This window comes from Benincasa hispida, chromosome 2 (genome assembly GCF_009727055.1).
Source record: "Benincasa hispida cultivar B227 chromosome 2, ASM972705v1, whole genome shotgun sequence".
Classification (NCBI taxonomy): Eukaryota; Viridiplantae; Streptophyta; class Magnoliopsida; order Cucurbitales; family Cucurbitaceae; genus Benincasa; species Benincasa hispida.
This window is the reverse complement of record NC_052350.1, coordinates 53,768,781-53,912,959: the sequence shown is the minus strand read 5'-3', so window position 1 is coordinate 53,912,959 and position 144,179 is coordinate 53,768,781. Positions and strand designations below refer to the sequence as shown.

At 35.3% G+C, this 144,179-nt stretch overlaps 1 protein-coding gene, 1 long non-coding RNA gene and 1 other non-coding gene across 5 annotated transcripts; 2 read left to right on the top strand and 1 right to left on the bottom strand.

Annotated features, from left to right (window-relative positions):
- Window positions 1-487: 487 nt before the first annotated feature.
- LOC120070732 lies at window positions 488-4,750 on the bottom strand. Its single transcript, XR_005480021.1, has 3 exons — window positions 4,268-4,750; window positions 3,812-3,868; window positions 488-752 (listed from the first exon to the last, which is right to left on the bottom strand). It is a non-coding gene; the product is annotated as an uncharacterized LOC120070732 (long non-coding RNA).
- Window positions 4,751-65,082: 60,332 nt separating this feature from the next.
- LOC120071257 (protein MON2 homolog) lies at window positions 65,083-124,855 on the top strand. 3 transcript variants are annotated; one of them, XM_039023416.1, is made up of 44 exons: window positions 65,083-65,415; window positions 65,905-66,090; window positions 70,486-70,575; window positions 71,085-71,158; window positions 71,764-71,919; window positions 72,391-72,511; window positions 73,791-73,846; window positions 79,850-79,904; window positions 80,020-80,076; window positions 80,185-80,286; window positions 88,421-88,501; window positions 88,614-88,666; window positions 96,605-96,674; window positions 98,059-98,122; window positions 100,954-101,102; window positions 101,211-101,338; window positions 101,416-101,473; window positions 107,471-107,568; window positions 110,895-110,979; window positions 111,132-111,197; window positions 111,262-111,321; window positions 112,952-113,038; window positions 113,219-113,405; window positions 114,816-114,859; window positions 114,937-115,065; window positions 115,159-115,290; window positions 115,385-115,437; window positions 115,527-115,575; window positions 116,640-116,698; window positions 117,218-117,369; window positions 117,456-117,625; window positions 117,752-117,880; window positions 117,961-118,046; window positions 118,169-118,284; window positions 118,426-118,538; window positions 118,674-118,797; window positions 119,227-119,348; window positions 120,236-120,419; window positions 120,498-120,723; window positions 122,165-122,486; window positions 123,084-123,223; window positions 123,306-123,430; window positions 123,547-123,748; window positions 124,473-124,855. In XM_039023416.1, exons 1-44 carry the CDS (start codon window positions 65,311-65,313, stop codon window positions 124,558-124,560), a joined length of 4,953 nt encoding a protein of 1,650 aa, XP_038879344.1. In that variant the 5' UTR covers window positions 65,083-65,310; the 3' UTR covers window positions 124,561-124,855. The 3 variants fall into 3 exon arrangements, with proteins under 3 accessions (XP_038879344.1, XP_038879345.1, XP_038879346.1); XM_039023417.1 differs by lacking the exon at window positions 80,185-80,286; XM_039023418.1 differs by lacking the exons at window positions 65,083-65,415; window positions 65,905-66,090; window positions 71,085-71,158 and having other exon boundaries at window positions 70,556-70,575.
- On the top strand, window positions 79,001-79,098 carry LOC120072419. Its single transcript, XR_005480478.1, has one exon. It is a non-coding gene; the product is annotated as a U6 spliceosomal RNA (small nuclear RNA).
- Window positions 124,856-144,179: the final 19,324 nt, after the last annotated feature.

Below are 144,179 nucleotides of genomic sequence, written 5' to 3'. Positions count from 1 at the left end.
TATGTTGGGTTTTATGTCCTAAAACTCGCAATTTGTAAAAGTTAAACATATTTTTTATAATAAAAGATGTTATTCAACATTTCTTCAATAAAAGTATTGAATATATTAATTGCATTCATAAAGACTAAATTCAATAAACTAAGATCCATGACTATTACATGAATACTTAAACTTTATGTGGAGATGTAAAGATGGATCTATTAGGGTTGATGCCCTAAAGTTTCGTGTCCTATAGTTTGTACAAACGCTTGTGATGTATAATATATGATATTTACTTCACTTCTTGTTTTTGCTCATCTGAATGTTTTATTTGCTTTACCACAAATCAATAAACTAAAATCCTTGGTTATCTTTATGTAACTTAAGCATGTATGTGGTGACATACAAGTAGATCACGTGTAACGACCCGACTCCCTAAGACTCGAGCTAGGTCGTTACTATACACATGCATGCATTGAATTTAAAATGACACGTTTTCATAGCGAAATAAATACTAAATAAACAAAGTCAAATAAAAGATTTTCAATAAAAGTCAAATTACAGAGTACCCATAAATCATAATTAAAAATTTAATGAGTCTAGAAAATAGTAAAAGTTTGGAAACGAATACTAATCAGTAAGTTTCAAACATGAAGACTGAAAGTGGAAAAACATGAGAGAAATCTAAACATCATGAGCGGAAGCATAAAACTGGTCCTAGTGGCTCAATCACGGATTTTACTTGTCATTCGTCGGCACGTCCCTACTCTTACCTGAAATATAAACATGAGAAATGGTAAGTATAAAATACTTAGTAAGTAACCCCACTACTGGGGTCAGGCTAGGCAACTATGTTCTCTAGATGCCTACCTCTAGTGGAACATATAAACTTCTCTAGTCCTCCTAGGACACATACATACATGAAAAACTTACTTCTATCCTACTGTAGTTAAGTATGACCACTACCTCTAGTAAGTCCCATAGGACCCATAACCTCTGGTAAAATCTTGAAAGAAACACAATCTCTTACGTACGTATGGTTATGCATACACCTCTTTCGTATACACATAACCTACTTAATATGTACCTCTTTCGTATACATGATTACGTATACACATAACTCACTTAATGTGTACCTCTTTCGTACACATGGTTACGTATACACCTCTTTCGTATACACATAATCCACTTAATGTGTACCTCTTTCGTACACATGGTTACATATACACCTTTTTCGTATACACATAACCCACTGAATGTGCACCTCTTTCGTACACCTGATTATGTATACATCTCTTTCGTATACACATAACCCACTGAGTGTGTACCTCTTTCGTACACCCCAGATCCTCTCTATGAATGTAGGGATGTATACTTCTTTCGTACACATGGTTATGTATACACCTCTTTGTATACACACAACCCACTGAGCTGTACCTTTTACGTACACCCCAGTACCCTCTAGGTATGTATCACTTTCATACACACCAGCCCTAATACATTTCTTTCATGTACTAGTGCCCTTGGACTGATGGAAAAGAAGGCATGCGCAACGGAAAAGAGGAACAATTTTACTCTAATTGTATAAATTAAACATACAACCCTAAAATCGTTAATTAGGGTTTTTTAGAAATATTACTTTTGAAGCTCCCGAAACTTGTCTATCTCCGCTCGAACACGAACCGGACAACCACTAGAGCTGACCTACTATTCTTTGGACTCAAAATCGAGTTGTGGGACCCGATGGATGAAAAACCCGCGATAGAGAAAAAGAGATGAAAATAGTAGAGTGAAATTTGGATTGAGTTGGGATTTTTTCAGCCCAATTTTTAAAAACTAATTTTGCAAAATTTCCAAAAGTCTTTACTCCAAAATGACAAGCTCATATTTATAGAAAAAGGTCATGCAAAATTGCATGAAAAAACTTCATAAAAACCCAACATCTAGAATCCACTATCTAAGTAGGCTTAATGTTTCTACTATAAGCTAACACCTAGTCCACTAATTTTGTTAGCGGAATTATCCAACAAAAGTTTGGATTTTCCCACTAACTTTAGTCAAAGGGCAAAATAGTCATTTAGTCAAAATCAAACTTTGACCGAAAAGTCAACATTTTGACTTTTTATGATTTTTTCCGTGTTGACTAATTTTGACCTCCGAAGCATTAATCCACATTCATTTTCTCAAAGTTCAAATCACATTTGAATATAAGGTCGGTCAAAGGTTGTCTTTTCAAAATCAAAAGTCAACTCTTTGACTTTTTACATCTTTGACAATTTCCATTATTTTCGAGCTTCCGAATATGAACGTATTCATATTATTGATATTTAAATCACATTTAAATATTAAAGTTGTATCTCTAAACTAAAAAAATGACCACTATATCACATATACTTGTCAATTTCTCTCTCTTCACCTAATTCGAAAAATTCGAATTATTCTATCATACTGTTCTAAGTTTATTCCATATGAGCTAGTAGGGGAACCTAATGAACCTATAGATCATGGGCTCCAACGATCCGAGATTAGCTGGCTAAACTCTTTAGATGGAGCTAATCAACATTCGTTGACTCACGGGTCATTCCACTATAATCTCATAGTTGCAATCCCCTCATTATAGATATATTTGTGTCCATATGATATAACCATGATTTGTAAGCTAATCCTTCACAGGTTGTTTGTAATCTCGGTTGGGTCATAAAAACCGTTTTACCCCCGAGACTACATCTTATTTCTTAAGTTCCAATGATCCTCTAATGAACAATTGGTTTAAGGTCCAACCTACTATCCCTATAACGGGTAGGAGTAAATTCCGTTAGCTCAGAATTAAGATTAAGTTACCTAGGTCATCAATTAATGAAATGGTTAGTTTTATACATTAAACGACATTTAGAACTTAAAAAGTGACTATTTCATGGTTCAGTCTTATGTAACTCTTTACATAGGATGCCCCTATTTTCATGTTTCCACATGAACGATTTAGGATCACATCGTTTGTACTAACTACAAAATAGGCCGCATCCATAATGTCCCCAGAATAAGGCGCCCAATCTTATTCATATACTTTAGACCATTTTGGATATATATTTGAACTTGATCCACATTTATGTCACTACATAAAGTTCAAACTTAAACTTAATAGCCTCGGAACCTTAGTTTATTGGATTAATGAATATAGAATTTAAATTTACTAAAGATTTTTAATAAAAACTTTATTGAACAAGAATATAATATTGCAAACTACGAGTTTTATGACATAAAATCCAACATGAACATGCATCATTTTCATGCAGTCACATAGTCTGGAAAGGAAAAGAGATTGCATCTAATTTCGTATTACATATAACATTCACTTAGTCTTGAGTCCTCTAAAACCTCATGTTAATTAACCTCAACCTCGTATTTAATCTAGTTTTAAATGAATCAACTATAGCACATCACTTTCATGCACTAAATCATGTAAACAATAAAGTATTTAGGATTTCATAATATATCATACAGTCTACACACTCGCATAATAAATTGCATAGCTATATAGATCAACAAATGTCTAATCCTCATCTAGCTTTAAGGCATTCCAATAGGAGTGCTACTTAACTCAGAATTTAAGGGTCATGCTCAATCATCATTTACTATAACATAAAATTCTAACTTAAGCTCATACATAATCATATTCCGATATACTACCACATGCTCATATATTCTTCATAAGCAGTCCATCCAACCTCAGAACAATAAAAATATTCTACAAAAAACTATTGTAGGATCCTCAATGTTAAATCTACAGTGTATCGTCTGGCACAAAAACGATTCCAGTAGTAAAATTACTTACCTCTAATCGAAAACTCTAGGAACTAGCAAGTTTATCCTCTTCCTTGCCCAATGAAACCTTTCACCAAAAATTCATCGATTAGGTCTTTAGTTGGCTGGACAACAACTTCAATAATCTGAAACCTCATACTAACATCCAAAATACGACGAGTATCAACAAATTAGAGCCGAAAATTTAATGAGTGCTCAATAGTCCTCAAGAAAACCCGTCAAATCAAGAACCCTAACACCAATAGCAACTTGAAGCAATTTCCCTAATCACAGAAACACAACGTTCAAATTCAAAGCAAAAACATCGATTTTTAAATTTTTAAGCTTAATTTCAAAACACTCCATTTACATCAACCTTTGAGTTTTCCAAATAAATTGCAAACATCCATTTACTTACTCGAATAAACCACACACACCATTATTCCAAAATCCACAAGAAGCTGCAACCACACTACTCAAACCTTACCTTAACCAATCAATCTGTCCAAAAGCGACGACCAAGACAACAACTGTGAAAACGGACTGAGCCTGCACAGAACTGGCGGCACGCGCAACTCCAGCCGAGCGGACTAACTACGACTGACCTGGGACTTGCTGTAGCGGCTCGTTGAACAGAGGTGGCTGGCCTTCGAACCCATACTCGACGTGAAGAATGGCGGACGCTCGTGATTGGAATCGACGATGGTGCGGCGAAAGGGCTGCACCACGAACGCGACTAACCGGTGACACGACAGAACGGCGACCGGAGACGCTAGACGGCGAGCTGCGCTAGGGCTCGACTAGCGACTGCTTCAGACTGTGAACACTGAGCGACTAGGATAGCAGAATTGACGTCAGGTTGGAGGTGCGGATGGTTGGCAGCAGACTCAAAGGCGGCTGCTCGTTTCGACGGCTAGGGTTTTCACGAAAAGAGGAGGTGGATGGTGAGGTTGAAGACGAAGGGTTTAATTTATTTTATAATAATATTAATAATAATAATAACAATAATAAAAATAAAACTAAAAAAGGAAATAAAATAAACTCTATTTTATTCCTTTCCTTATTCCCATTTATTTTATTCTTCCTTTCTTTCCTAAAAAGTGAAAATAAAACCTGCCATTAATTTCTAAATTGAACAATTCTGTAAGATCAAAATTAAATTCTTGCACATACACTTCAATTCCAAAATTCCAAAAATGCCCTCCACTAACAAAATTACTAAAATTACATAAAAAGTGAAAATTCGGGGTGTTACATTCTTCCCCTTTAAAGAACTTTCGTCCTCGAAAGTTCATTTCTCAAAAAAAAAATAAAAACTTTTTGCATAGGGATAACGAAACATACATGGTCTTTTATACTAACTAAGCATAAGTAGGCAAACATAGTCTCAAACAAACCTAGAGTGTCAAGGTCTAAAATGTAAATTTATCTTTCACTACAGTGTTCGGCCTCCCCATCTCATGTCAGGTTGTGGCATTGTTCCTGTTCCATTGCTGCTGTCCACTTGAACCTACCTAGTCTTGACGCAAAGGTTGGTCCCTACCATTTGTAGTGCTTCTACTAGGGCACCCATATGCCATATGCCCTTTCTGTCCACAACGATAACACACCCCTGCTCTAGCCAAGCAACGACCCCAATGACACTTTCCACATGATTTATAGATCGGCTTTTCCTCTTTAATAGTTACAGGTTTCTTTTGCTGAGATTCATAAGTCTTTTGGTCTGCTTTCCTTTAATGTACCATGCCTCGCAGTCCGCTCCTCAGACCCTGGATGAATCTCTCGGTCCTCACTGCCTCATTGGCTACGAGTTCAGGAGCAAAGTGGGACAACTGATCAAATTCCTGTTCATATTTCTCCACTAACATAACTCCCTGTTTCAAGTTCAAGATTATGCCTGCTTGTTATACCGGGTGTTGGCCAAAAAATACTTCTCATAAAAGCGCTCCTTAAACTGCTCCCAGTTTGCAAGCTTCCCACCGGTATCAATCATCTTCTCTGCTGAACGCCATAGATTTTCATGTTACTAGTTAACATGAAAACTACGCATTGAAGCTTGTACTCTTACGGACACCTTATAAAATGGAATCTCGTCTTAATAGATGACAACCACATCTCTGCTTTAGTGGGGTCCCCCAACGATCCATCAAAAGAGTGAGGGTCATACTTCCTGAAATCCCTCAAATGTTTAGTCTTTAGAGACAGGCCTTACATGTCTCTATTCTGCGGTTGGGTCTGCTGTAACTGCTCAGGTGGCACTGGTTCCTCCTGAGCCTGGGTCTAGGCAGTCTGTCCTGCCATCGTGCTGCAGATTAACTCTTGCAGTTTCCCTATTAAGGAGGATGCAACAGCTTCACTAATGCTAGCTTCCATTGCCTTCTCATCGACTTGGGCCATAGGTGGATTTAGAGCTGTCGAGACAGTCTGGCTACTCTCGACTCCATCTTCCTGCACTTCTTCTCTAACTGTCTTTCTTGTTCCAGGTTTAGGTGCCATGACGTGTCATGAACTCATACATTAACTATCTCTAGGTCTCTCTCAGAAATCATGAATTTAAAACACTACATCACTATTCTCATATATGCATTGAAACTTTCATTAGTAGGATGTACCTCGCGATGACGAAGGATTCGTTACTGGGCCACATGGTCTATCTAGACTTACGTAGTAAGTCAGTCTACAGAACCCAAAACATGTGCTCTAATATCAACTTTAACGACCCGACTCTTTAGGATTCAAGATAGGTCATTACTATACACATGCATGCATGGAATTTAAAATGACACATTTTCATAGCGAAATAAATAAAGTCAAATAAAAGATTTTCATTGAACCTAAATAAAAGTCAAATAACAAGGTACCCATAAATCATAATTAGAAATTTAATGAGTCTAGAAAACTGTAAAAGTTTGGAAACGAATACTAATCCGTAAGTTTCAAACATGAAGACTGAAAGTGGAAAAACATGAGAGAAATCTAGACATCATAAATGGAAGCATAAAACTGGTCCTAGTGGCTCGATCACGGATTTCGCTTGTCATTCGCCGGCGCGTTCCTACTCTTACCTGAAACATAAACATGAGAAATGGTGAGTATAAAATATCCAATAAGTAACCACACTACTGGGGTCAAGCTAGACATCTATGTCCTCTAGATGCTTACCTCCAGTGGAACATATAAACTTCTCTAGTCCTCCTGGGACACATACATACATGAAAAACTTACTTCTATCCTACTGTAGTTAAATATGGCCACTACCTCTAGTAAGTCTCGTAGGACCCACAACCTCTGGTAAAATCCCGAAGGAAACACAATCTCTTACACACGCATGGTTATGCATACACCTCTTTCGTATACACATAACCCACTTAATGTGTACCTCTTTCATACACATAGTTACGTATACACCTCTTTCGTATACACATAACCCACTNACACATAACCCACTTAATGTGTACCTCTTTCATACACATAGTTACGTATACACCTCTTTCGTATACACATAACCCACTTAATGTGTACCTCTTTCGTACACATAGTTATGTATACACCTTTTTCGCATACACATAACCCACTTTATGTGTACCTCTTTCGTATACATGGTTACGTATACACCTTTTTCGTATACACATAACCCACTGAATGTGCACCTCTTTCGTACACCTGATTATGTGTACACCTCTTTCGTATACACATAACTCACTGAGTGTGTACCTCTTTCGTACACCCCATATCCTCTCTATGAATGTAGGGATGCATACCTTTTTCACACACATGATTATGTATACATCTCTTTCGTATCCACACAACCCACTGAGTTGTACCTCTTACGTACACCTCAGTACCCTCTAGATATGTATCACTTTCATACACACTAGCCCTAGTATATCTCTTTCATGTACTAGCACCCTTGGATTGATAGTACATGATTAAGGTTGGGTACTTTATTCTGGTAACACTATTGGATGCGGCTTACTCTGTAGCTGTTACAAGTTATTGTAAAGATACTACTAACGAAGTGATCCAGATTCGTTCATGTAATGACATAAGGAGTGAGGGTATCCTATGCAATGAATTTGCGTAAGATCGAACCAAGAAATAAGTCACTCTTACTTTATAACATTGTTTACTGTTTAAGACTGACTATTTCACTTAGATGACCTAAGTAATTTGATCTTAATTCTGAGCCAACTACGAATTCTCCTTTATTCAAGATTATCCTTAGATTTGCATAGGTGAGGGTTGGCTCAACACTGGTGGCTCAATAAGCCTCCCATTTCAGGGATAAGACCGGGTAAATAGTTGGGGACATAGGGTGCAGGACAAAATTCATGCATATCGATTTATGGATATGAGAAAGATTGTTCTCTTAAGTATTGTATCCAGGTTTTGAACTTGGGGACCCACCCTCTCACTTACTCAAGAGGGATCAGGTTTAGTGATTGGATCATGAACCAAATGTTCATTAGAGGATCAGTTAGAACTTAAGGAACAAGACATAATATCGAGGGTAAAACAACACGTTGACCCAGTCGTTATTACGAACAACCTGTGAAGGGTCAACTTACTAGTTATGGTTATATCGTGTAGACATAAATATATCTACAGTGAGAAGGGTGCAACTATCGAGCTATAGTGGTGTGTCTTGATAGTTAACGAATACTGATTAATTTGGTCTAAAGAGTTTAGCAAATTAATCGTAATTGTTGGAGATCATGATCTGTAGGTCCATAAGGTCTCTCTACTAGCTCATAAAACATAAACACCTTGAATTATTAAATTGACTGAATTTGGAATAATATCAATTTGAATTGTTCAAATTGAATTTCAATTTGAAAATGTTCAAATTGGAAATAAGGTTTTTGAGTTTGAATTAGTTCAAATTCAAATTAGGGTTTGCATATTATAACTGATATAATTAAAGTCTAATTTGTTGAAATTAAACAAAATTAGAGAATGTATAATATTTAAATGTTGATGTAAATATTAATTACACGAATTAGATTCATGTTTTAAATTAAATGTGTGATTAATTTGATATTTGATATTAAATTAGTTAATTAATTAAATATATTTAATTCATTAAAAATCAAATTAATTTTCGATTTTAAAATTCAATTTAAGAAATTGGTTTTTTAATTTTAGATTTGATTAATTGAATATTAATTAAATCAAAATTGGATTAATTGTAGAATTAATCAAAAGGAAAAGAAATTGAAAATTGGAAAAACATGAAAAATGGGGTTTCCCACTTTCATCTTGAAGCATGAGGTGCACGTATGCATCTTTACACAAAACTACTCTCCAGTTGAAGTAGTTGCTGGCCAATTCTATTACTGAGGTTACCTACATGTAGCTGAGTAATAAAAACACATCAATTTGGTTGAGATGAGAAAAGGGGATTGAAAACTAAAAGGCAGAAAGTGAGTTTCTGCTTCAGCTTCTTCTTCCTCTCCAACTCCACAAAAACCTTCATCAAATTCACTCAAATCTAAGTTCCACCATTTAAATTCTAGGCTGAGAATAGTAGAGAAGATTTCTTGGTGGTTCACTGTCAATTTGGAGCTGATTTGGAATGAAGAGCAGCTTGGAATTGGTAGATTTCGTCAAAGGTATGTTTATTTCAAACTCTCTTTTGAAAGCATACTTTTAGAACTCAAATTAAATGTAATTAGAGTGCTTATTGATTTTTTTTGCTTCCGTTGCATATTTATATATCCTTTCAATTGGTATCAGAGCATGATTTAAGCACTCAATCGACGTTAATTTGAGTTTTGGTGGGTGAATTTATGAAAAATATATGTTTGGACTGATATGGATGTTTTTCTCAGCTTTGGCATTAGATTCTCCTTTGATTTCCAAGTTAAATTTGTAATTGGCTCTTGATTGATGAGCTTATATGTGAGCTCTAGAGTCTGAATTTATTTGAAGTCAATAGAGTTCAAATTAAGCTGTAATTTGGAGATTGAAGCAAGCAAGGTCGTGAGAAAGCTGGTGCAGAATTGCCCACTGCCCAAGCAGTGTTGCAACGCTATTCTTGGTAAAGACCGCAACGATGCAACGCTGGGATGAGTGTTGCGACGCTTTCATCTCAACTGTGCAACACGCGATTCAAACCAGTTCATGCGAGAGGCTCATGGTTCGATTGATTCATCTCGGTTTTGGTCCGACTCAATCATATTTGGACCGGTTCAACCCTTTTAATGTTATAGAGGTCCGGTTCGATTGGTTTAAGTCAGCTCAAGCGGTTCTACACCAAAGTGAAGCTGTTTTAGACATGTTTTTGTAATACTTTAGTGATTATGCTTGCTTGATACCAAAGTTGAACCATATCAGTTTTATTTAAATAATTATACATGTGATATATGTTGTATTTAAATTCAAACATGTTTGTGCATATCGTATGCCATTTAGATTTAAAATCTTACCATAGGAAGCATGTTCCGTGCATTGAGTATATGTTATAAATTGTTATAATGTATCAAAGGCATGTTTAGGATTTATGTTTTTTATTATAATTATTATATTAAATTTAAATGCCTTTGATGCATGTTATGGATGTAACAGCATGTTAAAAATTTTATAAGTTGTTATAAAATTGTATTAGACATTAAAATCTATAACAAAGATAAGCTGCATGCTCACGTAAGTTAATCATCCATTTTAAATAAGTTAAAATAAGTCGACATCTTGTAAAACGTGGTTACAAACTCAACGGGTATATAATCATGTCTAAGGTTGGAGGTACTTAAGTTGACGATCTACGGAATACCTCCTACCTGGGGATTATGGCCGAATTATTGAGGGTTGTTAATAGATTTTATAAGCGTACCGAGCGGTATGAGGTAATAAAATGGTTTATCACTTAGACATTGTAGGTTTAAATCCAATTATAAGCATTATATTTAGATAAACCACTTAGACTTGGGGTTGTTTTTATTTAGCCAAAAAGAACCTAAGAATAAATTTACCCAAATAGTAGAACACTTCAATGGAAGTTTAATAACTTATATGATAAAGTTATTAGAATACTTCACTGGGAGATTAATAACATATACGATATGTTATTTTTAGCTTTCATGTCCCAAAGAGTTCACAATCAAGATTTATGCGGTACTTCGTGTCTCCCTGGGAGTGACCTCAATTCAGAAAGTATTTTTTAGCATAAATCTAGATTTCGGTGAATAAAGGGTAGTCGTTCAAATATGAATCAAATATATGATAAATAGATATGAACTACCATTTTTCCACATAATTCACACTGTGAGATTCATATGACGCTTCGTGTCACCCTGGAAGTGACTTCCATTTGGAAAGTGTTTTGTATGAGTCAGTAACGAGGTGAACGGGGGAAGTAGTTCGTAGTAAGTGAGTAGATGATTTGTGTCAACATATCTTGTGGTCTCTTCCATTAGTTTGGACCGTGAGATTCTTATGTTGTGACCTACTGGTTTGCTTTAGGCGACCCTCGCTAGTCGTTTAACGTGGCTATCTCTCAATTCTTCTAAAGTTTTGAACTATATAGATGAAATTGCAAAATTCCAAAAACAAGATGAATATGATTTATTTATTATTGAAACATGTTTAGTGAAAAACGATAAGACTTGGATAATTGATTCAGGTGCCGCTAATCATGTCTGTACTTTCTCTCAAGAAACAAGTTCCTGGAGATAGCTGACAGAAGGCGAAACAATCTTTAAGGTAAAGACCAAGGAGGTTGTTTCAGCTAAAGTTGTGGGAGATATGAAGTTATTTGTAGGAGACAGTACATTTATCTTAAAAATGTTTATTACATTCCTTCTATGAAAAAGAATATGATATTTGTCTCTTGTTTCTTGGAACAAAATTATAGAGTTTCTTTCAAAAATGATGAAGTGTTCATCAATTCAAGAAATAACAATACTTGTTCTGCAAAATTAGAAAATAACTTATATTTGTTAAAACTAATTGAGGTAAAGGCCGTTTTTAACATAGAGATGTTTAAAATAACTGAAACTCATAACAAGAAAAGGAAAGTTTCTCCAAATGTCTACCTTTGACACCTGAGACTGGGTCTCATAAATCTCAACAGGATTGAGAAGAATGGTCATCTAAATTATTTAGAAGACAATTCAATACCACCTTGTGAATCCTTTCTCGGGGGTAAAATGACCAAAATATCATCTTCTGGAAAAAGGTCTTAAAGCCAAAGGATCCGTAGAACTCATAAATTCAGACCTTTGTGGTCCTATGAATGTTAGAGCTAGAAAAGGGTATGAATATTTTATTAGCTTCATTGATGACTATTCAAGGTATGGGCATATTTACATGATGCACTAAAAGTCTGAAATTTTTTAAAATTTCAAAGAATATAAGGCTAAGGTTGGAAACCAATTAGGTAAAAAGATTAAAACACTTTGATCAGATTGAGGTGGTGAGTATATGGACTTAGAATTCTAAAACTATTTGATGAAACATAGAATCCAGTCTCAACTCACAACCCATGGCACACCTCAACAAACGGTGTGGCAGAAAGAAGAAACATAACCATGTTGGACATGGTTCGTTCCATGATGATTTATGCTCAGTTACCAAATTCTTTATGGGGACACGCAGTTGAAACTGCAGTGTATATTTTTTTATCATGGTTCCCTCGAAAAGTGTTTTTGAAACACTTTATGAGCTCTGGAGAGGATGTAAAGGAAATTTACATCACTTCAGAATTTGGGGTTGCCCGACACATGTGTTGGTGCAAAATCCTAAAAAATTAGAATGCCGATCAAAAGTATGCCTATTTGTAGGCTACCAAAAAGAAACAAAAGGTGGTTTCATTTACGATCCTCAGGAAGACAAGATACTTGTATCGAAAAACACAACCTTCTTGGAGGAAGACCACATGAAGAATCATCAACCTCGCAGTAAGTTAGTGATAGAAGAAATGTCTAGAGGAACAACAAGTACATTAACATTAGTGGTTGACAGAGTAGGTCCATCAACAAGAGTTGTGGATGATACTGGTATTTCACATCATTGTCAAGAGTTGAGAATACATCGTCGTAGTGGGAGGGTTATGAAACAGCTTGACTGGGGTTTAACTGAAACTCAAGTCATCATACCGGATGATGACTTAAAGGATCCATTGTCTTTCAAACAAGTAATGAATGATATGGAGAAAAACTAATGGACTAAAGTCGTGGACCTTGAAACAGAATATGTATATTTCAATTTTGTCTGGAATTTTGTAGATAAATCTAAAGGGGTAAAACCCATTGGTTGCAAATGGATCTGTAAGAGAAAACAAGACCAAGTTGGTAAGGTACAAACCTACAAAGCAAAACTTGTGGCAAAAGGGTTTACCCAAAGTGAGGGAATAGATTATAAAGAAACCTTATCTCCGGTTAACATGATAAAGTCAACTTTTGTCCATAGCTACATTTTATGATTATGAAATATGGAAAATGGATGTGAAGACAACTTTTCTCAATGGCTAGCTCGAAGAGAGTATCTATATGTCTCAACCAGAAGGATTTATTGAACAGGGTAAAGAGCAAAAAGTTTGCATACTTAATCGATCCATTTATGGGTTGAAACAAGCATCTAGATCTTGGAATATGAGATTTGACACTACGATCAAATCTTATGGCTTTGAACAAAATGTTGATGAACCTTTTGTTTTACAAAAAAAATGGTTAACAAAACTATCGCTTTTTTGGTGTTGTATGTTGATGATATTCTACTCATTGGGAATGAAGTAGAATTTCTTGTTGACGTTAAGAGATGGCTGGCTACACTATTTCAAATGAAGTATTTAGGAGAAGCACAGTATGTTCTTGGGATCCAAATAGTTTGGAATCACAAGAATAGAACATTAGCACTATCTCAAGCATCTTGTCTAGACAAGATGTCGTCTATATATAAAATGCAAAATTAGAATAAAAGAACGTTGCCTTTCAGACATAAAGTTCACCTGTTTAAGGAACAAAGTCTTAAGACACCTTAAGAGGTTAAGGATATGAAACCAATTCCATATGCATCAGTGGTAGGGAGTTTGATGTATGCCATATTATGTATACATCCCGATGTATGCTATGTAGTTGGAATAGTCAACAGATTTCAGTCAATCCTGGATATGATCATTAGACTGTCGTTAAGAACATTCCCAAGTATCTTCGGAGAACAAGAAATTACATACTCATGTATGGTACTAAGGATCTGATCCTTACTAGATACATTGATTCCGACTTCCAAACCGATATTGATTATAGAAAATCAACTTTGGGGTTAGTATTCACTCTGGATGGAGGAGCTGTGGTGTGGAGAAACATCAAGCAGAGTTGTATTGTTGACTCCACAATAGAAGGTGCTTATGTAGCTGTAAGTGAAGTTACAAAAGAAGCGGTATGACTCAAAAAGTTCCTGACTGATGTGGAAGTCATTCCTAATATGCACTTGCTTGTCACCCTCTATTGTGACAACAGTGGAGTAGTTGACAATTCAAAGGAACCTCGAAGCCATAAATGAGGAAAGTACATCGAGCGGAAGTATCATCTCATCAGGGAGATTGTACACAGAGGAGACGTGATCGTCACATGGATAACCTCACAAGACAACTTAGCTGATCCATTTATGAAGGCCCTCTCAACTAAAGTTTTCGAGGGTCACCTAGTAGGACTAGGTTTACGAGATATATATCGCTAGGGCAAGTGGGAGAATATATGGGTATTTCCTGGTTTATTGTATTTATACTTTTTGTTCTCTCAGTGTAACTCTAAAGGATCTCGTACTGAGAGTTCCATGAGTGGGTTTACATCTCTCTGATTTCACAGTGACAGAAACAAAAACGATATACATTCAACACATACAGTTATGCATATAAACCTAATTATCGGCATGCTCATAATATAGTAAAAAACACAGAAAGGGTGTATACCAGATGAAGACACTCTTCGAACGTCTGAACCCTAAGCAGCGGAAACCTCCAACGGATCTACTAGCACTCGATGAGTATGTCGACTGCAACAACACAATCAAAATGTACACGAACATTGCAGCAGGGACGACACCACCACTAGAGAAACTCGGGTATCCTCGGCATCAAAAAGCCAAAGATTAGGCTTTAATGAATTTGGTATAGGATGGAGAAGAATGCGTCGTGTAGACAATAAGCAAGTGGGAGATGGAACTGTGCTATTGTATAGCGGAAATGCTTATCGTATAAAAGAGCTACACGATCGTGTACGAAAGACTGAACGATCGTTTAGAAAAAATGTATATGATCGTTTAGAGAAAACATGAGGCAGACAATCGTTTAGACGGACGAGCTTCTATCGTATAGGCTCTCGCGATCGCTTTCACGGATTCTTTTGGGCGCGGACAATAATACGAATGCAAGATTGTGAAAAATGAAAACGATTTTCATTTTTAGTCCGCCGGTTACCATAACCTACGCATCCCACTTCCCACGTACGAACGTGGATAAATTCGTTAATTATCAAATAATTAATCAATTAATTTAATTAATAAATACAATCATATTATATTTATATCTTATAGTTTGATATCATATATCTACTATAGTATTTTCTCCTCTACTTGATATAAATCATATTTATAGCTAATTTCCTCCAAAATAATGTATCTTGTACATTTAGCCAATTATATCATATATAACTAACTAGTCCAATTATATCATATATAATTGAACTTCCTCTTGTTAATTTGTACATTTCAAATTAACCCAAATACTAGTTCTCGACTTTATCCAAGCTACCCATGTGACCTAATGTACCTATGGCTCAAAGCTCTAATGGTACGTGAATAGCTATTTAATCTTTTTAGCCACGAGATCCACCATCCGTTAACTGTCAGTGATTCTATTAAAGATCAACAACTAAACTCTTCTTACCACAAATATATTTTTGTGTCCATCGGATATAACTAATCATGAGTATGATGACCCTTCACAGATGCTCGTAAGTACAGTTGGTCCAATTTACCGTTTTGCCCCTGTAGTTACATCTCACTCCTTAAGTACGATTGTTTCCTCTAATGAACAATACAACATAGTGCAACTATGTGTGAACATCTCTTAGGCCAAGAAAAGGTGTGTGGCGCCACATCGTTCAAGCCTAAGAATCAGCCCTTAAAGAAGCCATCTATTTACTTACCCCTGCCTCGGGGAAGGAATGAATTCCATCTTGTGTAGCTAAGTTCCCAGCTCCCAAATCAGACAAATCCCCAAAATGGTAGGTTTGAATCGGTGACCTGGCCACTCGCACCCACACAAATCAAAGGACCGTCTCCAATAGCAGGAGTTCCCAACTCCCTCAAGATTGAGGTCATGTTACCTATGGTCATCCTAATGAAGTGAAGTCTATGTCATGAACGGTTTTATATAACGAGACATTAACACTTCGTGGTCAGGTCTTATACAAACTCTTTGTATAAGACGCCCTCCGCCCGCATGTCCCTAACACGAATGATCAGGATCAAACCATCTGTGACAAGTCAAAACACTTGTGACCATTCCACAAAGCGGGTCGTGTCCGTAGCGTTACTAGGATAAGGTTTCCCTCTTTTATTCATATACTACAAACCATTTTGGTTATCACTCAAGACATGATCCACTTGTATGTCACCACATATATGCTTGAGTCACATACAGATAACTAGGGATTTTATGTTTATTGGTTTATAGTAAAGCAAATAAAACAAATAACCGAGCAAAATGCAAGAAGTGAAGTAAATATCATATATTAACAACACAGATGTTCGTATATACTGTTACAAATTACAGGACATGAGACTTTAGGGCATCAAACTAATAAACTCAACATTGTATGTATTGGCATATATATTGATCCACTGAAGTTTTAGTCCAAGTGGGAATATTGTTGGGTACTATGTCCTAAAACTCGTAGTTTGTAAAAGTTAAACATATTTTATTATCAATAAAAGATGTTATTCAACATTTCTTCAATAAAAGTATTGAATTTATTAATTGCATTCATAGAGACTAAATCCAATAAACTAAGATCCATGGCCATTACTTTAATATTTGAACTTTATGTAGAGACATAAAGATAGATCAAGTTCGAGTAATAGCCAAAACGGTCTATAGCGTGATTAAGGTTGGGTACCTTATTTTGGTAACACTATTGGATGTGACCTACTCTGTAGCTGTTACAAAATATTACAAATGAAGTGATTCAGATTCGTTCATGTAATGACATGAGTAGTGGGGGCATCTTATGCAATGAGTTTGCATAAGATCAGACCAAGAAATAAACCACTCTTACTTTATAACGCTGTTTACTGTTTAAGACTGACTGTTTCACTTAGATGACCTAAGTAACTCGATCTTAAACTCTTGTTTATTCGAGATTATCCTTATATTTGCATAGATGAGGGTTGGCTCAATAGCGGTGGCTCAATAAGCCTCCAATTTCAGGGATAAGACCGGATAAATAGCTGAGGACATAGAGTGCAAGACGGAATTCATGCCTACCGATTTATGGATAAGAGAAAGGTTGTTAAGTACGGTATCCAGGTTTTGAACTTAGGGCCCCACCCTCTCATTTGCTAAAGAGGGATCAGATTTAGTGTTTGAATCATAAACCAATTGTTCATTAGAGGATCAGTTGGAACTTAAGGAACAAGACATAATATTGAGGGTAAAACAACACATTGACCCAGTTGGTATTACGAACAATCTGTGAAGGATCGACTTACTAATTATGGTTATATCGTGTGGACATAAATATATCTACAGTGAGGAGAGTGCATCTATCGAGCTATAGTTGTGTGTCTCGATAGTTAACGAATATTGATTAATTTGGTCTAAAAAGTTTGGCAAATTAATCTTAATTGTTGGAGCTCATGATCTGTAGGTCCATAAGGTCCCTCTTCTGGCTCGTAAAACATGAACACCTTGAACTATTAAATTGATTGAATTTAAAATAATATCAATTTGAATTGTTCAAATTGAATTTCAGTTTGAAAATGTTCAAATTGAAAATAGGTTTTTTGAGTTTGAATTAGTTCAAATTCAAATTAGGGTTTACATAATTATAATTTATATAATTAAAGTTTAATTTGTTGAAATTAAACAAATTGGATAGTGTATAGTATTAAGTGTTGATTTAAATATTAATTACATGAATTAGATTCACGTTTTAAACTAAATGTGTGATTAATTTGATATTTGATATCAAATTAGTCAATTAATTAAAAATCAAATTAATTTCCGAAATTGGTTTTTAAATTTTAGATTTGATTAATTGAGTATTAATTAAATCAAAATTGGATTAATTGTAGAAGTAATCAAAAGTAAAAGAAATTGGAAATTGGAAAAACATGAAAAATGGGTTTTCCCACTTTCATCTTGAAGCATGAGGTGCAACACATGCATCTTCACACAAATTCACTTTCCAATTGAAGTAGTTGCTGGCCAATTCCATTACTGAGGTTACCTGCATGTAGCTAAGTAATAAAAACACATCAAATTGGTTGAGATGAGAAAAATGGATTGAAAATTAAGACGCGGAAAGTGAATTTCTGCGTCAACTTCTTCTTCATCTTCAAACCCACAAAAACCTTAAGCAAATTCACTCAAATTTTAGTTCCACCGCTCAAATTCAAGGCTGAGAATAGTAGAGAAGATCTCTTAGTGGTTCACTATCAATTTGGAGCTGATTTGGAGTGAAGAGCAGCTTGGAATTGGAAGATTTCATAAAAGGTATGTTTATTTCGAACCCTCTTTTTAAAACATGCTTGTAGAACTTAAATTAAATGTAATTGGAGTGCTTATTGATTCCGTTTGCTTCCATTGCATGCTTATATATCATTTCATTATGTATATTAAATTGGATTTAATATATATGGTTATTTGATTATTGGACTAATTAATTAAATCAAAGTTATTTAATTAAATTTGAACTAGAGTAAGAATAGAAAATACTGAGAGAAGGGGGTCACCCCTCTTGTATATAAATAGGCCTTCGTGGCACATGTTTGTGACACAGTTGAATTAGAAATTCTGAATCCTAATCTTTTACTACTTCTCTCAAAATCTCTCTTCTTTTCTCTACTACTTCTTCTTCCTCTTCCAAATCTTGGAAACCACAAATCAAGTTCTTGGGATCCTAGAGAATAACAAGGTTTCATTTACGGTGGTGTCCCTTGATCATTGAAGAGACATTCTGGAGAAGATGATGAGGGAATTGTCAAGAATTTGGAAATCTACAAAGGTAAGGTTTAGTTCTTCCTTTTTTTTTTTTTTCTCTTCTTAAATGTATGCTAATCTTGATTGTTTATCCACAATGTTATTGTTTTTATACCATATTTTTTTTATGTAAAATCGAAAACAAAATTGTAAGGCAATCATAAGTTTTAGACATTATATATATGTCAACTTAATTGTCACACCTCCTCCCCTATTATCCTTTTAATCTGGATGAGGATATGACCATGGTAGTTACTAACCCTACTGCCAGTACCCACCACCAAAGCCTTCTATTCTAAATACCAACCTATTCAACACATTAGTAGTATACGCATACAACAAGCCTCCCTTAAGGTTCTACAAAGATACATAAACACATGCATACAACCACGACTTAACATCTACAGAAAAATATTCACAAATGGCCCAAAACATTCCTATTAAAGCCCTAGTCCCTCTCAAAATATGTGTACATAAACAAGCCATCAACCTTCTGAACAAGCTGGGCTTTTCAGTGGCAAGCAGCAGTAGGATCAACCTTGAGGAATTTGACCGCTACCTGAAAAGGAAAACATTTGAAAATGTGAGTTAGAAGCCCAATGAGTGACTTAATAAAAACATAAATCTCATGCTTAAACTGAAAGCTCGAAAACATAATACTGGAACTAAAATGTACCAAGCAAACATGTACACAAAACCTTTAAAACCATCATTAAACATCATTATTCCTTAGTTGAGAACGAGCATACATCGTTGTAGCTCCCAACGTCTGTTACCGGCCAAGAGACCCATACTTCGGTCTCCCTTTGCTGGTATATAGCCTAGGAGACCCATACTTCGGCCTCCCTTTGCTAGTATATGGCCTAGGTGACCCATACTTCGACCTCCCTTTATCCTTAGTCAAGAGTGAACTACTAGATCTAACCCTCAACGTCAACCTTAGTCGGGGAGAACCTTTTTGCTCAATCCCTCAATGTAACCCTTACTCGGGGAGAACCCTTTTACTCAATCCCTCGACGTCGTGTTACCAACGTGCACGTGGTATTTTCTTTGTACCGTCAACACCTTCGGTACATTTATTCAAATACCTTTCTTACCTTCAGTATCTGGCTCACTTAAGCTATCAAGTTCTCGAAGAGCATTAAAAGAATTGTTTTCAAATATAATATAAAAAACTCTTTAGGATACCTTCCCTACCTTCAGTATCCCTTTTCATTATGTGTAGAAATACCAATATAGGTAATTTGACAACCTTAAGTATTTAAGCATAGTACATCAGTACCATCGTACCTTAGATACTTAACTCAGATACTTTCTCATTATCTTTCAGTATCCGTCATATAACTAGTCATAAACATTTAGTTGAATACTAAGGTTTAGTGCTCAAATCATCATTCTAGTTCATCATGAAAACAGAGTTACTAAAACATGCTAAAAGTATTTGAACAAGATAACATATTTAAATCATGTCAATTTCTGTGGAAAACATGCTTTACTTAGCATGAGCAATAGCTTCAAACATATGTTGCTTGGCACTTCATTTGGACACTTAGCATGAGAAATATCTTCTAAGAAATAATAGTTTCTAAATCATTAAAATATTATTAAATTATCACATAGTCACTCACAGCTCGTTGACCTCTTAACGGGTTATACGCCTCTCCTAGCTCTTCTTGGCCTGAAAGGACATAATTCCCGGTTAACTACTTAGAATTCTTAGCCAAATATCTCAAATAGATCATTTACTAATGGAACTTTCATCATCAAAGACAGTTTTTACTAGCGAGATACTCATCACGAGTGCATTCTTCTCCTGAGCAAGATCCTCATGAGCGAGGTTCTTCTTGTGAGTGAGATCCTTCATCCCAGCAATACTCACTTTTCCAGCGAAATTCAGCCCAATTTCTAGCAAGATTTTCTTCTAGAGCGAGATCCTCGTTACAAAATTAGCGAGATTTCCTTCATTAGCGAGATCCTCAGCACAAAATTAGCGAGATTTCCTTCATAAGCGAGATCTTCATTCTCCATATGAGTTGTTTGCTTGTTTTTCCCAAATGGTTGTTTTCTTATGCACAGCTTCTCTATTACAATTTAAAAAATTCATAACTCAAAATCCAGCACTCTTTTGAAGAAACTTCCTTCTACAAACATGTTTAGACTTGATTAAATTTCTTACTTTAAGATTCCAACAAAAAATTCTTTATAGTTTGGCCTAGAGCTTTCAATCTTCATCCCAAGCCTTGATTAATCTGCGATTCTGCCTCTTCTGTAAATTCCTCACTTTTTGTTCTTCTTCTTCTGCAATCTTTCTCTAGCAAGGCAAAGTAGAAAACTAGATTCTCCCAGCTGTCAAACAACACTGATTTCACTAAATTTGCTCATGTAGATTGCCGAAACCAAGCTTTCGAAGTTTCTTTTCCCTTTTTAATCTTCCGGCCGCCTCCCGAATTCAAAGATTAACCGCCACGTGCCAAACCAATAAGTGAGTTTCCTTATATAATTTGTTTTTCCTTTCCTTTCTCAAAAAGTCCTATAAATAACATGGATTTTCACTTATTAGATATTTAATATATCATTCTTTTGGCTAAACACGCTTGTTTAGGAAACTTAGAATTCCGGGTTTACACTTAGCTACACAAGAACTTATTTCTTCTTGCTTCCATCCTCTATCCCTCCTAAAACATGGCTTATAACTCATTAGAAGACATCATATTACTTACTCTTACTTAAAGTAAATAGGGTTCGGGTTTTACATTAATTGTTGTACAATATAAACTTACAATTCGATTGACACATTCTCGAGTGGCTATCATCACAGTATTCATTTTTCTTTCCTTTTCGTGCTTCTTTTCATAAAGTCGAACAATAGGAAGGATTACTTGATATGTTCTACATGATCATACATATTTAATTAGCATAAACATATTAGAATAAAATATTTGATTTAATTGGAAAAACTTATTAGTTATTAGGCAAGATTCACATATCCCTTATGAGAAATGTGATGATTATATACACATTTCGCATTTCGACCTTCTTTCTCTATACAATTAATTAGTTGAAGTTACCTACCAAAATAATGTTACTATTGACATATATTTAGAATGAGTTACCTCTCATTCTTCACTTAATCTATCATTGACAAATGATGTCCACTGTTATTGATATATATGAGAATATTGTTGAGGAGGAAACTACAAGACCGATGGTTCATTTTTAAATTGTAGTATGAACTTCTAAGTCAATGTGGTCTTAAAAGTCAAACTTCCTGGATACAGACAATACTATACCATGTTTGGACTTAAGGCCAAATCGAACGAACATCTGCACAATGAAAAAAGTAGTAACAAAATAAACTAATAAACTACTATTCACATGAATTAAAATTATAGAAATCATATCGCTATACAATAAAGAAAGTTTATCTTTTAGATGTTTTGGAACTTTTTTCCAAGAATTGTATGCCACAGGTATTTGCTATCGGACACAATCTCCAATGTAGCTTTGCATTTTATTTGCAATAAATCCAATCGGTTGTCCGTGTTCATTATAATCAATAGGCAATCATTGCCCGAAGTTCTTTTTTGTCCCAACTCAGACAAAGTAGTTGAGCCATGTGAAACAATTATTGTACTGTTTTGTTGTGGGATCATATTTTTATCCTCTTTGCTTCTGCTACTTGACTCTTCCATGTGAACCTACAAAAAGAAAATATCATTCACACGCACAAAAAAACATATAATCTTAATATCTAATACATATAACCATAGTAAATGACATACCGCGTTTAATACATTATTTATCAGTCCATCTACTCTCACAATCATTTCTAACGTATGTGGATGTTGTATTATCAATCTCACAAGGTGTATCAACAATGGGCATTTTTTGCATAACTCCATAACCATCCTCCTTAAGCATATCTCCTATTTCATTTTCATAAAAATTATTTTCAATTGTTTGTTGTGGAGATGTTAAAACCATTGGCCTTTTAACCAAATTTGCAAGGTCTTTTACGTAGAAGACTTTTTTTGCTTGAGAGGCTAAAATAAATGGGTCTGATTTATGTCCAATACGATTGAGGTCCACAATAGTAAACTAAAACTCATATGTTTTTACTCTATTTCTATTCTCATCCAAATCACACCTGAATAAAATAAAAGATAATCCATGATACTCAAGCTCCCATATTTTTTATATTACGCGATAAAAGGTCATATCTGACATAACAGGGTTTTTGTCCTTAGCACTAGAGACTTGCATTGTAGCAGCCGTTAGACTAACTCCACTATTTTGAACCCTTCAAATATTATTGTGCTTCTTTGTGTGATAGTAGTAATCATTAACCAGGTAACCACAATATTTTGCCACATTTGGATAAGGTTTATTAGCTATCCATCTTAAAGAAGGCGATATGAAGTTTTTGGGAACTTTGAGAGTTAGTGCAACCTATGATATATTTTATAATAGTTTAGTAGTTAACATTTAATTATACATCAAATAATAGGGATTTAGAGATTACCTGTGTGGATAACCACCGACTGAATGTGCGATGATGTTATCCTTGAAGCCACTTTCTACTTTGACCTTTACCAGAATTGAGCTTAAACAAAAGATTCATATGTTGCCTATTATAAATGACAAAGTTAGTAGATCATTTAACAATCAACTAGTCTAAAACGAGAATAAGATGAAGATATACATACCTGACGTACAAAGCACATCATTTATGTTTTGAATGACATAAAGATGAGTTCCATCCAACTGATCCTTACTTGGTTTGATAAAAGAAGCAGCTGACAATGCTCTATCAATGCTTGAATTCACTTTTCTTATCGATGAGTTCAACCCGATAGAATTAACTCCATATATAAATTCATAACAAAACTCTATAGCCTCCTTAACAATATAATTTTCTCTAATACATCCTTCTAGTCGATTTCTATTTCGTACATAAGTTTTCAACACTTTCATGAATTGTTCGAAAGGATAAATCCATCTCAAATAAACAGATCCACAAAAACTCAACTTCTCTTACGAGATGCACTACAAGGTGTACCATTATTGTGAAGAATGATGGTGGAAAATATTTCTCTAAGAGGCATAGAGTAACAACTATATTATCTTACATACCCTTTAACTATGAATCGATCGCCTTACAACATATAGCATCAAAGAGGAAACATAGGCGAGTAATTACAAGTCTTACATGTTTGGGTAAAATATCACGAATGGCCACAGATAATAATTGTTGCATAAGAACATGATGGTCATGCAACTTAAATCCGTAAAGTTTCAAATCTTTGAGCGACACTAAACTATGAATGTTCGATGGATAGCCTTCAAGTACTTTAATTTTTTATAGTGTCTTACAAAAGCTTAATTTATCAGCTTGTGATAATGTATAACATGTTGGAGATAAAAAGACTTCTCCCATTTGAGGGGACAACACTAATCTAATGTTTAACTCCACCAAATGTAATCCAGTTTTTATTCCATCCTCCATTTTACTAGGAATATCAAGCAACGTGCCCATGAGATTTGCACACATATTCTTTTCAATGTGCATCACATCTAAATAATGTCGCATGTCAAGATACTTCAAGTATTCAAACTAAAAAAGAATAGATTTTTTCTTCCAATAAGTTGAAGGATTATCTCCACTGTTTTTCTTGTTTGATAGTTTTCTTACCAAATGAATACTGATACTTATTTTTTCTGCAAGAATTTCTTCCTTGCTTAATGCTTTAGGAGCTAATTCTAATTCTCGTGTGCCATTAAAAGCTTTCTTTTGTTTCCTATATGGATGATGTCGTGGTAGAAAGTTGTGATGCCCAAGATATGCCATCTTCTTCCCTTTTGGTAAATAAGTGGATGAAGTTTTCTGTCCACAAATGGGACATGCATGATATCCTTTACCATACAACCACACAATTTGCCATATGCAGGAAATTCATTAATGATCCATAATAAAATAGCTTCAAGCGTGAAACGTTGTTCTTCACATGCATCGTAACATTTTATCCCATCTTCCCAATTTTTTTCAAATCATCTACTAACAATGTAAATAAACATCTATATTATTTTTCGGTTGTTTAGGACCAGATATTAATGCAGTCACTATAAAAGAATTTTGATTCATGCATAACCATGGAGGTAGCATCATTAACATCACTGGCCAACAACTATATCTACTACTAAGATCTCCATGTGGTTTGACCCATCTATGGAAAGAGCAAGACGGAGATTTCTAGGTTCTGACCCAAACTCTGGCCACAAATTGTCTATTTTTTCCACGATAGTGCATCTTTGGGATGTTGTAATAGACCATCTATTTATGTTTTCTTTTTTGCATTCCATATCAATAAACTTCATGTTTCTTTGCTTCAAAACATTCTCTCAAATCTTGGAATTGGGGAGAAATACCACATGACTTTTGCTAAGACATTTTTAACCCTTTCATTTAAATTTTTATGAAGCTTCCATCTTGACGTACCACAAATGGGACATACATTTACATCAGAGAGTTCTTTTCTAAACAAGCAACAATCGTTGCTACATGCATGAATATTCTCGTACTTCATTCCAAGAGTACACAAAATATTTTTTATCTGATAAGTAGAAGTTGGAATTTCATTAGTACTATGTAATATCCAACAACTCAGTGAAACTCTTATCGCTCCCTCCAAATTTAACTTTCAAATTATATAACTTTATCAATGTAGATATTTTGGTAAAAGTTTTACACTTTAGGTACAATGATTTCTTCGCATCATCTAGTAATTCTTCAAAATTATCAGATTTGTCATTAAAATAGTTGTGTGCAGCCTCAAACATTCCAATTGTGTCATCAGCATCAACAACATCCTCATCAAATTCGTCTCTTTCACTAGTAGACACATTTCCATTGTTTCTCTTAATCGGTAATGATTCACAATGAAAAATCCATGTTTGATAACTTTGATCTATACCATTAAACAATAAGTGATCTCTTATTGTTTACATTTAGAGCCTTTCATTCACACACTTCAAACAAGGATAACTCGTGACATTCGGCATATTCAAATGTTGTAGACCATTTTTAATAAACATCTCAACCTCTAAACCATATTCTGTTGACATTCTATTCATTTTCATCTATGACTTATTCATGATTGTACAATATGTGACTTAATCTACAAAAGAGACAACAATAACGAGGAAAAATTACGTAACCTTAAGTTTGTAAACTAACCATAATCAACAATAAGACCTAAAACTTGTTTATATCAACATGAGAAAAACACAAAAGAACACAAATAAAATATTTTCAAGACTAAAATATAACCCAATAAAATGTTCTATAAGCACGTTAGCCACCAAATAAAAAGATGATAGCAAGACCATTAAACAAGTTCATATTCATGAACTAATTTTCATTTTAGCACTTTAAAATCTTATAAACCATAATCAGCAATAATACCTAAATTAGTTTATATTAAATTTTGAAATAAACTCAAAAGAATAGCACAAATAAAATATTAAAGGTTAAAATATAATTTTAAAAAATCGCTCTAATAAACACTTGAACCACACCAAGAAAGACTATTAACCAAGTACATATGCTTGAACTAATTTCATTCCACCATTTCAAAATTTCAAGAAAATTAATCATTGAAATAAAATAAAATGAAAGAAATAACCTTAAGTTACTATATTGAAAATAAACATGACAATAAATTTTTACCTTTGGAGCAAGGAAACAACTCAAATAACCCACATAAAAATTGTGAAGAACTTCACTCAACCCACAAGCTTGAAGAGATATGAATCGGAGCTCAATGAAGCAAATCTCAGTTGAAATCGGCAGATCTAGAAAATGCACAACGCTAGCGAGCGTTGAACCTGGCGAACAGAGTTGAATCATCATACCAACGACTAGGTCAGAAGACCCATAAGTAGATCAGACAAATGGACGATTGGATAGGAAAAGCCCACGATTAGATTTACAAATCCGATATTGGCAACCCACCTACACGATCGGAACGAGCTGTACACTAAGAGTTATGCACGACGAGCTGAACGTCCAGATCTCTCTATGCTCGTCATCGAAGGTTTACACGACTGGAACCAACAAATAAAGGGACTAATGACGAGTTGAACGACAACGAACTAACACGTGAGCTGAACAACACAACTGATGACGAGCTAAATGGCAACGAATTACACGCACGAGCTGCATGGATGCTGACGATCTGTCAAAGGAAAGAGGGTTTGAATTAGAGAAGTGAGAAAGGAAAGAGAAGAAAGATAGTGAAATGGAAGAGATGATATTTTTTTACTCAATGGAAAAAAATAAATAGGTATCCACAATGTTAGTTTTAAAGCGAAACTATAGCCTATCTTTAATGTCGGTTTAAAACCGACATTAAAAATCCATTTTTTTTATTAAAAAAACTGACATTGTACATCTATTTTTATTTTTTCCCACCGAAATTAAAACCCAAAATTCTTGTAGTGACAAGTATGTAGTCTCTCGCTATTCAAAGGTACTTGAGGATGGTTTTAACTGATGGTCAGTGATCTAATCTTAGATTAGACTGATATCTACTAAAAATTCTCATTGTATAGCAAATATTAGGTCCAGTACATAACATTACATACATAAAGCTACCAATAACCGGTGCATAAGGAATTTGGCCCATCTTCTCCACCTCTTGAGGAGTTTTAAAACACTATTTCATAGACAATACAATTTCATGCCTGAAAGGTAATAAACCCTTATTGAAATTGTGCATCGAATATCTAACAAGTTTCTTGTCAATATACGATGCCTAAGACAAGGTTAGTTTTTTATTCTTTCAATCCATAATGATCTGGATCCTTAGAACAAACTGCACATCTACTAGATCTTTCATTTGGAATTAGGCGGCTAACATGTATACCCTTAAACCTATTTTACTAGCTAAACATGTTTAGATCCTTCTAAATACTTGACTACCCTAAACACGTGTTTTAATTCTTGAAAGCATTAGTTATAATGTTGTAGTAGTTGAAATGATACGGAAAATATAATGGGAATGTCGTGAAGGTAGAGATAAGGAAAAGTTTCGAAGTCTTGAAAGGGAATGATGCATTGAAAGATAGAAAGAAGTAGGTATTTTTCCTAAGTGTTAAAGTTCAGGTCTCGGGTAAGAAAAATGAGCTAACACTTAGATGGAAATTGGAATCTAAAAGAGAGGGACACATGATTTCCTATAGGCTCAAGAGTCCAAGGGAGGAAATGGGATAAGTTTAACATATGGCATGCATCCACGCCATTTAGAGGTTAATAAAGGCCAAAGATGGAAAGTATGTGGATAGCTGAATCTACCTAGGTGAACGTATGATAAGCATGGAATGATGATTGATGAGTATTAGAGGTTAAGGAGGTGTTGGTGGGTGGCAAAACTAAACACGAGTGTCTAAGGATAAAGCCATTGTATGCGTTAGGCAAGGATGTGTAGCGTTAGCCTAGGCATGCATTAGTCGAGAATGAAGATTAACTTGGACGCCAACCCGATGTTGATGAGGGATTTAAGCGTCTAGCTTAATCACTCAATTAATAGGCTAAGTGGCATGCTTAGAGGTCACAAATAAGGGATAATGCGCCAGATGTTGTCTTAAGGAACTAGCTGATCATACAGCCACAATATAAAAAGATAGTTTGAATTGAGGTGCTTAGTTTGGGCATTCTAATCGTGCTAAGGAAGGAAAGCCTATTGGTTTGAAGCTTGAATTGTGGAAAGATTAATCTAGGACTGCCAAAGGGAAACTCTCAAGGAAATCAGCTAAAAGTCAAGGAATCTCTTCAATTTTTCGAGGATCTTAGGCTGTGTCGACGAGTTGGGAAGATTGGTAAATTCCAAGCTCGTAGAGAAGGCTTAGAGGCTAATAAGGTGAGTTGGTTAAGATGTCTAAGAGTAAGTTCTTAGAAGGAAATTTCATGAGATTAAGTTTAGAATGTAAGTTATTCAAGCTGAAAATGAAATATGGAATTTTGGTTGGATGAATAAGCAAGTAGCTGCAACCCACGCATAAGCAAGCAGCTAACCAACTGAAGCCAAGTGTAGGCAAGAGTGCGCGTAGGCGAAGGCGTGCATTAGAATGAGTGGCCGTTGGTCGAAGCATGCACGTGGGGTGCGTGAGAGGCTACGTGCTATGAAAGTAAGTGTTGAGAGTTACAGCCACAAACATTCATCGCTTAGGCAGGATAGGAGCGTCTAATGCCAAGGGAGTGTCGTGTGCATGCTGACACCCATCTAGCTAGTTGCAAGGTAAAATTTTGGTTAAGTGTGGCAATGCGTTAAGTATCAATGTATTGAGGATGCACCGAGTAAAAAGGAATGAGATGGATGCGTCGAACTAAATTTGAGGCTTAACATGCATTCAGTTTGACTAGTAAGTTAAGCTCAAAGGGGGGGCTAAACGCATTAACCAAAAACTCTTATCATTTTTACAGGGCAAACACATATAGAGGTGGCTTACAACCCTTTAAGGGAGTAACTCAAGATAGTGAGTGACTAACTTTCAAAATATTTGCTAAGTGTTTTACTTATAAATTTCCAATGCATTGTTAGTTTATCTTGATTTTTCCAACAAATGTTTTAATTAATTGGAATTGATTATGAATGCATGTTGATGGTTTAAAGACAAATTTTACATGTAATTTTCATATGTTCCAATTAAATTTTATGCAATGTTTTAGCATTAGAATGAGCTATTATTGATTCCTTTAAGCATGATAAGTATATTGTTGTATGATGTTAACAAGTATGTTTGATATGTAAAACCTACTTCCAAGCATTGGTACCGAAGGTATGGTATGGTACCTGGCTATATGACGACTTGCTACTGAAGGTATGGTAAGGTAAGCAGGATCTTACTCAGTTCTATGTACACGTATAATCTATGTATTGATGTTGTTGAGATCGAGCAAAAGGGCTCTCTTTCAACCAAGGTTACTACGAATTGAGCAAAAGAGCTCTCTCGCATATTCAGACGAAGAAGTAGAAGAATTTTATAGAAAATGTCAATGAGTTTTAGTTCAAGGTTTTACATGCTATGATTCTATATTTTGAAATTTTTATTTTTGAACCTTGGAACATGAATGTAAATGTTTCATTCTAATGTTTATATCGTGAGCTAAGAAAGTATGATTTATTTTTTTAAAAAAAAGTCACTCACTGAGCATTTTCAGCTCACCCTTTTTAATTTTTTCTCCCCAGGTAGCGATCGACGTCTTGAGACCGCAATTTTGCCAGTCAGTCACTTCTAATAAACCTCAGAGGATTTGAAGCTTAAATGGCTCATTATGTCTTGTTAAACTTCGATTTTATGTTCATGTTCTAGGAGTTAGGGTAAAGTGTTGAGTGATTGTAAATAATCTAACTTCGACCTCTTAATTGTGTTATATTTAAATAAAGTGTCCTAATATGAGAGAATCTATATGTTGAGTTATATTGACTATGTGGTAATAATCTATTGTGAGATATAAACTGCTAATCAGGTACCAGGGGTACAGGTTCATGGAAGGCAATAATTGTCACAAGAGGGTTGGTACACACTTCTTCTCGAACTAGGAGGATAAATCAATAAGGGTTGTGACATAACAATTGTTTAACAAGGGGCGTGACATAACAATTGTTTAACATTTTTCAGTAGCCCTACATCATTCCCAATGAGTAAGATATCATCCACACAATGTTGGGAATGTCCTAAAACTCGCAGTTCGTAAACATTGAAAACATATTCTATTCATCAATAAAAGTATTATTGAGTGTTTCATTCAATAAATTGTTGTTGATATTGCATTATGTTATAAAAATCCAATAAACAAATACATGACTATAATATGAATACTTTGACTTTATGTGAAGACATAAAAGTGGATCAAGTTTAAGTATATAGCCAAAATGGTCTATAAGTATATGGATGAGATTGGGTACCTCATCTCATGACACTATCGAATGCAACCCACTTTATATACTGATACAAATGATGTGATCCCAAAATCATTCATGCAGGGACATGTGAGTGGAGGCATTTTATGCAATGAGTTTATATAAGACCGAAACTCGAAATAGTCACTTTTCTTTATAACAATCGTTTACTGTTAAAACTGACTATTTCAATTTCGATGGCCTAGGGTAACTCAATCTTAATCCTGAGCCAAATATGAATTTCTGTTTATTCGGGATTATCCTTTAATCTACATGGGTGAGAGTAGTCCAACAACACTGCTCAATAAGCCTCCCATTTTGGGTATAAAACCAGATAGAGTGTTAGGGACATAGTTCTGCAATATGGGATTCACTTCTACCTAACTTAAGGTTAGCATATAGGTTGTTCTTTTAAGTACGGATTCCTGGTCTTGAACAATGGAGCCCGCCCTTTCATGATCGAAAGGGTCTTGGTTTATTATTTGGACTTTAAACCAAATTGTTCTATAGAGGATTAGTGAGAGCTTAAGAAGAAAGATGTATTTACAGGGTAAAACGGAAATTTTGACATAGCCGTAAATACAAACAGCCTGTGAAGGATTGACTTACTGATTATGGTTAAAATGACCAGAAATATATCTATAGTGAGAAGAGTGCAACTATTGAGCTATAGTAGTGTGTCTCGGTAGTTAATGATCATTGATTAATTTGGTCTAAAGAGTTTAGCCAATTAATCTCAAATCGTTAGAGCTCATGATCTGTAGGTCCATAAGATCCCTTTATTAGCTCGTAAATTATATCTTAGAATCGTGAATTGAGCAGATTTGAAATGTTTAAATTCGAAATTAGGGTTTTGAATTTGAAGTGTCCAAATTCAATAAGGGTTTTAATTAATTGTATTTGATACAATTAAAACGTTAATTTTGTTGAAATCGAAAGAAATCAGGGAGATTAATATATTTAAATATTCATTTAAATATTAATTAACATGATTAGGATTCATGTATAAATTAGGTGTTTGATTAGTTTAATATTTGATATTAAATTATTAATTAATTAATTAATTAAATTTGTTTAATTAGTTATTTAAATGAAAACATTTTTTTATTTTCGAAATTCATATTTCAATTTTGATTGAATTTTATTTAGTAAATTAAAATTAAATTGAATTTTTTTAAAAAAAATGAGAAAAATGAAAGTTAGTGGATTAATCAAACATTTGTTGGATTAATCCCTTAATAAACACCTAACCTACTCATAATCAGCTTATTGAGGTGTCAATATGCTAAGCTTGAAGTGTTTGCATGATAAACCTACTTAAATACATTTGATTTGATCCTATTTGTTTTTCATGCAACTGTTTTTTCCAGAAAATCGGCTACTCTCACCAAAACCCTCTCTTTTTCCTAATCAATTGCCCTCAATTCAGTATTTCCACCATACAATTGAAGGCTGAGGATAGTAGAGAAGATCCTCTTGGTGGTTTACTGAAAGATTGAATGACAAATTTGTGGAATTCAACTGAAATTTGAAGGATTCTCATCAAAGGTAATATGCTCATGAAACCCTCTTTTGAAAATTGTGTTAATGCATGCTTTTAAACTCAAATTAAGTGTAATAACTGTGTTTATTGATTCTGATTTCTTTAGCTGCATGTTAATTTACTCTATCACAAACAATACTAAGAAAGCTACTAAATTGTCGATGATTTTCTTGTAGACACAAGGATCATCAATATTTTGGTCAAAACCATAAGATTTGACCGTAGTATCAAATCTTATATTCCAAGATCGAGACACCTATATTAATCCATAAATGGACCGATTAAGCTTGGAAACCATTCGCTCCTGACCTCGTTTAATGAACCCCTCTAATTGTTGCATATAGATGGCATTCTCAAGATTATCATTCAGACATGCAGTCTTGACGTCCATTTTCCATATCTCAAAATCATAATATGTGGCAATGGACAGGAGAATTCAGATAGACTTAAGCACGGCAACATGTGAGAAATTTTCCTTATAGTTCACTCCCTCCACATGGGTATAACTGTTTGCCACCAATCTAGCCTTAAGGGTATGTATCTTTCGATTTACACATCTATTTTTTCTTGTATTTCCATTTATAACCTATAGATTTTACCCCATCAGGTTGATTTACATGATCACAAACTAATTTGAAGTACATAGACTCCATTTCGAGATCCATAGCCTTAACCAATTTATCTTTGTTTAGATCACCCATTACCTATTTATAATACAATGGATCCTCAACTCCGCCATCTGATATGATGATTAGAGTTTCTTTTAAACCCATTTAATGAGTGGCGGGTTCGAAAACCTTTTATTACGTCAAGGTTCCCTCAACTGTTGAGGTGGATGTGCGTGACTAGATGAACCGACATTAACAACTTTTGGTGATGTACTAGCATCTTCAACAACTCTTGTTAAAGTGTCGGTAGTTTCATTGGAAAGTTTACTCAACACAACCTTACTGCGGGACTTATGCTTCTAATGTAGTCCTCTTCTAAAAATGTAGCATATTTCGATACAAATACTTTATTTTCTTTAGGATCATAGAAGTTGTTGATATGTCCTAAAACTTGTAGTTTATAAATTAATAAACATATTCTGTTTTGTTTTTCGATAAAATTGTTATTGAAATTGTAATCTTGAATCCAATAAACCAAGGTCCTGAGGTTATTTAATGTAGTTTGAACTTTATGTAGTGACATAGATGTGTATCAAGTTCAAATATATAACCAAAATGGTCTATAGTATATGAATAAGGTTGGGCGCCTTATTCTGAGGACACTATGGATGCGGCCCATTTTGTAGTTAGTAAAAAAGATGTGATCCTAAATCGTTCATGTGGAGACATGAAAATGGGGGCATCCTATGTAAAGAGTTTACATAAAACTGAACCATGAAATAGTCACTTTTTACGTTTTAAACGCAGTGCTTTGTATAAAACTGACTATTTCGTTAATTGATGACCTAGGTAAAATAATTTTAATCCTAAGCTAACTATGAACTCCTGTTCACTCGGAATTATCCTTAGATCTGCATAGGTGAGGGCAACTCATCATCGTTGGCCCAATAAGCCTCCCATTTCAGGGGGTAAGATCAGGTGGATAGCTGAGAACATAGGGTGCAAGACGAAATTCACTCCTACCCGTTATAGGGATAATGATAGGTTATTCCCTTTAGTACTGAATCCAGGTTTTGAATAAGGGGCCCCACCCTCTCCTTGGCCCGAAAGGGGTTCGGTTTATAGGGTGGACCTTAAACCAATTGTTCATTAGAGGTTCCTCTACTAGCTCATATGGAATAAACTTAGAACGGTATGATAGAATGATTTGAATTGTTCGAATTAGGTGAAGAGAGATAAACCGACAAGTATATGTGATATACTGGTCGGGTTGTTCAGTTTAGAGATACAGCTTTAATATTTAAATATGATTTAAATATCAATAATATGAATACGTTTATATTCGGAAGCTCAGAAATAATGGAAATGGTCAAAGATGTAAAAAGTCAAAGAGTTGACTTTTGACTTTGAAAAGTCAAACTTTGACCGACCTTATATTCAAATGTGATTTGAATTTCGAGAAAATGAATGTGGATTCATGCTCGAGAGGTCAAAATTTTTCGACACGGAAAAATCATAAAAAGTCAAAATGTTGACTTTTTGGTCAAAGTTTGACTTTGACAAAATGACTATTTTGCCCTTTGACTATTAGTGGAAAAATCCAAACTTTTGTTGGATAATTCCACTAACAAAATAGTGGACTAGGTGTTGGCTTATAGTGGAAATATTAAGCCCACTAAGATAGTAGATTATAGGTGTTGGGTTTTTATAGATTTGCTTCATGCAATTGTTGCATGACTTTTTTCTATAAATTGAGCTTTTAATTATGGATGAACAACATTTGGCCATTTTTCCAAAATTGTTTTCTAAACTGGGCTGGAAAAATGAAAAAACCCAAACCCAAATTCATTCTTATTTTCCATCTCTTTTTTATCTCTCGGTTTTTTTCATCCATCAGGTTCTACAATCAGGTTCTGAGTCCAGAGGATAGTAGGTCAACTCTACTGGTGGTCCGAAAGAGTTCGGGTCGAGATTCAACGAGGAAAAGCGTTTTTCGAGAGCTAGAAAGGTTGTATCCTACACTTTTAATTTACTGTTTTTTTCCTCTTTTTTGCATGCTAATTTCCTTTTGATTAGAAGCAATTAAAGTGTAATTAGATCCTTATTCCGCTGCGTATGTCTCGTGTTCCATCATGTGGTATTAGAGCATGCTTTAATTACCCTCAATTGCTTTTGGTGGGTGTTTTTCCCTTTCTATTCAAAGGTTGAATGAAATATGGACTAAAGTGGACTTATTATGATTTTAGAAAAATTTGTAATTGCTCACATGTTTGTGAGCATTAATGTGTGTAAAAGGGTCTGTAAATTTGTTGGAGTCATTAGAGTTGAAATTAGGCTGTAATTGCTTAATTCCGGGAGAGAAGACAACAACAAAATTTAAGAAATTGTGATCACAGACCTGAATTATGCTCTTAGACCCGAGAAGAAAGCTCCCAGACCCAACCCGGATTTCTTGCACGCACATCTAACTTTGCACGCCTACCCCGCCTGAGATCCAACCCGATTTAGAGCAACCCGTGCGCACCAACTGTCGACGAAATGCTTTAGCCCATTCCGCCACCCCACCCAGTTCTCAGCCCGAAGCTTCCTCACGTGCGCCATTCACCTGTGCGTCTTCCGCGTCCGCTACCTTCGCGTTAAGTTTAACCTGACCTGCCCTACGCCTTCGTTGACCGCGCCAGCGAGCGTTGACTAGCAGGTCCAGACGGTCTTGACCAGTTTGTTTAACCTGGTTGAGTCGGTTTGACCGGTTCAACTTGGTTTTTGGAGTTTTTGGGCTGGTTCGAGAGTTTTTTTGCCGGTTCAACATGGTTTAAAGTGTTTGAAGCCGGTTTCGGGAAGCTGGTTGCTGATTTGTGTAATATATTAGTTATTTGTTTGTTTTTAATGCCAAAATCGGTCCACTTTAGTGTTGGTTACCTATTATGCATGTGATGTATAATTTTGTTTGATTATGTGTGCATATAGTATGCAATATAGTTTTAAAACCCCACCATACAAAAAACATGCGACGTGCATTTGTTATATCTGATAAGTGTTATAAAATATATTCTATGCATGTTTAGATTTAATATAAGTGTTATATTAAAGCATCTTTGTTTGAAGGAAGAATGTTATAGATGAATGCTCTAGGGTTACAATTGTTATAATTTATTTTATAATTATTATAAAATAACCTAGACTTCTAAAATCTATAACAAAAATAAGATGCATGCTCACTTAGGCTTAACCATCGAGCAATCCAAATTTTTATAGAAAATAGGTCGATATCTTGTAAAACCAAAGTTACAAGAAAACTCACTCGGCGAGATCTTGGCAAAAAGTCGGATAAGATGACTAAGGTTGAAGGTTTTTAAGTTGACGATTCACGGAACACTTACTGCCTGGAGACCGAGCCGGCGTCTGAGTTAGGTTAAACCGATTTTATGAGCATGGGTGAGCGATGTGAGGTAATAAAATTTGTTTATCACCTAGACATCATAGGTTAAAAATCCAGTATAAAAGTTATACTCAGATGAATCACCTAGACTTAAGATATATTTAGTTAGTCAAAATGTATCGCTAAGTATTTTATACCCTAATCATCTAGAACACTTCAACTGGAGAGAAGTAATGTACTTTTAGCTCTAGCATCCCTGAGAGTTAAGACCGTGAGATTCATGCTTGGCTTTAGGTCGCCTTGGGAGCGGACTCCATTCGGAGAGTGTTTGCATGAGTCAATACCAAGGTGAATAGTGGAAGTTGTTCATAGTAAGTGGGAGGAGAAAGTATGTCAACACATCCTACGGTGTCTTCCATTAGGTCACACCTTGAGATTCCTATAATGCGCCTGCATGTCTGCCCTAAAGCGACCTTACCAATCGGAAGGCTGTATTATAGGATTCAAAACTCTATGAACTCTAAAAATTGATAAGGTCTCTCAGGTCTGCTTTCATTCTTGTCTTTCCAACTTTGGGAGCATAATGATTCCAATCTTTGAGGTCTAAAAATGGAGGGTCACACTTACGAGAATTACTAAGTGTTAGTAAATTCTTGACCAAAGTTGCGATAACTGAGTTACTATAGGAATAAGAGTTATTCTAGTGATAGTATCTAGCCAAGATAGTCTTGGTTCAACAGAGGAATAGTCTATCACCCCTCGGTGAAGGTTATTCTAAACCATTGAAATGTCACTGCAAAATATATTAATGAAGGGTACATTATTAGTTTTTTTTACTAAACTTGATTGGATTTAAAAGATTAATGTTTTTTTATAAAAAAGAATATGTTTTTCCTTTCAGCATGACTAGCTCTTTAGTTCAACTATTAGCTTCTAAAAAACTTAACGTCGACAACTACTCAACATGGAAAACAAATTTGAATTCAACACTAGTAATAGATGACCTAAGATTTGTCTTAACTAAGGAATGTTCTCAAGCCCCTGCCTCGAAAGAAGCACAAGGTAAATATGATTTACTAGTTATTAAAACATGTTTAGTGGAGTATGATACCTCGACCTGGATATTGGATTCATAAGCCACTAACCATATTTGCTTCTCTTTTCAGGAAACTAGTTCCTAGAAAAAGGTTGAAGAAGGCAAGATCACTCTCAAGGTTGGAACATGAGAAGTTGTCTCGGTCGAAGCAGTGGGAAACTTGAAGTTGTTTTTCAACGATAGATATATCATACTTAAAGATGTTTTGTATGCTCCTAAAATGAGATGGAATTTGATATCTATCACAAGTATATTGGAACAAATGTATAAAATATCTTTTGAAGTTAATGAAGCATTCATTTTCAGAAAAGGTATTCAGATTTGTTCTGTTATACTTGAAAACAACTTATATAAGTTAAAACCAACTAAAGCAAAATTTGTCTTAAATACTGAGATGGTTAGAACAGTCGAAACTCATAATAAAAGGCAAAAGTTTCTTCTAATGTCTATCTATGGCACTTAAGACTTAGCCATATAAATCTCAAAAGAATTGAGAGATTGGTTAAAAATGGACTCCTAAATCAGTTAGAAGACCATTCTTTACCTCCATGTGAGCCTTGTTTTGAGGAAAAAATGACAAAGAGATCTTTTACTGGAAAAGGTCTCAGAGCCACAATACCCATAGAGCTAGTACATTCGAACCTCTGTGGATCGATGAATGTCAAAAGTCGAGGTGGGTATGAATATTTCATCAGTTTTATTGATGATTATTCAAGGTATGGTCATATTTACCTAATGCATCACAAGTCTGATTCTTTTGAAAAGTTCAAAGAATATAAGGTCGAGGTTGAGAACCAGTTAGGTAAAACGATTAAGACACTACGATCAAATCGAAGTGGGGAGTACATGGACTTAAGATTCCAGGACTATATGATAGAACACGGAATCAAGTCACTACTCTTTGCACCTAATATGCCTAAGCAGAATGGTGTATCTAAAAGAAGAAACAGAACCTTGTTGAACATGGTTCACTCAATGATGAGCTTTGCTAAATTACTTGATTCCTTTGGGGACATACATTAAAGACGATTGTCTATATTTTGAATAACGTTCCCTCTAAAATTGTTTCAGAAACACCTTATGAGCTATGGAAAGGGCGTAAAGGCAATTTACGTCACTTTAGGATTTGGGGATGCTCGACATACGTGTTGGTGCAAAATCCTAAAAAATTGGAACGTCATTCAAAACTATGCCTATTTGTAGGTTATCCAAAAGAAACAAAAGGTGGTCTATTTTACGATCCTCAAGAGAATAAGGTATTCACATTCTTAGAGGAAGACCACATAAGAAGTCATCAACCTCGCAATAGACTAGTATTGAATGAAATTTCTAAAGATGCTACAGATAGAGCTAGTTCATCTATTAAAGTAGTAGATAAAACTAGTACATCTGGTCGTTCACATCCTTCTCAAAAGTTGAGAATGCCTCGACGTAGTGGGAGGGTTGTTTATCAGCTTGATCGTTACTTAGGTTTAACAGAAACACAAGTCGTCATACCTGATAACGACATAAAGGATCCATCGACCTATAAACAGGCGATGAAAGATGTGGACTGTGATCAGTGGGTCAAAGCCATGGACCTCGAAATGGAGTCTATGTACTTCAATTATGTATGGGAACTTGTAGATCAACCAAATGATGTAAAACTATTTGGTTTTAACTGGATCTACAATAGAAAACGAGACAAGGCCAGTAAAGTACAGATTTTTAAGGCTCGAATTGTGGCAAAGGGTTATACCCAAAGAGAGAGAATGGACTATAAAGAAAATTTCTCTCCCGTTGCCACGCTTAAGTCGATTAGAATACTCTTATCCATTACTACCTTTTATGACTATGAAATTTGGTAGATGGATGTCAAGACAACCTTTCTAAACGATGATCTTGAAGAGAGTATCTATATCGTTCAATGAGAGGGGTTTATTGCACAGGGTCAAGAACAAAAGGTTTATAAGCTTCAAAAACCCATTTATGGGTTGAAATAAGCTTCTAGATCTTCGAATATAAGATTTGATACTGCGATCAAATCTTATGGCTTTGTACAGAATGTTGATGAGCCTTGTATTTACAAGATCATCAATTCCACTATAGCGTTCTTAGTTTTATATGTTAACGATATTCTACCTATTGAGAATGAAGTAGGTTACCTAACTGACATCAAGAAATGGCTAGCAACGCAGTTCCAAATGAAAGATTTAGGAAATGTGCAGTATGTTCTCGAGATTCAGATTATTCGAAACCACAAGAACAGAACACTAGCCATGTATCAAGCAATTTATATAGAAAAAATGTTGTCTAGGTATAAGATGCAGAATTCCAAAAGAGGTCTGTTACCTTGCAGATATGGAATTCATTTTTCTAAGGATTAATGTCCTAAGACACCTTAAGAGGTTGGGGATATGAGACGCATTCCCTGTGCTTCCGCAATAGGGAGCTTGATGTATGCAATGTTATGTACTAGACTTTACATATGCTACGCAGTAGGGATAGTCAATCGGTATCAGTCCAATCCTGAATATGATCATTTGGATTGCCGTTAAAAATATCCTCGAGTATCCTAGGAGAACAAGAAACTACATGCTCGTGTATGGTACTAAGGATTTGATCCTTACTGGATACACTAACTATGATTTTCAAACCGATAAAAATGCAAGAAAATCTACATCAAGATCAATGTTCATTCTGAATGGAGGAGCAGTAGTGTGGAGAAGTGAGAAGCAAAACTGTATTGCAGACTTCACAATGGAAGCTAAATACGTAGCTGCATGTGAAGCAGCAAAGGAAGCAGTATGGTTGAGAAAGTTCTTGACAGATTTGGAAGTCATTCCAAATATGCATCTACATATCACCCTATATTGTGATAATAGTGGTATAGTTGCAAATTCAAGAGAACCAAGAAACCAAAAGCGTGGCAAGCATATTGAGCACAAATACCACCTGATCCAGGAGATTATACATCGTGGAGACGTTGTAGTGACCCAGATATCTTCTGAGCAAAATATTGTTGATCCTTTTACAAAGGCCCTCACAGCTAAAGTGTTTGAAGGTCACCTACCGAGTCTAGGTCTATGAAGTTTGTAAACTAGGACAAGTGGGAGAACTAGTTTATTGTATTCATATGTTTATTTTACTCATATGTTTCTCACTTAAATTCAACATTGTGATACTCCACTAGGAGTTTTAGTCCAAGTAGGAGTTTGTTGGATTTTATGTCCTGAAACTGGTAGTTTATTAATTAATAAACATATTATGTTTTGTTCTTCGATAAAATTGTTATTGAAATTGTAATCTTGAATCCAATAAAATAAGGTCCTGAGGCTATTTAATGTAGTTTGAACTTTATGTAGTGACATAGATGTGGATCAAGTTCAAATATATAGCCAAAATGGTCTATAGTATATGAATAAGATTGGACGCCTTATTCTAGGGACACTATGGATGCGGCCCATTTTGTAGTCAGTACAAACTATGTAATCCTAAATCGTTCATGTGAAGACATGAAAGTGGAGGCATCTTATGTAAAAAGTTGACATAGGACTGAACCATGAAATAGTCAATTTTTACGTTCTAAACGCCGTTTTTTTGTATAAAACTGACTATTTCGTAAATTGATGACCTAGGTAACTTAATCTTAATCCTGAGCTAACTATGAACTCCTATTCACTTGAAATTATCCTTAGATCTGCATAGGTGAGGGCAGTTCATCATAGTTGGCCCAATAAGCCTCCCATTTCAGGGGTAAGATCAGGTGGATAGCTGGGAACATAGGGTGCAAGACGAAATTCACTCCTACCCGTTATNAGGGGTAAGATCAGGTGGATAGCTGGGAACATAGGGTGCAAGACGAAATTCACTCCTACCCGTTATAGGGATAGTAGATAGGTTGTTCCCTTTAGTACTGAATCCAGGTCTTGAATAAAGGGTCCCACCCTCTCCTTGGCCTGAGAGGGGCTCGATTTATAAGTTGGACCTTAAACCAATTGTTCATTAGAGGATGAGTGGAACTTAAGGAACAAGATGTAGTCTTGGGGGAAAACGGTTTTTATGACCTAGCCGAGATTACGAACAACCTGTGAAGGATTAGCTTACTGATTATGGTTATAACAGATTGACAGAAATATATCTACAGTGAGGAGAGTGTAATTACGGAACTTTAATGGAATGACCCGTTAGTTAAAAAATGTTGATTAATTAGGTTAAAGAGTTTTACCGGTTAATCTCGGATTGTTGGAGCCCATGATCTGTAGGTCCATTAGGTTCCTCTACTAACTCATATGGAATAAACTTAGAACAATATGATAGAATGATTCGAATTGTTCGAATTAGGTGAAGAGAAAGAAACTGACAAGTATATGTGATATACTGGTCGAGTTTTTCAGTTTAGAGATACAACTTTAATATTTAAATGTGATTTAAATAACAAGAATATGAATATGTTCATATTCCGAAGCTCGAAAATAATGGAAATGGTCAAAGATGTAAAAAGTCAAATACTTGACTTTTGACTTTGAAAAGTCAAACTTCGACTGACCTTATATTCAATGTGAATTGAATTTCGAGAAAATGAATGTGGATTCATGCTTGAGAGGTCAAAATTAGTTTACACGGAAAAAAATTATAAAAAGTCAAAATATTGACTTTTTGGTCTAAGTTTGACTTTGACGAAATGACTATTTTGCCCTTTGACTAAAGTTAGTGGGAAATCCAAACTTTTGTTAGATAATTCCACTAACAAAATAGTGGGCTAGGTGTTCGCTTATAGTGGAGACATTAAGCCTACTAAGATAGTAGATTATAGGTATTGGGTTTTTATGGATTTGCTTCATGCAATTGTTGCATGGCTTTTTTCTATAAATTGAGCTTTCAATTATGGATGAAAAATATTTGGCCATTTTTCCAAAATTTTTTTCTAAATTGGGCTGGAAAAATGAAAAAACCCAAACCCAAATTCATTTTTATTTTCCATCTCTTTTCTCTCTCTCAGTTTTCTTCATCCATTAGGTCTTACAACCAGGTTCTGAGTCCAGAGAATAGTAGGTCAACTCTAGTGGTAGTCCGAAAGAGTTCGGGTCGAGATTCAACGAGGAAAAGCATTTTTCGGGAGCTAGAAAGGTTGTATCCTACACTTTTAATTGACTGTTTTTTTTTCCTCTTTTTTGCATGCTAACTTCCTTTTGATTAAAAACAATTAGAGTGTAGATCCTTATTCCACTGCGTATGTCTCATGTTCCATCATGTGGTATCAGAGCATGCTTTAATTACGCTCAATTGCTTTTGGTGGGTTTTTTTTTCTTTTCTATTCAAAGGTTGAATGAAATATGGACTAAAGTAGACTTGTTATAATTTTGGCATTGTTTTTCTCTAAATTTCTTGTGGAAATTTGTAATTGCTCACATGTTTACGAGCATTAATGTGTGCAAAAGGGTCTGTAAATTTGTTGGAGTCATTAGAGTTGAAATTAAGCTGTAATCGTTTTACTCTGGGAGAGAGGACAGCAGCAAAATTTAAGAAATTGTGATCCCAGACCCGAATTCTACTCCCAGACCCAACCCGTATTTCTCGCACGCGCGCTTGAATTCGCATGCCTGCCCGCCCGAGATTTGACCCGCTTTCGGGGTTGGGATGAGCAATGTTGCAACACTCCATCCGAGCATTGCAACGCCTCAAGCTAATGAAGAATAGCGTTGCAATGCTTTGTGTTCAACGTTGTAACATTGCCTAGCAGTAGTATCATCTTTGAAACACTACAACTAACGTGTCTTGCTTATTTCTTAAATTATAGCCTAATTACAAATCTATTGACTCTAAAAAATTTATAGACTCTTAATCACACATTAAGACCCATAACAAAAAGTCAATTACAACAATTAACACTTAATTGAAGAGAATTTAAATGTCATAACTTAAATTAGCCATATCAGCCACCATTTTCATACAGCTTATGAAAATCACCCACCAAGCTAAAATTAGCTTGAATTAAGTGCTCAAATCATATAATTAGTGGAAGCAAATAGAATCATTAAGCACTTTAACTCAACAATCTTAACATTTAAGAAAACAAGTTCAATCAGAAAAAAAGGGTTTGAAGATATAACTTTGAAAACCTTATTCAATCCACGAATTCAACTTGAATTTCCACACAAAAATCTTGTAGACCACTACTGGATCTTCCCTACTATTCTCTTTACCTTAGATTGGGTGGTGAGACCCAAAATGAGTTAAGATTAGAAGGAATTCTATGGAAGAAGTCTGGTTTTTCAGCTGAAGTTTGAAGAACACTTCTTCAACCTTCACCAACAAAATCAACTTTGCATGCACTTCATCTAAGTTAAATCAACTAACTTTTATTCAGCCTATTTGCATAGAAGAATAACACCAAATCCACAAAGATTTGAGTGAAAATTAAAGTGGAAGGATGAATGTTAAAAGATGGAGAAACTCACTTTAAAATATTTCCAAATTTTCATTTTTAAATGCAATTTTCTTTAAATTAAATTTTCACAAAATTTGAATTAAATCTAAAATTGAATTATAATATTTGAATTTTCCAAAAATTCAAATTTCTAATTTAATATACAATTAATTAAAAGATAATTTTAAATAAAATTAATTAATAATTTAATAACCAATATTAAATTATTTATATCACTAATTCCATAAACATGAATCCTCATTCATTTAATTTTAATATTTAAATAATATTTAAATATTATTTGATTCTCCAATTTCGTTTAATTCAATAATTAAACGTGTAATTATATCATATATAGTTACTGATTTCTTGAATCTGAATTTCACCGTTTCAAATTCTCTCATTACACTATTATAAGGTTTAATCCATTTGTGAGCTAGTAGGGGGACATAATGAACCTACAGATCATGCGCTCCAATGATCGAGATTAACCATTTAAATTCTTTAACCAAATTAACCAACATTCATTGCACTACTTTCACTGTAGATATATTTTTGTCCACTTGATATAACCACGATTAGGGATGGCAAAATTTCCCGCGGGTCCCCGACCCGTTCAAGGCAGGGAATCCCTAGTTTAACTGGGGAATAGGGTCAAACCGGGGATTTAAATTGGGTCCCTAATCAGGGATGGAGTGGAGACGAGGAGGGCATCCCCACCCTGTCCCCGTCTCGATTTTTTAAATTGTTAATATAATAATAATAGTAATAGTAATAATTACTGAAACTGTATGTTTCGTTTTGTTTTTCTTTTTAATTAAAAAAATCAAATATAATAAATTTAATTGTTATTAATTTATAATTAAAAAAACATGTAATGTTTAATTTAAACAACTATATGTAACAATAATACTAATTTCCTATATAAAATTTACGATTTCAATATAAATATTAAATTTAGTTAATTATAAATAATAAAAATAATAAAATAAAAAGTGGGGACCCGAATCCTCGAACGAGATTTTCCGACCCCGACTCCCCAAAAAGGGGAATGGGGCAAGGACGGGGATGGGGAGTGCATCCCCAGCCCGGTCCAGCCCCGTTGCCATCCCTAACCATAATCAGTAAGTTTACCTTTCACAGGTTATTCATAATAACGTTTGGGTCAAAAGATGTTTTACCCCTGATATTACATCTTGTTGCTTGAGTCTCAATGATCCTCTAATGAACAATTGGTTTGTGATCTAATCACTAAACCGATTCATTCTCGGACAAATAAGAGGATGGAGCCTCATGTTCAAGACCCATAGTCAACACTTAAGGGAATAACCTCTCTACTATCCCTAAAAGTGGGTAGGAGTGAATTTCATCTTGCACCCTATATCCCCAGCTATCTATCCGATCTGACCCCTAAAATGGGAGGCTTATTGAGCCGGCGATATTGAGCCAACCCTCATCCATGTAAGACTAAGGAAATCCTAGATAAAAAGAAGTTCGTAGTTAGCTTAAGACCAAGGTCAAGTTACTTAGGTCATCGCTTTAAAATTTTTCATCTTAAACAGTAAACAATGTTATAAGTAAGAGTGACTAATTTCTTGGTATGATCTTATACAAACTCTTTGCATCGGATGCCCCACTTACATGTCTCCATATGAACGAATCAGGATCATTTCATTTGTACAACAAATGTAACATCTACAAAGTGGGTCGCATCCAATATTGTCCCCATAATAAAGTACTCAGCCTTATCCGCATACTATAAATCATTTTGGCTATTTACTCAAACTTAATCCACTCTTATGTCTCCACATAAAGTTCAAGCATTCATGTAATAGCCATGGATCTTAGTTTATTGGATTTAGGTTATTTCTAAAACGAAATGAGCAATTCAAACATTCGATAACAACTTTATCGAATCAAACTTTAATAACATCTATATTGATTAGTAGAACATAAAACTACGAGTTTATTGTTTACAAACTACGAGTTTTAGAACATAAAACTCAAAATTTCCCCATGAAAATACCTTCCTAAGGGAAGGTGCACCCAGGACACCACAAGGCTGAGCATGAAAGAGACATTACAAACTGACGAAAGAAACTATAGGATATGATCTCACACGTCCTTCTTCCACTTACTGTAAATACTTTCTCCATTCACTTTGATATTGACCCATGCAAATACCTTTATGAGGGAGGGTGTGCTCAAGGCAAACAAGGCTGTGCATGAATCTCATCCGGTGAACTTTTAAGGAGAATGTGGGTGGAAAAACGACATATCATATATATCTTTTTCCTCTCACTAAGTGTTCTACCTTTTCGAATTTGTTAACTTAGAAAAAGGCTAAATTATTTCAACTGAGTTCTCTTAAATTTGCTTAATATAACGCTTATATTGAATAGTTTAACAATATGTGGTTTTGTTCATAAAACTCTTTTTGATGAAAATAATCACTTATTGCATGCTTATAAAATACTTTGCCCAATTCACCTTCCAACTTCATTCCCAAGTAGAGGTGTTTCGTTTCCGTCAGCTTAAAAACCTCAACCTAGATACAACGTTCCTTAGACAATGGTCCCTTATGGGCAATTATTTTATGAATTTAATCTTTTAACCTATTTCATTTTAATCCTATTAAAATAAAATAAAATATTAACTTATTTATAATCTTATTAGAAATGTGTTTAACATAAGTCTAGGTGAATCAATCTCAAACCGTTTAAAAGATTGAACTTATATTTCCATGCAACTATTGATTATCGATTTTAATCTAATTCATTAAACTTATAACCTTTATGAAACAACGAATTTGTCAAGATCCTTTCTCGTTTGCATTATGACGACTTTGATTAAATATAACAATTATATAAATCTAAGTAATGTCATCCTCAATGCAAAGTTCATTTTTCATCTAATTATAACGCTTATAAATATCATCCATGAAAAATAAACATACATATTCATTTCTCTGTATCATACATTATAACATTTATGATGCATGATCATTTTTATCATAAGGTGGGGTTTTAAAACTATATGACATACATTATGCAACATATAATACATCTTATGCATATAAAACTATATAAAAACTATGATATACCAAATATTGGCACCTTAATTTTAACAAAATTAGAATTACAGAGGAAAGCTGTCATTCTTGCGTTGGAAGAGACTATTGCGATCAGCTATTTGTCAGGTACCTTCTATGACACACAAGCCAAGACGGACAAGGGATTTTGTTGAACTCCACACATGGTAGACAAAATGCTCGACACATGGGTTTCGAGTATCGCATGTGTTGGACAATGAAGTTCAACGCATGGGTTTTGTCCTTCCACATGCAACTGTGAGTATTGCATCCACTGCGTCTAAGTCCTTTCATCGCATGGGTATCGACTCACCGCATGGGTATGCTGCCTACTGTAGGATTGTATCAACAGTAGCAGAGGCACAAGGATCATCTAAGCAATCAAATTCACTAATTTTGGCAAAATATAAAGCATGCTTTTGCAGAAACAAGTGAGTTTCAAGACATACCTCTTGTAGAACTTCTTCAAAGCTCCTCCACCAGCTACTATCTTCTCTAAATCTTGTTGTATACCATCTCGAGATCTTCCCCACTATTCTTCTGGTGCTCTAGATTAAGTTGTGAGACTCAAAACAAGCTTGAATCAAGGGTAGAAGAAGAAATGCTCACTACAGAAAACTAGTTGAAGAACTCTTTCTTCAAACCCAATTTTCTCTCAAAATCTCTATTGATTGTATGCCCGATTTTCACTCAAATCTCTTCATTATATTGCAGATCAACATGTAAAGAGAAGAGTTGCACGAGTTTTAGCTCATGGTTGGAGAAGACAAGACCAAGATATTGCTTCATGTGTGAGCTACTTAGGTGATGGATAATGGAAAAACCCTTTTTTTCCATTTTGTGTGTTTTTGGTTTTTACTTTTCCAATTTTATCTAAAATCAAATTTTGATTTTGTAAAATATATTTTGATTTTTTTAAAGTGAAAAAATTAATTAATTTCATAAATTAATTATTAAATAAAACTTAATTCATTTAATATAAAATATTAAATTAATTTTAACACATATCCATCTTTACATATTTAAATCATATTTAAATATATAAATTCTCCTATTCCGTTTAATTCTAAAATTAAACATATAATTATATCTCATATAATTACTAATTCCCTTAATTCAAATTTGAACGTTTCAAATTAACTTATCACGCTATTTTAGAGATAGTCCGTTATGAGCTAGTAGGGGGACCTCGTGGACATATAGATCATGGGCTCCAAGGATTTGAGATTAATTGGCTAAACTCATTAGACTAAATTAATCCTCATTTGTTAACTAATGGGTCACTTCACTAAAGCCCATAGTTGCACTCCCCTCACTGTAGATATATTATGTCCACATGATTTAACTATAATCAGCAAGTCGACCCTTTATAGGTTGTTCGTAATAACGGTTGGGTCAAATATCTGCTTTACCCTCGAGATAACGTCTTATTCCTTAAGTCCCTATCGATCCTCTAATGAACAACTGGTTTGTGATCCGATCACTAAACCAAACTGTCTCAGCCTAGTGAGAGGATGGGGCCCTTGTTCAAGACTTGGATTTAGTACTTGAGAGAACAACTTTTCTCCTATCCCTAAATCGAGTAGGTGTGAACTCTGTCTTGCACCCTATGTCCCCAGCTATCTATTCGATCTTACCCCTGAAATGGAAGTCTTATTGAGCCGACGTTGTTGAGCCAACTCTCAACTATGCAAATCTAATGGCAATCCTGAATAAACAGGAGTTCATAGTTAGCTTAGGATTAAGATCGAGTTACCTAGGTCATCTAGGTGAAATAGTTAGTCTTACACAATAAAAAACGTTATAAAGTAAGAGTGACTTATTTCTTGGTCTTGATCTCATGCAAACTCATTGCATAGGATGCCTCTACTCCTCATGTCATAACATGTGTGAAACCTGAATTTTCATTTTTCCTACTTAAGCAGGTGTTAAAAGGAATTAACTAGGTAAAAGTTAAATCCTATGTTGAAGTGAAGGAAATTTCTAAGTGTTTAAATAGATTGTTGAGTAGATTTAAGATAAGCCTTAACTAGTAGAGAATTGGCTAATTATAACCCATGCGTTGGAAGCTAGACAATTGACTAAGTGTTGTCCATGCATTGGCTTTGCTCATTAGAGGTTATTTGGAGTGTTGAAGGAAGCCAAAGTGTGGCCAAGAGAAATGCATGTGGTAGCCAATATCTAGAGAGGTTAGAAAAACGCATGCGGTAGCCTCAAGTTGCACGACAAGGGCTTGTGGTGATACTACGGGAAGGCATGCGGTGCGAGGACATGCGGCGCGAAGGCATGCGATGCGAGGGCATGTGGTGATGCTACGCGAGGGCATGCAGCGATACTGCGCGATGGCATGCGACAATCTATGCGATGGATGGCATACGGTGATGGCATGCATCAATGCTATGCGGCAACACTATGCATTGGTGTTATGTGGCGATACCATGCGTTGAAAGTATGCGGCAACAATGTTAGACAATGAACTATGCGGCGATGAGACGAGCCATGGTGGGCGCATAGTGGAAAGACTTACATTGCTAAGGATTACAGTAATCAAGGTTATGAGGTTGGTTGCGAGGGATGCGTTAGCAAGAACTTAGGCGATGGTGAGCCTTGAGGTGTTGAGTTGAGAACCAAGTTGCCTCAAAGGTTGCTATGCATTGAACATCTGAAGGCATGTGGGCGCATAGGACAAGCTAGTAGTATGCGTTGAAAGAGTGTTGGTCATTATCCTAGTTGAGCGCATAAGGCAAAGGTAAGTCATGCAAGAGGAAAGGATATGTGGCCAAAGATGAGCCTTGCGAGCATCTAGCAAATGTGACCAAGTTACGTCAATCAGATGCACAAGGTAAGATTGAATGGATGCATGCACCAATGAGTGATGTTAATGGATGCATGCACCAATGAGTGATGTCCGGACATAGGAATGTTGTGGCATTTGGATGGATGCATTTGTGGTTAGATGAATGCATATGAAGGATGGATGCATTTAAGGATGTCATCCGGACATATGGCTTGTTAGGAAGAAATCTTAAGCCTTAAACAAATGAGGTGGATGCACAAGAAGACATGCAATTTTGAGGGCTATGCATTGGTAAAAGGGGAAGAGGACACTTTGGGTTGCGATGACGCAAATTTGCGTTAATGGTGTAAAGAAAGGACACTTGGACATGCGTGCAAGTATGAGGTGTCAACCTTGGAGAGATTTTGGACGTCTATAAATAGGCCAAGGACTTCCCTTCAGATCATAATTCAATTCTCTTCAAAGGACATAAAGAATAGTGTATAAAGACTAATTGAGAGGAGACTATGCGTTGATAGTATTACGTTGGTCAAGAGGTTCCAAAAAGGGAAGATGTTGTCGGACAGGAAGGTCTGGAAGTATAATCAACTTGGGACGAGGAGTTCTCTCAGAATACTCGTGCGTTTGGATAATTCCAAAGATACCTGAAAGCTATGAAAGCCTAGTTTTCAGGGTAGGGCTGCTGGAGAAGAAGCTCCAAGGAATTGGGCTGGAGAATGAAGGAAAGACCGAAGGGTCGAGCTATCGGGTAAGTTTGGGCTAGTCTTGATGTTTTGATGATTTTGGCCAACCTAGAGGAGTATTGAGCTAAGATTTTGAGATAAACTTCCTGAGATAAAGCATGTTTGTAGAAGGAAGTATCTCGAGATAAAGTCTAGAACTATAAGTAATCTGAGCTTTAATTTGAATCTAGAATTTAGGGTTCAAAAGAGGAGCCTAGGAAGATCAAGGAACTTTTAAGAATTTCTATCCTTACCAAGGTGAGTGGTACTTTCCTTTAAGTCTTAAAGCATATCTTTTAGAATAAATTGTATATGCTTATGTTATGAATGGGTATCTAGCATGAGAATGAGATTATGTGATCGGGATGGTCAAGGGGTCAATAGACCTAGTTCTTGAGCCTGAAGGCAAAACCTCACGGGATGGTAAGGGGACCGAGAGGTCTAGTTCCCGAGCCTGGGGAAGATCCTCGTATGGGATGGTCAAAGGGCCCGCGGGCCTAGCTTTTGAGCTCATGAGCGGGGAGCTATGTGTACATAGGAGACATAGGTAACAAAGGAAACGCAAAATAGTAAGTGTTTGTAATTAGTAACAATTAACTATCTACCGTATGTGTAGGTAGACAACATACTCATTCTAAGTAGTTATCAGTTTAGCTATCTACCGTGCGTGTAGATAGAGTTGAGAATAGACTCGTTCAAGGCTCAGGTTTGAATGTAATCTCGTATTTATGATATGCTTGTTATTTATGAGTTGAAATAGACTCTATAAATTTCTTACCACTCATTGAGCTTTGTGAAGCTCATTCTGTTATTTCATGTTTTTCTTTCCAGGTAGCGAAAGGTGAGGAGTTCCAGGGTACTGCTAAGGTCAAGGTCTGTCACAAGTCACAGTTACACTTTCAGAGGGTTTTAAAGAGTTGTTGTAGTAAACTTTGTTGTTAAGTCTTGAAGTTGTATAAACATTACGTTGTTGTAATAAAATGGGCCTACTTAATCAATTGTTGTTATCTCTTTGACTCTAAATTTACTGAGTGTAGTAAAGGGATGGTAGGTACCACAAAAGAGTGGTATCTGCGGTCCCTCACGCCTTTTCTCGGGCTCAAGAGTGCAGGCTTGGGGTGGGGAGTGACAACATGTACGAATTAGGATCATATCGTATGTAGCATTTTACAACTCTTTGTAACAAGTACAGAGTAGGCCGCATCCAATAGTGTTACCAGAATAAGGTACCTAACCTCATTCATGTACCATAGATCATTTTGACTATTTACTCGAACCCAGTCAACTCTTATGTCTCCACATAAAGTTCAAGTACTCATACAATAGTCATGGGTCTTAGTTTATTGGATTAGACTTTATTTATGAAATCAATAACAAGTATATTGATTATAGATAATATTTATTATTTACAAACCGTGAGTTTTTAGGACATAAAACCCAACACCTACAGTATGGGTTTTGCGTCCAACCTTGTAAATGTCGTCACATGATATACATTGGCGTGATTATCTCCAAGTTCCTCTACTTTGCAAGCCCGTCACCCCATCGCATGGAATGCCTCCCGCCGTAAACCATTGTTGCAAGCCATCATTACATGTCATCTCATCGCAAGACATCGTTGCATGACAAGGCGTCACGTGCCGCGACACATAAGCAAATCCTTTGTTTTTATTCGAAAAAATAGGCACCGAACAACTTTGTTTCTAACCCCAAACGACCCAGAAAGTATGGACCCGATTGCAAAAATAAAATGCCTAAACAATAGGCCCTTACATTGATCAAATCAACATAAAATTTTACAATATATGCTGCCAATAAATGAAATTATCTATCAAGTAAACCTCATTCATTTTCGAGCAAAATGAAGAAAACAACCCACCTCATGAACTAATTTTTGTTTAAAAAAATATAAAATCAAAATGCAAGAAACCATAGGCTCTGATACCAATTAAAGAAATCGAATTCCCGTGGAACATATAAATGTCTTGCATTTGGACATTCATTTTTGTGGAAATAAAAGCAGGGAAATAAAACAATCATTTGTAGGATAAACATTCAAACAAAAACAAGAGCATGCTATAAAATAGGAGGAAGAGAAGAATTCGAAACTCACCTTTATTGATTTTTCTATCTTTCCTCTTCCACCGCAATCAATGATCTCAAACTTTTCCAATGAAGGACACCACCAATAAAATGTTGGGATTTTATGTCCTAAAACTCGTGGTTTGTAAACAATAAACTTATTCTGTAAATCGATAAAGTTGTTATTGAATATATAAATTGCTTATTTCATTTCTAGAAATAAATCCAATAAACTAAAATATTCGTGACTATTACATGAGTACTTGAACTTTATGTGAAGATATAAGAGTGGAACAAGTTCAAGTAAATAGTCAAAATGATCTATAGTATACAAATAAGATTGGATACCTTATTCTCATAATACTATTGGATACGGCACACTCTGTAGTTGTTACAATTTGTTGTAAAGTGCTAGAAACAATGTGATCCTAATTCGTTCATGTATTGATATAAGGAGCAAAAACGTCCTATGCAATGAGTTTGTATAAGATCAGACCAAGAATTAAGTCACTCTTACTTTATAACGTTGTTTACTATTTAAGACTGACTATTTCAAAGTGATGACCTAGGTAACTTGACCTTAATCCTGAGCTAACTACGAACTCCTGTTTATTCGGGATTATCCTTAGATTTGCATGGGTGAGGGTTGGCTCAACCGTGCCAGCTCAATAAGCCTACCATTTCAGGGGTAAGATCGGGTAGATAGTTGGGGACATAGGGTGCAAGATGGAATTCACCCCTAACCCGCTTTTAGGGATAGTAGAGAGGTTGTTCCCTTAAGTGCTAACTTCGGGCCTTGAACAAGGGGTACCACCCTCTCATTGGCCCGAGAGGGACTCGGTTTAGTGATTAGATCACAAACCAATTATTCGTTAGAGGATCAGTGGGACTTAATGAATAAGATGTAATCTCAGGAGTAAAACAACTTTTGACCCAGCCGTTATTACGAACAACCTGTTAAAGGTTAACTTACTAATCGTGGTTATATCAAATGGACATAATATATCTATAATGAGAGGAGTGCAACTATTGGGCTTTAGTGGAGTGACCCGTTATTTAACAAATGGTGGTTAATTAGGTTAAAAAGTTTAGCCAGTTAATCATGGATCGTTGGAGCCCATGATCTGTAGGTCCATGAGGTCCCCCTACTAGCTCATATCGAATTAAACCTTAGAACATGTGAAGAACGAACTTGAAGTGTTTAAATTCAATTTTTGGTTGTTAAATATACATGATATATTTAACCTAATGTTTAATTGTGAACTAAACATAAAGAAAGAGAAAATAGGAGATATTTAAATAAGATTTAAATATCAAGATTATGAATAGGGATTCATAAAATTGGGATTAGTGTTGGATTTAATATTGAATTAAATTAATTAAAGTATTTAATTAATTATTTAATATTAGTTTAATTTTAAAATTAATTATTAGAATTATTTTTAACATTAAATGGAATTGGTCAAAATTGCACTAAAAGTCAAATTGTTGACTAGGTCAAAATTACAATGGAAGTCAAATTGTTGACTTTGACCAAATTAGTGGAAAGATTCAACATTTGTGAGTGAAAAATTTCAACTATTGAATTGTTAAGTGATGTCTTCATGTGAAGACACTTGCCCCATTAAATCGCACTTTGAGTTAGTGGATTTTTTAGTGTCAAATTCTCATCAAACTTAAAGATGCATATTTTGCATGTTATGGTCTTTAAAAGTGAGTGTTTATTGAATTTAAAAAACTCTTGGCACTTTTGCAATTATGTGAGATTATATGATAATCTCATTGCATTTCTATCAAAGTCTTAACATTTTCCTCTCCAAATTAGTCACTTACTAGATCCCACTATCCCATTCTAAGGCCAGAGAATAGTCAGAAAGACTCTCGTGGTGGTCTACGAATCATTCATGAGGAGATTAAGGCTAATTTGGAGAAGATTTAAAGTCTACAGAGATTGTATTTTTTTCATCTTTTATTTATTATATTAATGCATGTTTATCTTTGTAATTAACCTAATTATAGTGCTTAAGATTCATTTTTCTTCTGTTGCGTATATGTTTATTCCATCATAAAGTTGCCTTTCTATTCTCTAGGATTCAAAAGGACTTAGAAGAGTGGTCTCCAAGAAGTTTTGAGGACGAAAAGGGTAGATAATTTTACAGAGAAGTTGGAGAGAAGGTGGAAGCTGGGTTTTTGTGTAGTAAAAAGCCTTACCCTAAATGTGCTATAAGAGAATATTTATATGGATAAGGGTTAACCCATTCTCTAAATATTTCCCTTTATACCCTTAGTTCTAGTTAACACTTATTTTATTAATTGGCACGTATATTAAATCCCATTTAATATACATTTAATTAATTGTCATAAATATTATATATTTATATTAACCTTCAATCTCCATTATTTCTTAATCAATTAATTAACCATTAATTAATCAATTAAAATATTATAATAAATCATATTTAATATCGAGTTAATTAACATACACATATCACATATTTATATGTATATATCTCTTTATGAATTCAATTCATATAAATCTAATATTTGAATCTTATTCAAATATTATCTCTTGAATAATATGGATTATAGATCATATCTATGATTAACCATTATATATTAATCTCATTAATATATAAAATTCCCTTATTTGATTTGAACAATTTAAATTATTCTTCATAACTATCATTTAGTGAGCTAACAAGGGACCTCATGGATCTACAGATTAGAAGCTCCAATGATATGAGATTAATTTATTAAACTCCTCTAATCCAATTAATCAATATTCATTAACTACCAATCACTCCACTAAAGATCAATAGTTGTATTCTTCACACTGTAAATATGTTTCTATATCCATGGATATAACCAATCAACAGAGCAATGACCATTCACAAATGCTCATAACTACAGTTGGGTCAAAATACCATCTTACCCATACAGTTACATCTAATTCCTTAAGTACCACTAATTACTCTAATGAACAAACACTTTATAGTCCAACTATAAACTAATACCTCTCCGGCCAGCAAGAGATTGAGACCTCATTGTTCAAGACCCAGAACCGGGTATTAAGGGAGCAATTTATCTACTTTCCCAAGTAATGAGAATGAATGAATTCTTTCTTATGTAGTTGTGTTCCTAGCTCCCTAATCAGACAAATTTCCAAAATAGCAGGCTGATTGAGTCGATTATCATGGCCACTCTCACCTATAAGATCAAAAGATTGTCATTATAAACAAGAGTTCATAACTCACTCAGGATTAATGTCAAGTATCCTATGGTCATCTTAGTGAAATAGTAGTTTCTTCAAGTAACAATGTTATAAAGAGAAACTAATTATTTCGTGGTTTGGTCTATGTATAAACTATTTTATATAGGATACCCCCATTCATATGTCTTTACATTAACAATATAGTTCATATTATTTGTAACACTTACATCTCAAGTAGAAATTACAATGTGGGTCGCATCTGCAATGTTATTGGGATAAGACACCCAACTTTCATCTATTTACTGCAGACCTTCTAGGTTATTACTCGAACACGAACCATATGTATGTCAATTACATACTGTTCAAGTGATATCATATAACATTGGATTTTAGTTTATCATAGTGAATTAATGTTGTCTAAATGTTAAATAAAATACATATGGTTTTATTGGATAAATAATTTGTGTTAACATAACTACAAACCACGAAATACGCTAGATTTAGGGTATCGATCCTAACAGCTATCCTCAAAGAGAGAACCAAAGGCAGAGTGAGTGGTTTTGCCTATAATTTTTGGTAAAGGAGGAAGAGATTGATCTTGAAAGATGTTATAGAGGGAGAGATCAATATGTTGAGCCTATCTTCAACAAAAAATTTCACGTACTATAATTTAAAAATACCTTTATGTTGGTTATCTATATGTGAGAGAGGAGAGAAGAGTTATCCAATAACTCCACCTATACGATGGAATAACTCACAGGAGTTATTCTTTAATTTAATTTATATTAAAACTTAATTTTAATGTAATTAAATTAAAGAACTTCATATTGATATAAAAATTTATATTATATCATATATAATATAAAGGCCATATGTTTGAATCATATTCAAACTATACTTTCTCATAAAACCTATAGTTTTAATATGAATCAAATTCACATTAATTTTAACCTATGTTTTTTATATGAATCCCATTCATATAATTAATATTTAAATCATATTCATATTAGTTTTAACATATAGTTTTTATATGAATCTCATTCATGTGATAAATACTGGAATCATATTCAAATATTTATCTTTCTCATTAAACTTTATAATATAATGTACCCACATACATTATATTAATTGTATCTCATATAATTAATTCCCTTAAATTAATTTGAACAATTCAAATTAACCCAAAATTAATTGATTCTCATTAATCCTTATTGAGCTAACAAGGGGACTTTATGGACCTACAGACGAAAAGCTCTAATGATACGAGATTAATTAATTGAACTATTTAATTAAATTAATTCACATTCATTAATTGCTGGTCACTCCACCAAAGACCGAAAACTGTACTTTTCGCACCGTAGATATATTTTTGAGTCATCCATTGGATATAACCAATCAACAACTCGTTGACCCTTCACAAATTGATGGTAAGTACGGCTAGGCCAAAATTACTGTTTTACATCTGTATTTACATATAACTCCTTAAATACCATTGATATCTCTAATGAACAATTAGTTATAGTCCAACTATAAACTATACCTCTCTTTGGCTAGGGTTGGCAACGGGGACGGGGCCGAAGGGAGGGGGGACTCCCTACCTTTACCTCTATCCCCGCCAATTGAAGGCAGGGACGGGATAGGGATTCCCCATCGAGGAAACGGGTCCCCGCGAGGACCCATCCCCGACCTTTTTTTTTCTTCTAATATATGTAAATATAAAAATATTTGTAATTAATATATGTATATATACGTACGTACGTGTACGTACGTATGTATATATGTAATAAAAAATTTAATTGGTGTAGGAACGGGGGCCGCCCCATCCTCGACCGAGAACCCGATTAGGATCACCCGTTTGACCCCCATCCCTGCCCCAACCGGAACGGGGACCCGACCCGCGGGGATTTTTGCCAATCCTAATTTTGGTCAATAAGAGGGTGAGGCATCTCATTGTTCAAGACTCGTAATCAACTCTTAAGAGATCAATTCATCTACTTACCCGAACAATGGAAAGAAGTGAATTCCATCCTGTGTAGCTGTATTCACAACTCCTCACTTTGACGAATCTCCATAATGGTAGGCAATTGAGTCGGTGAATCTGACCACTCTCACTTATGCAGATCAAATGATCACCCTCATAGGCAATAATTCACACAAAGTGGGTTGTATCCGTAGTATCACCAGGATAAGGTACCAAACCATATCCATCTACTACAGACCATTTAAGTTATTACTTAAACATGATCCACGTGTATGTCACCACATACATGTTTAAGTTACATAAAATAACCTAGGATTTTAGTTTATTAGATTGAGTTAATGCACATATAAAATAACATTTGTTTTATTAGTAACAATTTGTTTATACAAGTTCACAAACTACTATATATAAGGGATTTAGTAACAGTGTTATAAAGAGAGGTTAATCATTTTATGGTCTGGTCTTATACAAACTATTTGTATAAGATACCTCCACTCACATATCTTTACATGAACAACTAGGATCAGATCATTTGTAACACTTTACATCAATTATAATAATAACAAAGTGGGTTGTATTTGTAGTGTCACTAGGATAAGGTATCCAGCCTTATCCATCTACTACGGACCCTTCAGGTTGTTTTTTAAACATGATCCACTTGTATATCACCACATACGTGTTGAAGCCACGTTAAATAACCTAATATCTTAGTTTACTGGATTTGGGTTAATGCAAACCAAATGTCAAATGACATCACACTTTGTTTTATTAAATAAATAATTCATGTACAACTAATTTACAAACTATGAAACCCATGAGATTTAGGACATCGATCCCAATAGGGAGAATCTTATCAATAAAAAAGACCACTCGATGAGAACTACCTCGAGACCATCAAGCTTTAAAATCCCACTATTTCATGGAAAATTCACACCTAACAAATTTTGAAAGAAATGAGATTGAAATAGAATTCCCTCTATTAAAAGTTAATGCAGGCCTAATTCGTAAGTAATCAAATTAGTCTTTAGTTTTAATTTAAGAGGATATTCAAATTAAGGAAAAATATTTACACAAATAACCAAATTTAGTTATGATTGTGATAGATATTGTTATCAATGTTTATTACAGATAGACACCGATAGAAGTCTATCAACGTCTATCAGTGATAGAAACTACAGTATTTCATTGATACTATCGGTGATAGAAACTGATACAGGTCTATCATTGATAGAGGTTGATAGAAGTCTATCAATGTTTATTAATATTTTTTTTTGCTATTTGTGTAAATAGTTTGATATTTTCCTATATATGAAAATTTCTCTTTAATTTATGTTGTTAACTTTTATTTAATATTCAATGGCCTAATGGCTTAGTGAGATTGATTAAGGGATAATATCAAGATTAGTGGTAAAGTTTTAAAATGGTGCATAATGGATAGTTTCTTATTTGCCTAGAAATATTTGTAGTGTCTCCACTTCATTGAATACCGAAATTAGTTGAATTGCTTGATCCTCTGTGCAATTCTTTTCATCTTTCATTTTCTTCTCTTGTTATTTTTCTTTACACCTTTTATCACTACTATAATGGTGTGAAATATATAATTTTTGCTATCAATCAATTTATAAATTATGCACAAATTTATTAGGACAAAGTGGTGATATATAGAAGGAAATACAGTGAACGACTTATCACTATTGGATCGAACTTAAGGAGCTTGTCGAGAAAAAAAAAAGTGAATTACTTGACATTACCATCAAATTAGTTAACAAAGCTCAACAAACTCATCCAGGATATAACAGGCATAGAAGATTATTATAGAGATATACATGTTGATGATTCAATTGAATGTTGTGGGGATGAAGAAACTACTATGGCAAGATTTTCTATGATGATCTAATCAAGTTGTAGCCAACCAATTGGATCTCCTTCCCTATAAGGATATGGATGAAATGTTGAATTTAACCATAAAGATTGAGGAGCATCTTCAAATAAGGGCTAAAATGTATATATACATTTAAAATACAAATTTAAACCTATTTATGCTTGGAAACAATATACTTGGGGCGGGCACTTCTTCTTATTCTTCTTTTAAAATATAGATAACTAAAATCTCCAGATGCCAAAATTACAAATGTTTGTTGTAAATCCAACTTATTTAAGTTATCTAACTATAAAACGTATGGGTGATTTCATATATGGCAAAATGGACAAATTTTTTTAGAAATACAACAAAGGCCAACAAGAATTACAAACATGAAAAATTGTTGCCTTAGCCTGCGTAAAATGACCAAAACACCTTCAGATCTTTGGAAATCCCATTAAAAGATTCAACTCTTCCATTCGAAATCTTCATGCGACCCCATTCGGAAGATATGCCCGTCCGACCACCTATCCTAGAAGAAACAATCACCAAATCACACAACCTCATCGACCTAAAAGGTAATTTAATGGAAGATAAATAAGTTGATAGACAGTGATAGTAGTTTATCACTGTCTATTAGCGGTAGATAACGATAATGTTCTATTAGTGTCTATCATCGATAAACACTGATAAAATACTATCATTGTATAGTAGTGATAGAAGATAAACCAACAACCAAATTACATGGCTTTATCGACCTAAAGGATAATTTAATAGAAGATATGTCAACTGACAGTGTACTATCACTGTCTATCACTAACAGAACACTAGTAGATAATGATAGTGTTAGGGTTGATGTCCTAAATCTCGTGGTTTTCATAGTTTGTAAATTCTTTATATATGAATTATTTATTTAATAAAATAAGATGTTATTTTATTTGACATTTAGTGTGTACGGACCCATCCAATAATCTAAGATCCAAGGTTATTTAATGTAGCTTAAGCATGTTTATGGTTAACATACAAATGAATCTTGTTTAAGTAATAAACAAAACGGTCTGTAGTATATGACTAAGGTTGACTACCTAATCTTAGTGATACTACGAATACGACCCACTTTGCAATTGTTTCAATAGTTATAAAGTGTTACAAACGATTTGATCCTAGTCATTCATGTAGACATATGTGAGTGGGGATATCCTATACAACAAGTTTGTATAAGACTAAACCACAAAATGATTAGTCTCTCCTTGTAACATCATTATTGTAAAAGACTTACATTTCACTAATCTTGACCATAGGATCTCGAAATGGAATGTGTGTACTTCAATTCAGCATGAGATATTATAGATCAACCTGATGGGGTAAAACCTATAGGTTTCAAATGGGTATACAACGTGGTAAGGTATAAACCTTTAAGGTTGGACTAGTGACAAAGGGTTATATCCAAGTTGAAGGAGTTGACTTGAAGAAACTTTCTCAGTCGATGCCATGGTTAAGTCTATCTAGATTCTCTTATCTACTATCACATATTATGACTATGAGATATGAAAAATGGACGTCAAGACTACCTTGTGAATGATAGTCTTTAGGAGAGCATCTACATGCAACATCGATCTTAGAATATAAGATTTGATATTGCGATCAAATCTTATGGCTTTGACCAAGATTTTGAAAAACCTTGTGTCTACGAGAAGATCATCAACGATTCAGTAGCTTTCTTAATGTCGTGTGTAGATGATATCTTACTCATTGGAAATGATGTAGGTTTGTTGAAAGATGAATAAAAGCAAGCCACCCAATTCCAAATGAAATATTTGGATGAGATGCAGTTTGTTATAGAGATCTAAATTACCAGGGATCGTAAGAACAAAATACTAGCCCTATCTCATACATCATATTATTGACAAGATGCTTGTCAGATATTCGATGCACAATTCCAAGAGGGGATTATTACCTCTTAGACATGAGATTATTTTATCCAAGGAATAATGTGCTAAGACTCCTAAAGAGGTTGTATTAGCTGTTGGCGGTCTTATGTATGCAATGTTGTGTACTAGGCCTGACATTTGCTATGTTAGAGATTGTCAATATATACCAGTCCAATCCAGGATTTGATCATTGGACTGTAGTTAACATCATCTTCAAGTATCTTCAAATAATGAGAGACTACATGTTTGTGTATGAGGCTAAGAATTTGATTCTTATAGGATACACAAACTTTGGTTTTCAGACTAATAGGGATTTTAGAAAATGCACATCATAAAAATGTTCACTCTTAACTGAGGGGGAAACAGTCTGACGAAGCACAAAGTAATGTTGCACTACTGACTCTACCATGAAGGCGGAGTATGTAACTGCTTGTGAAGCTACCAAGGAGATTGTATGACTCATAAATTTTTTGATCGATTTGGAAGGCATTTCTGACGAACCCATCGCCTTTATCGTGATAATAGTGGTGCTGTGGTAAATTTTAGGTAGCTCATAAGCCACAACAGAGGAAAGCACATTGAGTGCAAATATAATCTCATCCAGGAGATTGTGCATCAAAGGGACGTGATCGTCACTAAGATCACTTCGGAGCACAATGTTAATGATCCATTTACAAAGGCTCTCATGGCTAAAGTTTTTTAGAGTCATTCGTAGAGTCTGGATCTATGGGACATGCATCATATTGTCTGTGATAGAATAAACATGCATAAAGCGGAAGCAAACAAAATCATTAAGCACTCTAATTACACTTAATTTTAGTTATAAGTATGCTTAAAACAATTTCCATAAAAAAAAAAATGAGGGTTTCATATTACACCTTTGTAGAAATACTATTGATCCTAGCTGAACTCCACGAAATTGATCTGCAAATTTCTAGTAGACCACCAAGAGGAAGTTCTCTACTATTATCAACCTTTGATTAAGTGGTGGAAACTCTCAACTGAGAGGGATTTAGAGAGTTCGAGAGAGTTTGAAAGCCAAAACATTTTTGCTTGAAAAATCTCAAAAAATTGGATTGCATGCCTTCAAATTTATAAAAGGTAAGTATTGAATAAGTTTAAACATGCAAACATTCAAACATTCAGCCAATTAATACCTCAATTAACACTAAGTGAGTGGCAAGGTGACAAAATGTGGAAAAATCCGCTAACAAACTCAATTGTAGGATTTTTTCCACTCAACTTAATTTAAATTTAAATTTAAATTTATTTTTTTAACTTAATTAAATTAAATTGAAAATAATTTATGGGATTAATTTCCTAAATTGAAACTGATTTAATTTAAATAATTAATTAAAAAATATTAATTAATTAATAATTTAATATAGTATATTAAATTAATAAAACACCTAATTTAAACATGAATCCATATTCATGCAATCAATATTTAAGTCAATATTTAAATATTTTAAACTCTCCAATTTACATTTAATTTCGAAAACATTAAAAATTTAATTATATCGAATATAATTATCTAAACCCTGAATTGAATTTGAACATTTCAAATCCAAACCCTAGTTTCAAATTTGAAAACTTCAAATTCACTCAATTTTATAATCCAAGGTTCAATGTTTTATGAGCTAGTAGAGGGACCTTATAGACCTACGAATCATGAGCTACAATGATTTGAGATTAATCGGTTAAACTCTTTAACCCGAGTTAATCAATATTCGTTAACTACCGAGACACAACATTATAGCTCGACAGTTGCACTCTCCTCACTGTAAATATATTCATGTCAATTTGATTTAATCATAATCAGTAAGTCGATCATTCACAGGTCGTTTGTATTTACAGCTAGGTCAAAATTACTGTTGTACCCCCGTAAATACATCTTGCTTTTTAAGCTCCCTCCGATTATCTATTGAATAATTGGTTTATGGTCTAACTAATAAACTATGTCCCTCTTGGCCACGAGAGGCGGTGTCCATTTGTTCAATATCAGGAATCAATACTTAATGGAATAACTTATCTGCTAATGCTCGAACGGGTAGGAGAGAATTCCATCTTGTAAGACTATGTCCCCAGTTATCTATCTAGTCTTATCCCCAAAATGGGAGGTTTGTTGAGCAGTGTTGTTGAACTACTCTATCCTATGCAGATCAAAAAATAGTTTCAAATAAATAGAAGTTCATATTTAGCTCATAATTAAGATCGAGTTACCTTATATCACCGAATTGAAATAGTTAGTTTTAATAGTAAATGGTCGTTATAAAGAAAAAGTGACTATTTCATAGTCCGGTCTTATGCAAAACTCTTTTGCATAGGATGCCCCTACTCGCATGTTTCCACATGAATAATTTTCGGATCACATTGTCTATATCAGTATACAAAGTAGGCCGCATCCATAGTGGTCCCAGGACGAGGTACCCGATCTCATCCATATACTTATAGGCATTTTGTGCTATATAATATAACTTGATCCTCTTTTATGTCTCTACATAAAGTTACTGTATTCATATCATAGCCATGAATTCGTTTATTAGATTTTTATTACATAATGTAGCTTCAATAATACTTTTATTGAATAAATGATTCAATAATACATTTATTGATAAATAGAATGTGTTTCCATGATTACGAACTGCGAGTTTTAGAACATTCTCAATAGTCTTGAGCAAGTGAGAGGACTTTACTGGTTATAATGTATGTGGTGGAACGAACACATGCACAACGGAAGAAAACTGGATCTAAAGTACTATAATTAGATTAATTACAAAGATAAACATGCATGCAATAAAACAAGAAAAGGGGGAAAAGAATGCAACCTTTGTAGTATTTGAATCTTCTCCAAACCAGCTTCAATCTCTCACGAACGGTTCGTAGACTAGCACGAGAGTCTTCTCGACTATTCTCCGACCTTAGAATGGGATGGTGGCATCCGGTGAGTGATTAATTTGGAGAGGAAAAATGCTAAAGCTTTGAGAGGAAACAAGGATGAGATCTTCACATAATCTCATCAAAACCCACTATGGCCAAAAGTTCTTCAAAAACAATAAACACTCAATTTTAAAGATCATTACATGCAAATATGCAACTTTGAGTTTGATGAGAAATTGACACTAAAAAATCCACTAACTCAAAGTGGGATTTAGTAGAACAAGTATCTTTAAATGAAGACAACACTTAGTTATATAAAAGTTAAGATTTCCAACTCACACATATTGAATATTTATTCTTTTCACTATCTTTGTCAAAGTCTAACACTCACCCATCTAACGCCCAAGTCGGGTGTTCCAAGCGACACTAGAATTCAATTTCCAAGTTCGTATTATTTTCCAAACTAATTATTACATCTCATTAGCGGTATTTTTAGGTACAGTTTCCATAAAAGAAAGGCAGGCGCATGGGCTTTAGGCCCTTGCATTGACACGCACGAAGCCCAAGTGCAAAGATGTATCTCCCCAACAGCGTTTCTTCGTCTTTCACGGTTTTCACTCGCTTCCCATTTCTCGCTAGAGATCTAACATTCTCTCTCTCTCTCGCGCGCGAATTATTCCCTCTGATCTCACACCACGTTTGATCTCTACTAGCCTGCTTTGAAATGCTACAGCCTGCATTTGGTCATTGACAGACTCAAATTCCGTAGTTGTTGACATGGCTTTCATGGCTGTACTGGAATCTGATCTTCGCGCGTTGTCCGTTGAAGCTCGCCGCCGTCACCCGGCCGTCAAAGATGGAGCTGAGCACGCTATTTTAAAGGTCCAGCTCTATTCTTGCTCTTATACCACGTGTGGATTGTGCGTTTATTAATTGTATATTTTGATGATTCAATTTTAATAGCTCATTCGAAGCCGCCGGAGTTGAATTTCTGGTTTGAATCTGTGTAGTAAAGGAACGTAAACAAGTAAAGAGTGTAGAATTTCTTGTTCCGATAATATTTTGTTTTGTGTGTATGTGTGTGTGTGTTTTCGGGAGTGTGGGCGTGGGTGCGGGGGCTATTTTCAAGAGAAATGGACCTTTTCTTCAATTTCTCTTGCAATGAGCCAAACTTCAGCTTCTTTGGGCTCGAATGAGAATTCTGGCTAGATTGTTAGCGTTGCAACCTGTTAGCATCAGTCGATGAAGCATGAATGCTACAACATAATTCATGATCTATGCTTCGATATATTATGTTGTCACAAATTTGATCGTGTAGAGTATTGGGAATGTCCTGCATTTTGATATTTATCTTAATTTTTCGGTTTTCAGCTTCGATCAATGTCAAGTCCCAGTGACATTGCAGAAAATGAAGACATCTTGCGAATTTTTCTACTGGCCTGTGAAGCCAAAACTATAAAGTTGAGTGTAATTGGGCTTTCGTCTCTACAAAAGCTCATATCACATGATGCAGTCAGTCCTTCTGCCTTGAAAGAAATACTCTTTACTTTGAAAGATGTAAGTTCTTATAAATAATGGTGTTTTACTGCCTGCTTTACAGCGTTAAGGGAAATTATAAACTTAAATGACTTACTTTCATCAATTACTTTTATTATATTAAGGACTATATACTGCTTATTGTGATTTTCATTATCGGAACATTTATTTGAGTTGATCAACTACTTTTGTTATGCTAAGCTAGTTACAGTTAGCTTATGGTGTTTGATAATAAAATCTTAGTCTACATAACTAATTCCATTTGACACGTAAGTTTGTTATTACCCTTTTGCCACCCAAAGAGCTGTCTGTTTCGATCTAGTGGGTTTTAATTATCGGAAGTGGGATGTCGTTGGTTGGAGAGAAACTCTCTTCGTGCTAGTGGGTTCCAGTTCTCACCCAACTGAAACATAAGTAGCCGTGGCATTTGCCAATTTTAGGCTTGGGAGTAGGGATGTCGACGTTCGTGTTTGGAATCCTAATCCTATTGAGAGTTTTTCTTGTAAGTCTTTTTTAGGCTATTGTTGGATCTCTCTCCTGCTAGTGAGTTAGTTTTTTTTGTGCATTGGAGGATTAAGATCCCTAAGAAAGTTAAGTTCTTTACCCGGTAAGTCTTACTCGACCGTGTGAACACTTTGGCTAGGTTTTTAAGAAAGATGCCTACGTCAATGAGACCTTTTTGTTGTATTATTTATTGGAAGGTGGAGGAAGACTTAGATCACCTTCTCTGGAGATGTTAGGTTGCAAGAGCTGTGTGGAATTGTTTTTTTTTTCAGGAATTTTATCTTGAGTTACCTTGCCAGATGATGTTCACACGACGATCAAGGAGTTCCTCCATCCATCTTTCAGAGAGAAAGGTCGCTTCTTATAGCCTGTTGGTTTATGTGCTTTATCATGGGATATTTGTGGGGAGAGAAACCACAAAGTGTATAGAGGCGTGGAGAGGGAACATTACGATATTTGGTCATTGGTGAGGTTCCATGTTTCTCTTTGGGCTTCAATTTCAAAGTTTTTGCAATTATTCTCTAGATAGCATCTTACTCAGTTAGAAATCTTTTCTCTAAAGTGGTTTTTGCGGGCTTAGTTTTTTGTATGTCCTTACATTCTTTCATTTTTTTCTCATTGAAAGCAATTGTTTATATAAGAATATTCACATGTAGCCAATGTAGAAAATAATGTTGCCTTTCAGGTAATTTTTTCCCCTTTTCATAAGACGTGAAGATCGCATTATACAAACCATCTCCATCCCTGTCTCATCATGATAACACTTCTACTTCCATATTTCCTAGTTATTTTTGTTTTTTTGTTTTTGTTTCCCCCCCTATTTTCTCCCTGAATGGAAGATTGTATCCTTGAACCAATTCATTTCTTTTATTAGTCAATGGAAAGATAGTTCCTTGTCAATGTATATATTCATATAGTTTGTTTGAATTCTCGAATAAAACTTTACTCCTAATAAAGGGATGGAGATGTAATACAAAGGCGAATGACTGATTGCATAATGAGAATTGAACTTTACACCTAACAAAGAGAGCTCCAAAATCATCAAACAATTGTGAATCATGATAAGAGGAAGAAAGGAAGTGTCAAAAAGGGTTCCTCTCGTGTTTTATGAAAATCTTGTCGTGGAACGTATGTTGCTTGGGTGTGACTAACCGAAGGCTTATGATTAAGGATTTGATATTGATTGCAACTTGGTTGTAATTCTTAAGAAATCAATTTGGAGTTCTAGAGCCGTTTGTTGGCTTATCAACCATTAGTTGGAGCTTTTGTGGGCATTAAAATTTCATGAAATGAAGACTCCGTCTACATGAATGATTCTCTTGGGCGTAATAATAGTCTTTCAATCAATTTCAAGTTTGCTGGGATGTGTGTTTTGTTGTGGGACCTTTAGGAGGAGAGGAATAACAAAGTGTTAAAGGAGTTCAGTGGGAGTCTAGTGAGGTTTGGTCCTTGTTGAGATTTTATGTTTCTCTTTGGGGTTCGATTTTGAAGAGTTTTTGTAATTACTCTCTAGGCAATATTGTGCTTTGTTGGACCACGTGGGAAAGCAAAACCACTGATGGTGGTCTCGATTTTGGAGGATTGAAAATTAGAAATTTGGCTTTGATGGCCAAATGGGGATGGATATATTTTCTTGAAACTGATTCTACCAAGTAGTTCAAAGCTCATGGGAAGGGTCCTTATAATTGGCACACTTTTGAATTGCTTCTTTGTCCAATGATTTGGTCTTTGACCATTGGGATGAAGTTACACGCTCTTGGAATATTTTGTTCCAACGAAAATGGAGGATGATGCTTTGTTCACACTGTTTGCCTCCTTCAATGGGTGAGATTGAGGATTAATAGAAGGGGGTAGGTGGGGTCGAGTAGGTTATTTTGTGGGCAACTTCTCTTGAATGCGAGTTAATAGGGTAGGTGGAGATGGGATTATAAAAAGCCTTTCCATCCTTTTCTCTCTTTATCGTTGGTTGGAACAATGATTTTGTTTAAACCTCCATTGTTATGAAGAAGGGTGATTTCTACTATTGTTCCATTGTTATGAGTGACATTTGGGCTCACATTAATTTCATTGTTTCTCTGTAACCTTCGCTGGCTAAGACGTTTTGTAATTACCTAACAATTTTATTTGATCAGGGACCCTTTCTTTAGTTTGCTTTCTTCTATGGGCTCCCTTTTTCTGTATGTCCATGTATTTATTTTTTTCCTTAATGAAGTCTCCATTCACCTAGTGTGCAAAAGTATGTCCGTATTTAGTCTATTGATTTTACAATTATGGTCCTTTCCTAATATTATTATAAGTGTTTGAAAAGGTGAGACACAAAATAAGTCGCGTCTTTTATGAAGCCCCAAGGCTCAAAGCCTTGGGCCTTGGGGCTTTTTCATTATTTTTTTAAAAATAGTAATAATAAGGATTTGTCACATTGCTTTGTGCACATTAAATAAGGATTTCGAAGACTACTCCATTCCGAACCTATGCTTAAATTGGCGGGCTTTCACTTTTCAAGATTGCTAGCAGATTGCTTCTCTGATCAGTTCTCCTCTAGCTAATTAAGTTCGAGTATTTTCTGTAATTCTTCGTTCTCTTTTGTCTTGTCTTGGTTTATGTTGGTTCTATTTGTTCTGGTTTATGTTGGTTCTATTTGTTCTTGTTAATCTTTTGTTTGGGCTAAGTTTTAGCCTTGATTTTGATCCTTAGGCCTTTTTGCTCTTTGTATAATTCTCTTGTACTTTGAAGAGTAGTCTCATTTCATTTTATTAATAAAGAGGCTTGTTTCCATTAAAAAAAGAAAAGGTTTTTCCCTTCTTTATTAACTATTTTTTTGAAACGAAAATGAGACTTTTCATTAAGTTAAAAAAATCAAATCTACTAAGCCTTAATGCAAAATTTCTTGCATTCCGTTTGTTTTTTCCCACTTCACTATGGTTTCTCTTCTTTATGTAGTGCTTTTATATATAGTGTGCATAAAAAAACCTCATTCTTTTTGCACCTTTCGCTTAAGCTTCAGAAGACTATTGCGTTGTATTGTGTCTTTTGCTTTAAAAAACACCAATTATTATTTTGGATAAAAACCAGTCTGTACCCCTAAACTTTGGGGTCCTATCACTCAAAGCTCCAAACTAATAATTGAATAAATTTTAAACTTTCACAAGTTAATTAACTTTTTTAAAAACGGAAACAAGACTTTTCCATTTGAATTAGTTAATTTAAACCCTTTTTTAAGATTTCATTTTAAACAGTTATTGTTATTGGATAATCTTCACACTTGTAAGACTTTTTTAGATGCACGGGTCTATTTTCCGTTATTTCTTCCTTGAAGCTTTTGGTTGGCCCTTATCTCTATTAAGGCTTGTGGAAGTTTCCATATCACTGTTTGTCTCCTTCATTATGTTCTGTTTGATTGGTGTTTTCTTTGAGTGCTGCTTTTCCAAGGTTCCGTTGTTTTTTCGAGACAAGCATCGACTTTAGCTTGTTTGATTTGAAGTTGCCAGAGTTACAGCTTCTTCTTCTTGGTGTTTATCAGAGTTACAGCTTCTTCTTCTTGGTGTTCTCTCTAATCTATTTGCAGGATTTTCATGTCTCATGTTTAACCAGGAGTGTATTTTTTTTTTTCATTACTTGAAGCATACTTGATAAGTTCTTGTTTTGTTTCATTTCCTTGTATTTTGAGCATTAGACTCTTTTCATTTATTCAATGAAAAGTCTTGTTTCATTTTTTTTTAAAAAAGCATGGATTAACATAGAAAAAAAAATCACCATTTCATCTCATCAATGAAATTATAGTATGTTTCTTCTGGAAAAAAGAATAGTTTTGAATAATGTGAGTTTGATCTTTATTCTTGTCTTTGGCATGTCAAGTTGAACATGAAAATGGATTTTCACATTGTTCTGATATAAATTTCTTTTATCCTGCAGCACGCTGAAGTATCAGACGAGACTGTTCAGTTAAAGACACTTCAAACTATACTAATAATTTTTCAATCTCGTTTACATCCTGAAAATGAGGTAATGAGCACTCAGAAAAATGATTATGCTTCAATTTTTGAATTGTATTGCATTTTTACTTTTTCTCCTCTGTGGAATTTTGTATTTATTGAGCAAGTTGTCTCGTGTTCAAGAAAAAGATGACCATTGTGCAAAAAATAGTGCATCATTCACACATAAAAAGGGACAAGCTGAACAGATTTTACTTCTCTTGTTTATTTTGTCTATTTTTTTGTCGATGAGATATTATTTTATGGCAAAAAGCTGAACTTGGGGAGGATCACAGACTCTCGATTGTGTCTGGTTTTTATGTTTTTGCATTATCATTTATTGTGTTCTTTCTTTATATTGTGACTGTGTTGGAATTGTGGAAAACTTTGTTATCTTTATCGTTCATCAATCTATAGACTATCAGGGAAGTCGATTTTCCCCTGTTTTCTGGAATCCGTTGGGGTTTTATCTGTTTGCAGGATAGACCGAAACCCAACACTTCATAGTGGTATCCAAAATTTTCAATTGTATAATTGCAGGAAAATATGGCTCAAGCTCTTGGTATCTGTATTCGGCTTTTAGAAAACAACAGATCTTCTGACAGTGTGCGAAAGTATGTCTGTATTTAGTCTCTTGATTTTACACTTGTGAAATCCTTTTCTAATTTTATTAATTTGGAGAATAATCAATTTACACCTCTAAAACTTTGGGGTTGTATCACTTAAAACCCTAAACTAATAATTGTTTCAATTAAAATCCTAAACTTTTGTAAGTGAACTAATTTAGGCCCTCTTTTAGATTTGGTTTTAAGACCATCAATGCAAGAACTTCGCATGTGTATAAGACTTCTTTAAATATATGGACTGACATAATATTAGACAAAAATGATGGAATAAAATAGATAGTGACAATTTCTCGTTAGTATGGATGATTTTTCTTCTCCTTGTCTCCCTATATTTTTCTCTACTTATTTAGGAAGAATTACATGATACTTTTCTTGCCACTTTACCAGGATTTTGGGAGAAAAATAATGTTATTTAGGTGATTCTGAAAAATGTTATAAATCAGTAATGGAAAGTATGAAAGTTTAAAGTTTTAGATCGACACAATTATTAGTTTTGGGGTATAAATTGATTTTTTTCTCTATTATTATTCATCAGTGACTTGCTAATCTTCCACTTTATCTAAAAAAACCTATTTCATTTGAGTGCTATGCAGTACTGCAGCGGCTACCTTTAGGCAAGCAGTAGCTCTGATTTTTGATCATGTAATTTTTGGCGAGTCACTTCCGGCTGGAAAGTTTGGTACTGGAAGTCAAAGCTCTCGAACCAGTATGGTTATTTCTGACGTTGATCGTAACATCAATAGCTCAGAGTATGCTTGTCATTTGTTTGACATTAATAATGATTACTTTACTCTCAGTTCACAGCTTTCCGTGGATGGTTAATATTTTGTTGTGCTATTTGAATGTTATTTAATGTGTGCCTATTGGAGTTCACTTTTTGTGCAACCCATGTTTATTTAACATTGAAATAGAAGGAAAACTATTGTCTTCCTCTTATCTTTTATTTCGTTGGGAGGATATCTGGTTGTCCAATTTATTTGTTTTGGATGAAATATCGTGCTTTCAAGAAAAATAAATGAATACAAAAGGGGCTACAAAAACCACAACCAGAGAAAACAACCATCTTTTTTTATGTTCTGTACTATGTGCTATCTCTTCTGTATTCTCCGTCAATTACCAAATTTGTTTTCCATAAAAAGGGGCAGAAAACTGTTATTATGTACCGTAAGCATGGTGTTATGACTTGAGCTACTATATTTCACTAATCCTGGCATGAACAGGACACTGAAAAATGGGTCTCTTTCTGGAGGGCCATTGTTGAAGCGAGAGAACTTGACTAAAGCGGGGAAGCTTGGGCTACAATTGCTTGAAGATCTGACAGCTCTTGCAGCAGGTGGATCTGTATGTATTTACTTTTAAGCTATTAGAACCTCTTTATTTTTTTCTTTTTATTTTCTTTAAATAATATAAATAAAAAATCAAAATAAAAAACTAAAGTAAAAGATACGAAACTTATGTAATGAAAATAGACTCATACTCGATGGATACAAACTCCATAAGGAGTGACTAAAAGGAATAATAAATAATAAGAGACTGTTTAGGCCTTTAGGGTATTGAGTTGGTTATTATAGTCTGTGAGAATTATAATAATATGTTGGTTATAATAGTCTATTTTTAGGGTGCAAACTATTTTAGTCCAAACTACAAATAAGGAGAGAGGATGGTTACAAACTAGTAAATACAAACAATGAGAGTTTTCAGCTAGTTTTATTGTAGCTAAGTGATTATAGTAATTGAGAATTTCAACTATTATAATGGGAGGCTCGAACATTGAGTGGGCTATAATGGCCCATTTCATGCACGGCAAGTTGGGGCCTGAACACCCCCGAAGAGAGTTAAGCTATTAAATTGTGAATTAAGATAATTCTTGCACACCTTTGGGATTTTTTTTCTTATGCTAAAACTAGTTCAGAAATTAGTCTACATCCTCACATTCTTCCCTTTGGTATTTATATTTTGGAAGGGAAACGAGTCTCTTTATTGATATAATAAAATGAGACAAAACTCAAAGTACAAGAGAGATATACATATACCAAGAGCTTAACATATGAGTCCTATGGATCAGGAGGCACATTCGGACATCTCAACTAGGTTGACACCCCAACGCCTTCATCATTTCCTACAACCTATATTTAAAGGAAAGAAAAGCCCTTGCAATGAAGAATTAATAGATCAAAATAGACTACATCCATGTGAAAAGACAAACTAAACCGTAAATACAATCATAAAACCAGAAATACAGCAAACAAAATACAAAATAAATCTGTCCATGACTCCATTAATGGTCTGGAAAGATGAATGATCTCCAATTTAAGCAAAAATCCTGAATAGAATAGTCTTCAAATTGTTTTGACAATATGCACCATGAAGATGCATTCATTTGGGCAATCTCGAACCGATCCAACCAACAAAGGGACCTATCATGAAACACTCTTTGATCCCTTTAGTATTTATATCTTTTCTGTTATCTGCGATAGGGAAATTGTGGTTAAATAGTTTATTTGTTTGTTTTTTTGTTTTTTGTTTTCCCTCTCTCTCTTGTTTTGTTTTTTTTTTTTTTTGTTTTTTAAATTTAATTTTTTCCAATTTCTCAGTAAATGACAATGATTTTCTTCAACAGGCAACTTGGTTACGCCCGATTTCTTTCCAGCGCACCTTTGCCCTTGATATACTAGAGTAAGCTCTCTTCTTAGAAGGTTTTGTATACTTTAATCACTGTTTCAAAATAATTTTTGATTAAGATACTTTTCCACCATATCATACAATGAAAGACACCGATAGACTTCTACTAGCGTCTATCAGTGATAGAGGCTGATAGAATTCTATCATTGATAGAGGCTGTTAGAAGTCTATCAGTGTCTATCAGTGATAGAAACTAATTGAAGTCTAAAACGATTAAATTTTACTATTTTATGCAAATAGTTTCCCTTATTTTTCTATTTTTGAAAATCTCCCAAAAAAGAATCACTTTTTCACTTATATCTATTCCTTCTAGACAGTACAAAGAGTAATAACTTTGATTATCGACTCAAATTTTTATTTTACTTAAAATTAATGATTAATTTGGTTTCAACATTTTAAATACAAGAGACGTTGGAAAAAAAAACCATTTTAAATACAACAAATACACATGCAGAAACATTTTGTAGCTCCAGTTTTGTTTATATAGTCATTCTAGAAAAAATCGATTAGTCTTCCTAATCCTAAGGATGTGGGAACTAAATAGATATCATTGACAAAAATCATTTAGTCTTCCTAATCCCTTAGTTTAATTGTTTTGTTTGTAAAAGGCCTTCTGTATTTGGTTTCTGTTTAAAACCGGTTAGTGTTAGTTTTATTATTTGTAACCTGCCAAGCAAGTAACCGGTTGCTCCCTCTTTCCTATTTGAAGAGGATACTGTATCCACTTCTACACATTGAATAAAAACCTCTTCAAGAATTTCGTTCGACAAAGACTCATTCTTTATCAAGTGGTATCAGAGCACTATGCAAACAGTTTATGCAGCTGTAATTACAAATAACTTACTTTCGAAAGCATTTCTCTCTCCAAATGTGCCACAAAGGCGCCCTATAAAGGGCCATTGGAGAAACAAATGATCAGACTTTTCTTCCTCTCTCATACATAACCTGCAACTAGATGGGGAGACAGTTCAGGAGCTAAACTTTCCTACAACCTTGTCATCCATGTCGAGACTTCTAAAGGCCAAAGACTAGAGAAAGACCTGTACCTGTGTGGGTTTGTTAGAGAAGTTTTAAAAGGCTGATTTTACAGTGTATACTGCATATTCTAGAGCCTACAAGGGACAAACAAATTCGATCCACACTTAAGTAAGTCGAGTTTAATTTTTCCATGAGGGCCACTCAACTATTTAACTATCTGTCAAAAAGGCCTCTTCGAAGGCCCAAGTTCCTGATTTGGCTGTTATTATCCCAACAATTGGAAATGGAAGTCTCTATTTTGCAAAAGACGCAATTGTAAATGGAGGTGCCTCTGTTTCCTTCTCTCTTCCCCTCCCCTTTCTAGGCTTCATCAGTTAGCCTTTAGATGGTTCTTCTTCAGATTCAGCAGGTTTTATGATAAGTATGATTCAGCAGGTTTTATGATTCAACAGGTTGTCCTTTGCTTTGCTTGAAGAAGAGTTTGCTGTATCGGGACTTGTGTTTGGATCCAAGGTTGGTTTTTTTGAACCACCATTTATTTTTTCCCAGTTGGCCCTTCTTGCTGTCCATCTTTTCTGCTTTTGGCTTTTATCTTCTTCAATGGTTGTGGTCACCGAAACAATTTCTGAGAGACTTGTCATTGGGTGGAGATGTGCCTTTTCTTGAATATATTTTGTCAAAGTCCATCAAGAAACCAAGCTATTTGTTGGTTTTCACTCTCGGCAAGGTTGTTTCTTGCACTCAGCCTTTGGAACTCTTCTGTATACACTTCAATGCTTCTTGACCCCTGTTTGTAATGTTGGAATTGGCTGTACTACAATCTTTCATAGTTAAGTGGAAGAAATCTCTTCTTCATGTGTTTAAGCATTTTTGGCCAGCTTTGGATAGGAGGTTTTCTATAAATTTTTCTATTCGCTTGGAGTTGATCCCACCATGCAAATGCTCCACTTTTTAGTTTAAAGGACACAAGTTTTACCTTTCGATCCTTGGGTGTGCATATGTAGTCAAAAAAAACTTTCTACCTCCTTCACCCAATCAAGAAAAACTTCAATATTCATTCATCCAGTGTAGTAGGGAGGTTGATTTTCATTTTGTATTCAGAATCTTGTCTCCACGGAGGTCCTCTTTGCATTCCCTAAACTCGGGCCAATATTGTTCCAAATCTTGATCAACCTCTTGGAAATCTTGAAGGTCTTGGTTGTTGTAGTTGAACCTCTGTCTATAAGACTGGCCGGCTGGCATGTTCTCCTAGTTTTGTGTCTTCTTCCAAGGAATCAGAATCAAACCCTAAAAGGGTTTGTGGCATTAGTATGGCTTGTTTACGAGGCCTAGGTTGTGGTCTCCTTTGGCCGATCCCTCTTAGTTGCATGAATCTTGGAGGGATTCTTGGATGTTCTTGAATTCTTGGAGGGGTGAAATTTTGAGGAACACGGTTCTGTCCACATAAAGTTCATCCTCTTTGATGGTTATCTCTGAATTCTTGGTGCAATTAATCCACAACAGATTTGGAATTTTCTTGAAGGTCGACCCTATAAGAATCTGCTGCACATTATTCTTGAATTCATTATAAAAAACCCAACAAATATTAAAGCATTCAAAAAGAGATCTCCAACAATTATTGGCATAGGCACAATCAAAGAATAAATGCGGTAGATCTTCCCTTTCTGCTTTGCATAAAACACACCAATTAGGAGATAAACGGTGAGAAAATAGCTTCTGTTGTAAAACAGAACAATTAAGCATTCCAAACAGCATGATCCAAACTGTAATACTCACTCTTCGAGGACACTTGGACTTCCCTAAAGCTTTATGTAAACAATTATCAAGGGGGGAAGCCAAAGAGAGACGCCTGACCAATGATTTTAATTAAAAAGAACCACTAGCTTCAAGAGACCAAGAACGTGTATTTGGCAATCCTTTACCTCTTTCTTGGAAACAGTTCTCAATAGATTTTGAAAATTTATAATCTTTTCTTCTTTTAAGAGTCCCAATAGTTCAAAACCAATCCATTTGGGTTGAGGGCTATTCCAAACAAGGTCGGGAAATTGATTTTAAGTGGGATTCTGTCTAACTAGGGGTCATGCCAGAAGGCTATTCGGCTGCCATGTCCTAATTTATACACTGCTAGCACTTCCACTTTCATCCAGGATCTTGAGATACTTATCCAATGACTACGAAGACTACAACTCACCTTACCCGAAGTGTGCTAATCAAAGTGCTACTCCCGTGAGTACTCTTAACAACTTGACTCCAAAGAGAAGTGTTCTCATTCATGAAACACCAACCCCACTTTGCTAATAATGCCAAATTCCTAGCTTTTAAACCTCCTAAGGCAAGGCCTCCGTCTTCTTGCTTTCTAGAAACAATCTCCCATTTCACCAAGTGGTTTATCTTACCTCCTTTATGACCCTCCCAAAAGAAATTCCTTATAATTCTTTCTAAAAGTGAGATCACCTTTTCTGGGAAAAAAAAAAGAGACATATAATAAGTTGGTAGATTAGAAAGAACTTACTTACAAAGCGTTGCTCTTCCTCCTTTCGACAGATTATATCTTCTCCATCTACTACCGGCTGTCAAAGCTCCACCTTTTTAGGGTAGCCATCCAATGGAAGGCCAAGGTATAAAATAGGGAGGTGTTCTATTATGCAGTTTAACCTTGAAGCTACTACTAGCAGTTCATCTTCTTCAACATTGATTCCACATAGAGCAAATTTTTCCCAATTGATTTTCTGTTTGGAGCACCACTCAAATATTGCAAGAGTTTTTCTAAGATTATCAATCATTTCATCCTCATATTTGCAAAACAACAAAGTATCATCTCCAAATTGAAGAATGGAAATGTGAACTTTATCCTTTCCCACCAAAAACTCTTCATATTTCCCTTTTTCTTGACGTTTAGCAATTAAAGTACTTATAACTTCGCTAACTAAGAGAAATAGGCAAGGAGAGAGGGGTCCCCTTGCCTAGCAATTATTCTTACTCTTGGTCTTTCATTAATGAATATGGAGAATCTTTGGTTAGAAATACAACCCATAATCCATGTAATCCATCGGGAATGAAAGTTTTTTCCATGAAGAACTTTTTCAAGAAACTCCCAATGTTCTTTGTTGAAGGCTTTTTCTAGATCAAGTTTTAATATCCAACCTTTTTTCTTGTCGGATTTGGATATATAATCCTCCACTGCCTCGTTTGCAATACGATTCGGATCTAGAATTTGTCTCTCAATGAATGCACTTTGTGTAGGGGTTATTATACTTGGCATGATCTTTTTAAGTCTCTCCACGATAACTTTGGCTATTATCTTATAGACAAGAGTGGTTAAGCTGATGGGTCTAGAATCAATGTAAAACCCCTGCTCATCCAAGGGTAATATCACAATCTTCCTATATAGAATGCAACTCCCGAGGTATGTCGGATTTGTTGAGAGGGCCAAAAATGAATCCTTCTTCCTTTTCTGTCCCCTGTTTTTCTTCTTCTTGGAATAGATAAACCAATGCCCTGTCAATTCCAACTAAATCTTCATTGGCCTCGTCTTCTTCTTCCGAATCTTCGTTTTCAAATTCCTCACTGCTCACACTTGCAATTGACTCTTCATCGTTTTCTTGTGAGAGACTTCTTGAATTGTATGAATCATTGCTTGAAGTACCTTGCACAAAAGAGATATTTGGGTCCGATACTTTGTTGACTGAATGAACAAAAGAATTTCGCTTAGAATTTAAATTAACTGACCTTTCCGTATTGCTGTTGGGAAGTTGAAGCCTAACACAACATTCCTCGAGAAGATCCGAATTTGCAATAAAGGACCTTGATTTGATAAAGGATCTTCGTTTTCGTGCAAAATGTTTAGAAATGGCTTGAAAAGATGAGTACACCTTTTAGTAATCGAGGGGACTTCGATCTCTCTGCTTACAATAGTCTTCTGAGTAGTCGGGGAGGCTTCTGGTATTAGAGAATTCTGATCTACTGATTTCTTTTGAAGGGAGAATGACCAACTTCAGCTTCCATATTGTTATTTAATACAATTTCGGCTTGAGTAATGGGAGAATTCCAAGCGATAGGTGCTGCTGTAAATTCTGCCTTTTTGAATTTTTCAAAGACCATCGAGGGATGATCAATAAACACTTTTTGAAATTTTGTTTTCCCGCTTACTAATGTTGTATCGATTCGGTTATCCTCTTCAGGGACATCTGATAAAATTGGAATGATACAGAAAAGATTTGCATGGCCCCTGCTCAAGGATGCACACACAAATCAAGAAATGATTTTTTGCCTAGTTTGATTATGAAAATCATGGATCATGCTCCAATGTATATTTATTGTGAAGTAATGCAGTCAAAGGTCTCCTGTCAAGTTACGGATGGAACAAAATCAGCGTATATTTCAGGGATCTTCTTGTTTACATTTTGAGTGGTTTGATTTAGCTCATTTAATAACCTCATCATGGTGCTCTCTTTCAGAAAGTTTCAAGGGTTTTATGGAGTTCGGGGAGATTTAATGTTGCTTTCTAGTTACTTTTCTTGGTATCGTTATAGTTTCCTTTGTACTTTTTGTAAGCGGTTTCTTTGTATTTTGGAGCATTAGTCTCATTTCATTTTCTTAATGAAAAGTTTGGGATCCTTTTCAAAAAAAAAAAAAAAAAATCTACTAGCTGCATCATCAATTACTCAAGTGGGGTTTAATGATGATTCAAGGAAATGGATTTTGAAGGCTTCAGGCACATTCACAGTGAATTCGTTATGTAGCAAGGGCTGTTTCCTCCTCTTTATGAAAAGATTTGTTCTCTGCATTATGGAAATCAAAGTCTAATTCTTTCATCTCTTTCCATTTTTACAAGTCCCCGTGTTAGGAGTTTGGATGTGTGTTTTTCTGAAATGGCTGTGATCTTTTTGGAATTGGAATCGTTGATCATACAAGAGATACTTCTATACTCGTACATGGAGTCTCATCATAATTCTTCACTAATTTAATGAGTTTCCTTTCTTCATGTTCTTTTTCTTAATTTTTATTTGTTGCTTGTAGGTTCATTTTGTCAAATTATGTTGCTGTTTTCAGGATATTAGTTCCATATGAACAGGTGATTACTATTGCTTACCTTAGAAATCTATCTTTTTGCATTTATCTGTGTTTTTTTTTTTGTTTTTTTTTAATGTAAGGTTTAAAGCTGAAAGGATTGCTTAAAAATCAAACAGGTTTTGCGCCATCAGATATGTTCCCTTCTCATGACATCACTTCGTACAAATGTGGAGGTAATTAATTTGGATAATTTGTTTAATAAATCTTTAAATTTGATAGCCATTCTTGTTGAGATCTTGGTAATGATTGGCTTCCTTTTGCCCCTTCCCATGTCATGTTAGCTTGAAGGGGAAGCTGGGGAGCCTTATTTTCGACGACTGGTCTTGCGGTCAGTTGCCCATATAATCAGACTATATAGTACATCCCTCATCACTGAATGTGAGGTCTGTTTTATGAGAATAAACTTTTTAATTGTGACATGAAAATTTGGATATGAACTTCATTAATTGTTGTTTTGTTATTGTTTAACATCCTTAACTCCTGGTATACGCATATCCAACCTTAATTAGTTCACAGATTTCAATACCAAGACTTGACTGCTTCATATGTGTCTGACTTTCTGTCAACTGTTTCAGTTCTTATTTATATGTTTTTTTAAACAAGCAATAACTCATTGATATAATGAAAAGAAAAATGTTAAAAGGGGTACAACTTACAAAGGGGGTGAGAGAGAATAAAGGAAGCAAAAAGGAAAAATCAAGAACTCAGAGAAAGAAGCAAAATCAAGAACTTTAGAGATAAATCAAGCAAATAGAGGTCAGCTGAGAGAACAATAAATCTGCTAAAGAACAATGGATTTTTCAAATAATCCCACCTTCTTTGAACCAAAAATCTTTAGAGCTTGCAAATCAAGGCTGAGGTGAAGATGGAAGACAAGGCGTATTATCGTCGATGGTTTTCACGCTGCGCAATCCCTTGGTTTGTTGGAGAGGACAAGAGGTCATGAGTTGCTCAAACAATCCCAATCAATCTCTCTCACAGTACAAGAATAAAAAATGACTATTTATACTGGAGTGAATGGTTATCTTGATTCTCCACTAACCACTCCAAAAGGAGCTGCAACAACCAAAAAGAAACACACAGTGACTGAAACACTACCAAAAAGTAAATTTCAACCGGAGCTTATGGAAAAGTGCTGGATGCTTATTTACGGGCCTAGAGCAACAAATCTTCTAATTCCAGAAAACTTAGAGCAATCACACAATTCTATGAGATGAAAGGCTAAAAGACAATGTGAGGAGACCTAAGCTTTTTCAACAGCAAAGAAACCGAGAGCAACAACCACAAGATAACCAATGGGAGCTCCAAAACACCAACCAAATTGTGGTATAATAATCGAACATCTCCTCATTATTGCATCTGATCCTGTATTTCATAAGTGGACTAAATACATTGAGGTCGTCTGTCATTTTATATGTAAGAAAATATGATGCAAGTCTTGTGTGTTTCTTGGTTATTCTTGGGGTAGTTATTTGTTTTCTAAGGCTTACGTACTTGGTTCCTTGGTTTCTGTATTTTAGTTCTAGTTTTTGAAGAACCATTTTTTGTAATTTGGTCTCAAGACCTTTATTTTAGGAGGATAGTTAATTGTGTTGCCGGCTGGTTGTAAGTTGGAGACATTTTGAATAAAATTTTAATTCCAGACTCGAGTTCCATCAAAGTACAACAATGTTGAGTATCTATGGGAAACGTGAAGACTGGAGAACCATTAAGAAACATCTTTATGGAAGCATCAAATGGAGCATGTACAGATGATTGTTCTTTGTACTTCTGAGCATTAATCTTTTTTCAATATTTCAATGAAAATATTTGTTTCCTTTAAAAAACAATATTGTCTTCTTACCTTCTCTTACTTAGGTTATCCTTGTATTCTTCTTGTTATATATCTCTATAGTGAATGGAATAGAGTTTTCTCATCTTCTCACAAACGATACACCACAAGGGATAAAGAGAGTTGTAGGGATGTCTTTTCTTATTCGTATTTTTTACACCTCTTAGGACTATAGTCCTAAAAGTTGATCATAGGAATTCTTTGCTTCCATAGGGTCTTAGACATGTGCTTAGACTTGAATGATTTTCACTCTCCTCTTAAATGTAAGATGACCGATCGATTGGTAAGGTACTAGATGGTCAGCACCTAAACTCTGGGTTCTCTTTGGCTGCAAGACCAACAATGCTTGTACAAGGAAAGAAGAGTTATCCAATGTAATGGCTTCCCTTCCGTTGGAAGCTCCCATGAGCTGAAGGTTCCCTCTAGTTGTCATCTTACAACATACTTTTGGAGTTGTAGCCTGAGAGCATTACTTTTAGTGGCTGATCAGTAATCCAGAATTTCTCTTAAGATTCATGATTACAACCTACTGCAAAGTGCCAATTTTGAATTTGCTTGCAGCTCCTATGAGATTTTGCAGAAGGGATGGATTTCCAAGGCTCCACCCACTAAAGCCAAATGTCTATATTCATATATCGAGATTTTTGTTTTTCCTTATAGAGGTTTTCCATTTTTAATATAATATGATAATAAAATCACTATTTTGAACTCATTATTGAGTTTCTAGTTATATACTTGTGCACAGATATATATATGTTGAAATTAGGGTTTTGTACCCTAGGGTTTCCCTGTTCTCTATTTAAGCTGTTGGTCTACTGTATTCCATTGTATCAGTTTCTAATAATAATTCCCTTATCCCGTGGTTTTTCTCCCTAATTAGGGTTTTTCCACGTAAATTCTTGGTGTGCTATTTTCTTTTCCCTACTCTATTTTTCATCCTGGTATCAGAGCATGGAGATGAAACCCTGGCCACCATTGAAGAAAATCCAATAGGAGAATCCCAAACCAATAACCCAGATATAACCACTGTTATCCAAAAAACCATTGATAGATACTTTCAAACCCTTCTTCCCCACTTCCGTGAAGACCAGCTGCTGCCGCCCTACCCATCGTCGACTGTTTCTGTCGAGCCAGCTGCCTCCCTCGAAGTCCCAACTGCCGGCTCCCTCGAAGACCCAACCACAAGCCGCAACACCCAACCGCACGTTACCTGTTTGAATCAGCTGCACGCGAACGATGGGATTTTTCCGGTTCAGACGCGCGCAGAGGAGGTCGACCAGTGACCAGCCACGTGAAACCGGTCCGTCCGGTCCCAGACGATGCCGACCGAAGCTGTGGAGCATCGATCTGTTATACCCAGCGTCGACTGGACCAGATCTGCGATGCCAGAGCTCTGATCTGCTATTTCCGGTGCTGGACTGTGATGCTCGATGCCGATCAGTCAAGTTTCCGTCCTTCGAGAGTGCCGTCGGCCTTCTCCTCTTAGATCGGAGCCTCATCCCAGTCTTTGCTGCACCAAAGGACAGATGAAAGAGGTATGGGTATTTTCCAACCAGGTATGAGCAATCGACTGGGGCAGTTTTCGCCGAGTATGGATGAGTTTGGAGGGGGCGAGTCTTCATTATACCACCAGGACCAAGGAAATATAATCAAAGATCGAGTTACCCAGTTGCAGTTGCAGATTAAACAACAGAACAAGGTGTTTCAACAGTAGCTTGCTGCTATTGGGGAAGCCATGGGATCGAAATCCAAGATCCAATCAGATCTAAATCCATATCCTGAAAACTTGGTAACTTCGTTCCCTACTTACTCCTCAAATTTATGTTCTGGAACTATAGGCAATTCTTCTGGAATTATTATAGGGGAAAGTTGAATGGTGATAATTACTTCTCTTGGTCCCAATCTATTAAAATGACTCTTGAGGACCATCATAAATTTGGATATCTGACAGGTGAAATACCAAAACCAATGATCGGTGACCCCCAAGAGCGAATGTGGAAAGGAGAGGATTTTTTGTTGAGATCAATTTTGATTGGCAGTATGGAACCTCAGGTTGGAAAATTTTTATTGTATGCAGCTACAGCCTGTGATATTTGGGAGACAGTCCAGAAACTCTACTCCAGGAGACAGAATGCCTCACGTTTGTATACTCTACGTAAGCAGGTCCATGAATGCAAACAAGGAACAATAGACGTTACCGCTTACTTTAACAAGCTATCTCTGTAAGGCAAGAGATGGATTTTTGCCGTGAGATGATCTGGAACTGTCCTTGTGGAGTGTTATATTATTAGTCTGAAGAAACGGATCGCGTGTATGACTTTCTTGCAGGTCTCAACTCTAAATTTGATACAGTGTGCAGTCGTATACTGGGGACCAGACCTATACCATCCCTAATGGAGGTCTGTTCAGAAGTTCACCTGGAAGAAGATAGGTCGAGAGCCATGAACAGTACACCTATAACACCAATAGATTCCACTGCTTTCAAAACATCAGGCCCGATACAAGATAAATAGAACAGTAAGCCGCCCCCAGTGTGTGAACATTGCAAGAAATCCTGGCACACTAAAGATCCGTGCTGGAAACTCCACGGCCGATCGCGTAATTGTAAGAAATGACAGCTAAGTCGGGCTCTCGTAGATGAATCTGTTACTGAAGATACTCAGACTAAACTACTCAGAACACTACTACAGTGGGTGTAAGTGCAATCGCCCATACAGGTACTTTTCAATCTTTTGGTCTTGTGAGTATAACTGGTAATAAACCGTGGATATTAGACTCAGGAGCCACAAATCACCTCACTGGCTCTTCTGATAAATTTTTATCTTATCAACATGGTACTGGAAATGAAAGAATCAGAATTGCAGATGGGTCCTTTGCTCTTGTTGCTGGAAAAGGACGAGTGTCACCTTTTGCCGACTTAGTACTCCAAGATGTGTTGCATGTGCCAAAAGTGTCTTACAATCTATTATCTATTAGTAAGCTAACAAGAGATTGGAAGTGTTGTGTTAGTTTCTCACCTGATGATGTTGTGTTTTAGGATCTGACCTCGGGGAGGACGATTGGTACTGCCAGGCATGACAGGGGACTCTATTTCCTTACTGAAGAAGCTTCTTTTAGGCTATGTGATAGGACTAGTTTGTTTTCTTCTCATTTTTCCATTTTTGAAACTGATTATATGTTGTGGCATTATCGTCTTGGCCATCCTAATTTCCAGTATATGAACTATTTGTTCCCTCATCTTTTTCGCAATATTAATATCTCTAAATTGAAATGTGATGTGTGTGTCCAGACAAAACAGCCTCGTGTTTCTTTATCTTCTCAGCCCTATAAGCCGTCTAAACCATTTACTCTATTCCATAGTGATGTCTGGGGTCCTTCACCAGTCACTACCATAACTGAGAAGCGTTGGTTTGTAACCTTTATTGACGATCATACTCGTCTAACCTGGGTTTTCCTGCTGACAGATAAATCAGAAGTCACTTCAATTTTCCAACAATTTTACAATTCCATAGAAACCCAGTTCAACGCTAAAATCGCTATTCTCAGAAGTGATAATAGTCGAGAATACCTTAGTAACACCTTACGAGAATTCCTTACCTCCAAAGGTGTTGTCCATCAGAGTTCCTGTGCGTACACTCTTCAACAAAATGGAGTGGCCGAACGGAAAAACCGTCACCTAGTCGAAGTTGCCCGCTCTCTTATGTTGTCTACCTCTCTTTCCTCTTATTTGTGGGGTGATGCCATCCTGACAGCAGCCCATCTAATAAATCGCATGCCATCCCGGGTCCTAAAATTCCAAACCCCATTAGACTATTTCAAAGAGTCTTACCCAAACTCCAGACTTCTTTCTGATATACCCCTTCGTGTCTTTGATTGTGTGGTGTTCATCCATGCACACGGGCCTAACCGTACCAAGTTTACCCCTCGAGCACAAAAATGCGTTTTTGTAGGATACCCTCTACATCAGCGTGGGTACAAGTGTTATCACCCTCCTTCCAAGAAATACTTTGTCTCTATGGATGTGACCTTTGAAGATCATCCATTCTTTCCCAATGGTTCTCTTCAGGGGGAGCATTCCAGTGAAGAAACCAATTGGGGTCTCAGTCTTTCTACCTTACCTGAACCTGAACCCATCCTTGATGTCAGTGTCAACACCAACGCACCCATCTTCCCAACTGAACAAGTCCCTTGGATCACATACTATAGAAAGAATCTCAGGAAGAAAATAATGCCACCTGTCATCTCTCCGGCTCCAGTTCATGAGTCTGAACAGAGATCAGTTTCAGGTACTAGTAGTCCTATCCCTGATCATGATAATAAATGTGATAACACTGATGCTTGTGTTGAAAATGTTGAGAGCAAAAGCAGGAAAGATAATGCCAGCAAGGATGTGATTGAGGTTGATGATGGTGCAGAGACAAATGAGTGTGTCTCTTGAGGACACGGTAGAACTTGGAAAAGAAGCCTCTCTTATTCCCGCTGGAAAAAATGTTGAGAGTGGGAAAATAACAGAACTGGAGGGAGAATGCAGTATGTCAGAAGAAAATAAAGATGAATCCCTTGATCTTCCGATTGTCCTGAGGAAAGGTACGAGATCATGTACTAAATATCCGTTGCAAAGTTACTTGTCCTATAGTAATTTATCTCCTGAGTTCAAGGCCCTCACTACAAGCCTAGACACAGTGGTGATACCAAAAAGTATACACACCGCATTGGAAAGTCCTGAATGGAAAGCAGCAGTCATGGAAGAAATGAAAGCCCTCGAGAAAAATCATACGTGGGATCAAGTCAATCTTCCAAGTGGTCATAAAACAGTCGGATGTAAATGGTATTCACAATAAAGTATAAGCCCGATGGAACTGTTGACAGATACAAAGCAAGATTAGTGGCTAGGGGTTTTACTCAGACGTTTGGGGTTGATTATTCAGAGACCTTTTCGCCAGTTGCAAAGCTAAATACAGTTTGGGTCCTCCTTTCTATATGAGCTTCACCAGCTTGATGTGAAGAATGCTTTTCTCAATGGAGAACTGGAGGAAGAAGTCTACATGAGTCCTCCTCCAGGATTTGAGAAACAGTTTGATCACCAAGTTTGCAGATTGAGAAAGTCCTTATATGGGCTAAAACAGTCACCAAGGGCTTGGTTTGGCAGATTTACTATGTTTGTAAAATCTCAAGGATATAAACAGGGTCATTCTGATCATACTCTGTTTACTAAAAGGTCTGTATCCGGGAAAATCGCAGTTTTGATTGTTTATGTTGATGACATTGTTATTTCAGGTGATGATACCTCAGAGATTGACCGATTGAAGGCAAAGATGGCTGAGGAATTCGAGATCAAGGACCTTGGAAAACTAAGATACTTCCTCGGAATGGAAGTAGCTCGATCAAGAGAAGGAATTTCAGTTTTCCAAAGGAAGTATACTCTGGACCTGCTCAAGGAAACAAGTATGACAGGGTGCAAACCAGTTGATACCCCTATAGAAGCCAATGCAAAGTTAAGTAATATGAGTAAAAGTGTTCCAGTGAGCAAAGAAAGATATCAGCGACTTGTTGAGAAATTAATATATCTTTCTCATACTAGACCCGACATCTCTTATGCAATAAGTATGGTAAGTCAGTTCATGCAGTCACCATACAAAGAACACATGAGGGCAGTGGAGCGCATTTTGAGATTTCTGAAAACTTCTTCAGGGAAAGGCTTGATGTTCAGGAAAACTGAAAAACGATGTATCGAAGCTTACACCGATGCTGATTGGGCAGGATCTGTAGTAGACAGAAAATCAACAACAGGATATTGTACCATTGTGGGGCATTCTTGTTACTTGGAGAAGCAAAAAACAAGGTGTTGTTGCTAGAAGCAGTGCTGAGGCAGAATACAGGGCCATGAGTCAGGAAATCTGTGAAGAGATCTGACTTGAAAAGTCTTGAAAGACCTTGATCAAGAGCATACCAGCCCAATGAAACTCTATTGTGATAATAAAGTAGCCATAAGCATAGCAAACAATCCTGTTCAACATGACAGAACAAAGCATGTGGAGATTGACCGGCACTTTATCAATGAAAGACTCGATAGTGGCAACATTTGTGTTCCTTATATTCCCTCCAATCAACAAATTGCAGATGTCCTAACAAAGGGGCTTTCTAGATAGTTGTTTGACGCTTGTGTGAGCAAGTTGGGACTTATTGACATCTATGCCCCAACTTGAGGGGGAGTGTTGAAATTAGGGTTTTGCGCTCTAGGCAATTTTGTCTTTTTCATTGTACCCTAGGGTTTCCCTGTTCTCTATTTAAGCTGTTGGTCTACTGTATTCCATTGTATCAGTTTCTAATAATAATTCCCTTATCCCGTGGTTTTTCTCCCCAATTAGGGTTCTCCACGTAAATTCTTGGTGTGCTACTTTCTTTTCCCTACTCTATTTTTCATCAATATATATATCAAGAAATTCAATGAAAAGTGAACTGAGTTTTTAGTTTCATATCCATCTTTTTTATTTTATTTGTTTGTTTTTTTGTGGTACCTATATTCTTGTCACTTTTGTTGTAGACAAGCAATACGATATTGAGCTTTTTATGGAAATGCTTTGAACAATGTTTTAATGTTTCCCCATTATTCTACATTAAAGCTTAGACATAAACAGAATCTAAATCTACTGTATAACTATGGTTTTCCCTTTTACCAAATGCAGGTTTTCCTCAGTATGCTATTGAAGGTTACTTTTCTTGATCTACCATTGTGGCATAGGATTCTTGTTCTTGAAAATTTGAGGGTAACTATAACTAAGTAGATTACATATGAATTTGTGGTTTGAATTCTGTCTTTGATATATATATTGGGTAGAACTTAGAAGTTTAATAATTGGATTTTGTCAATATTAATAGGGTTTTTGCATGGAGGCTAGAACTTTGCAGGTTCTTTTCCAGAACTTTGATATGTAAGCTTACTAACTCCAGTTTATTTTTTATATTGTACATTAAATACGAAATAGAAAATGCATGCTCATAAAATTTAAAGTCTTTGTATTTGAACATTAACCTCTTTTCATTATTTCAATGAAAAGTTTTGTTTGAGGGGGAAAAAAAGTCTCTGTATATGCTACATTAAAATAATTAAACAAATTTATTTGGTTCTCATGGAAAATATTGTAAAATATCTGCGAGAGTACTAGTCATGGATATCGAGATATATGGGTAAGATTTGTATGATACTAGTAAGGGGCATAATAGGTAATTAACTAGTGGTGTCTTGGCAGTTGGCTATAAATAAAGGGAACTATGGACCTTGGAGGGTGTGGATGATTTTGGTAAGAGTTTCCGTTGTGGTACTTTGGGAGAGAGATGGTCCTCTTGGAAAGCTATTAGTATATTGTAACTTTTCTTGATATTGCAATCTATTTCTATTTTCGTGTTCTTTGAGTTTTATCGTCAGGTGGTATCCCAACACTATAATAAAATAAATTGATAAATAGTAATACTTCTTTTTTGGTTGGCGTCGGCGAGGATCTTTGGAATCTTTGAATGTTGCAAAAGATTCAAATGGAAGCCAAATTTTAGAAATGCTAATCAAGGGGCTTTGCAAACTTTTTCCAAACTTTCCAGAAGTGGGCCAGTTATGTGGAGTGTTTCCATGAATGCCACGAACCAACTTAGACCAAAGGGAATTAGAATCTGACATTAACTTCCACCCCCATTTAACCAATAGCGCCTGACTTTTTATTTGTCTTTCCATTTAGTTTTGTAGAGTTCCTCAAAACCACTGTTTCCAACTGATATCAAAGATTTTGTAAATGATTTTGTGGTGAGAGAGCCTTCTTTTTCCAGCTTCCATTTCCAAGAATTTTCTTTATCCTTGAATTGAGGGGGGTGGGGGGGAGGTCACGTTCCAGCCATAGATTCCCTGATAGAGTGTCTGTGTCGAACATGGTTTCGCAATGGAGGCTTCCTTTTTAAGCGACAAAGCAAATAAGGATGGAGATTCATCATTAAGAATCAGATTATCCATCCATGAATCCATCATAAACTGAGTTTTGTTTTCCCTACCGGCATTGTGAGTGATATTTCTATAAACATGTACTTTTACTTTGTCAATATATTTCCAAGGCCCTTTAGCCAACTTTTTCTAATCTTTTAAATGTAAAAAGAATTGTGATGATTTGGTTGTTACATAGTCGACACTTTTTTTCTTTAGAAATAGAATTCTCAGGCTGGGAAATACCATTGAATTCTAAAGATGTTTAGGATGGTCGCACACGATTTCAACAAAGTCACACTTGGACAACAAATGGTTTTGAGGTGCGAAAGAAAAATGCTCTCTCCTCTCTCCTCCCCTTTCCCTCCTCAAGCCCTCTGGTGATCACCTTCTCTTCCCGATTACCCCTTCCTAATCCCAGTCCCCTCCACTCCGGCCTGTTCCTACTCCTTTCTTCCCTTTCTCTTCCCCTCTCATCCCCTTCTCTGCCTCTAGAACCCTTCACCCCTGTTTTAGCTAAACCTCGCCTCTGCATTTGACCCAATCACCCCTGTTTTCGCAACTCCATGGAACTAAAAAGTTGTCGCATTTCAGATCATTATTTTTGTATGTGGAAGGAAAAGAATGGTTTCCGTTTGGAAGATTTGAAGCGTGGTAAAAAATCTTTCCTCTCTTCAGAAGCTGCACGATGGATGGATGTTAGCTTAGGGAGACTTTTGAATGGGCCAACTTTCAAATTTTTCCTCCTTAAGGAAAGAGTGGATCAGGGCTTCATCCTAACTAAGTTTCAAAGCAAGAAGCAATGATTCATTGAATGCGCATTCTGGCCTTCCTCAGGAGGCAGAACAAATGCTCATATCCCTTACGACAATGGTGTGACAGGGTGGCTTGAGTTTAAGGAAATGGTGAGCCACTCTATTTCAGACCCTCCATCTTCTGGAAGCATACCAGATAATCTTCAAGCATCTTCAACAAAAAGCTTCTCAGAGTAGTGAAAGGTAAAAACCCTCCATCGATTCATTACCAGACCAGTCTACTCAAACATCCTTCAGTCCGCTGCCCCAAGCAAGAAGAAACAGAGCAAGCCCTGCTTCTGGGTTAAAAAGGAATCTGATGTCCTTCAAGAAGACTTCCATAATCTATGGTTAGTAGCAAGGCTTTTTGTTCATAATATGGAAGGAAATAGCAAGTGTGTTGAGAGGCTCCTTCAACTCCAAAGTCATTTTAAATCCCCTGCATGCAGATATGGCTCTAATCAGAATTGAACAAGGTGACCTTGGTGAATTGATCGAGTCTGTTGGACAGTGGCAACAATTTGGCCCCTTTCACCTTCGTTTTGAAAAATGGAATCCAAAAAAGCATGGAAGGCCAACGTTATAAAAGGCTTTGGGGGCTGGTTGAGCATAAAAAATCTTCCCCTGGATTTTTGGTACAGAAGTACTTTTGAAGTTATTGGTGCCTACTTTGGTGGTCTGGAATGTATAGCTGCTGAGACCCTCAACCTCATTAATATTCAAGAATCCAAAATCAGAGTTAAAAGGAATTTATGTGGATTCATCCCGGCGACTATAGAAGTTAAACATACATGGTAGTATTTACTTAAATTTTGGGGATATAAAGTGCTCGGATCCCCCTGTTATTAACTCCGGTGAAGTTTCTATTGATGAGTTCTCAAATCCTTTATATATTTTACGTTTAAATCAAGCTTTGAAGGATGAAGGGGTTGATTCACTGGCCCTACATTCAGATTGGTCCTTTTTAGCTTCCTACCAGTCGATTCCAAGCTACTCGAGGAACCCCAATACTCCAATGGAAAATGTTCAACAGTCGAATGCCAATTCGGTGAGTTTTTTCCGGCCAAACACAGCAGACGAAGGGAAAGGTCAACCAGTTGATAGTTAGAAAGGAAGAAGAAACGTCACAAATAAAAATGAAGATTCGTCTTTAATGATGAGAGAGAAGATTTCAGCCGTTCAAGTATTAAATAAAGTTGTCTCCAGCAATTCATTTAATAAAGAGGAAGAAGAGGAAAAGTCACAACCCCTTATCAGCCCTTCAGCCGATCCATCTCCCTCCCAAATTGTTTTCAACACGTCAGAAAAGCAGCATGAAGGCCAAGGAAAATCTTTAAACGAATCGGTCTTTGTATCCCCCAATAAATCAGGGGTATTTGAAAAGTCTTATAAAGAAGGACAGGTCAACAATGTTGTTATTTCAGCCTCCGATATTATTACCAGCCACGTTGGAAGTCCCCCAAGCTGCCATTCTCCAGTACAAAACCAATCAATCATTCGGGCCCACTTCTCCAATGTCTTCACTTGGAGAAAACATCCTTCAAAAATAAATGGACAGGTCTTCAAGATAGGTCCTTATCGACAGAAAATGAGGCTTCTGATCCTTCCATTTTAGTGCAGAGTGAAAGTAACCATGACTTGCTAGAGGTATGTTGCACCAAAATCCAACTCCCCTCTCCAACTTTAAATAAAACCTTCCCCAGCCCTCAAACTCTGCATTTCAATCACTCCAGTTTCAAAATTCCAGAGTCAAGCAACACTTTCATTAGGGGATTACCCTGCACCCCTCTAAAGCCAAGAAGTTTAGAGATTCGGGAATTCGACTCACCGTTCAGTGTAAGCAGTGTTGAATTGGAATTTTGCCCTGTTTCGAATCAAGATGAAAGGCTCCAAGATTCTGCCCTTGGATTAGACCTCCAGACTTTATTATCTATTGAAGAAAAGGATACATCTTTGAAGCATTGTTCTCCTCACTCCTCCTCAGTTCAGCCTCCAGAAATTCCAGAGCACCTATCCTCAATAGTTAAGGATTGCGGATTCATTTTGGTCTGAAAACTCCCTTCCCTGACAGCCTCCTCCCACTTTCCAGCTAATGAAGATTCTTTCATGGAATACAAGGGTCTTAAAGACCTAAATAAGAGAATTGCAATTAGAAGGCTGCTCAAACCTAAATAAGAGAATTGCAATTAGAAGGCTGCTCAAAAGCTTACATCTAGATGTAGTCCTTATTCAGGAGTCGAAGGAGAGTTTAGATGCTGCCTTCTAAGGAAATTGGTTGGGAATCAGTGGATTCTTTTGGAAAATCTGGTGGTTTATTAACAATGTGGGATAGCAGCAAAATTGAAGTTGTAGAATCCCTTGAAGGGGGATACTCCCTGACAATCAAATGTCGTACCTTATGTAAGAAAGTCTGCTGGGTTACTAATGTTTATGGACCGGTTGATTATAAGGAGAGAAAATATGTATGGCCAGAGCTCTCAGCCATTGCAGGGTACTGCCCTGATGATTGGTGCTTAGGAGGGGATTTTAACCTAACCCGTTGGAGTCATGAACGATCACCAGCTGGAAGATATACCAAAGGCATGAAGCTTTTTAATGATTTCATCGATTCAGCCAACCTGCTAGAGATTCCTTTATCAGATGGGAAATTTACTTGGTTCAGGGGAGAAAATTCTAACTCAAAATCTCTGCTGGATAGATTTTTTATTAACAAGGAATGTGATGAATTGTTTACTAATTCAAAGGTGAATCGTCAGGTACGACTTCTTTCTGATCATTTCACTTTACTCCCTAAGTGTAGGAACTATTAATTGGGGCCATCTCCATTCAGATTTTGTAACAGCTAGTTACTTAACAAAGAGTGTGTCTCTTCCATTGAAAAATCATGGAAAAACAGCAATATAAAGGGTTGGCCAGGCTATGTCATCAATGCAAACTTAAGGCTGGTCAAAAAAGCTCTAAAAACTTGGTTAGCTGAATTCCAAAAAGTACAAAACAAAGATGAAATGGCCCTGTCAAAGGAATTAGCTGAAAAGGAAGCTCAGATTGACTCTTTGGGAGGGGACTCAGTGTTAGCAGCAAACATATCCAAGCTAAAAACAGAATTGCTAAGAATATATATGCTGAAAGAAAGGGATCTAATACAGAAATGTAAGTTGAATTGGTTGAAATTGGGAGATGAAAACTCTAGTTTTTTCATCGGTTTTTGGCAGCAAGGAAAAGGAAGAACCAGATTATTGAGCTACTCAATGACCAAGGGATGCCTACAAACTCATCCAAGGAAGTTGAAGAAATTATCCTAAACTTTTATGATTCTCTCTACTTCAAATTCCCAGGTGTTAGGTACTTACCAGCCCCTTTAGATTGGCCCTAAGTCTCACAAGTCCAGAATGCTATGCTCACTACATGCTTCATGGAAACAGAAATTGTTCTGGCCATCAAATCTTTGGGAAAAAACAAAACCCCTGGTCTAGATGGCTTTACCTCAGAGTTTCTTTTAAGATTCTGGCCTTTAGTCAAGGATAATTTTACTAAGCTCTTCGAGGACTTTCACTCTAGTGGCAAATTGAACGCGTGTGTAAGAGAAAATTTCATTTGCCTTATCCAAAAAAAAGAAGATGCAGTCTCCATCAAGGACTTCAGACCAATCAGCCTTACTACCCTAACTTACAAAGTAGTGGCTATGGTTATCGCAGGAAGATTGAAAAAAGTAATGAATTCTATTACCGGCCCATCTCAGAATGCTTTCATCGAAGGAAGACAAATTCTTGATGCCGTTTTGATTGCTAATGAAGTAGTGGAAGATTACAGAGCAAAAAAGAAAAAGGGATGGATATTAAAGCTCGATATGGAGAAGGCCTTCGACCGGGTGGATTGGTTATTTCTAGAGAAGATTTTAATTGCAAAAAATTTCGACTCTCGATGGATCTTATGGATTTTGGGCTGCATTAAAGACCCTAAATTCTCAATCATCATCAATGGTAGACCCCGAGGTCGTCTCCTTGCCTCAAGAGGTATTAGACAAGGAGATCCCTTGTCACCTTTCCTCTTCATCTTATTAAGTGAAGTGCTCAGCTCTATCATTGAAAAGCTGTATGTTAATGGTGTATATGAGGGTTTTGTGGTTGGTAAGGAGAGGATACATGTTCCATTGCTTTAGTTTGCGGATGATACTCTCATTTTTTGCAAATATGAGAACGAAATGCTTCTAAAGCTAAAGAAAGCAATCAATCTCTTTGAATGGTATTCTGGTCAAAAGGTTAACTGGGAAAAGTCAGCCCTCAATGGAATTAATGTAGCAGAAAGTGACTTATCAACGATGGCTGGTATTCTTAATTGCAAGGCCGAAGCCCTCCCCATTTCTTATCTTGGTTTACCCCTTGGAGGTTATCCTAAGCAATGCTCTTTTTGGCAGCCTGTGGTTGAAAAGGTCCATCGGAAGCTGGATAAATAGAAACGTTTTAATCTCTCAAGAGGGGGCAGGGCAACTCTTTGTTCATCCATCTTATCAAACCTCCCAATATACTATATGTCTATCTTCTCAATGCTAGACTCAGTGGTTTGCTCCCTAGAAAGATTAATCCAAAACTTCTTTTGGGAAGGCCATAAAGGAAGCAAAATTAATCACTTGGCTAAATGGAGTTTAGTCTCTCGTTCTACTTTAAATGGAGGACTTGGTTTGGGAGGACTCAAAGCTAAGAACACGGCTTTGCTTGCCAAATGGGGCTGGCGGTACATGATGGAGGAGAATGCATACTGGAGAAGGATCATCTCCAACATCCACGGCGAAGGACCTTTTGATTGGCACACTTCTGGGAAGTATGGGAATAGTTTGAGAAGTCCATGGATAAACATTTCAAAAAGCTGGTCCAAGATTGAAAACTTAGCTCCCTTTACTGTTGGAGAGGGGAATAGAGTCAGCTTTTGGTCAGATCCTTGGCCTTCCCATTCTCCTTTGTCTTCTTTGTTTCCATCTCTGTTTAGGATCTCCTTTTTACCAAGGGGTTCTATAGCTGAACATTGGGATCATTCTTTAAACTCTTGGTCCATCACCTTTTGAAGGCTGCTAAAGGAAGAGGAGATGGCTCACTTTCAAGCACTGCTGCTTGCTTTATCAGAAAAGGCAGTTTCTTCTAACCCGGACAGTCGCCATTGGTCCTTGGAAGCCTCAAGTTTTTTCACAGTCAAGTCCCTCTCAACCCACCTCTCTTCCAAGCCACCTATGGAGATCTACCTCTTCAAAGCTCTTTGGAAATCTAAATGTCCAAGGAGAGTGAACATTCAGATATGGATTATGCTGTTTGGCCTATTGAATTGCTCTACGGTTCTGCAAAGAAAGCTTCATTCAGCCACCCTACTTCCCTCTGTTTGTCCTCTATGTTATTCGGCTGGTGAAGACTTACAAGACCTCTTTTTCTCATGCACATTTGCAGAAAAGTGTTGGTGGTCTTTCTTTCAGATGTTTAATTTTGTAGGAGTTTTTGGTGATAGTCTCAGAGGCAATTCAATCTATCTTCCCAAAAGAGCTAAGCTTTCTGATATTTGGTTTGAAAGAAATCAGAGAATTTTCCATGATGCTAGGAAAAATTGGGAGTTTCGCTTCGATTCAGCTAAAAGGAATGCGTCGGCTTGGTGCTCTTTGAACAAAGAGTTTGATGGCTTCTCAATTCAAGACATTTTTCTTAATTGGCAGGCTTTTATTTTTCCAGCATTTTAACTTTTACCAGTTTTTTGTCTCGGGTGTCATTTCATTTCTAAAGATGTACTCGTTTTTCTTTTCAAGTAGACATGGGTTTTTCCTTCTTGTTTGCTCTTTATGCTCTTTGAATCTCTTGTACTTTGGAGCATTAGTCTCTTCCTATATTGCAATAATAAAGAGACCCGTATCCTTTTACAAAAAAATGGAATTCTCAGCCATCATTGAATTTTTCCATCCTGATTAGTAAATTGGATTTTTCTCAATTGTTTTTACAAAGATGTCAATTATTACTTGAGGATAAAGGTTTAGCATGGAAGATTCTTTTAGGTTTTCTTTTTTTTCTTTTTTTTTTTTTGGGGGNCATCTGTGTATTTTAAAGTATATTAATTACTGATTTTCGTTGGTCTTGCAGGCATCCAAAAAACACAAATGTTGTTGAAGGCATTGTTAAATCCCTTGCTCGAGTTGTGTCCAACGTACAGGTATTTAATAAATTGCTCGACCATTATCACCTTTTGAGGTAGCTTTTTGGCTGTGATAAATTAATAAAGGGGCGAAGGAAAAGGTAGATGGATTAAATGGGAAATTGAGATTGGTTGAGAGGAGAAAAGGAATGAACACAAGGACACTGGCTCCACCATTTGGCGTCCTTGTATTTTTTGTATTAAGTATTGTCTTTCTTGCATCTTTCTTTTTGAAAAGGAAACAAGCATCATCATTGAATTAATGAAATTGTCTTTCTTGCATCTGTTCTTTTTGTTTGTGTTTCCTGTTCCTAAGGGTTAGCTTTTAGTCCTATTGGTTCGCTTTTTGCTTTCTTTCAATCCCTTTGGGGAGACTGGATTCTTGAATGTTTTTCTTCCTTTTCATCAATTAATGAAAACCAAAAAAAAAAAAAAAAAAAAAAAAGATTTTTTTTTTCTTGTTTAGAATATACATATAAAGCTAATAAGGAAGAACCTGATCATTTCTTTCTCTTTTGTCTGGCTGTCGCTAATATGTATTACATATATTTGAATGCTTCTCTGGAACATAAAAGATTTTGTGCGGCCACAATTGGAACTTGGAAGGAGAGAAAATAACGGATTTTTATTTTTTGTTAATGGGTGTTTCATGATTCTGTGGGAAGCTTGGCTAAAAAGAAATGAATGAATTTTCAGTGGCAAAGAGAGAAATTTTGATCAACTTCTGGTTGCAATTGTTTTTCATGCCTCTTGTTGGTATAATTAATCTAAATGCTTTCTGTAATCATGTCTAATCCTTTATGCAAACTAATTGAAGATCGTTTTTTCTTTTTTTAATTTCACTATGGCCTATATCTAATATCTTAGAGATGGAGCTCCAACAATACTCAAACCAAGTCGGGATTCTTATTTAAAAGCTCAAATACAATAGGTTAACCTTTTATCGATAGAGTATTTTAATTCACTGATAAACTAACATAACAAGAAAAATAAAGTCACAACCCTAAACATTGTGTCGCCATTCATGTCCAAGAAATATTTCGCACTATGAAAAAGGAAACACCAAGATCTTAAAGAAATTGGTCAAGTGAACTAAGTTCTACTAACTCTCATGGCTCTGAATGATTACTTTATCTGCAAACTTGATGTTAATAATATCTCTTCCAAGTGTCAACCTAGTTGAGATGCCCGGGTGTGCTAGTTGATCCGTTTGGTATTCAGTTGTTATTTAACTCATTGTATAATCCTCTTGTATTTTGGACTTTTGCTCACTATTCTCTTATATCAATGAATTGTTTCCTTTTAAAAAAAATAATCTCTTCCAACTGCAAACAATATTTGACACCGATAAAAAGACAAAAGTGTCGAACTAAATACTGATGAAAAGATGTAAATATTGTAGGTCCATGAGACGAGTGAAGAAAGCCTGGCAGCCGTGGCTGGAATGTTTAGTAGCAAGGCCAAAGGTAACTATTTTCTTTATTTAACTTGCCTTATTAAATCAAATTATCCTCTATCTACGGGAACTATGTAAATTGTAGTTTGCTTTCTTTTCCCACCGTACATCCGTTGCTACAATAAATCTTTTTTGGTCTGATCTTTTTGGTTAACTTTTGTCTGGGAAATTGTTTTTCCTCCACGTAATGAGAAGTATAAACTTTTGGGCGAAGAATATTTCAAATATGCTAATAATCCTAATGAATTTTAACTGCATGTAATTGATAATGCTAAAAATATAAACTAATTTATATGTTTTCTCAATCAAAATCTTTTAACTGCATGTAATGAGGATTATAAACTTCTGGACGAAGAATATTTTAGACATGCTAATCCTAATAAAATTTTAACTGCACGTAATTATTAATGCTAAACATCTGGACTAACTTATATGTTCTCTCAATCAAAATTAAAGCTACTAGCTAAAATTCATTCTCCAATATGATATGGAGATTACACTTTCTTACTCTAGCCAATATTTTGTTAAGGATTTAATATTCACTTAGTCGTCAGGTTGCATCTGAACTACAGTGGCTTCAATCTGAGCTTGGGTGCTAGCCATTTTCAAACCCCTCATAGCATTTTCAGGACCTTCAAATCTACCATTTCTGCATGATTTCTAATGTCCCTTGGTCTGCTTCCTTCTTTTCTTTTGAATCACAGGAAATGATTCAATCTTGAACTGGGCTTGACTATTCAGTTGAAGTGAGAGTTGGAATGAAACTGTTCATCAAGCCATTTCTTGCCTCAACCCCTTAAATAGTAAGGAGACCTCTTGACTATAATTAATACGGTGGGCCTTTGCTAGGCAATTAGAGTACTACCATTATTCTATTATACCACGAGGGTCTCTGTTGACACCACCCTGGGGGACCAGTCCCCCACTTTAGGCATAGGCTAAAAAAGTCTAGACATATCAAATTGTTTTTTGACATGTATAAAGTCGAGGAAAACCTTGGAAGTTCTCCTAACCTGCCTCGGAATGAATTGGAGAGAATTGTAACATGAGGAATGTCCGCATCTCGTCGCAAGGTTGTGGACAAGGAGGGATTCAAATCCCTAACACTGGGGTTCACAACCATGTGTTTGAATACCGTCCAGCAAAGAAAGTGAAGGGGAGCGGACAACAAATTGGTGGGTGCTGCAGAACCGTGTGATTGATCCGTCTTGGAGGAAGAAAGTATTCACTTTTACAGAAAATACTTTAATATCAGCACTTCTAAGAACTTGTAGGATAGACTTTTGATTTATATGGATTTCGCACAGCATGGCCGGCAACGGGCCCTAAGCACTCTAAATGACTCATCACTCATGAATAGAATTGTGGGAAGGTAATGGGGAAAGTTAAAGATTAGTTTGTTAGTTTTACAAAGTTGGTAAAGTTGGTTGAAGAAGTAACTAGTAAACGATCCTTCCTTACATGGTAGTGCTTTTAATGTTGCCTTCTCGTTGATGAAGATATTATTGCAGATTCTAATTTGGTTGGAAAATCTTAAAGCTGATTCTTCGCATGTAAAAGAATTAATTTCCTTGGTTTTTGATTTTTTATTTTTTTTGATAGGAAACAAACTTTTTATTGATAACATGAAAAGAGTCTAGTGTTCAACATACAATGAAACATAAAAGAATGATAATGAAAACTTGGACTAGAAGAATACAAGCAATGAGAAACCCAATGAGAACTTGGATTAGAAGAATACAAGCAATGACAAACCGAATAAATAGAAAAAATTGACCTATTAAAAAATTTCAGTTGAGGGATACTCTCTTTGAGCTTTAGGGCTTTTTGGTTGTGGCTGGTTTTGTGTTGCTTGCTCTTCTCCAGTTTGCTCTTTTGGGCTTTGGTGTTCTAGTCAGCTGTGGGATCTTCTTTGCTTGTCTGTTTAATTTGGCTCTTTTTTTGTGATTCCTCCAATCCTGTATTTTTTTTCTTTCTTAAGGTTGATTTCTGGCCTTTTTAATTCTGTTTTCTCCCTCTTAATCAATTAGCTTGTTTCTTTCAATACCTCAATGATTTGGTGATTATTGAATGAGCTTCCATTTCCCATCACTTGTCTGCTGCCTGTTCTTGATTCTTGGTTATGGCCCCTTGATTCTTCTTCATTGTTTACTGTTAAATCTCTTATGTAAGATTTGGTAGGTGCAGTTGATCCGCTTTTATCTGATCTTTACTTTGTTATTTAGAAGGACTCTTGTCCGAAGAAGATCAAAATTTTTCTTTGGGAGGTTAATTTGGTTGCCATTAACACTGCTGATCTTCTTCAATGTCGAATGCCTTATATGTCTCTTTCGCCTTCCATGTGTCTCATATGTCCATAATCATTCTGAATATCCAACCATCCTATTTATACATTGTCTTTTTGCATCTAGATTTTGGACTATTATTATGGAGGCTTTTGGATATTCTATGTCATGTCCTAATTCTATTTTTGATCTTCTTGCTACTTTGGTGATGGGTCATCTTTTTGGTGGTACTAAAGAGATGATTTGGCTGGCTCTGTTGCGTGCCTTCTTCTGGCTTTTATGGGACGAGAGAAATGGTCACTTTTTTTTTTGACTTCTTCCTCTTTTGATAGATTTTTGGAATCAGTTCTTTTTACTGCTTTCTCTTGGTGCAAAATTAAGCACTCTTTTAATAATTATAGTTTATCCTTCTTAATTACCAATTGGCAATCTCTTTTGTAATCACCTATAGGTGTTTTGGGGTTTCTACTTATTTCAGTTATCAATGAAATGTTTCTTTATCTCCCCCCTCGAAAAAAAAAAAAAAACTCAAGAAATGAAGACACATTTCCTACAGGGATTGAGTGGAGTCTCGATGGTGATGCTTCAAATGCCACTGTTTTAGTTGCCAGTGAGGCGCATGCAATAACCCTGGCCGTTGAGGGCCTATTGGGTGTTGTATTTACTGTGGCTACTTTAACCGATGAAGCAGTTGACCTTGGGGAGGTATCTTGGTTTTCATTTTACCGTTCTGATATACTTTACGATCATTCATTTTATTGAGATGCAATATGAGATAGGCTAATCATATCTTGTGTTCTTTTGATGTTATAGCTTGAATCCCCCAGGTCCGATTATGATCCATCAGGAAAGTGTAATGGAAGAATAGCAAGTGTCTGCATTTCGATGGTTGATTCTTTGTGGCTGACAATACTTGATGCATTGTCCCTTATTCTTACTAGGTACGTTAATTCTTTCTCTCCCTCTGTATAGCATGTTCGTAATTGGTGCAGGACTTGAATTATGCTTCTGATGAAAGATCACAGGGAGAGGCTATTGTCTTGGAGATCTTGAAAGGATATCAAGCTTTCACGCAGGTGACTGAATATGCTTACTGTTATCTTATCGCGACGGTGTTTTCCCTGAGGATTTTGTTGTGAGAAAACCGTTGCTTAGCTTTCTTTTAAAGTGTCAAGAACTATTGTTGACATTTCTTTTTATGAAGGAACTTAAATGATCAAATGATTTGAGTTAAATTGAGTGGATTCACGTAATCAAACATTACTTAGCTAACATACCTCCATTTAGTAATAACTTTTCTTCCTAACACTGTGATGCACTGTGAGTGGAACGTACATAAAATTCAATGCAACCAAACTCATTAGAATGGCTAGAAAATGATGCCTGTTTATTTTTATGGTTTTATACGACAACTCTTAGTGATGTTATTTCTTTAACAAGTGCAAAGTTTTCATCAAATATGAAAAGAAAGAAAAAGTTAAAGGAAGAAACTCCCATAAGGAGTGAAAAGAACTAGCAACCAAACCAAAAAGAAAGGAATTCCCAAAGATACATTAAATGAAATAAAACAATGAAGAACCAAACACCTCAAGGAGAAACAGACACAATAAACCTAGAAGTAAATCCTTGATGCCCAAGAGTCGTTGAAGTTAGACAAAGAATGCATAATCAGGAAGTAAAGCATTACCTACAGAGACTAATTCAACTCCCTAATGAATGAAATAGTAGAATGCTTAGAGGTTTGGTGAGGGATCCTTCGCATGTTTAGTCCCTCGTTAGATTTTATGTTTCTCTTTGGGCTTCGATTTTGAAGAGCTTTTCTAATTATTCTATAAGTTCTATTTTGCACATTGGATCCCTTTCTTGTAGTAGGGCTTCCTTTTGAGGACTTGTTTTTTTGGATGGCTTTGTATTCTTTCATTTTTCTAAATGTAAGTTATTTTATAAAAAAATCAAGCTCCTTAACCAATGAAAAAACTTTAAAAGCAAAGGCCATCAAGTCCTTGAAAGAGGGACTTTAAGGGATTTCTGACAAGGATTGTTTTTCTCTTGATGAGATATTAAATGGGGGAAGAAAAGGATTCATTAAAGGACAGGTTAAAAAATGAGGAACCTTGAATGTTCAGTTTGTGAATAAGTCGTTGGGAATAATGAAGTAAATGAAAGGTCATCAAGTCCCTTAAAAGAGGTTGTGGATACTTTTAGAAGCGTATAGAGAATTCCTATCGAGCAGCAAAGAAGACATAAGCCCTCTTCAATTATTAAGGTCCCCTCAATTGAATTTTAATTTGTCTGTTCTTTTTATATCAATTTTGATGGAACTAAAAAAATTATATTCTAATGAATAAAATAGTAAGACACAAAGCCTTCTTATATAGGAGAAAGGCTCGATACAAAAAATGAAAGGATAATAATCATTAATGATTGTCCCCTAATTAATATATTTACAACCAACACTCCCCTTCATTTCTTTTCATTGTAATTCAGTATCGTATGTCTATTTTTTCCTTTTCTTTTGCTATTTCTCCTTTCACGAGTACTTTTATTTTTTTAAAAATTAAAATAGCAACACTCCTTTTCAAGTTGGTTTAGATATCTTTCTTTTTAGCTTGAAAGAATAATACGAGTAAAATCATTAATGTATAAATATATTTAATTAATATATTTACAAACAACAATCCCCTTCAAGTTGGTTTAAATATATATTTCATTGTTAGCTTGTCAATCATTCTATCAAATTATATTTTTGGTAGTCCTTTAGTCGAAACTACAACAGTTTGCTATGTAGTTGGGAAGTAGGGAATACTTATCATATACTTATCACACCAATATCAATTTCCTCTATGAAGTGCTTGTTCGACTTCGATACATTGAACTAGATTGTGTAGCATCGTTTTTATTTAAAAAAAAACTAGATTGTGTAGCATTGGTTAATTGGTTTAAAGGAGGAGTTGGTCGGAATAAAAAGTTGGAGGAAACTGACCAACCTACTGAATGAAAGAGAGATATATATTTTTTTAAATATATATATTTTTAATTTGAAATCTGTGCATATAATCAATAATTTCAAATGGTTTTGGAGAAAACTGTTTTCGCCCATGGTTTTCTCAAAACCAAAGATGTTTCTTGGAGCCACGAATGGTTTCCGCAAAACCACTTTTACTTTTAGAAAATATCAATTTATACCCCTGAACTTTGAGGGTTGTATCAATTTAAGTCCTAAACTAATAATTGCTCAGTTTAAACCTTGAACTTTAGGCATTATATGAATTTAAAGCTCAAACTAATAATTGTATCAATTTAAACCTTGAACTTTCTAAGTATATCAATTTAAACCCTGAACTTTCATAAGTGTATCCAAATAAAACATAATGGATTTAAATTAATACACTTAGAAAGTTCAGAGTTTGCATTGATACAGTTATTAGTTTGGAGTTTAAATTAATACAACCCTTAAAGTTCAGGATTTAAATTGATACAATTATTAGTTTAGGATTTAAATTGATACAACCCTAGGGGGTTTAAATTGATATTTGCGCAAAATAGCAATATTTTTGTCAACCTCATTCCTCTCACACGAGAACTATCCATATTCATTCTCTCTCTTCTTTTCCCTCCTTTCTCTCTTCTTTTCCATCTTCTCTCACTGTCTCTCTCTTCTTTTCCCTCATTTCCTTTATTTTCCATCTTCTCTCACCGTTTCTCTTTTCTTGTCCCCGCTTCTCTTATCATCTCTCTCTCTTTTCTTGTCTCCTTCCACCGACTACCGTCACCACCATTGTCGTGCTATTGCACCGTCTGCCGTTGTTCTTTTCTTCTTCTTCTTCTTAAAATCAACCATAACCGATAGGCTAACTGGGTGGATGGTCGGTTGGTGTTACCAACCTCTTGAAAATCGTCAGAAACCGACGTGTCGGTGGTCGGTGATAGTTTTAGCCTAAAATTGACATCGAATGATGAACAACCCTACTATTAATCGAAACCGATGTGTCAGTGGTCGGCGATAGTTTTAGCCTAAAATTGACATCGAATGATGAACATCCCTATTGTTAATCATTCTATCAAATTGTATTTTTGTAGTTTAGTCAACATATCAACAATTTTTTATGTTATTGGGAAGTGGGGAATATTTATCACAAAAGTATCAATTTCCTTTATGAAGTTCTTGTCGATCTTGATATGTTTTGTCCTATCACATTGAACTAGATTGGGATAAAAAGATGATGTCCTTGTTGCAGTCAACTTGTATAGGTGTTTTTTGAAAAACTTTCAACTTTTCATGTAGCCTTTTTATACATATTCCTTCACAGATACCATGGGCTAAAGCCTGAAATTCTACTTCTCCATTGCTTCTAACCACAACATTTTGTGTTTTGCTTCACCTACTTACTAAATTACCACCTACAAAGGAACAAAGGAACAATAGCTAAACATAGATATTCTATCCATTGTACTTCTTTCCCAATCAGCATTAGTATAAACTAGGAAGCACGGACAAATGTCCGACAATGACGCGTTTCTGACAAGCAATTTCGTTTCCTTTTTTTTTTTTTTAATCAATTGGACATGCCAAGGAATGCTGAAGGACACGTTTTGATTTTTGATTTTTTAGTTGGTTGAAGTAAGCCCAAGTCCACTTTTGGGCCATCGGATGTTGGAGAGCTCCGATTGACGTCTGCAATTATTAGGACGATGACGGCTTGCAGCGGCAGATCAACGGTGAAGGGATGGAGATTGAACGAAATTGGGGAGAGAGTAGAATAGGGGGAGAGGGGAGAACAAAATCGAGGGAGGGGGAGGGGGAAGATAAGAACGATGGCTGAATGGAGAATGAGATGTTAGGGTTCTTTTTTGTTTTAATGTGGCTGCACAAGGGAAAATAAGATATTAGGGTTTTTCTGATACTAGGGTTTTTCTATTTTAGTGTTTGTTGGGACTTTTAATGTGAGTTTTTATAGGTTGTTGGGCTTTTGTCTTATTTAGTTTTAGTGGGCAATAATTTATTGGTTTCATGCACCATTAACATTTCAAACTAAATTGAACTTTTTTTAAGCAACTTAATAAACGACATATTTGTAGTTAGTTTTCATTCACAATTTCTTATAATTATTTTTAATAGTTTGTAAAAAATAAAATTGAAGTATTTTGGGTTTTATCTTTTAATATTATTTAAAAAATAACAAATATGATGTGGCCCCAACGTGTTGTGTCCCACATTCCTAGAAATTGGAGTGTTGTTGTCCATGTCATGTCGCGTGTCCGTGTTCGTACTTCTTAGAAGGGGTTTGGCTAACGAACATGAGTTGAGTTGAGTTGGTAAAATATACCAACTTAATGTTTGGCCCACCAACTTTAAATGTTGGCGGAGATGAGTTGGTATATTTTACCAACTTACCCCAACTCACCTCAACTCTCTGCTCTTCTAATGTTTTTAATGGCTCCACCCAGTGACTACTGCTGCCGCACTCTGGGAATCAACTTCGGCAACTACCTTCGATGACAACTTTGGCGACCAACTCTGATACCACCTTCGCATGACCAACTTCGACAACCAATTCCGAGCTCCAAAAACCACCTCCGACAGCAAACTCCGATGACCAATGCCAACAACCACCATTGTGCAACCAACTCTAGGCTCCCATAACCACCTCCGACTACAAACTTAAGCAAAAATTACCTTCGATGATAAACTTCAACGATCACTTTCGCACGAGCAACTCTGACAACCAACTCTGGGCTCTGACATCCACTTCTGACGACAAACTCCGTTGACCAACTCCAATACTACCTCCATACGACCAATTTTGGCCTCCAACAACCACCTTCGACTACAAATCCAACGAAAACCATCTTTGATGATCAACTTCGACAACCATCTTCGTGCCGCCAACTTCATTGACCAACTTTGGGCTTCGAAAACCACCTCCAGCAACAAACTCCGACAACCAACTCCAATACCACCTTTATATGACCAACTTCGGGCTCCAAATACAAACTTCAGCGAAAATCATCTTTGATAATCAACTTCGACAACCACCCCTGACTATTCTAGAACCGATTACTATTAAAGTATGTTGTAGGGTTGATTATATAAATAATAGTATTTTATGTACATTAAGTGTAATATTTATATGTAGACATTTGTAAAATATATTTTTATTTGGTTGAGTTCATATGTCAAATGAATGTCAAGAATATTTGGAAAAGTATGTATGCAATTGAAAAGTACGTAACAAATAACAAAAAAAGAACCCATAAAATGGAGATTTTTTTACCGGAACATTTTCTGGCAAGAATTAGTGAAAAATAGAGATTTGTTCTCTGATGGTCCTCCAAATTTGGAGGAATTGAAAGTGGGATCGTTGAAGAAATATGGTGGCATTTCATTGGCCCCTAAGATGAAGGGGAGGATTCAATAAAAAAAAAAAAAAAAAATCATGACAGAGAATATCGAGCAATAACATGAAAGAAAGAAAGAAAGAAAGAAAGAAAAACTTTGAAAAAATAAAAAGAAAAAAATTGTAATCCATATTTTATTCAAACAAAGATGGGTAGAATTTTTGAATAAAAAAGTTTCAAAACAAAAATAGTAATCACAAAAACATATTATTTAGAGTTAAAAAACCTGTACCAGATACCCCAGACACATGAACTTAACTTTACACCCCAAACGCAGACATATGAACTCAGACTAAATAAATCTGCATCCCAAATACAAACATATGAATTCCACAGAAATATAAATTCCATACATCATATCTCAAGTCATCTCCCCAAACAGCCCTTTAGAGTATAAATATGATGTGCTTTTTAAACACTATACCTGGATCATGAAAAATTCTGTGATGAAAATTTATGGGATTTAGCTTTAAATAGGATTTTCCCTCTTAATCTATCAATTATTCACAGGAGGAAAGCAGAGAACAAATTGGTAGGAAGTTCAAAAGTGCAATTATGGAAGAAGTTACTCTCCAAATTGAAGTGGATATATATTGCATCTTCCTGAAAAGTAGAACTTTCTGTTTAAAGATGAATATGTTTTATGCACCCTACTTATATCATGTGAATCACAGGCCTGCGGAGTTCTTCATGCTGTTGAACCATTAAATTCATTTCTGGCCTCCCTTTGCAAGTTTACTATTAATTTTCCGAGTGAAGTGGAAAAAAAGAGGTATTTAGTTCTATATAAACCTATGTATCGATTTTAATTTTCTTTCTCAGTTCTCCCCTACTCCCATCATAATTAGCATATATTTCATATTTTGAAATTGAAAACATCTCTGTTCCTAATAACAATAGACATGGTTGAGATCAAGATTGAAGTTTAAAGTAAGATGTTTCCCTTTTAATTTGTTCTAATAGTTTTCTTTATCATTAGCTTATATTTGATATGTCCCTTTTGTTAGGCTGCTGGGTCGGGTTTTCTCCTACCACGGCCCCTTGGTTGTTCTTTTGTAACCTTGTCTTGGCCTTTTCTAATATGCTCCTCAGTTCTTATATTTTTTTAAAAAAAAAAAAAGAAAGAAAGAATGAAATCAAGTTTAGGGTTTAGATCAAGGTCGAATTTGAGGTTGGGATTATAATAGGGAGGGATGCATGATTATAATCTTAAGAAATTAAGATAATGGTTAGGGCAGTGACGGGAATGTGAAATGCATAATAATAATAATAATAATAATAATAATAGTAATTAATAACTGAAGAAGGGAGAATGAAAAAATTACTATTGAACTATAGGAGTTAGGTATTAGACTATGCCTCTCGATTTTTCAACTTGAGCATACCCTTAAATTTATTAAATTGCTTCAATTAAACCTTACCAATATGACGAGCATGTGTATAATGTATCATCTTGGTCTTCCCAAAAGATTATGTAAACACTTAGGACGTTTGATAATGTTCCCGTTTCCTGTTTCCTGTTTCTGTTTCTCATTTTTTTAGGAAACTGACTTATTTGATAACTGTTTCCATTTCTTATTTCTAAACTTTGAGAAACATTTCCAAAAATGGGTCTAAATTTGAGAAACTATAAAAAGTAGCTTCTCCTTGTTCCGTTTCTATTTATATAATTCCGTTCCAAATATGAAACAAAAATCAAATCTACTCAATTTTTTTTTTCTTTTTTGATAAGAAGATCAACTTTCATTGAGAAAAAAATTGAAAGAATACAAGGACATACAAAAACATAAGCTCCTAGAAGCCACCCCCAAAGAAAGAGTTTCCAACTAAGCATAATGTTACCTGAAGAATAATTACAAAAAAGCTTCAAAGCTGAAGCCTAAAGCGACACATGAAACCTTAGTAAGGACCAAATCTCACTTGGGTCCTTCTCAAGACCTCTAAACACCCCTTTGTTCATTTCTCCCCAAACATTCCACAACATAGCACACACCCCCCAAACCACAACAAACGATCTTTCTCTCTGAAAGGCGGATGGAGGATGAACTCCTCGACCGTCGATCCAATATCTCTTTGGCTTGCTAACTGGACATCAAACTCCTACAAATAGCAAGTCCATACAAACCTCGTAAATTGACCGTCCCAGAAAAGTTGATCTAGGTTTTCCTCTACCTTCTGACAGAGAATACAACAGAAAGGATCCGTTAGCGTGGATCCTTCTTAGCTGTAATGATCTGAGTTCAGGAGGAGTACATGAAAGAACCGATATCACATCCGAATGAGAGAGATCCTGAGGGCATGACAGTATGGTTAAGAAAGGTTTAAAAGAATTAAAACTTACTTCCTATACCAACAAGGTGCATCTTCCTTTTCGGTGGCTCAATCATAGAAACTCCAAAGTTAAGCGTGCTTACTTGGAGCAATCCTATGTTTGGTGACCTCCTAGGATATTTCCTAGGATGCATGCGAGTGCGGACAAAACATGCTGGAAGGACCAGTGTTGGTTTGTGGAGACAACTTTTACTTCTAGAAGCATTCAAGGCACGTAAGGACGACATAGCCAGGTCGCAGGGGAATGCCGGGGCCATCAGGTGCCGAATCCGGATTCAATAACTTCATTGGCAATGAGGACTCGATTAAGAATCTGTTTATCAGCCACAAAAGCACCTGGAGTTCCTGCAATAGTCGAGGGGAGCACTTTTCTCAAATGATTTGCAAGAACCTAAGCCAGGATCTTGTAGACACGAGCGATAAGACTAATGGGCCTAAACTCCTTAACCCTATTAGCATTCTCCTTTTTAGGGATCAGACACACAAAGGTTTCCACCATAGTCTTATTCAGGATGACTCTTTGGTAAAACTTTTGAACACACCTTCCAACTCCGCCTTAAGCAAATCCCATTTATCTTGGAAAAAGGTCATAGAAAAACCATCTAGACCCGAGGACTTACTTCTGTCACACCCAAAGACCACCTGCCTAATTTCTTCCAAGGTAAAGGGGTCACCAACTCCTCATCCTCAGCGGTTGAGATGGCATATCTGCCTGTTGGTCGCTAGGTGCACCCAGTTGTCCTTTGGCTCCATGGTTGTGCATTTAAATTCCAATTAATGCAGTTTATTTTTATTTCTTTCTTTTCTATATTAATTTCCTAGATTTCTTTTATATTTCTTTATTTTCCTTATTAATTTTCTATATTTATATGTTAATTTAATTTTAGATTTTAAAATTTTCAATATTTAGATTTTTATATTTAAATATTTTTTAATTTTGAAATTTGCAATACACATGTTTATTATTTTAAATTTTAAATTTTTTTATTTTTAATACATTCGAAACTGATTTGAATTTATGATATATAAGTTTTGTTCATTAAGACATTCATTTAGCTTCACTTAAATATTTTATAACCACGATATTTACATAAGAATAATTAAGTTTGAGTTGAAATAATTTAAGACGAATTAATTAAGTGAAAAATAATATTGCATATCAAATTTGAGTAACATTTGAAAGATAAAAACAATAGTTGTATTATTCTTGTTAATTTTGTATTGGAACCTATTTGTATTTAATAATGTAAATATTTAATAATTATTTTTTTTATTTTAATACATGTTTTATATTTTTGATTTTACATAATTAAATTATATTTAAACTATAAAATAAGAGGACAGGTATTGGAAAAAAATTCAAGAAACGAGAAACGAGACTTGGTTGTTTCTGTTTCTTTTTTTCAAGAAACAAGAAATAGAAATAGTTGTCAAACATATTTCCGTTTCTAGTTCTTAAGAAATAATAAACATGAAACGAGAAACAGGAATGTTATCAAACGGGCCCTTAATAGCCAATGGCTATTAAATATAGGTATTTTTACATAATTTGACATTTGAGGTTTCTCAGTCTGAATTGTCGAGCATTATTTTTACAATCATTTTGTACTTTGAAACTAAGGTGGCTCTTTATTATATGTATGTTCCTGCATACGGGTACGTACAGATGGACTGATGCACACCCTTGAGAATCCATGATCTTTGATTTTAACGACAAAACTGTTGTCATTTGAAAGTGTTATCCTGCTAAAACCAATATTTTTGCAGCATCCTACAGTCTCCTAATTCAAAACGATTGGAGCCCTTCACTGATCAAAGGGATACTGTCGTCCTTACACCCAAGAATGTGCAGGTTTATGTCGACTTTCCACATTCATTTGCTCTCATAGATTACCTTTTTTCATATTTATTTTCAGTTGTAATTAAATTATGCCTCCCATACTGAGTCTCTAAGTGTTATCTGATAGTTATAATTTAGTTGGTTCTCATAGTTTTGCAATTCAGGCCTTGAGGACTCTCTTCAATATTGCTCACCGATTGCACAATGTGTTGGGTCCATCTTGGGTGTTGGTACGTTCACTTTTTTCACTTCTTGTAATTAGATAAAGATTATGATAATAAGTGTTAATTTTAGGTCTTGGATACTCTTGCGGCTCTAGATCGAGCAATTCACTCGCCACATGCCATGACACAGGTATTCTTTTTGATGTATGATTGAGTATCCTCTTTTTCCCCTATGAAATGAAATGAGGGTTGATGTATTTGAACAGGATTGGTTTATAGGCTGCATAACAATATCCTTTTTTTACTAGGAAACAACACTTTTCATTGAGAGAATGGAAAGAGATTAGTGCTCAAACATACTAGACTCTAAAAGGAGTATGAAGGAAAATGCCAAAAAGAAAACAGTAAAAACATAACTGTAGTAGAGAAACATTAACTTCTAAGATTATCAAGGCTCAATAAAAGCAATCTTTCTTCAATAAATATCTTGAATTGAAATTCTTGCGAACTTCTTGGGTAGGGAGTACGATGAAGAAGTTTAATTGAGCCAAATCAACATCTAGCATAAGGTGAAAGAGTAGAATTCTGAAAAATGTGCCGATTCCTTTCGATCCTTAGCTTAGAAAGGATGACTTTGTTTAAGGTTCCTCCCTTGCTATGTATGGTTATGAAATAATTGCTTTGTGCTAGAAGGCCCCCTTTTTGCTTTGTATCCCCCTCAATGCACAAGAATTCTTTCAACATTCTCAAGCCCTTTATTCTATGGAGACAGATTGTGGTGCTTCAATGCCAACTAATTTAGGTATTATACTTGTCTGAGGAAATAAATTTGATTAAAAATGCAAGCTAATTTGGTTAAAATCTCTCCTATCCATTTTTTTTGGTTTGGAAGGAATGAAAGGATCTTTTATGATAAGTCTCTTCCTTGGGTTGATCGTTTTGGTTTAACTCGCCTAAGTTTCATCTTGGTATTCCCATTCCAAGCATTTTGCAATTTGTTTTATTTGGGATCTATGTCTTATGTAAATTGCCTTTATGATGTAGTAGGATTAGGGTATTATGATCAAATCCTTAATTGATTAGGATTTGGATCAGTTTCCATGATGGATTAGAATTAGGATTAGTTTCCTTGGTTTAGTAGGATTAGGATTAGTTTCTTTGATTAATTAGGAATAGGATTAGTTTGCATTCCAATTCTTTATGAATATAGTGATTGTCTTCTTATATTGACAACTTTTGATCATTAATAAAATTCTTATTTGGTATAGATCACTTTATGTTGCCTACATAATTTTTATTGTATTCTTAAATTTTATGCTTTGTGTTTTCATTATATTTCTTAGCATGAGTGTCTTTATATTATTTCAATGATTTATTTATTTATTATTATTGTTGTTAAATACCAACTAATTTTAGAGAGGCAGGATGCTTGTTCATTGTGTTCCTCATGTACGCAATCAAGAGTCCTTTTGCGGCTTATGGGTCTGGTCATTAGACAATTCTAATAATACACCATTGTCATCGTGTTCCTTAGGCAGTTATGATGACTAATTTGATCAACTAATCATTTGTACCAAAATATATGCAAAACCACATATACACCAATAATTCAAGTGGAAGACCCATACAAATTTTATTGGAATGTCATTGCTCTTTAGAACCATTTAGTCTTTTGAATTAAACTAGGCGGCTCTGTCTCCATATGCCGGCTCTCTGTTTTTCTTGATCACCTGTTCATTCATCCAGTGACATACCAGTTCAGTAGTTTGTATTGATTCATTTGTTGCTTTTAGCCCATTTGTTGCCTTTTATGCGTATAGGAGGTATCAACTACTGTCCCAAAGCTTACAAGGGAATCATCTGGACAATACAGTGACTTTCACATTCTTTCTTCTTTAAATTCTCAGGTAAGTTCTTAGTAAACATAAAGTTGTGCCGCTGTTCTTAAGTTTCGTGAAACAGGAAGAAACAATGAACCAAAGCATTTCTTGAAAAAGAATGCATCTGAGGGAATTGTTTCCAAAGCAGCCCACTGAATACCCATTTTATTGTGTGCTCCTAATTAACATTTGTCCTTCTTTTTGAAGCTATTTGAGAGCTCAGCTCTGATGCACATATCTGCAGTGAATTCCCTTCTTTCAGCATTATGTCAGCTTTCTCATCAGTATCTAACCAGTGGTTCAAGTGGTTTTGGATTAGCTTCAAGCCAGAAAATTGGTAGCATCAATTTTTCGGTGGAAAGGATGATATGTATCCTTGTCAATAATCTTCACAGTAGGTTTTCTATTTATTTATTATTATTTTTAAACATATTTGTCCACTTTCAATTTTATGTTTATTTAGTGCAAGTTTGTTGACTGCCTCAGTTATGTTAGTTTGTGTGCTAAACTCATATTGAAACATGTTTAAAATAGGAGCTGCGTCTTTATAATGCCATGTTATATTGTGAATCTCATATCACATCCTTAAAAATATTGATTCCGTTCTTTCTTTAAATTTGAGTTGTACAATGATTACAATAGTTTCCTCCAATTTACATGAACGCATTGTACTTTATGTTTACGTGATCATTGAAGTTGTAAGAAATTATTTCTTTTGTGTGTGGTTAATTGGTTATGTATTCACATGTTATGTGACAGTTTTCACATGCATTTCTATATTCTCTATTCATAACCCATTTTAACGGTTTAGAGTGTTTGGTAGAACTGACTATTTATTAATTTATATGAAATTACTTTTCAATTTTCTCTAGGTGCAAAATTCCTAGCTGCCTTTGAAATCAACTTTCCTTAGAATCTACCACCTCCTGTAACCAAATTTAAAAAGTTCCATTTGTATCTTTTATATATTGTGCTTTTTGCATCTCTTTCCCTCCTATTTCATCTTTATATATATGTATTTTTTTGTATTTAAACTAGAACAAAATTTCAAAATTTTGTCTCCGTCTCAAAAAAAACTAGAACAAAAATTTGATTGATTCAATTTTGTTTTTGTAACAATTGGTTTTCTCTGCTTTTTCCATTAATTTATTTACAGTGTACATTTTTCATTTTATAATATGTGGGGTAGGGGAATTGATTCTCTAACTTTGTGGTTGATAATATAAGTACTATGCCAATTGAGCTATGCTAATTTTGGCCAACAAAATAATTTGTAATTTAAATCACATAACATTTTAAACAATTATCAAATATAAAAATATCTGAAATAATATCATTAATTTGGTAATTATAACTAAATCACATAAATTTAGTGATTTGCCAAACAGCATCTGTTTTTTCCATGTTTAAAATTGGAAGGTATCAAACATTAATTTACTTCATATTACAACTACTTTTGCTAAAAGAACAATTGTTAGCAATTATTTTAATTAACACAAGCATCCCAAACTAAAATCCTTTAGCCTTTTAATCCCAAACTAAGCCTTTAGCCTTAGAAGAAGGCTAAAAAGTGCATACTTTCCTAATTTTTTTTATGGTGTTTGGCTACTTAGTCAAAAGTGATCACGGACACAAACATACATTAAAGTGCATTTTAGAGGGAGCAACTAAATAGTGCCTTTTTCTAATCTCTCTCTCTCCCTCTATATATATATAAAATATTTCTCCCGAAATTCATTGCGAACTCTTATAATGTTCTGATTTTCACATAGTGAATGTGAATCTATTGTATGTTTTATAATAGGGGTTGAACCACTATGGGATCAAATCGTTGGCCATTTTGTTGAGGTAACAACATCATGCTTGCTTTGATTCCCATTTTTGCATTAGTTCCATTTTAACACTTCCCTAGAATGTATTTGCAGCTTGCCAATAACTCCAATCAGCATGTACGCAATATAGCACTTGATGCTTTGGACCAGTCGATCTGCTCAGTGTTAGGTTCAGAGCCGTTTCTAGATTTCACCTCACCTAATCATCATACCTCTTTGAAGGTGGTCAGAATTCTCGCCCTGGTCTTTTCTGTATCGTATTGAAAGTGAGAGAAAGCTAACTTTGATTTGGGTCCATTTGAGTGTCTGTTTTAGATCGAAGACAAGGTTGAAAAGCTGAGGTCACTGGAGTGTTCTGTTATATCTCCTCTGCAATCTTTATATTCTTCTTCTCAAAGCATTGATGTCTGCTCAGGATCTTTAAAGATTCTTCTGCATGTTTTAGAGGTAACTTATGCTACTAACTGTAGTTTTATGACTTCTCTCTCTTTCATGTATTGATGTCCGCCTAAGTTCATAATATTTTATTTGAAAAACTCAGAGACATGGAGAAAAATTACACTACAGCTGGCCAAATATTCTTGAGCTGTTAAGGTTAGTATCACTGATTATTTTAATTTCAACTACCTAAGCATCGTGCTATCATGTTTGGCTGATCCTCTCTAACTTCTGGTATTTTAAAGGTCTGTTGCAGATGCTTCTGAGAAAGACCTTGTTGCTCTTGGTTTTCAGGTTAGGAAATGATTTAACATTTGATAACTATTAAGAACACATCTTCAATATTTTACAGATCAATCTGCCGCTTCCTAATTCTACTATTCAGTTCATTATAGAAATCTTTTGTATAGTTTTAATGTAATTCCTTTGGCTTTTCTTTTGTTATTTCATTTACATCAATGAAGTATACAAATACATAAAAAATGGCCTTTCTGTTCAGTTGTGGATATCTTTCGTGTGTACAATATGAGTAATTGATCATACCTTGAGTTCAAGTTGATCTTGGAGAAGGTTGTTGCTTCATGCAACTCATCCACACTTTCTTCACGCGGGCATTGGATATTTATTAGGAATGGTTCTGAGTACAATGCGCAATGATCCACAAAAATGTTAAGGTTCATTGTTTTCCGTAATAAGCACTACAGGGTTGGAGAAGATTCTAGTGCTTGGTTCTACCACCCCAGCGAGCAATATTTTCTATTACGAATATTAAATCTCAATTTTCATGGAAGTTATGGATAACAACGCTGCTTAAATTTGGGCCAACACCTAAACTACCTAAGAAATAAATTATAATTCTTTGTTCGAGTTTCTCCTTTGAGCACTATTATCTTTTCATTCTATCCATGGAAATTTTGTATTTTTTTTTAATTATTTAAAAAAAAAAAACTTGGAAAGGGAAGGAAATACGCTTAAACTAACAGATGACTGCCAAGGAAATCCTTGAAGACTCAAAAAGTGCTCACTCAGAAGATTCCTCATTGTTAAGAATTTGATGATGATTTTGTTTTCTGCATTCATTAATTTTACTTTAGGCAACTGTATTTGCGTTTGATGCATTACTATCATTTGCATCCATCTGCTATTAATGTTTCTATACCAAATCCATGTTTATGTCCATCTGGTGCATTGAAAGGTGTAATCCATGCCCATCTGCTTTTACAGACTGTAGTTATCTTCCAATTGCTTAATTTTATTTCTGGAAAGTTGCATGTTTGAAGTTTTTTTATGACAGCTGAATAGTAGTAATCCTGTGTATTTCATGACAGCTGAATATTATAATTTGTGTTTCCTTTTAGAGTCTACGTGTGATTTTGAATGATGGACTTTCCAGCATACCACAGGAGTGCCTCCACGTGTAAGAGGATTTCTACTCGGAATTCTTATTCATTTAAATAGTTTCCTTATTTCACTCTGTTCTCTTCTCTATGGACCATGTTATGTCTACACTCTTCACATGTGTTCACCCAGCTATAATTTTCACAATTAAGACTTTTCTTCGAAGAATTGTGCTTAGTTCTTAATTTTGATATGTATTTATGCTCTTATTCATGATGATCTTCTGCCCTGGTACAGTAATTATTTTCTTGCATCAAGATGCTTTATTAGCCTTTGCCTCCTATTTTTCCGGAATGTAGAATATTTAGCATCCTTGTTCCTTCAGAAGTAAAACAAATCTGAAATCCGTTTGTCTTAACTGGAATCACTTGCTGGTGTTTGCCCACAAGGACCCAATTTGACGCAGGAGCTATCTCCTCTAGCTGATCTGCACATGCATAAAAACAAAAGCCAAAACTTGAGCTGCTAATGTCATGATTATACATTTCTTTGTATAGTCAGAGACAATCTTACTTTGATATCAATTTGGATATTGCAGATGTGTTGATGTGACGGGAGCATACAGTGCTCAAAAAACAGAGTTAAATATAAGCTTAACAGCAATAGGGCTTTTGTGGACTATAACCGATTTTATTGTGAAGAGGCTTTTACATGATCATGTGGGCGAGAAGGAAGCAAGTAGCCTCCCTGGTAAATACATAAATGGTTTCTAGCTTCTATCATTAGCTGTTTGAAGTGCTAACCCTTTTCTGTTACTAAAATGACCTGAAAAACAGACGTGGCTTTTGCCCCAAAACAATTTAATGATGAAAGGTGTGAAGAACAGATAGTTGAGGTGTCCAGTCACACTGATACCTCTCCATTCACAAACATGATTGATAGTAACAAGTTACTGTTTTCCGTTTTCTCACTGCTTCATAAGCTTGGAGCTGATGATAGGCCAGAGGTAGAATAATATGGAACTATATGCCCCCGTGCCCTTCATTTTGTCAATCTTGATGGGTTATATGTAGAATTATCTATGATTCCTAGGAATTATATGTTCAATGTCGGCACATTTGTTTGCCTCCAGGTTCGAAATTCGGCTATTAGGACACTCTTCCAGAGTCTTGGAAGTCACGGTCAAAAGCTTTCAGGAAGAATTTGGGGGACATGTATTTGGGATTACGTTTTTCCCATCTTAGACCATGCTTCCCACATGGTAACTTTTATGTGATAACATGATTAATCTTTTACCTTTCTCTGATCTTTCTGCTGATGGCCTTTGAACTTCTTGTTAAGGCTGCAACCTCATCCAAAGATGAATGGCAAGGGAAAGAACTGGGAACTCACGGTGGAAAGGCGGTTCATATGCTTATACATCACTCGTCTGTATTAATCTTGATCTTTGCCAAAATATAATCACTTATGTTCTATTATGTTACTTCCCTGACTTTTAAAAACGATGAAACTATTGTATATTATCTTCTCATACTACATGCATTTGCAGTCGTAATACTGCTCAAAAACAGTGGGACGAAACGCTGGTCCTGGTGCTTTCTGGAATAGCACGTATTTTACGGTCTTTTTTTCCATTCCTCAGAAGCTTAACAAACTTTTGGTCTGGTAGGTCAATGGTGAATGTTTTTGCTTGATTTCATAAATTTTCTTATTTACTTGTTTGTATATCTGTCATATCGTTTTAACACATCTTTAGTTGCTTTTTGATGGTGGTTTATTGAACGTTTCCTGCTTCTCATTCTGCAGGATGGGAATCTTTGCTTCTTTTTGTGAAGAATAGCATTCTAAATGGTAGTAAAGAGGTGGCGCTTGCAGCAATAAATTGTCTACAAACAACAGTTGTTTCCCATTCTCCTAAGGTAATCAACATTGATCAGAGAAAGTTTCTTTCATATGCAGGTTTCTGTTAGCTTATACTGAACAAAATTCATATCGACTCTCCAGATAAATGATAATATATGACCTGCATCTTTTCTCTTTAACTTGTGGAACAGGGAAACTTGCCAATGACTTACCTTGTTTCAGTACTTAATGTGTATGAGCTTGTTCTTCAAAAGTCACCACACTACAGTGGTACTGCTGCTAGCAAAGTGAAGCAGGAAATTTTGCATGGTCTTGGTAATGATTTACTTTTGATGAATATCTAAAACCATATTTCACATATATATCTCCTATTGACAAAAATGTTTGAAATAATTCCTAAACCATTGTGTAAGGAACTTCCTTACAATATAGGTATTATTGAATAGAAAACTTACCTTACGGCAATACACTCCTGACTCCCCTTCTCTCTATGAGAAGATTCTACTAAGCAAAAAGTTGAAAAAATAACAGACTCCCTGCCTGCTGATATACTCGACTTCCCCTACAGCATTCCCTTGCCACCTCATGATCTCCACTGACCAATTACAACTCTCCTTTCATATTCCTCACTCCTATGCACTAACTACCTTCCACGATTACTTTTTTTACCCCTCCTACTATGCACTACTATATAGTTTTCCGTGCTTAATGTTAACATGTCTATATCTGTCAAATTGCTTGCAGGAGAACTATACGTGCAAGCACAAATGATGTTTGACAACCAGATGTACACACAACTGCTCTCAGTTGTTGATTTGGCCATTAAGCAAGCAATAATAACTAACGAGAACTTTGAAACTGAATTTGTAAGTTTAGGGTAGTGTTAAGTTATTTTTGTTTTTACTCTTCATTCATATGTTCCATCATTTTCAATTTTAGGGTAGTGTATATATCCCCAACGTGATTGTTAAAGTGAAGAATTTAATGATATTGCTTGGAAACATGATGATTCAGTTTAAGACAGGAGGATTAAGATTGTGTAAGATGAGATTCTATGTTTTGGAGCTAGAGGTTAGCCTGGATGAATTGAAATATTAAAGTTAATCATTCTAGAAATAAAAGGAAGGAAATTACATTATCCTTGTCCAATCAAAGTGTCTGACTCCGAACTTTAGCTTCAAAATAAAATTTCTTTCAACAGACACTCATAACATTATCATTGTTCAACCAAAGCAGGTCTTCGACTAATCTTACGGGACAATCCGCCTGGTCATACAATATCTTGGTGTCAAAGAAATGCGTGTTGGTCACCTACCAAATGTTGTAGAGTTAAGCAGGTTGTCCCGTGATCAGTCAAGGTATATGCAAGCTGACTTGGACACTAACAAACACTTCTACATATGGGATTGAGATTGAAACCAATTATATGGAGTGGAGTTTGATTGAGCATCATGAATGAAACTATGACATATTCACGGTTCAAGCATCCAAATAATAAATTTCCAAATCTTGAAGGGGCTAGAATATGCAGATGAGTGGGAGTCTAAATTAAAGTGTTCCAGATTAGAATTATGTTGTTGATTTTGATGCAAAATTTGTACTCCCTCCATTCACATGGAAGTGACTCTTGTAGTTGTAGCCATCTGGGTTAATTTTCTGTAATACTTGTGAAAAGTTCCTACAGGACGTAAGAACATGATAGCAGTCTGTTGATTTCCTTAAAAATTCGCTGAGACATACTCTCTTTCTCCAGGGACATGTACCCCCTGAGCTACGAACAATCCTGGAGATATTACCACTTTTACGTCCAACTGATGCTATCTCTTCCATGTGGCTGATTCTGCTGCGTGAATTCTTGCAATATCTTCCAAGATCAGGTTCTCCCTCAATCCAAGAAAATGATGCTGATCAAACAAGCACTAGTTATCTTGTTCAAGGTATATTGACATTTGTTTGGTGCAATTCCTAGGTTTATCCATGACCTCTTATAAGTTGTGTATTTGCATTTATTTCAGCCAATCAAGGGAGGTTAAGGGATGAAAGGCATTCTAGAACTGCTTCTGCGACCTCAAACCATGAAGCTTCTCAGTCTGTCTCTCCAGGATCAGCAGCCGCACCAGTTGGCATTCAGAATGTTCTGTTTGCCGAAAAGCTGGTTCCTGCTTTGGTTGAGCTTTTCCTTCATGCGCCAATGGTTGAAAAATGTATTATATGCCCTGAAATTATCCAGAGTCTTGGAAGGTACAGATTTTTACACTTTTTTACTCAATTTTCTGAAAATGTGGTGTGGTAGCATGTAGGTAAGTTTGCTGGAAGATAGGCGTGAGTCCATTTTGTGAATTAGGGGTGGAAATGGTTTGGTTCGGTGGTCAAACTGAGCCGAACCGAATTTTTTAAAATATGAAATCGAACCGAACCGAACCGAACCGAACCAATATGCAGTTCGGTTTGGTTTCAAATTCGGTTTTGGCATTTTAAAAAAATCCATGTTATATATTTTTTTAATTAAAAATGGTTCGGTTCGGTTTGGTTTTAAATTCGGTTATTAAAAGTGGTTCGGTTTTAAATTCGGTTTTATTCTTTTTTTAAATATATAAATAAATATATATATATATATNATATATATATATATATATTAGTTAAAAACGGTTTGGTTCGGTTTCAAATTCGGTTTTCGAAAGTGAAACTGAACCGAACCGAATTAATTCAGTTTCAAAATTTCTTCAAACCGGATCGAACCACATTTTTGGGTTTCACTGAGTTTTCGGTTCGGTTTTGGCATTTGAATGGCCACCCTTACTGTGAATATGAGAAGTAACGCATGTTAGGAACGAAGAAACATGGACATGGGACTGGAATATGGCTTGTCACCAGACTTGTATTAATCATCTAATGCTTTGTCAAAATATTTGAAAAATGTCTGAGCGAACTCAACTTTATTGGAAATGATTTTACTTTTCATGGACAGAAATTTAAAGTAAATAGTGCTTAAATGCTTCAAACCAAGTTTGACGTTTTACTTCTTAATTTAGGGGAAAAAATCAATTTATACCCCAAAACTTCGGAGGTTGTATCAATTAAAACTTCGAACTAATAATTGTAGTAATTTAAACCTAAACATTTATAAGTGAATCAACTTAGACCCTCCGATAGGGATTTATAATCTTTTTCAGTTGATTTCATTTTAAAAGCATCTCAAAAGCCTCCTGATATAAGTATTGTTCTTAAAAAATTTCACCTAAGTGACAAAAAAATATTATCACATAATTCTTCCTAAATGAGTAGAGCAAAGAGGAAGACAAGAAGATAAAAAATTATTCACAATAATGAAAAACCCCCTACCATCCATTTGATTCTAACCATTTTCTCTAATGTTATGTTAATTGTTGCATTTAAAAAGTCTTATACATGCATAAAAGTCATTTATTAATAACTTCAAAATGGAATTCAAATGGAGGGTGAATTATAATTAATTAAAATTTACTATTCTTTCATCATTGTTAAAATTAATTTTACAATTTTACTTCATAATTTATTTTAAATTAATTTAAATTACTACATTTCTTTACAATGATATTTGAACAAAAGTCTAGCGAGTGAAAAGGTATTTTTTCGTTCTTTTTATTTTAGTTTGTGATACATTTCTTTACAATGATAAACAACAGAGTACTTTGTCTTTTAGGTGTATGACAACAAGAAGAGAGCACCCCGATGGTGCCCTTTGGAGATTGGCTGTTGAAGGTTTTAACCAGATACTTTCTGATGACGTGCAAAACTTAACTATGAATGCTCTACCAGAGACATGTACTAGCAAACCAGCAAGAACTCGAATATGGAAGGAAGTTGCGGATGTTTATGAAATTTTCCTTGTGGGATATTGTGGACGAGCTCTATCCAGTTCACTCCCATCTGTGTCAGTGAAAGCTAATGAGAGTCTCGAGATGACTCTATTGAACATTCTGGGTGACAAGATTCTTAAATCTCCACTTGATGCACCTTATGATGTAATTTTCTCAAGCTGCCTTGAGTAGTGCAATCTCATTGGTTTTCTTTTCAAGTGCATTGACAAGATTCTTGCTATAGACGATTGATATCGACTCCAACAGAACAGGATATTCAAATAATTTGTAGTTATTTCCTTTAACATGAATTTTACTGCTAATGCCTGCACATACACACATTATTGTGGATTACATGCATGCCTGTGATGATTTCCTTGGTAATATATACCCAATCGACCTCGTTGCCCACATCTATCCTTTCTAATTTGAGACCTTTTCCATCAGCATATTGGTTCCAGCACACTTTTCTTAATATTTCATTTTGATTCACTAATTAATAGCCCATCGTTTTCTTCTACCAGATTTTTTAATATTATATAATTATTCATTTAATTTTTGTGGTTAGTGTTTGACTATGTGGAATTGGGTGCTCTATTGTTCATAGTTAATAAAGAGCTTCTCACTAGATACGAGAACCTTCATGTCATTTGTTAGACACTGAATTTATTTACAATATCATCTTATAAAGCATCCTTGACAGTTGCTCATTTCTTTATAATTTACTAATTTTCTATCAACTTCCAACATCATAATTCATAGGTTATCCAAAGATTAGTTTCCACATTGGACCGATGTGCATCACGAACTTGCTCATTGCCTGTTGAGACTGTAGAGCTAATGCCCATCCATTGTAGCAGATTTTCCTTGACCTGTTTGCATAAGTTGTTTTCTTTGAGCAGGTATTCTGTCATATGTTTCAGGAGGAGAATAAAGCATTCTCCTGTTTCCTAAGTTACAGAACTAATATTTTCCTGTTATCAGCTATGACAATGGAGATGATAAATGGAGCTCTACAAGATGTGAAGTCAGCAAAATTTCAATCTTGTTACTCATGACGAGATGCCAATCCATCTTGAACCGGTTCCCGATTGATGAGAATTACTTAGGTGCGCAATTTTATTTGCTTTTCTCAGGAGTAACTAAAAATGATTATCTTTTTATGTTCTTGGTGAATGTTGAGTTATTCTTCACTATTCCCTTTGAATTTTACTATTACAAGCAGGTGAACGTCCATTGCCTACAGCAAGGCTTGATGAAATTATTTATATCCTTCAAGAACTAGCCCGTCTCAAAATCCATTACGACACTGCCTCAGTTCTTCCTTTGCCTTCACATTTAAATATTGACTCGAACAAGGAGAATCATGATCGACGTCCTCACCTACTCATTTTATTTCCTTCCTTCTGCGAGCTTGTCATCTCAAGGTAAACAAAAATAGCCGTATCTTGAAAGAAACAATAATCACAATCCAGTTTAGATATTGTTTAAGATTAAGAGTCCATAGTAGTATAGTACTGGAGAAAAGTCGTTTGGCAATGTCAATAACTTTAAACTTTAAACTTGATATCTTTGTTTTGGACTTGAAAATGTGATAGTTAATTATATTAAAATGCCTGTCCAGTAGACGGTCAATATTAGAAATGGAAAGAACGGAGTCTTCAATAATCATATGCAGTGGCATAAGAAAAAAGCAAGAAACGCTTTGACATTGCACATTCTAGTTAAGATATACATATAATATAGAAAGTAGTGGTGGATAATGATGTAGTAAATGAAAGAGGAACATAGGATGCAGAAGCCTGAATAAACAAAAGAAATTTGTTTGAGTTGATTCTCACAAACAGTGTTTTAAAAAGCCTTTTCGAACGTGCACATAGGCTTAAGCCTCAGAAGACTATCACGCTTAATTGCGCCTTAAGCTTTGTAAACTGAGCTTTGATCTGCAGCAAATTATTCAATGTAAAGTTACTATTGCATTCAATGTTAAGTTACTATGTTCTATTTGTTTCTTTCTCTCCTTGAAATGGGAAATGTTAAAGTGAAGAACAACGTATGCATGGATACACTACCTGATGATAATAACTTCTATCTTACTATCCCTTTTTTTATCCATTTATTTATTTATTTTTCTCTCTTTTGGGTGGACAGAGAAGCAAGGGTGAGGGAGTTAGTCCAGGTACTGCTTAAACTCATCACCACGGAATTGACTCTGGATAAGGTTAGCTTAGCCAATTGAGTCGTCAAAGAATAATTTTGTTCATGTTCTTCGTACTATTCTTATAGAGTAGCTTGCTATGAGTGTGTATGTAAAAAGTAGTTGTGATTCCAGTTATATTTGAAACACCTTGTTCAAGCTGACTGCTTTTGTGAAAAGTGGCATTTATTTCTCTTTTCCATAACTCTAGGTTTTATTGATGTTATTCTTGTAATTTTTAGTTTTTAGGCTTAAAAGTGTAATATTTATTTTACTTTTCTCATACCTCCAAAGTTGATTTGGTCCTTCACTACATATGAACATATGTTTTTGTTTCTGTTGATAAATATTTGTATTGTTATTAAATTTGCAGTGCTTTAAATGAGTTTGTATTGGAGTGGTTTTGCAATTAAAAGGCTAAATAATAAAGGAACACAGCGATGAATCACCCAAGTTTCAGCCCTTAGGATAAGTAATTCCGACATTACGATTGTGCGGTGCCCTTTTTATATTATGAATCAGGTTAAACTTTTATTTAGTCTTGATTTCAAATACATTTAGAAATCTAAGTAATCAAACATATTTATATGGATGTATATATGACTAATTATAACTTAGATAATTAGCATACTAACTTAGGTGATCGGTTTAAATTAACAAAGGAAATAAATAACATAATGTGAGTGGGCACAATGCATTCACAGTTCTATAAAGCTAGCTTAATTCTATAAAGCTAGTCCATCCTTGTAGGGTATGTGTTGAACTAAATGACTTAGAGATTTTTAACTCATAATAAAAAGACGAAATAATTTCTTCATTTATAGATAAATCATAAGGACAAAACGAATAAAAGTACAATAAAAATCAGCAAAGAAAGAAAAAAAATCAACTTTCTTCCGTCCTTACAACAATGTTTTTACTCTCTTAAAATGCTATCTTGGCTTGATTTAGCCTCTTTCAAGAGAATCAAGCTTACAATTCTCTCATCGGGATGTGGATGATCTAAAAGCCTTAACTTCATATGAACTTTCAAAAAAGGATCTAAAGGCCTTAACTTCATGTGAACTTTCATTTTTGAGGTCTAAAATCATTTCTCTCTAGAGGTAGCATGAAAATTATCTGAGGATTGAATTTTCCAAATGGATAGATTAAATGGCTTTATACAAACTTCAAAGGAGTGAGTAGTTGTCGAAATTGATGCTCCAAATTGAGCTAGGAAAATTCAGAGCGAACTAACAACTCAAGACCCAAAATCAACAAATTTGTTCTAGTTGTGAAAATCCCGTTCTACCTAATCAAGGCATAATGTAGCTACATTGGATTTTTGCCTATGGACGATGCAGTCGCATCCAGGCAGAAATCTAGTTAAAGAAAAAAAATGCTAGAATAACCCAAAGTGCATTTAAGCATGCAATCACTAGTTTTGACTCAATTAGGATTAATCGAGGACCTTTATTTATCATTATTATTTTGTTTTTGAGAAGAGACTAATCGGAGACTTAAATGACTCATTTTCTACCCAATGATGACATGGTTTAACCAAAACTTTCTAATAAAAAGCATACAAATATGACATGCATCATATATATGCATAATTTATACTTCCAAATACTCTCAAATGAACAATATAGTTTTCTTCTTGTCCATGTTTGTTGCACATTCAATGACTTGTCCTCAAAATTTGTCTGACATCTTACTTTCTAACATGCTTTTAGTCATATTAAGTATTGTTATGTTTTTGGAGTCAATGAGATTGTCATAGGAAGATGAATTCCATTTTCTGTACAAAAATTCTTGTGTTAATTTAAGACATTTATGTAATAACCACATTTTTTTTTTCAACGAGAGTTTTAAATTCTTAAACATGACGGACAGGTTAGATTTTTACTTAACACAATGAACCTTGGTTTTTTTTTTAGCCAAAATCATCAATAAATAATAAGAAACAATTATTCTTACCAAAATATTTTGATTTGATCGATCCATGAATTAACTCTAGTGATCTTCTTGCTCGTGAAGAAAATTCTTGTGGAACACTCTCCCTTGATTACTTGTCATAAAAAAAAAAAAAAAAAAAGAGTACGGAGAATCATTTATCAACATAAATTTCGTAAATATCTTAGATTTTGAATTACTTCAATAAAAGCTTTTAAATTAAATTTTGGACTAATTTAACATTTTTACCATTATTTTAAAAATTTTGAAATATTTAATTCTTTTTTTAATAACCTCATCTTCGAATTTTAACTTTGTTTTTGTTATGTATTACTTTCGATTGATATTCATTTAATGTATCATATTTCAAATTTCATAATTTATATAAAACAAGGAAAAAAAAAAGGAGAGAAATGTGTAAAGACTATGCATACAAAAAAATAAAAATTAAATTCTAACCGTTATGCATTCACACACAAAAAAAAAAAAAATTAACCCTATATCTCTATTTTTTTTTATTTTTTTATTTTTTTCAAATAAACCATTTTTATTAATTTTTTAAAATACAATATTGATATTATTAACCCTAAGAACAACTATTGACATTTACCAACTGAATTTGGGATATAATTTCTTCCATTTTTAGAATGAATAAGTCATGATGGATATCCATACTTTTCAATTCACAACCCATGAGGCTTTATCCATACGACATTTAGATATTATATGGTCTTAGTTGACACTTCAATATTTAAGTAAAGACAATTTGAAGTTAAAAGGATTCTTTTGGATAAAGCTAGTGAAATTATATCTTAAATATTTAATAATATTGTATGGTTGAGGTAAGTGTTAACGAAAGCATTTATAAGAACAAAGCTTCTAAAATCTATACGAAGTTATGATATTTTGCAAGAATATTTATAGATTTTTTAAGGGAATAGTTTATTACAATTAGTTTATGTGCCAGGAGTCGAATATACTTCGTTTGCAAATTATTGGTTGGGGAGCTCCAGGATAGCATACTAAGATATATATAGGTGTTAAAATGTGATTTTATATATATTTGATTCTCCATCAATTTTTAGATATCTTGAATGTATTTGCTTATCTAATTATTAATAATGAGACAAAATTTTCAATATTAAAAAAGAAATTAATTTATTTCATGATATGCATTGTTATTGTCTTATTCATAAGTTCAAAAGAAAATTCATTTGTAAAATATTACCAATCAAATGCAAATGTATTTACACAACATTTACAAAATATTAAGAGGCTAAATCATATATTATGGCCACAAATGCACTATCTAGAATTGATGTCCCGGCCCAATAAGTTAGTACATAAATATTCACAATAGTATTAAAGGTCAAGCATCTGATAATGATAATGGGAATTCGATCGTTTATGCCATGACTTGAAAAATGATGAAATTAAAATAATGTGGTAGTTAAATAACAGTTAAACAACGAAACTCTTGGAGAATTAGGATCCATAAAGAATAATAATCTTTCGATAAGGGGCTATCCTAATAACATGATTGCTAAAGTAGAAATGACAAAGAGTAGATGTTACTAAACATTCAAATTGATGTTGCAACATGTTTGAGTCCATATTTGAAAGATCCATCTTGGATTTGACACTTGAGATTTGGTCATTTAAACTTTGATTTGAGACTACTAGCTAGAAGGATATGGGGAAAGGACTACATGTCAAACATCTAGATCACTTTTGTGGTTTTTAGGACTTTCAATATATATAACCTAAATAAATAGGTCTAATTACACAATTATCTTAAACTTTTCTATTGTTACATGCATAGACTATTATTTTACACAAATTTAAACCAATTTACTTTTTTAGCTCTTCTAATCTTTTAGTTTGTATCTATTCAGTCTCAGTCTCTCTGACTTTAGGAAGGTCTTCCTATCAAGAACCTATGGTTTTTTTCATAAAAATAACATGTATATAATAATATTAATATAAAAAAGATGCATGTATGAGAAGTTTCTCATGGTTGTGACCTTTCCAAAATGGTCTTCTTTTCAAAACCTACAAGGAAAGTTTCTCAAAAAATCTGAAAAATTGTTCCACACATAAACGCAAACTTGAAAAAACTTGAAAAAACTTGAAAAAGAAGTTTTGAATAAGAAAACAAGATATATTTGATATATACAACACAATATATTTAATATATATTTCAATTATCTATTAAACTAGGACATATTTGATAAATGCATAAACAAGACAATTTGTACAATATATCGTCTCATATACTAAACTATATGCAACATATATGCCAGTATATTTGTAAACACACCAAAAATTGAACCATGATATGTGCAATATATTTACATTTTTCAAGTATATTTGACATATGCTTGAGAAGGGATGGTTGATTTTCAACTAGGAATATGAAAGAAAATAAATGAAATCTCTTAAAATTGAAAGAATGCGTTTATTATTATTATTGTGTTTATTATTATTATTTTTTGTCGTTTATGCATGGTTTAGATTTTTTGTTATTTATTATTTATTTTTAAAATTCAGCTGTTTAGATTTGAATGCTTTTTTTCTCCTTCTTTTTTAGCAGGTTTAGATGTTGAATGCTAATAGAATCGTTAATATATATATATATACACCTTAATTCTATTGAGAACATATGTTTACACCCTTAAATTTTAGAGATTTTACCTATTAAATTCTGAATTCTATCGATTAAAACTCTGAATTTTCGAATTGTATCAATAATATCGCGTGACTTGAATAATGTAAAAATGTAGAGTTTAAATAATAACTACATTTTGTTTGGATAAAGAGGTTTTCTTAAATATAAATTTTAAATAATGAAGTTACCACTATTATTCATTACGTTTTGGTTGAATACACCTAAAAAAGTGAGGATATAAATAAATTTACCTAACTTTCAAAATTTAGGGAGAATATTTTTCAAAATAATTAAAAAAAGACAATGACCTAGTTGAACTACATCTAGAAATGTTAAAAAAAAAAATAAAAAAAATGTACTTATCTATATCTGTATATTCATAATATATTTTTAATTTGAGATATGATTCAAAATCAAAGATTTTAATCTAAATCCCCTTCCTTCTTTTAAGGTTTACATTTTTTTTTCCACTTTTTTGTGTACTTCGATGGGTTGTTTTCATAGACATCTTATTTATTTGATATCATAAAATTACAATGAATATTTAAACGGCAAACAATTTATTAAAAAAAAGAAAAATTCTTATAAATAGAAAAAACTCAAAAATATTTACACTTTATAGCCAAAAGTTTTAAAAGTACCACTTTTGAAATTTTTTCTGCTATAAAGTATTAATATTTTTAAATATTTTTTTATATCTAAAAAACCCCTTAAAAAGACTGTCTTAGTTTTGATTTGTTCCCGAATATAAATCAAATTAAGATTGAGATTTAGTTTGTTAATTTATAAACTATGGTAGTGGTTGAAAATTTTCTTCGACAATCATTTTTTATTTAAATCACTTTGGCAATGAGAAACGTACTCATGTTTGTTTTTAACTCTCTTTTTAGAACAATTAAAAAAAAATAATATTTTGATTTAAATTAAAGTATAAAATTGAGTGGACTAGATCAAATCAAATTAAAAGTGCATATATATTTTTCATTATTAAATAATTAATATAGAATGCTTAAAATTATATAAGAAAAGATAATAGATTATTTAAATTGAAGTTTTTTCTTGAGAGATTTATTTAAATTGAAGTTTTATTTAGAGAGATTCATACTGAAGTTTGAAATTAAGTAAATAAATTAAAATTTTAAAATTAGGTATGCAATTAAAAGGTGCAAATAAAAAAAAAAATTGAATTTGTATCCCTCTTATATACGTATTCATACAAGCGACAAAATATTCACCATATTTCTCTAATTTTTTTCTCAAATCAATTATTTTTTTCAAATTTCTATTTAAAATACAATGTTCATTTTATTAATACGAGGAGAGTGTTCCCTTTCCTTTTATAATGGTTAATTGAAGGAGCATAAGTCTTTGATTCTTTGAGCTGGCCCAACCCAATGATGATTAAGTTGATTGGTTTAATATGATAGATCTATTATGCATTATTATTTGTTGAAGAAGGTGAACCAAAAACTTCAGCTCTCTGTTTCTGCTCACTTTGTTTGAAGCTTCGGTTCAAAACAATAAAACATAAAGAAGGTTGTTATAACTATTTTATATTTAAGAGCTCTAACTTTGTATAATAAGTTGTGTGTAAAGAATACAAGAAGAGTAGTTTTGTTTTTTTTTTTTCCATTTTTATGAAAAACTGATTAGAGAGCTAACAAACAAGAAAAAAAAAAAAGGAGAGCTGAGAGTTAGAACTCATCTGAGATTTCTTGTAATCTTGAAGCTATTTGAATAAAGCTAAAGACTCTTTACCAAGTGGATGTAGGTGGATTACAAACACCAAACCATTATATTTCTGGGTGTATTCCTTCTTCTCCTTCATCATTTTAGGTATGCATACTTAAATCTTCTTGTTTTTGGCCATGAATCTTCACTAATTTTACCTGCAAAACAAAAGAGACAGAGAGAGAAGTAGAGAGAATCGTATAACCCTAATTTTCATTTTTTGTTGAATGAGAAAGAGATGACAAGCTGAAAGAAAAATTTCTTACCACCTGGTTCACACTTTTTGAAACATAGCAGTTCAAGGTCCACTCGTGACAACTGATTCTTATCCTTTTCTCTGGGCTAATCAGAAAGGTAAAGAAGTGAAGAAGACTTTTGGGCCTTGGGTTTTCCGTTTTGTAGTTGGGCCCCCTAATAACAACTGACATCAGAGCACCAGACTTCTTGGAGTTCTTGAAATCTTAGTTCAGTTTCTTTTAGATTCTTGAGAGAGCTCAGGACAAAATCTTGAAATTCTTGAAACGGCCACTGCAAAATTTGAAATTGAGAAGTTTAATGGAGCAGGAGACTTTATTCTTTGGACAAAGAGAGTCAAAGCATTTTTGAGCTCTCAAAAGGCCCTAAAAGCCCTTGATGACCCAAAGACCTTGTTTGCTACTCTAAGTGTTGAAGAAAGACAGAATATGGAAGAAATCGCATATGGAACTCTCATCCTCAATATTTCAGATAATGTGTTGAGATAAGTAATAATGAAGACACTGCATATAAAGTTTGGGAGAAATTGGAGACTCTCTATGACAAAAAGGATCTTCCAAACAAGCTGTAAATTAAGGAAAGACTTTTCTCTTTCAAAGAAAACCATTCCAAGTTCTTGAATGAGAATTTAGACGAATTCAAGAGACTTATAAATGAATTTAATCAATCAGGAGAAAAACTAAGAGCAAAGAGTGAGGCTGCTTTGTTGATCAACTCACTCCATGACACCTATAAAGAGGTCGGGATAACTTTGAAATATGGTAGAGAGACTATGACATTAGACACTTTCATTACAGCCTTAAGAAGTAGAGAACTAGAGCTGCAATCAGAAGGTAAGGGTGTTGGTGGTGCTAAATCTCTTTTCTCAAAAGGCAAGCATCGGTTTAAGAAAAATTCTTTCAATAAGAATAAAAAAATTCACAGAGAGAGGTTGGTCTTAAAGTGCTTCATTGCCATAAAGAAGGGCATTTCAAGAGAAATTGCCCTGAAAAGGGAAAACACCACAGAAGAGATGATAATAAAAAGTATAAGCCATATGGTAGATATGACTCAATCAAAAGTAGAGACTTCAGAAGTGATGATTAAAGGAAATCAAGGAAGTTTGGGAGGAATCAGAAGGCTTGTTGGAGAGGAGACCTATTATACTGAGGTTCTTGCTATTGCAAATAAGAAAAGCCATGGACTCTGAAACTGAGGAAGGAGACTGGGTCTTAGACTCAGAATGTACCTATCATAGAATTCCAAAAGAAGTTAGTTTGTTGACTACAAATCAGAGGAAGAGGACTCAGTTTACATGAAAAATAACAATGAATGTGAAATCATCGGTAGAGGCTCAGTACTACTAAAACTCTAAGATAAGAGGGAAGTACTCTTAAGAGATGTTAGGCATGTTCCAAAACTTAAGAGAAATTTCATCTCTTTGGGCATGCTTGATGATCAGGGCTGCACATTCAATAGATAAAGGAATTCCTTAAGGATAGAAAAACTGGGAAGGCTAATCCTGATTGGAAAGAAAATTGATGGGTTGTATATTTTGAAGAAAGTCAGCCAACCAAAGTATTTGCTATCAGAAGCTGAGAAGGATAGTGAATTTGAATTATGGCACGAAGACTCTCTCACATTAGTGAAAGAGGACTGAATGAACTTCTGAAGCAAGGTTTGATTTAGTCTAGAGGTACTAAAAGGCCCAGTTTTTGTAAACATTGTGTGTTTGGGAAATCCAAGAGAATGAAGTTCACAAAAGAAGTTCATTCAACCAAGGCCACCCTTGACTATATTCATGGAGATCTATGGGGCTCTACAATAACTTTTGAGGAGGCTCCAGGTACTCTTATCCCTCATAGATGATTTTTCTAGAAAGGTGTGGTCTTATTCTCTTAAACTAAAAGATCAGATTTTTGAATATTTTAAAAACTGGAAGGCTAAAGTAGAAGCTTGAATTGAGAGGAAAGTTAAAATTTTCAGAATTGATAATGGCCTAGAATTCTTAGGGAACGATTTTAACTCCTTTTGTGTTGAATGTGGTATAACTAGATACAGAACAGTAGCCTACACTCCTCAACAGAATGGAGTTGCAGAGAGAATGAGTAGAACACTAAAGGAAAGGGTGAGATGTATGTTGTCTGAAGCAAAAATTACAGAAGAGTTTTGGGCAGAAGCTCTAGCTACAGAAACCTTTACAATTAACAGAAGTCCTAGTGTTTCTATTGATATGAAAATCCCTGAAGAAAAATGGAGAGGTACACCCTAGTTTTATCAATTCTAAAGCCTTTTGAATGTACTGCCTATGTTCATATTAAACAAAGCAAGTTGGAACCTAGAACCATGAAATATATGTCCATTGGGTATCTTGAGGGAGTAAAAAGCTCTAAACTTTGGGACTTTAGTTTTAATAGAAATTTAATAAGTAGACATGTAATCTTTAAAGAGAATGAGTCCTATATGGACTTTGAAACAACAAGGCATCCAACCAAGGAAGGCCAGTTTGATTTTCCTTCCAGCTCACAAGTTGAAGTTCATCCTAGAATTGAAACCACTGTTATTACAGATGAACATGTATAACCCCTAGATATCCCAAGCACTTCTGAATGTAGATTTGAATGAAAAATTGAGAATCTAGAAGACTATCTTCTTTCTAGGGTCAAAGAAAGAAGGACCACTAGACTTCCCTCTAGATTAACAAGTATTGATTGCATTTCTAATCATTCTATTGATGGTGACAGTGAAGAACCTAGCAATTTTGAGGAAGCCCTAAACAGTAAAGAGAAGAATGAATGACATGTAGCAATGAAGAGTAAAATTGATTCTTTTTACAAGAATGAAACTTGGGAGCTTACTGATAGATCATTTAACAAAGGAGCTATTCCTTGTAATTAGGCTTATAAGAAGAAATACTTGGGAGAAAACAATCAAGTTGTGAAATATAAGGTCAGGCTATTGTTAAGGGTTTAAGTAGAAAAAGGGAGTAGATTATACAGAGATCATCTCTCCAATAGTTAGACACACATCAATTAGGGTTCTTCTCTTGATTGTGGCTTGTGAAGATCTTGAATTAGAACAAATGGATGTTACTATTATTGGGATTGGTGTCCTAATTCTCCTGGAGTCTCGTTGTTTTGTAAAGATACACATTGTTTAATGAATAAAATAAGTGTGGAGACGTGCGAGCGGGGGTGGGATACCTGATCCTGGTGACACTATGGATACGGTCCGCTTTATAGAGGTTTGCAAGTGTTGTAAACTACTACAGATGGTAGATCCTGACCATTCATGTGGAGACGTGCGAGCGGGGGTGTCCTATACAAAGAGTTTGTATAAGACCTGTACCACGAGATGACTAGACTCTGTATATAACACTTTTGATACTAGAGACTTGCATCTCACCTAAATGACCATAGGTTAATCTCAATCCTGTGTGTTTTGAGAACTCCTGCCTTTGAGGGTCTTCCTTTGATTAGTATGGGTGAGAGTGGCCAGATTTCCAACTCAACATGCCTACCTTTTTGGGGACTTGTCTGATCTAGGAGCTGGAAACTCAATCCACAAGATGGAATTCACTTCTTTTCCGAAGGAGGGATAAGTAGAGAGATTTCTCTCTTAAGGGCTGATTCCGGGGTACTTAAGGAGACAGATGTAACTACAGGGGCATAACGACTATTGGCTCAGCTGTACTTACGAACGATCTGTGAAGGGTTGCCGCACTGCTCATTGGTTAAGATGGACACATAATATATCTGTGGTAAGGAAACTTCAGCTGTCGGTCTTTAGTGGAGTACCTGGCAGTTAATGGATGGTGGATCCCATGACTAAAGAGTTTAGTCATTTATTCACGTACCGTTGGAGCTTCGAACTACAGGTCTATGAGGTCCCCTTGGTAGCTCAATGGATTCAGTTGAGGATCAGTTCTTGATGTTGATTTGAAATGTTCAAATTGACAAGAAGTATTTTGATTATAAATGATATAATCGGTTTGATGTATGAGATACATCTACTGAAGGATTGATGTAAATGAGATTTACATTAAGTACTATGGAATAGAAGAAGAACTATGGTTTATATGTTTCATGAGATGAAATATTAAAACTATAGGTTATAAATATAGTATGATAAGTTGGTTATCGTTTATATTTATAATAATATTAATTATTGGATAATTAATTTTTTTCTTTAATAACCAAGTGAGTGGGTGATTATTGGATTCATGGTAACCGTGAGTTTAAAAGGAAAGTGGTTTTCATATTTTGAAAAGAAAGTTTTACAAAAGGTTGATAAAATTTTTTGAGATTTCTCTCGTGCAAAAGAAACCCACGTAGTCGTCAAGTAAATACGGATTTACTAAACGAAGACTGGGCGAGCGAAACGATCGTGCAGTGGTGAGCTAAACGATCGTGTAGTGTTTACCAAACGATCGCATAGTTTTGTTAGATGATTGCGTGCCCAAAGTAAACGATCATGTAGAATCTGTAGGCGACAGACCGAGCTAAACGATAGCATAGTTTTTGCTAAGATCGATCAACATAGTTTTATCTAAACGATTGGGCATCGACCATACAGTAGGTCTCCGCCATCTCCCACTTGCCCAGTCGTGTACACTATCCAAGGTAAATGTTACTCTTAGGAAAACCTAAAAGTCACTTAGTTAAAATCCTTAGCCGTGTTTTTTAAGGAAATCGGAAATGAGATTTACATGAGCAGCGAAACAAGACTATTCCAAATTACAATCATGAAATAACATAAACATTTACAGTTGACTTCAAATAAGCAGTTATGCAAATAATATAGAAATTAAAGCATAAGAATCCCAAATGTACAGAGGGAAAAACTATAGGAACAAATGCAGCAACGTCTCCACGCTTCGATGCTCACGAACGCTCGAACAATCAGTAACCTCGAACACCCGATCTACACAACCGCAAAACCTACAAACAAAGCACGAAGACTTCGCTCTCGTCCTCAACAATCTCTCGGTCACAAACTCCTCCGCAACACGAACGACCTCTAGAAAATCTTGATGGTGTCGAGTTGAGCCTGACACACACGACAAGGCGACCATGGTATTCTCGGTGTGAGAAGCCAGAGGGTGGGCTCTGTTTGGACTTGGTATGAGGCAGACGAAGGAGGAAACACCGATCGCGTAAACGACTGGGCAAGTGGGAGATGGCGGAGACCTATGTATAGGTCGATGCCTAATCGTTTGGATAAAGCTAAGTAATCGTCTAGCAAATTCTATGCAATCGTTTAGTCTATTATTTAGCTCGGTCTGTCGTATACAGACACTACACGATCGTTTACCTTGGGCCAGTGATTGTCTAGCAAAGCTATATGATTTTTTAGTAATTACTGCACGATCGTTTAGCTCACTCGAATGTCGTTTAGTAAATCCGAATTTACTTGACGACTATGTGAGTTTCTTTTGCCGAGAGAGAAAACTCAAAATCCTTTTCCATCGTTTTGTAAAAACTACTTTTCAAAATAGGAAACTACTTTCCTTTTAAACTCAGGTTACAATGATCCAATAACCACCCACTACTTTGTTTATTTAAAAGAAAAAGAATTAATTATCCAATAATTTATATTATTATAAACATAAATGATAACCAACTTATCATACTATATTTATAACCTATAGTTTTAATATTTCATCTTATGAAACATTAAAACTATAGTTTATAATTTCTACTCGGTAGTAGTCATCATAAAATATTTCTACTGATCCTCGAGATAATCTGAAAAGATCGCCATCATGCACCTATGGAACGTGCTTTGCGCATTGCAGAGGCCAAACGGCATGTGGCGAAAAGCAAATGTCCCATATGGGTAGGTGAATGTGGTCTTGTCTTGGTCTTCAGGAGCTATCATGATCTGATTATACTTGACATATCCATCCAAGAAGCAATAAAATTGTTCCTGCTAATCTGTCCAGCATTTGATCGATGAATGGCAAAGGGAAGTGATCTTTCTTTGTGGCCGCGTTCAATTTGCGGTAGTCCATGCAGATGCGCCATCCAGTGATGGTCCTTTGCGGTATTAATTCATTGTTCTCATTTGGGACTACCGTCATTCCTTCCTTCTTCGGCACACATTGCACGGGACTGGCCCACGTGCTATCTGCAATGGGATAGATAATGCCCACATCTAGCCACTTGATAATCTTCTTTTTGACGATCTTCTTCATCCTAGGGTTAAGTCTGTGTTGATTTTCAATGGTTGCTTTGTGGTTGTCCTCAAGTCGAATGTGGTGCATGCAGTACGCGGGGCTAATTCCTCTGATATCAGCGAGCGTCCAGTCGATTGCTCGAACATGCTTCTTAAGAATGCTCATCAACACACTCTCTTAATTTGCGTTAAGTATGGAGGAAATTATCATTGGCAGCTTCTCATTCTGCCCCAGGAATGCATACTTCAAATGTCTTGGTAGGGTTTTCAAATTAAGTGTTGGTGGTTCCACGAGAGAAGGTTGTATTATTTTTCTTTCTTCTTTCGGCTCTTCTTCTTGCGTTGCGATCAATCCTTCTTCTTTGTTTGTTTTTGCTAGATCGAATTGCAGGCAGCTATGGATGCGTTGGCATCCTCTTCTTCACACTCTTCATCAGACTTTTCTTCTTCAATCAAATTCAGGTCATCTTCAGAATCTGGCAAGTCTTCCTCATCAAGAAATTTCATGGCACAATTGTGTTAAATTTGAGCTTCTGTCCGTTTATGCTCAAAGTGATTTCTCCCTTATGCACATCAATTTAAACACGACCCGTTGATAGGAAAAGTCATCCCAAAATGATGGGCACATCTTTATTGGCCTCATAATCTAAGATGATGAAGTCAGCTCGTCCTTCACCTTACCCTTTGGATGAACCAGAGATCTGTCGGCCAGTTGGAGAGTCACGGATGTGGGCACAAGTTGCCCACATTTAATTATCGAAAGATTGACAGCGATATCAAATTTATGCTGGCCCCCAAGTCACATAGGGCTTACCTAATATAGAGTCCTCCTATGGAGCAAGGAATAGTGAAGCTCCCAGGATCGTTCATCTTCGGTGGGATAATAGATTTGGAACTTTGCGTTAGTACCACCGTGGCAAATTTTCCAGCGCCTCTCTTTTTAGTTACCATGTCCTTCAGAAACTTGGCGTAGGCAGGCATTTTTTCAATCGCTTCACTGAAAAAAATATTAACATGTAATTGTTTTAGCATAGACAGGAAGCGTTGGTACTGTACCTCTTCATTTTTCTTCTTTCTTAGCCTCTGAGGGAAGGGTGGTAACTGAATTTTCACGGTTCCCATTTCATTTTACTTCGAGGTTGACGTAACCTCAGGTTCTACTACTTCATTTTTCTTTTCTTCTTCTTGCGTTGCCGCAATCTCAGGCTCAGCTGTGATGGAAGTTGTTCTACTCTGGTCTTTTCTTCCTCCCTCCACGGTCTTTCCATTGCGCAATGTCACAATCTGACATTACTTCTTACCTGATCCCCCTGGGTTGCGTGGAAGCTTTGTTGAACTTGGAAACGCCCCTTGCGGTCTACTTTTGAGGTCATTCGAAATCTGGCCCATTTGCAATTCAAGGTTGCAGATGGACGTAGCCTGACTTTGAAGCACTGTCTCGTTTTTCTTTATGTATTGCTTCAATAGGCTTTCTAGAGAAGAAAATTATGGTGGTTGTTGTGAACTACTTGTTTGATTGCTCTGTTTACCATTACTGCGTTGAAAGAATCCTGGTGGCCCTTCTTTTTGCGCCATAGATTGAAAATTTTGTTGTTGATTCTTCCAAGCAAAATTGGGTGATTTTTCCACCCGGGGTTGTAGATGTTTGAAAAGGGGTTGTTCTTTACAAAATATACAGACTGTAGGTTTTGCGGGCAATCTTCCATTGCATGCCCATCACCACAAGTCGCACACCTTGCGGTGTTTTGACTTATTGCATTAATCTGCCCACCTTGCGGTGTTGGGCTGCTGATCGTCATTCCTTGAATCAAATTCATCATTGCGGTCATTTGGTTTTGCAATGAGACAATAGCACCGTTATTTGCGTCAGAATCCTTAAGTCTTAATCTCTGGTCACTCTCCCTCCAGCCTTCATGATTCTTGGAGATGCAGTCAAGGATATTCTTCGCCTCATCATAAGTCTTGTTAAGCAGACCACCAGCTGCTACCGCATTGGCAGCGGTCTACGAAGCAGGATTCAAACCGTGGTAGAAAATTTCCATTTGCAGGTCATCTGGTAGCCCATTATGCGGACAATCTCGGTCTAACCTTTTAAATCTCACCCAAGCATTGCTGAGCGATTCATCCATATCTTGTTCAAAATTTGTAATAAGCTTTCTTTGTCTTGCGTTTTCGGTAGGTGGAAAATACTTCTTCATAAGCTTCTCCACCATCTGCTCCCAAGAAGTGATCTCTCCTGGTTCGAGCGAATAAGCCCATTTCCTAGCCTGATCACAGAGAGAAAATGGGAACAACGTTAGTCGAACTTCTTCAGTAGAGATGTTCGAGAACACAAAAGTATTTGCAGATTTCAATAAAACTTCGGAGATGGACGTGCGGATCCTCGCCACGCCTTCTTCCGAATTGACCTGCAGCCTGGATCATCTGCAGCATCATCGGTTTCATTTCAAATCTACTTCCGTCTAAGGTAGGCCTTATGATTCCCAGAGAGAAATCATAGAGGTTTGATGATGCATAGTCCTTCATGGGCCAATTGAGATCGTTTGCCAACAGAATCGGATTTTCCATGACATTGTTGTTGTTTGGTGCTTCATTCCTAGGCTGCTCCGCCATCTTTTCTTTATCGGATTGTGATTGCTGTTGGTGGTCTCTTAGTCTCCTTTGAAATTTTCTCTCAATCTCCGGGTCATAGTTCGCCAGAGATTGAGAGTTCTGCAAAGAAATCACAAAAATTACCGTTAACAACTATTTTGCCGAAATTCTCGGCAACAACGCCAAAAACTTGATGCTTGAATTTTCATGAAATGGAAATTATGGATGATATGTGTTTGTGGATTACGTTGTGCACTCAATTTTCCCCAGAGGAATCCAAGTGCAAATTCCTCTGAGTTTCCTGGTAGGTCTAGGGTCGAACACAAGGACTTGTGAAAATAGTTGTGTTGGAGATTTTTATGAAAACTTGCGGTAACTAGTTGAATAAATAAGTGTTAGGTTGTTGTTGCGTTAATGAAAATAATAACGAATGCGACAGAGTTCGAAAAAAGATGGTAAACGGGAAATACAATGAATATGCGGTGAACGGGTTGAGAAGGGTTTCGGCTAATACTCCTTAGAATGCGTTCATGCCTTGCGATCATGCAACATGCATACAATAGTAAACCACCTCTCGGCGTGAATGCCACGACTTCTAAGGCTAGAACGCATGCGATAAATATGCGATAAGTCTACAGGATTTACACATAAACCTCTTTCTCTATTTATGCGATGACAACATGACATTCAAACAATTATGCGACCACATAATATCATTCCTATTCCTAGGATGCATGCGATGTAAGTTGACAGACAAAGCTTATCTCTAAGTCCCTATCTCTTATTTATGCAAGCCTAATCTTGCTCTTCTGAGTCCAGATTCTAACCTAGCTCTCTCGAGACATTAGGTTCTTTCTTTAGATTCTCTCTCGAGTAACTCTAAAGGGGTATTTTGCACCACATAAAACAAGACAATCGCAAGCAATGAACTTCCTAGATCATGTTAGCTTAGTTCCTATCAACCCATTCAACTAGTTTAGCTACTCATGCATATTAAGAGAGTGAGTAGATTTAGAAATAGAACTTCCATTGAATAGATATAAGATGAAGTACAGAATAAAAATTTCTTACTGCCAGGCGTTACATTGTTTCTACTCGTGCTCTAAAGATATTCTCACGTTCGCGAGAGTCAACCCATTCTCTGCTCTTATGCCCCAGGTTCTCTCTCGAGCTGCCTTGGACAATCTCCAGCGTCACCACTCTTCTCTTGCTCCATCATAAAATGGAAAAGAAAACTATGAATAGAGGTATGAACTCGTAATGGTGATGAGGTAATCAACTACTTAATCCCTTCTCTGAAGAATGCACTTGGTATTTATAAGGCATCAAAGGCGAAATGCGTCTCTTTCTTCTGGTTATACAGATGGGACAACTTTAATTCCTGACTGATGCGCTGGATAATTGTCACCGATAAAGCTAGATATACTTTGTGACCGTTATCGGCTGTCAACTTAATTTGGATCCGACTGCCATCAGCTTTCTGTCCCATCAATCTTAATTTTTCTTTCGTCTGGATGCGTCCACCATGTTGTGGTGATTCTTCTTAGGTGAATTTTTGCAAGTACGATCAACACAAAGTCTTGCGGTGAAGTTGCGCTCGACCAATGTATTCTTATGATCGCATTCTTTGCATTGTGTTAACGCATTATTCTGCACAAAAATATAAAGATCAACTGCTCTAATGCATTGGTCGCATGCGACTACAATATTATAGAATTTATGCTTAATAGACGCAATTTAACATATTTCATCAACGCAATACAACATTGTTTAAGGATTTAGCACTATGATAACGTGCATTTCTGCCCGTTATCAGTAGGGGTGTTACATTTCCGTCAACTTAAGAACTCCAGCCTAGCCAGAACCCGCCTTAGACAAAAGGTCCCTTATAGATAGGTTTACATCAAATTTAATCTTTTATTTCAACCAATTTAATCCTATTCAACCGATTTTAAAAGATTAATCTAGGCTACTAAACTCTTTAGAACTATTTGAACTTAGGTTTATCTCAATCCAATTTTAAAACCCTTTTAAAAAACTTGAGTTCACCCTAAGTCCTCATGCAACTCTAAGTTATTGATTTTAGGTTTAATTTCCTTTATAAACGGAAACAACCACAATGCTAAGCTAACATATGCAAGGCATTCATAACGCTTATAAACAGCCTAAGTGTCATGCTCAATGCATTGTTCATTCATTGCTACTTCTTTTATATAACACTTATACAAAACCGCAATGAAACAAGCAAAACATGCTTCCATTCACCCTTAGACTATAACACTTATAATAAAAGGATGATGCACGATAATGCTCACAACATACAAAATATAACTCTTATATTTCATGATGCATGCACATTCTTTCAAGTAATTTCTTCATGCAAGATTATAACATTTATAATACCATACATCACATGTATAAGCAATAAAAGTTGATGAACTAGGTAAAATTGCCTTAAAACACAAAAAGGAAAGCTAACTATTACAAAGATAAGGAGTCTCCAGTTCAAACAGGCGAACCGGGTCTTGAACCGCTCGACAAAGCGTCGCTTCTTCAACCATCGTGTACCAAGCACTCTGCGATCTCTAACACGATAAACAAACACTTCATTCTATCGCTTACCTGCACTCCCAGAGCTAAATGATCATTTAACATTTACTATACGATCATCTAGAAAAATCCAAACCGATCGTTTAGCGACATGATTGTGTACCTTTACAAAGCGATGAAGCCTAAAGTACACGATCGCTTAGCTAGCGTCTCTGTATCGCATACACACGATCGCATAGGTAGTAACGAAGTGATAAAGCTTGCTAACTACTCGATCGTCCAGCGCGTGCCTTCTACTAAATGACGAGCATCACATTCTCCCACTACGATCGTCTACCTCCAAAGCCTACACGGTCGTGCAACCAACGCTACCTGAAATGGTTAACGATTTACCCTATCACTAAGCATTAGCTAAACGATCGATTAGAAAATACTACACGTTCGTTTAGAAAAAATATCTAAATGATCACTTACTAAAATCCCTGCGATTGTTTACCTGAGGCTACACGATCCGACCAATGCTTGGTCTTCTTCTTCGTTGAGAATTGCATCGCCATACGCTGAAGCTTCATCACGACGACTCGAAGAACTCGAACTTTTCGAATTACAGACTCGATTGCAAAGTTAATTTCGCCCAAAAATACAGGGGCCCTTACAATTAACACTTTGTAAAATTGAAAGCTTTAACAAAAAGGCAATTTAAACCCGAAACGTTCATCATATGCATCCACAAATATAGAAAATGGTTAACCAAAAATGCAGAAACCCACCGCGACTATCAAATACGTTCAATTTAGATCTGTAATTTGGAATATCAGAGAACCTGACTCTGATACCAATTGAAGGAAATCGGAAATGAGATTTCCATGAACAGCAGAACAATACTATTCCAAATTACAATCATGAATTAACATAACATTTACAGTTGACTTCAAACTAGCAGTTATGCAAATAATATAGAAATTACAACATGAGAATCTCAAATGTACAAAGGGAAAAACTATACGAACAAATGCAGCAGCGTCTCCACGCTCCGATGTGCACGAACGCTCGAACAATCAGTAACCTTGAACACCCGATCTACACAACCGCAACATCGAACGAACACATCACAAACACTTTGCGCTCGTCCTCAACGATCTCCTCGGTCACGAACTCCTCGCAACACGAACGACCTCCACAACACCATGAACGGCCTCTAGAAAACCTCGATGGTGTTGAGTTGAGTCTGACACCACCAACAAGGCGACCTTAGTATTCTTGGTGTGAGAATCTAGAGGGTGGGCTTTGTTCGGACTTGGTATGAGGGCAAGCGAAGGAGGAAACATCGATCGCATATATGACTGGGCAAGTGGAAGAATGGCAGAGACCTATCGTATAGGTCGATGGCCATATCATTTAGGTAAAGCTAAGCGATTGTCTAGCAAAATCTATAGATCGTTTAGTCTATCGTTTAGCTCAGTCTGTCGTCTAGATACACTACACTATCGTTTATCTTGGGCCAGCGAGTCGTCTAGCAAAGCTATGTGACGTTTTAGTAAATAATGCACGATCAATTTAGCTCGCTGACCGACCGGTCATTTAGTAAATCCGAATTTACTTGACGACTACGTGAGTTTCTTTTGCTGGGAGAGAAAATTCAAAATCGTTTTCCTTTGTTTTTGTAAAAACTTCTTTTCAAAGATAGGAAAACCACTTCCTTTAAAACTCACGGTTACCCATGATCCATAACCACCCACTACTTTAGTTATTTAAAAGAAAAGAATTAATTATC

Excerpts from the sequence above, each read along its gene's own strand:
- LOC120071257 (XM_039023416.1), top strand. The coding sequence starts at position 65,311 with ATGGCTTTCATGGCTGTACTGGAATCTGATCTTCGCGCGTTGTCCGTT. Across the intron at positions 101,339-101,415 it reads TTGTCCCTTATTCTTACTAG|ATCACAGGGAGAGGCTATTG; the intron begins GTACGTTAATTC and ends TTCTGATGAAAG. Across the intron at positions 115,291-115,384 it reads TTCTTCTGCATGTTTTAGAG|AGACATGGAGAAAAATTACA; the intron begins GTAACTTATGCT and ends TGAAAAACTCAG.